Source organism: Cibotium barometz, chromosome 32 (assembly GCF_041138505.1).
Source record: "Cibotium barometz isolate CiBa-2024 chromosome 32, ASM4113850v1, whole genome shotgun sequence".
Classification (NCBI taxonomy): Eukaryota; Viridiplantae; Streptophyta; class Polypodiopsida; order Cyatheales; family Cibotiaceae; genus Cibotium; species Cibotium barometz.
The window spans coordinates 35918162-36062340 of NC_141077.1; the positions used below are offsets into that span (position 1 = coordinate 35918162).

General features: G+C 43.5%; 1 protein-coding gene across 1 annotated transcript; it reads left to right on the forward strand.

Moving 5' to 3' along the window:
• The first annotated feature begins 12572 nt into the window (after nt 1–12572).
• Nucleotides 12573–111601, forward strand: LOC147620140 (threonine--tRNA ligase, mitochondrial 1-like). The gene is made up of 22 exons (XM_086772332.1): nt 12573–12948; nt 13370–13481; nt 64522–64647; nt 64778–64837; nt 65016–65105; nt 65245–65319; nt 65462–65590; nt 65673–65762; nt 65964–66052; nt 66206–66302; nt 66435–66521; nt 66703–66787; nt 94451–94545; nt 94829–94861; nt 95112–95198; nt 95418–95510; nt 95595–95687; nt 110196–110417; nt 110499–110570; nt 110649–110720; nt 110809–110926; nt 111017–111601. The coding sequence occupies exons 1-21, from the start codon at nt 12677–12679 to the stop codon at nt 110905–110907; spliced, it is 2178 nt and encodes a 725-aa protein (XP_086628458.1). The 5' UTR covers nt 12573–12676; the 3' UTR covers nt 110908–110926; nt 111017–111601.
• The last annotated feature ends 32578 nt before the right edge of the window (nt 111602–144179 follow it).

Below are 144179 nucleotides of genomic sequence, written 5' to 3' on the forward strand. Positions count from 1 at the left end.
CAAGAGACTTTGTGTTCGGGTGCTGGAAATGAGACTGATGACACTGTCTCTCGAGATGCGCCAATGAAGCATATCCTCCCTCTCCGCATCCTGTCTTGAGCCGCTGGTATCATAGTGAAGGAAGGCCTTGTGAAAACCACCGCAAGTACATGTAACATCTAACCAGCTCCACCTGCTCTCCTCCAAACATGAATCCCTCATGTCTCTGGAATGTTGAATAAGAAGTGTTGAAGATCATTACCTTGGTCTTTCCAAGGTTCACATTCAACTCCCTCTCCTAGCAGAACCTATGAAGAGCATCCAGGTGCATCTGAAGTCCCTATGTAGTGGACGAGATCAAAACCACATCATCAGCATAAAGAAGAATCGAAATAAGAGCTCCTGCCCCAACAATGATCCCTCCCCCCCCAAGGTCTGCATGAAAGTCTCTAGCTCGTCGATGTATAATCTGAATAGTGTAGGTGAAAGAGGATAGCCCTGTTTCACCCTTATTGTGCTATGGATCTCATCGGAGAGCCCGGTCCTGGTCCTGGTCCTGAGTCTGCCTGTGACATGCTCATATAGTGCTACTTTTGAATCTGCGTGATGTATCCCAATTGCTAGATCCGGTACAAGAGACGGTGTTTGGGAACATTATCAAATGCTCTCTTGAAGTCATATGACCCCTTGGATCAAATGGAAAGGATAGAGGGCTCCCGTCAACAATGATGGGGCTATATATGCAACCTCCTAGATCAAAAGGAAATCTGAGGCATGCAAAAACCAAGGCAACGGCTCCATGATAATCTAGTGCAAGTGGAGTACCACTGTCGATGAGACGAATCTAGTCAAGTATCCTCCAGGATCAAAGGGATATGTATGGTATACACCCCGAACTGTCCAAGCTGGAATGGTAGTAGCTTTTGGATCAAAAGGAAAGCTCGACTCCAAAGAGATAGTAGTCCCAGTGTCAAAAGGGAAACTCATAAGCCCATCCTCATGACCACACTGTGAATCTGGCATGAAGGGTATCTGCCGAAAAAGCTCAAAACTCCTAGCCAGAATGTCAAGTGGTCCTAGCAAAAGAATCATCGTGTATGCCAAGACTATAATATGTTGTAGATGCACCTAAATGTTGATCCACGTATCCAAAAACTATGCTGCTCAAATGGCAAGAATGCATCCAAAGAAAAATGTCATAACTCTAAAGAACATAGGATCGTGTCGACATTCGAAAGAGCCAAATGAACATAGCTCAAGGTCAGCCTCATGTAGAGTCAAATGTGAGTGAACTCATGCCTCTGTCATATGTAGCACCACTCAAGAAGTCAAAAGCATGATCCACCATATCTATGTATGTATGAGTATGATCCGACCCATGCACAATATCTCCATGTGTATGATACTCTATATGTGTGTGACCCTCTACTAGAACAGAAACTGGATCATCATAAAGATCGTCATCACTAAGCAGCACTGACCAAGCTCAGGATACATAATCTCACATAGACTCATTATCTTTTTACTTAATATTGTGAAGCCGAGCCACATGACTCCATCTGTCACCACTTCAAGCAAAGCTTAGTATGAACACATTCTTGAGCCAAGTGAAGTTGATTTTATCTTCTAGCTTCAAAGTTCGATACCATTGATGAGCCTTTCCTTCTAAGGTCAGTGAGAAGGCATGGATCATGGTCACATCACTCACTGGCCCACAGGTTTCACATGTTGACTCAAAGTTCTCAACATGCTGGATCGGGTCCCCATCCCCTGAGAACTTTTGTATAAGCTTGGAAATGATATGTGGCTTCATTTGGGATGGCCTGGATTCTAGAGCAGTGCCTAGTTCCCTAACCATTCCTCGGCCCATTTCCGAAGCCATATTGAGCAAATCTGCCCTTGTGATCGTGTTAATTGGTCTTTGAGGAGCTACTCCCCCCCCCCTATTGATCATTCCTAGCTGCACTTTCCTTATCTCTCCTAACCCTAGGGGTTCCACTAATCCTCGCAATGTTAGATAGCCTGGTACTTGAAGGCTGGGTTGGTACTTCTGGTCTTAGACCTTGTCCAGCGGTGGTTGACAGGCTTGTACCCGCAAATTGTGCTTCGTCTTTTGTGCTGATTTGGAGACCAAAAAAAAACCCTGGCTATATCAAACCCAAAGAATCGTAGCCCTTCTTCCATGGACTCTTCACACTACTTGTATCAATGGTGGTTAGATTTCTTTGAGCCGAAACACTCAATTGAGTGCTTGCCGAGTGGGCTAAACCAACACTCTTTTGATAAGAAGATCCTGGGTGGTTGGATACACTATCTTTCAAGAGTAAGGTCATCTCCAATGAGTTTGCCAGACCTCAAGTGCATGAGAATGTGATTTGATAGGCTAAATCATTACCCTAATTTAGATTTTCATAGGGTTCTGTCGATCTAAATTTTTAGGTCGTAAAACTGCAGACTAGAGTTCACGTCATGAGATAACAGGGAATTGTTCACGTCGTGAGAAATTTTTTGCACTTTCACGTGTTTAATAGTCACTTTGAATTTCAAGTCTGTGTTGCCCTGATCTGTTTAATAGTCACTTTGAATTTCAAGTCTGTGTTGCCCTGATCTGAGTTGGTTGGTCTCAATTTGCGCAATAGAGGCACTTTCCTAACTTTGACCTGACAGTCCTTGGTTCGTGAGAACTAGATCCGTCATTGATAGTTCACGCACTGAAATCACAAAAGACATTTCACGTCATGAAGTAGTAAGCAAGGGTTCACATCATGAAATAGGGAATGTTTCACGTCGTAAAGTATGAAATGGGTCACGTGAAACAGTGGATGTTTCACGTCGTGAAGTACTTCTGTGCTAATTCACAGAATAAAATTCCTTAGGATCCATTGTGTCAGAGGTGTCAGAATAAGGTACCCTATTTTTAGTAAGTTGGCACTGATTGCGGAAGGTGGTTCATGTTGTGAAGTAGCAGGAAATGGTTCACGCCCCATGAACCATTTTCTGCACTTTCACATGTTTGGCCCCCGTGTCGACAAAATGAAGTTCGGGTGTAATTTACCTATCTAAATGTTCCAGAATGGTTGTGCTAGGGGTAAGGAATGTAATGCAGTAGGAAATGGTTCACACCATGAACCGTTTTCTACACTTTCACATGTTTGGCCCCCGTGTCAACAGAATGAAGTTTGGGTGTAATTCACCTATCTAAATGAAGTTTGGGTGTAATTCACCTATCTAAATGTTCCAGAATGGTTGTGCTAGGGGTAAGTACTCACCCACACACTAAAAACAAACAATTTCTAACAACTCTTCACTTCCAATCAAACCTTATCCATTTATTCTCATCACAATGCACTTTCTAAATGCAAGGGCAATCATGAATCTTGCATAGTGGGAGTTGAAGCTCAAAGGATGGAAGAAACAATGGTGTTTCCGGCAGAGCGACGCCAAAAATGTTAATGGCTACTGCACCTCCCAAGAGAGAACTCTAAACATTCACCATTGAAAGAAGCAATAGACAACAACCATCGTTAGGTTCTTACCAATGCTTTGAGCTCACGTCTCTTGAGGTCCCCAAGCTCACTTCTAGAAGATCCAATCCTCCAAGCTCCACCTCCACGCTATTACCATAGAGTCACTCACACCACAACACAAGGCAATCTCTCTCTCAGCCCTCTATGCATACATGCATAGAGAAGGAACATGCACTAGAGAGTACACACACACACACTCTCTCTCTCTCACACAAGACAAGGCAAGAGCTCTCATAGCACAAAGGGGGATTGTGTCCTTCTATTATGAGAAAATTCCTTATATACAATTGACCTTTATTCATACTTGGGTGCCTAAAACTTACTAACTAAGGGCTTGGGTGGCCAATATCTCATAATGTACAACTTTTATAGTGCCTTTGCATGACACTTATTAATGCCCTCAAATGGAGGACCATATTTGTTAATCCAAAATGGGATTAACACAAATGTAGAGTCTTGAAGTTAAAAGCGACTACTGAATGGGTAAACCCGGCCAAGAAAGTAAGCCTGGCCAATGGAGTAAACCCGGCCAATGGAGTAAACTTGGCCAACTACTGAACCAACTGCTGAATGCTGATAGCTAAAGACTGAAAGCTAATTTATGAATTTGAAGCCGCAATTAAATGTTAAAAGCTGAATGCCAAGCGCTGAAAGTTGATTTTTGCTGAATTGCTCAAGCCGAATGGCTGAAAATGCGAAAAGCCAAGCCAAATGGCTGCATGGCTAAATGCAAAAGCCGAAGAGCTGAATGCTAAATGTTGTAAGCCAAGTGTCGAATACTCAAAGCTAAAGTTGAAATGGCTGAATGGTTGAATGCTAAAGTCGAATGCTTTAATGGGACTGAATAGTTGAATGCTTTAATGGGGCTGAATAGTTGAATGCTTTAATGGGGCTGAATAGTTGAATGCTTTAATGCAGAATACGTGAAGCTAAAATGGTTGAATGAGGAAAGCCAAACACTGAACAATTGACCGGGCAAAGCCAACTGAAATAGCTGGTGGACAAGAAAGTCTGATGCCAAAAGTTGAAAGCTGAATGTTCAATACTGATAGGGTAAAACTGACGGAAATAGTTGAATGGCTGATCAATGATCAAGTACAACTGAAGTTGAAGCTGAATGTTGAATGTGCAAGTGCTGAATGAGGAAAGCCAAAGGCTGAACTACTGAGACTAGGCCAACCTGACTGATGCAACTGAATGGCTGAATAAGCAAAATTGACAAACACATAATTTCAATGCCAAATGGAAAGCTGAATGGCTGACCGGACTAAACTCATGGACGCAAAAGTCCAATGTCAAAACTGAAAGCCAATACTCAGCAACAATAACAGAAACATCAAATCTCAATGGATACCAAAATCCAATGCCGAAAGCTTTTGAAAGCTTGAGCTGAGTGTAGTGCTAGTGTGTGGGGTTACCCAAAATGTACGGTATAGCAGAAAGAAAGTTGACCAATGTACAGAGGAGGAAAAAACCCTAGATATGTGGAAAGTGAGAAGTGCAAGAGCTTATTTAGGAGCTGTGCAGTGGCGAAGATGAAAGGATGTATGGTGGCGAAATTGAAGAAGGTCACCAATGTACACCTGATTCACTGATTCAGAGACTAATGGTGAGGAGCTATTGGCTCTGTAGCTAAGCTCAAAAACTAGCTCTGAAAAATGTAACAAGAGCCAACACCAACGAAAGGAAAGGCATTAAGGCTAATGGCAAGAAGTCAGGGGGGAGCAAGCGCGAATGACGATCGCAAGAGCCAACAATCGAATACAAACGCAGGCTCTAGAACCAAGGCACTGAACACTGCTTTGATACCGATGTTGGATGAGGAAGAAGATGCTCTACACACTCACACAAACACACATGCACACAGTCAAATTGAGCTCAAAGAGAGAGAGAGAGAGAGAGAGAGAGAGAGAGAGAGAGAGAGAGAGAGAGAGAGAGAGAGAGAGAGAGAGAGAGAGAGAGAGAGAGACCAAAAGCAGAGTTGGAAAGTACTCGATGATAATGATAAGGAATAAATGGAGTACAAGAGTACAAATAGCCCTAGACCTAGGGCTAATGTGGCTAACACACAAGGGTGTGTTCACACGGGGGAAAAACCCATACCAACATCTTGCCACCAACATAAGGTAAAAAGTGCCCATGTGTAGGGTTGTTCACACCAGGGACTTCTAAGCTAACATTAGTGCCCTCAACCATCAAAAGCAGTCATTAAAACCCACACTATCACCATAAGATGAGAATAACATTCTTGTCAAGAGCCATAATAAACAAGCTCAAGAAAACATTCTTAGAATTATCAAATGTCTAACTAGATCACTTGTTGTAATTAAACCACATACTGTCTAAACACAAAAAGAAGAAGAGTAATGACTTCCATTTCAAGAAGAATAGGTACTATTTACCAAGACCAATCCTTTGAAACATGAGAAAAATATAAGAAACCATCAAGTGAAAGTGAAGATAAGGATTTCTATGGATCCATTGTAAGATCTAGAAAGTCTATGACTAAAGGTGTTGCTACACCTTATTAGAAATCCATAATGGGAAAAATACTCTTATTTTATGAAAATGATAATGTATCTTCAACCTTTTCATACCTCTATGACTTGAGCCCTGAAAATGTACCGAGACCTAAAAGGTTACATAAAAGGGTCTAATGCCACACGTGAACCCCATCAAAAGATTCACAACCTTCTGAACAAAGTCCTAGTAAGGATAGTGAGTGTACTTACATTGCCATTATATATACTAGGCACCACACTAATCACTCTTGATGACAATGTTAAGAGAAGGAATGAGAATATATACACACTAGGCACCACATACAATTTTGAGAGAGAAGAAATGAGTTATTATTATGACTAAATCTTTATGAGTGAACCAGGGAATGAAGATTCAATGCTTATATCTAAAAGCAAGAGAAACTAAAACTGAAACTAAAATATGAAACTAAAGCAAGAGAAACTAAAACTGAAACTAAAGTTAAAACTAAAATATTTATGGCATCATGATGCTCCTCGGTGGTTGAAATCACCTTACATATTGGGGTGATTCTATTCTTTTCTGGCTTATAGCTATGTTTTTACATTTACCCTAATTCCATTTGAGGAGTCTATCAAACTTTGACTAGTTTCCCAATATGAAAAAAATTTAAATGGAAAAAATTAGTGATTACCCCTAAAGCTAGTCATAACATCGTATCCAAGGAAAAACCTGGCTATCTTTGGGATAATCTACAATCAACCCTAGTAGACACATTATTGTGATAAATGCTAGTTAGGAATGTATTAAAATTTCACTTGAGATCCAAGCAATTAAATGATAAGAGAAAATTTTGGCATAATTCAAATTATGAGTATTTATCAAAAGTGGAATTTTGAGCATTATTAACTTTATTGGGAAATATGGGTAGAATTGATTTTTGTAAATCCCATGAATCTTTTACTCAAAAAAAAATATTGAGTATAGTTTACTTGAGAAATTTGAGAAAGAATATAAAAATATCCATCGAGAAAACTTAGATAATTCTTATTCAGAAAAGAGAATGTGGAATCCCTGGGAGGATGGAGGATCCAATGAGTAAATAGAAGTTTAAAATTAATTCTCATTAATGAAGCTTAAGGAATGAAAATACAATACTTAAATGCTCTTTCTAAATTTTTACTATTCAATTCTGATAAGGTTTATTTTTCCTTTTTAAACCTTCAACAACACTGTGATACGTAGATTCAATGGGATTGAGAAAAAGTACCTTTAACTAGGCCAAACAATTGGCAGAAACTTAGAAAAGTCCTATTAGTATATCGAAAGTAGAAAACGGTACTAAAAGTGGATGTGACAAGATATGATATAGATTTGAATGAATGTGATGGGATGTAAATGGATGCGATGTGATTAGATGAGATGTGAATGTGATTAGAGGAGATGTGAATGTGATGTGATAAGATGTGAATGTGGTGTAAATGGATGTGGATGTGAATGTGAGGAGATGTGGATGAGATGTAAATAGACGTGGATGTGAATGTGATAAGATGTGAATGAGATGTAATGATATGTGAAAGGATGTGATGTGATGAAAATGGATGAGAATGAGATATAATGTGATAAATGTGCATGTGAATGAATGAATGCATGTGGATGAATGTGATAAGCTGTGAATGGATGTGGTGTGATATGGATAGATGTGGATGAAATGAATGTGATGTAATATGGATAGATGTGGATGTGATGTAATGTGGATGAAATGAATGTGATGTGATATGGATAGATGTGGATGGAATGTATGTGATGTGATGTGGATGTAATGAAAGTGATGGGTGTGATGGGATGTGAATGGGTGTGATGGATGTGAATGGATGTGGATGTAATGAAAGTGATGGGTATGATGGGATGTGAATGGGTGTGATGGATGTGAATGGATGTGAATGGGTGTGATGGATGTGATGGGTGTGATGAGATGTAAATGGGTGTGATGAGATATGAATGGATGCGATGAGATGTGAATGGATGTGAATGTGATGTGAATAAGATATGAATGGATGTGAATGTGATGTGATGATATTTGAATGAATGTGGTGAGATGCGGTGAGATGTGAATGTGACGTAATGAGATGAGAATGGATGTGATGTGATGTGATGTGGATCTGGGTAGATGTGAATGGATGTGATGTGGATCTTGGTAGATGTAATGTGATGTGAATGGATGTGATGTGGATCTGGGTAGGTGTGAATGGATGTGATGTGATGTGAATATGATATGATGAGATGGAAATGGATGTGATGTGAATATGATATGATGAGATGTAAATGGATGTGAATATGATGTGATGAGATGTGAGTGGATGGATGTGATGTGATGAGTTGTGGATGGATGTGATAAGTTGTGGATCTGAATGAATATAAATGGATGTGATATAATGTGAATGGATGAATAAGATGTAAGGTGGATGAATGTGATGTGATGTGGATCTAGATAGATGTGAATGGGTGAAATGTGATGTGATGTGATGTGGATCGGGGTAGATGTGAATGGATGAGATGTGATGAGGATGGATGTGATGTGATGTGATGAGGATCTGAATAAATGTGATGTGATAAGGATAGATGTGTGAGATGTAATATGATGTGATTGGATGAGAATGGATGAGAATGGATGAAGGATGATGGGAATAGATATGACTCGATGAGGAATAAGCAAAGTGAATTGAGTTAGAAGAATGTGGAATAATGAGAAATGATGTGGAATAATGTGGAAAGATGAGAGTTCGTTAGAAACTGTATTTTATGATTGGTTTTGAATGATTGTTTTATGTCAAGAATGCTGGGGAAGCATTTTGACCATCTTGTGAATGAGGTCGTGGAGACCTAAGTGATAAAGTTGCAACAGTTGGACGAAAAGTCAATGGAGGACGTCTCGCGTAGCAAGATTGGCCGAGGTCTTGACCAGCCTCGGTTCGATTTAAATGGTGAGCTTCTGGTACGGTGGATGAGGGACCAAGGAAGTAGCCTATGAGTGAAGTGCTAGGTGACCTACGAAGGAGCTAGAGGGTGCTGACCATACGGTGCTCGGGCTTTGGGTCACCGAAGATACCCACGCGTGCGTCGAGGAAGAAAATGAAACAAGGTGTTAGAGTTGTTTTCTGAACTCGGGCATGGATCTGGTTGACTGGCCTTGTTGGTTCTCAAATGGATGAGTCCATGGCTCTTTTATATGGATCTGTTGGTTGATCTTGCTGATCTTCAATGGAGAGTCCATTTGAATTTTCTAATGTGATTATATTTTCGGGTACTATGAGCTAGGAACTATTGAAAAGGCCCCTGAGTGAACAGGTGGTGAGCGTTCTAATGATGCCATAGGTACACGATGAAGGAATGATTGTAAGTTGGAATTCAAGATAGATATTTTGGAGGATTATGATCAGTGATATTATGGTTTCATTAAAAGATTATTTTAAAGACAGCTGAATCTGTGAAATAGGCAATTTCATATTGGGTTTGTAAGTGGTGTGACTATCTTGAAGTTTGCTTGAAGCACCGGCGGGGGCCTAGGAACTCTTTTCCGTGGTACCCGGGGCAAAACATAACCAAATTCATAAATGGATCCTATCACTATAGTGGTTGGGCGGTTGGCTAACCCATGGGATTGGATGGGGTTAGGCTGGATTGATGGATCCCTAAAATGAGACTCAATTTTGTTAAATTACGATAGTTGAAGTAAATCCTAGATAACCCTTGTTCTATGGAAAAGAATCAATGGCTATGCCTCTTGATGAGGAAAAAAGCGTTGGACTCTATGATCCAAGTGCAAGTCTCTTCCTTGATTTGACCTCCATGAGACTTACGGGTTCGGTCGGATCAATTTGGTTAGTGAAGACCTTGACTACGTTAGAATAAAATATCCTGAAGGAATCGCCTATGTCTAGGCGAGGGAAGTTTTTCCGAGTTCGATTTTGGAAGAACCGAGGGTTAGTCTCTTGTCCCAGATATCCGTGGTGGGCGAGGCCTTGAGTGAGAGGCTCTGCCCTGCACAAGGAGTGCTACTTCCGCTGCTAGTACCCCAGAATTCGTTGCGCGGAGGGGGAATGGATCTTTCAGAAACAACCTACAAGAATAACTTGTACAATGGCAAACACTTGAAGTTGATTATGGATGGCAGAAGAGAACATAGTGGTGCACACAAGGGGGTACTTTTAAAATGAAACGAATGAATTAAGGCGAAGGTAGGTTTGAAACAACCTACAAGGAATAGCTGGTACATCAGAAAATGCTTGAAGTTGATTATGCATGGCAAAAGACACATCAAACAAATGTAGAACACAGCAGTGCATAAGAGATGCGCTTTTATAGGACAACATCCATGCCTAGGTAGAAATTACGAAAAAGCATCAAAGCATCATCATTCCAATATTTTCATCACCTATTTAAGCATTTAAGTGTTATGATAAAAATGGAAAGCTCTTAGGATTAAGTTATTTGTGACCAAGTCTACCTTATTCAAGCAAATTTCATTGGCACATTAAGCAACCGTAGAACAACATGGCAGTGCACACAAGAGAGGTGCTTTTGTAGGAGAACATCCCCATGCATAGGTAGAAAGTATACAAAAATTACCAAAGCATCATCATTTCAATGTGTTCATCCAAACTATTTAAGCATTTAAGCACCATGAAAAAAATGGGAAGCTCTTAGGATTAAGTTCTTTGTGACCAAGCTATCTTATTCGAGAAAAATCCATTGGCTATCTAAGAGAAAGATTAGCCACCAAAAGAAAAGGAAGTAAAATTAGCTAACATATCAAATTGGTGGTAGTATTATTGGGTGAAGTTGATGAGAAATTGTTGTATAAGCCAACTGTCAATCTACAAGCACAAGTGTGAAGAAGAAGCTAGTAATGTGAGGAGTATGTTGAAGGGTGCCATTGGGATAAGGTTTGGGGAATAATTCCAAATCCAATCGAGCAGAAGTTTGAGGTTAAAAGTGATTGATGTTGTCCTTTGATTGCATTGACGTAGATTGCGGTGACTCCATAGGTGACTTGATACTTGTGAAGCCACATGACACCTAGTTGGTTATCTGTAGTTGGAGGATTCCTTCTAGATCATGACCTAGATTAAGCCATGACCAAATTCTAGCTAGACACTTGGATAGCGGGCTTCGGTGGTATGGGATTGTGTGCTTTGAATTACATGCACAATTATTATAGGTCTAGCCCCAAGCTCAAGCGCCTCTCTAATGTCTACCAAGACATTAGGGATTGTGTGCTTTGAATTACATGCACAATTATTATAGGTCTAGCCCCAAGCTAATGTCTACCAAGACTTGTCAAGATGCAAGCATGAGTACTTCTAATAGTACTATGCTTCAACATACCTGTTATTGTACTATGCTTCAACATACCTCTAATAGTACTTTGAATACTTGTTGCTAGAATGTAAGTTTTCCAAATACCAAGTCTACTTCTAAGTACTTCTAATAGAACACTTTTTCCATTTTGGGTTGCCCTTGAATCGTACCAAAAGATTGTATGGAAATATTTTGAAGCTAATGAAATAAGGCAAGGCCACATAAAAAAAAGCACACTTTGTGCATGCGTTCAATATTTATTATAATAGAATGTTCACATTTTCATATAATAAAATGTTCACGCTTTCATGCACATGAAAAATCGTAGTTGGCTAGATACATAATAGCAACATGAAGGACATCTTTTTCATTTGTCTCTAAGTCTCAAAAACTAAATGAAGGAACAAATTAAAGCCAATGTAGGTTTGAAAAAGAACAATTGATACACCAATAAACACTTGAAGTTGATTATGGATGGCAAAAGACACATCGAGCAAATGTTGTGAAGTGCACACAAGGGAGGTGCTTGCACAGGACATTGTCCATGCATAGGTAGAAAGCATGCAAAAGTTACTAGCATTATCATTTCAATATGTTTATCCAGCCTATTTTAGCGTCATGGGATTAAGTACTTTGTGACCAAGTCCATCTTTATTGGAGAAATTTTAATTGGCTATCTCAAAAAGATTAGCCACCACCAATAAAAGGGAAGTAAAATTGGCTTGCAAATTAAATGAGTGAAACTATTATTGTTTGCTAATTCAAGAGGTGATAAATTTCATTCAAAAGTAATTTTATTTTTTTGGGGTGAAGTTGAAGAGAAATTGTTGTATCTGCCAATCTACAAGCACAAGTGTGAAGAAGAAGCTAGTAACACGAGGAGGATGCTGAAGGGTGCCATTGGGCTAAGGTTCGAGCTAAAGTTCGGTGAGAATTACCAAAACCAATTGAGCTAAAGGTTGAGGCTAAAAAGTGATTGATGTTGTCCTGTGATGCATTGATGCGATGACTCCATAGGTGATTCGATACTGAGTTGGTTATCTCTAGTTGGAGGATTCCAACTAGATCATGACCCAGATCAAGCCATGACCAAACTCTAGCTAGACACTTAGATAGTGGGCTTCGGTGGTATGGGATAGTGTGCTTTGAAATACGTGCACGATGATCATAGGTCTAGCCCCAAGCTCTGGGGTGTTAAAGCTCCTCTCTTCAAACATAAAATCTACACACCTCCATAAAAGAAGAGACTTCCACAAAAGAAGAGAGATACAAAACTACTTGCCTTGGAAGATTCAAAAGCATGGAAAATACGCACCAATTGAAAACTGATGCTGCTGTTAAGAGGGAGGGTTTATGAATCAAGAGAGCGCGTGAGTAGGGTTTTGCGGCTTGGCTGCTGCATCCCCGCTGCTTCTTCCCGTCTCCTCCTCCACCCCTTTCATGCCATGGCGCCTGTTCAAGCCCACCACCAGGAGAATGGCCCCGTGCTCAAGGACCAGGCCTACCTCGACTCCGTCTTGCAAAAGCGCATCGATACGTTCACCCGCATCCAGAAAGAGCAGGCCCTGCGCTACCAGCAGATCGGAGGAGCCCCCCTGCAGTATGTATCTCACGCCATTGTCGCCTTTATGCTCATCTGCAAGCCTTTACGGTTTTAAATGATTCCTGCTTTTAGGGTTTCGATGAACTACTAGGGAATGGCATAAATGCCAGGGTTTTCGACAACATCCCTGCATGCGAGCTCTGAAGGTCCTTCGTAGATATCCGTAGCAACAAGAAAAGGCGTGTGCGACCATTGGAAGTCCCACTAAATCTACAAAAAATGAACACCTAATTGAATGCTCACAAAAAGCATGATCACAGCAGCCCACAGACAGGATGTTGTCCACAGCTTGCTGAGAGTCTTGACTTTTTACGCTGCCTTGAGCTGCTGGCCAACAATTAGGATTTTGAATGAATTTTTTGAATTCTTCATCTGTGGTGTCTGCTTTTTGCTTACTGTAGTTTGTCATGTCACTCAGAATCACGCTTCTCAACGGTGCTATAAAGCAGGGGCAAAAGTTGATTACAACTCCTATGGACATTGCCATAGAGATCAATCCGAAGAATTATCATAATTGGCTGATTGCTCAAGTATGTGTTCTTTTGTGTTCAGTCATTTTTGTCTTCGACCTTGGCCTGTTGCAATTTGCAAGGTTTGTACGAAGTTCATTGACATGATCTTGATAGCTATGCAGGCAAGAGTAGGATAAAAGTTAAGTAGAATTGTTTTTATTGAGGCTTATTCTTATTGCCAGAATCAAACTCAATGAAGTGAATCTTTTTTTTTAGTGCTTTAAAACTTTTCAAGATCACATCCCATAGGAAAGCCTTTTCAAAACCACATCCGCTAGGAGAGACTTTCATATGGTCATATTCCTTTTCTTGCCCAAGAAAGGATCCTAGCATTTGCATAAAGCAGGTTACAACTCTCAAAAAGAGGTATTAAGCACAAAAGTGCCTCATGTGAGGTACTCAGGTATGAAAACCAAAAAACAAGAGGAGGGGGGCTGCGAAGAGTGTGGATGATGTCCATCTCGATAAATTGGATAGTCTCTATCGACAGGGTGACAAAAGCATTAATGGCCTCGCTGAATAGGGCATGCCAATTGGCTAAGCGGTGATCTGCTGATGAGCTCCCACCTAGCTCACACAGGACTCTTGAGTGTTATGTACCTGCAGACATGGGGATTAGATTGTTAACTTGGGGTTAGGTTGTAACTTGTCAGAATGTGCAGCGGAGATGATGACCAGATCTGGGAACACAAGAGCAAAACGCAATGCAGAAAATAACAGCACAAGAGAGAGAGAGAGATAGAGGCGTGTAACTCTGCTCTATATACACAAGTTAGATCCCAGAATGATACAACTTGACAAGGGGGCTATGGGGCCATTTTATATGGCCCCAATACTGCAGTCGGCCTGCTCATGGGCAGCCGACAGGACCTGTAGAACTCCACGACCAGCAACAAAACACCAGTCGGCCAGCTGAGCACTGTCGGCCAGCAGCAGCTGTGAAGTCCATGACCTGTCAAACACAGTCGGCCACCTCCAGCAAGTAGATTGATGCAGTCGGCTAACAAATGGGTCCTCCTGCCACCACAGTGCTGCCCCCAAGCCATAGTAAAAATAGGAAAAATATGGGGAAAAATACGGGGAGTGAGGAAAAATGAGAAAACACCTACAAGGGTGGGCACACCCACAACAAAGGCCCTGGTGTCAACATAAAGACAGGATATGACTTCTAACACCCCCTCTCAGCTCCTGGCTGTGAAATCAACCACAGGGAGTTGGGGTGCCGCCTGAGCAAATCTTGAGATAGCGACTTCGTGAAGAGGTCCACCGTACTGTCCCCCGTCGAACAAAACTCTAGCAAGATGTCATCAGCAACGATCTGTTCACGAACAAAGTGCCTCTGGATGACCATTGTGGAAGCTCAATCCTGCAATGCACCCTCTGCATCCTCACCACCTCACAAGCAGCATCACAAGTAGCGCGGTACTCTGCCTCTGTCGTCGACAAGGCAAAAGATGACTGCCTCTTACTGCGCCGTAAAACTGCTCCTGGGCCTGAAGTAGATCTCCTCGTGTCCAGATCTCCTCCCCAAAATGAGTCACTCCAACCGTGGAGTCGGACTCCATCAATCAATTCCCCTCCTGTGTAAATGAGTCCACGATCCTTCGTATGCCGCAGAAACCACAAGATACGCAATCCTGCCTCCCAAAGAGTCATCTGCAACCATGAGCTCAACTGCCTCATCAGGAAGCTCCCGTCCAATCTGGTGTCCATAACCAAATCAATGAACCATTCTGCTTTCGAGTCAAAGAGGCATCACACTGCTCACAAGGATCAACACCTGTTACGGTGCAAAGCCAAGTCTTGGAAACCTGCTGAAGACCACGCAAGGCCTTCTGAAACCTGTCAACCACCCCCTCTGAATCCGGAACCACAAAGCTTGGAGAATGCACCTCCTTCTGCAAGTAATCAACTGCCACCTGCCTGGCTTTCCGAAAGGTCCCCGTGGAAAGAACATCCTCACCTACAGGAGTTTCTTTGTCCCGAATACTACGAGACATCAGAGCATAAGTTACCTGTTCAGTTTCCTTTGACTGACGAACACAAGAACTACCAACATCAGTACTGGCAAGTTCCTGCCAACTGCTGCCATAAATTGGCAAGCTATCCACCATCTGGTTGCGGAAAGCGTGCACCTGCAGCGTATCCACACTTAAGTGGCCATTACCAGACTGCCACTCATCACAAACATGAGGACCTGGGAGAGAGAGTGCTGAAAGCTTGTAAACTCCATTCTCCACTCCGCCTTCCCAAACCACTTGGCCTGTTGCTTTGTTCTGGAGAGCAACAAAATGCTCATCAAACTCCACCCGTACGCCAGTCTTGCAAACCTGATGCACTGACAACAGATGAAAACCAAGTGACGGAACATACAACACCTGGGAGGAATGCTTCCCCCCTCTGCCATCGGGAACTATCTCCATCTTGCCCTCACTGTGAATTGGGATAGTGGATGTATCCCCAGAAAGAATGTGACTAGAATACCTGCAGAGATCCTGTAAATCTGAACGGGAAGGAGTCATGTGCGTGGAAGTATCATTGTCTAGAATCCACTCCCGAGTATTCGTTGCGGAGAATCCTCCAACCTCCTCCCTGCTTGAAGAAAATGAAACATCGGTGTCCACAACCTCCAGGCGCACAAAAGCCGGAGTCTTCATGATTGTTGTTGAGGAATCTTCACCCTTCTCGGTCTTCCGCTTGGGACACTGTCTCCAATAGTGGCCTTTCTCGCCACAATCATTACAGGTCCTCTCTGCCTTTAGTTTCTCGCGGTCAACGACGGACTTCTTCTTAGAAGACTTCTCCGATGAAGCCTCCCTTTGCCCGTGTTACGGCCTTTCGACCGTTGGCCAGATAAGGCCTCCGAACCTCCAGCCTGAGGAGGGTTCGTGAATTGTTCCTCTTGGCCCAAGACCATGGGCACAAGCTCCTCCCACGTGATGGTGCTGCGCTTGCCACTGGTAATCAAAGACGAGTAAAATGCTGAGTACTGAGAGGGCAAGTGTGACAGCAACGTTATGGCCATGTCCTCTGACGATATCTCCTTCTCGGCCTGAAGAACTTCCTGCTGAAGAGCCTGCAGCTTGTTAATATGCTCCCGCACCGTCAATGACTTTGCAGGGCTCATAACCCGCATCTGTACTTCCAAGGAAATCCTTTTCATGGGCGATACCCTGTTGTAACACGAGCAAAACACAATGCAGAAAATAACAGCACAAGAGAGATGTAACTCTGCTCTATATACACAAGGAAGATCCCGAAATGATACAACTTGACAAGGGGGCTATGGGGCCATTTTATATGGCCCCAATACTGCAGTCGGCTTGCTCATGGGTAGCTGACAGGACCTGTAGAACTCCACGACCAGCAACAACAAAACACCAGTCGGCCAGCTGAGCACTGTCGGCCAGCAGAGCTATGAAGTCCACGACCTGTCAAACACAGTCGGCCACCTCCAGCAAGTAGACTGATGCAGTCGGCTAACAAATGGGTCCTCCTGCCACCATAGTGCTGCCCCCAAGCCACAGAAAAAATGGGAAAAATATGGGGAAAAATACGGGAAGTGAGGAAAAATGAGAAAACACCTACAAGGGTGGGCACACCCACAACAAAGGCCTTGGTGTCAACATAAAGAGAGGAGATGACTTCTAACATAGGTTGCTAATTTGTGGTTAGAGGGCCCAAAAGCTTAGTAAAAGCAGGCTAATTATTAGGGCTAAGGCTTATAAGTTAATAATCCTATAAGTATAGCTTTTATTTGAAAGAAGAGCTATATAAGTGAGGTTTATGTGATGAGTGGATGATTGTGTTGTTATTGTTATGTGACAAGATGGTTTGTCCATAGACCTTAGAAGTCTTCTCCTTTGTGCCTTCGAACTTTTGATTTCAATACTCTTTATACTAAATTGGACTTAAATGACTTGCATAGTAGAATTAAATCTCTGATTTTTAAAGTCTTTCATTACAAACTAGAGCACAATAGATACAAAGCTTTGTTGATAGAAAATTCAGCTCTTCATTTTGATTTTTGCTGGTTGAAAAACAAAAACCAAGACAGCCAAGAATAAAAAAAGATACACGAAGATTCTAGACCAAGATGATATTATGTCTTGGTTAGATATTCTCCTAGATAATCTCTATATAACCTTAGGCGATTCCTTATTTAAACAAACCATTGGTATTCCTATGGGTACTAACAGGGCCATTTTTCTTGCCAACTTTTATCTTTTTACATATGAATTTGAATTTATGGAACACCTAGTTTCTTCTGTGTTACGTGTCCTGTCTTTATCCACAATCTTTGTCAAGTGAGACGTTTTGTTGATGATCTTTTTGTTTCCAATATTCCTAATTTCCAAGACTTTATGTATTTAAACCCTACCTCTCTAGGTGGAGGAATTTATCACAAAGAGTTTTGTGAACTTAACTGCAGTGTGTAAATAATGACCATTGTTCTTTTTTGGACCTTAAGATTTCTCAATCTTGTGTTGGTTTAGATGTAGATATATATGATAAACATTTACAACCTGAGTATTCCTGAAGGAGAAAGCACAGGCGGAAGTATAAATAGTAAACATATGAGAGAGTGCAAAGGAGATTGAGAGAGTTGGACAAGATCACCTTTTATAACAACAATAAAGCTTTACAATGGCAATGGCAAGCAACTGAATGTTGAACTATGTGCAAGGGAAGTGGATAAAAGAGTGAATCATAGGGAACTCCTTTTATAGTGTAGGAGGAAACTGGCTGACTACCTCTAGGGCTGGCCCTGGACAAATAACTAGGAGAAAAATCCAGTAAAATCCCAAATAAATAGTAAAGCCCAAAACACTTAGATGGACAATTCTAACAATTCCAACTTAAATATCATAAGAATACCTCACTTCACTTCTAATATTTCTAAAATAACTAAATATGGTGCTGTCTCTTCTCAGTTTTTTAGATTCTCTCGTATTTGTTCAAACAAGTTTGCTTTTATTGCTCAAGTTTGCCAACTCATCAATTTGCTTGTGCAAAAGGATTATTGCTTTAAAAAGGTTTTAAGCAAAGTTTGTTGCTTTTTGAATCGAAGTAGATATATCTTTGAGATTTTTGCTTTTGGAATGTTTAAGATTATAAGTAATAAGTTTTACAAAAATGGGGAGCTTAAAAGCTCATTTTGTGTTTAGATCATTTTAGCTCTTAGTTGTTATTTATCATTACTTCTAGTCTTGCTTAATTTTAGCTCTTAGTTGTTATTTATCATTACTTCTAGTCTTGCTTAATTTTTGCTTTAATAGGGAAGTGATTTGTTTTTGCTAGTCTAGTTGTAAGTGCTAGCCTTCATCATGGTTGAGTCTGCCCTTCATCTCCGGAGAAGTGATAGAAACTCAGCTCGTTGGTCTTTGTATAAAAATTGTGTCCTCTTGGTTGGGGTAAAATTTTTTATATGTAAACCTGCATCTACTTTGGGGCGCTGATGACGTGAGTAGGGATGTCGTAGCACCTAGTCCATGCTATGCATGAGGAATTTGATGATCTTATACTTCATAATTGGACAATCTTTGTGGTAAAGTTCACACTTTTTGTATTCTTGTCTTTACTTCTTTTGTTTTAGTGAATTAGTCATTTAAAGTTTTTTTTATATAAATAAGTTATTAAATTGTTAGAAATTATTTTGTTGTGGTTCAATAAAGAATTTGATTGTATGTATGTGAGCGCGTGTGATTTAGTTATGTATTTGTCTATTTTTGCAAGTTATTATTACTATTATTATTATTATTTTTTCTCGTGGGTCTCTATTAAGTTTTTTTTTAAATTTTATTTTTAATTTTTAAAATTTTGTTTGTTTTTGGTGATTCTCTTCTTTCTTTTAAATTTTTTTGTAAGTTTAGATTCATCTGGCCTTATGTCGGTATCTGCCCATAGACCTTAGAGGCAATACATTCCGGTTTGTTCATCCTTGATGCATACGGTCCACCAGTGGCCCCTTACGGTAGGTGCTAGTGGTATGGGACAATTGACTAGTGTGGTTGGTAACGCTTGTATCCTCGTCCTCTACGTTGTTCGGGTTGGACCAGAGGACCGGTCGAGTGATGATGTCACGTGCATCCCGCACTTGGACGCCACGTAGATATATCTATACAGAAGGTGCAGGACCTGGGATGGTAAACTGGTCCCATGTGAGGCCAGTCCGGGACGAGTCAGCCAGGGTTCCATCCCAGTCGTCCGAGGTCAGGTGTGCACTGTCCTGCACATGAAACAGTGCTAGTCTGCAGAGTCTCCCTCTGGAATGATGTCAGTGATTTTGTGTATTTGGTATGGTACTGGATGCCAGATTATTGTGTAGATAGTTAGGGTTTGCTTTTAGGAAAGGGGCCAGCCCATGGGGCTACCCCAAGTACTTGTGTGGGCATGGGGACAGTGTAAAACCACCCCCATGAGGGCCAGAAGGCCCTAGCTATACCCACCAGCCATGGATAGGCCATGGAGGGCCCTAGGACAGCCCTAGGGGCAAGCCAGGGGTATAGCATACAGGTTGTCCAGCCTCTTTATGGCTGTAAGGGCAAGTATGGGGCAGCCCAGGCTCCAAACAGCATGCATACAGTGCCCAAGCCTGTAGAAAACCAAGCGCCTAGTGCCCAGCCATCAAGGAAGTGATGCGCAGCCTTTTACTGATTTTATTCAGCATTTATTACTATTTTCCAGTCGTGGGCAGAAATAGAGTCAGCCGCGTGGACTTGAGCTGGCCGACTGCCTTTATTTGGTAGTATAAATACCAAGGCCCACAAATCAGTGTGTTATCTCATAATTCACCAAGGGCTAAAGCAACCAAAGGCCAGGACAGCCAAGGGCTTGCTAATGCAAAGGGGTGAAGGACTGCAGGTCAAGGGCAGAGTTATCTCAGCCAAGAAAGGTCAAGTTTCCTGTATTTTCTTTTTAGATTTACATCATTCTAATAAAGCAAATACACCATTCGTGGTGGGGGCCCTACAGAGGGTATTCAGGACCCAATACCGTGTCCTCTCCTCTCTCTCTCTCTCTCTCTCTCTCTCTCTCTATTTTCTGCACATCTTCATTCAGTTTGTGCGTTAATTCCGTTGCGAAAAGTGTGCTGATTTCTGTGCATTGAAGTTACCGATCTCCCCCGAAGCTTCCACATGTTACAGTGGTATCAGAGCCTACTTCAAGTGCAAAGATTCAGCAAAGAAACCAGAATTTTTCTCGCTTGTGTGGTTGGTTTTTAGACGTAGGTGGACTACCCCTTTCGGAGTGACTCCTGTCTCTCGAAGGATGGTTGGTTTTTAGGCTCTGGAAGCCTCCGGAAGTCTCCCACACACATAGTGGATGGTCAGATTGCACTCCGGAAGGAAGTGCGTTTTCCTGCTATGGCGAGCTTCGACGATGAGAGAGACTAAGAACCTTGGGACCAGAGTGCTTCGGGCAGCCCAGGTAGGGCACCAGGCTTGAGTGTTACAGCAGATGATGCGAGCAATCGCAGACCAGACGACCAAGTTGGAAGAGCAGAAGGTGTAGATCTTGGCTTTGGAAGAGCGTACCCATTCTCCAGCGTCGCGTTTTCCATCTCCTCCTCCCTCTCCTTCGGTATCCCAGATTCCAAATCCTCGACACAGGGACCCTCTCGCGGAGTCACGATTGCAACCGAGCTCTTTGCTTGAGTTGCAGATGCGTGCATTGGAGATTCGACAACGTGAAGACGAAGCCATGCGACGCGTGGAACACGAGCGCTACCTAGGAGCTTTGGATGCCAGATTGACACCGGCGGCGCCCTCGAATCATTTTTCCAAGAAAATGAACTTCAGTAAGTATAATGGTAAACTCGACCCCACAACTCTTTATTCATGCTTGCATTAGTTTGAAGCTTACTTTGCTGCAGTTAGAAAGACAGATACTGACAGAGTGATCTTAGCCAGTTGGTACTTGGAAGGTGAGGCCATTCCTTGGTGGACTTAGTGGGCTCATGCCCACACCAGATTAGGTATGGCAGCTTATGTGTGGGACGAGTTTATCCGTGACCTTAAGCAGCGGTTTCTACCGCCCCACTACCTTGAGCGCCTCGAAGACGAGTTCAGGGGAGCGCGTTAGAACGCGCAATCAGTCCTTCAGTTTGCCAATAGAGTTTCGACTTTATGTTTGCAATTAGGCTTATTTGATTCGGACAAGAAAGGGCAATTTTTGTATGGCCTTGACACGCAAATCTATTGGGAGGTGCGTATGTCTAGGCCAACCACCTTCGAAGACGCACTCTCGCTTGCGCAGAGTGCAGAAATGAAGCATAATGGTGGCAAGCCCAAGACTTCCCAGCTGGCTACTCCCAAGGCTACCGCCTCAGGGGGGGAAAGGCCAGAACCAAACGGGGTCTTCCCCAGGATAGAGCACGGGAGCCTATGGCTCCAAGAACTCGAACAATGCGTCTAAGCTTACTCCAGACCAGAGAGTGGAGGCAGGCAAGATTGGTGGCAAGTTTTGGAACAGGCTGCTAGGCGTGCCCGTTTCGTCTTGACTTCGATGGACAAACAGGTTGAGGGTTTTAGCACATGCATGACAATGAGCATCAAGTATGAAGCTCTTGGTGCTAAATTAGCTATTCAGGGCATAGAATTTGTGCGTGACTTTATGGTTGCCCCTCTTGTAGGAGCAGACATAATTTTGGGCATTCAGTGGTTTCACAAGTTTCTTCCTGATGTTAAGTGGGACAAGCACACGTTCCAGATCAATCAAAATGTGTCAAACGCCCCAGTGACCATTAAGTGTGAGCCAGGAATTCCAATTTTTCTGCTCATAAGCCACTTGCAGGCTAAGCGAGCAGTCAGGAAAGGTGCACATTGTGTGATGATATACATCCAGACAGCCTAAACGGTGGCCAGTGCTTCCGAGTGAAATCGATCCCGTCAAGTGGGAATAGACTCCGTTGGACACCCACACGCGTAATAGCACAACTTAATATCACAATTTGAAATGGACAACTTAATAACAACGAAAAATTAAATTGAAATGAAATGAAATAGATGGACACCAGCACTGGGGCCGGAACGGGCCGACCCCCCCCTCAATATATGATATATTATTGGGAGTATTTAACAAATACAATGCTCCATGGGTTCAACGAACCAGATGATGTCCATGTACAAATGAATACAGTACCAAAAAAGAGGCTCGAAGTCGACGTACGAAGTAGAGCGACCACTTGAGTGGTCCAGTCTCTACGGTCCTGTGCCTTCACTGGACTCCACGGAGAGCGCTCCACTGGTGTTCCAGGACCACGCACAAATAGGCGGTCCTGTACTAACGCCTGGCTCTCCCGATCTCGGCATCTTTGGACTGTGGTTCTCTAAAAGCTTGGACTACCTGGCACCGAACGGGTGTTAGCCGTAGAGAGAATCCTTTATCAGATTTACAACAAAGTTCTTTACTTAAATCTGAATTCACTTACTTGTAGCTCGCAGATGGAAGACCAATACCCGAGGTGTTTGTGCGTAGCTACTTGAGAGGTGAACACCAGGACACAGCAGCCTGTCGAGGAGGATGAGGGGTAGCTGCCTGTGGAGAAGGTGTAGCCATCTGAAGAAGGGAGATGCCGCCTATTGAAAGGAGGCACAACCGCCTGCAAAAGGAGGAGCACAGCCACCGGCTGTGGAGGAGGAGGAGGAGGCCTAGCTGCCTGCAAGGGGAAGTTGAGGAGAGCAGCCGCCTTTGGAGAGGTAATGTCTGGCTGTAGGAGCACAGCCACCAGTCTGAAGAAGAGAAGTGGTGCAACCTAAAGAGGTGTGGAAGAGCAGCCACTATACAGAGGAGGCAGCCTGCTGTGGGAGGCGCTGCCTGTTGAAGGTGGAGCGCAGCCTGTTGAAGGTGGAGCGCAGCCTGCAAGAGCCTGCAGGAGTGAAACGCAACCTGCTGGAGATGGAGAAGGAGCCGCCTGTATGCAGAGCACAGCCGCCGGGGGATCAGAGGTAGCCACCTGGCTGCAGTGGAGAAGGGGCAGCCTCTACTGGAGGGGACAACCACCTGCGGGAGGAGGCAGCGCAGCCTGTGCAGCCTGCTGGTGATGGCACACAGCTGTCTGCAAAAGGAGGCAGTGCAGCCTGTGCAGCTTGCTGGTGATGGCACACAGCTGCCTGCAAAAAGGAGGCAGCGCAGCCTGTGCAGCCTGCTGGACAGAGGGAGCCGCCGTCAGTTGAGTGGGGTGAAGATGGCGCAGCTTGAAGCGGAGGAGACGATTGCCGGTTCTCCCCTTTTACGAAGGGTGGTCGCCTCTTTTTAACAATGGGAGTAGAGTTACACAATTACAGCTGGCTGGCTCCCCACGTTTGCATGTGGGCGGCCAGCTTCATGGTGTGGTGTGGGTAGGTGGCCATGCACCCACCCCCACACACACAAAGGGTTTAGTGTGGTCCACCTTGGCACATATGTGGGTGCCCGCCCACTTTTAAGTGAATGTGAACTTACAACCTTATAAAATAAAAGGTTAGAATTAAAACTATTACCCCAACAAGTGCAATACACTTACCACCTCTTCACATGCAACAAAACTTGTCAGAAGACAGAGCAAATTTCACGACTCACTGGCAGGCGTCCCCGCTCAGTAAGTGACACGTCAAGCATGCAAACACAAGAATACAAATCATGCGAAAACAGTTTCAAACATGCAGAACATGAGTGCATGTGCAAATAGTATCATGGACATATCTCCCGTTCATGGAACAAGTACAAAATATCTGTCGGCACAAAAATGGCACGACATAAAACATAAATCCTGGTCTTCCTATGGAGTGACAGTCCCATAGGTAAAACACAGTTCCAGGCACGAGCCTCCCTATGGAGTGACAGTCCCATAGGTAAGACACGGCACAAATACTGGCTCTTCCATGGCGTGACAATCCCATGGATAGAACACAGTCCAGGTCATACACGGGTGGCACCAATCTGGCTCCCGTCCATACGACACCATCCTGTTAACACACGGGTGGCACCAATCTGGCTCCCGTCCATGTTAAGCAAAAATACTGGCCTCTTCACATGAGACACCGGCCTGGCCTCAAGTGAACGAGACACAAATCTGGAGATGGACCAAATGGTTGGCCAATTGGTGACATCGAGAAGTACTCGGCTCTCCATGAAAAGTTCCAGAAGATTTTTCTTCGGGACAGTCTCCCTCCCCAGCTCCCCCCGTCCAGACCGGAGGACCACAAGATTAACCTCCTCCCCGGCTCGGAACTCCCGTGCAAGTTTCCATATCACCTTTCCAAGGCAATGGAATCGGAGTTGGACCGCCAACTCCAAGAATTGTTGCAATCTGGCTTCATCCGCCCCAGCGTGTCGCCATTTGCAGCACCGATCTTATTTGTTAAGAAGAAAGATGGGTCTTCTCGATTGTGTGTTGATTATCGTGCACTCAATAAGCTGACTATCAAGAGAAGATTCCTGATGCCTCGAATAGATTATATTCTCGAGAGGCAGCCTTTCGTACGGAACGGGCCCACTATGAATTTGTGGTCATGCCATTTGGCTTGACGAACGCCCCAGCTACATTTAACTGATGATGTGTGTTTTCCGGGATTTGATTGGAAAGTGTGTTCATATTTCTAGACGACATACTGGTATTTTCAGCTATGGTTGAGCAGCATGACATTGATGTGGAGAAAGTCCTTAAATTGCTGGAAAGCAACGAGCTCTACGTCAATGAAAAGAAGTCAGAATTTTATCTGTTCCAGGTGCATTACTCGGGATACATAATTAGTGCAGAAGGCATTCGACTTGATTTGGCTAAAGTGACCGAGATTGTCAATTGGGAAATACCTCAGACAGCCTATGACATCAGATCCTTTGAGGGTATATGCCAGGCATACTCCACCTACATAGACAAGTTTTCTAACCTCTCGGCATATCTCACCGATCTGCCAAAGGGAGTGAAGACAAGAAGGCAACGGATTCAAATGACTCCACGAGCGTTGGAGGCACTCAAGAACCTCAAGGTGGCTTTATTAGAACCTTGTTTAGCACTTGCCTCTTGGGACGAGCCATTTCAAGTGATTACCAATGCGAGTAACATCGCAATTGGCGGTGTGTTACAACAGAATGGTCATCCAATAGCTTACATGTCTCGTAAGTTACTGCCTGCAGAGAGAAATTACTCAGTCTACGATCGTGAACTCCTAGCAGTTATACATTGGAAACATTTTTTGTATGGCCGTGACTTTGAGGTTCGCACTAACCATCAAGCATTACGCTGGATTCAGCCAATGCCAAGTGCACAGTGGAGTGACCGACAACACCGCTGGAGCCAGATATTCCAGCAATTCAGTGGTATGATTGAGTACCTTCGAGGAAAGGCCAATCCAGTGGGGCTGATGCTTTGAGTAGGAAGGGACAAGTGACTTCGATTCAGACCACTAGGCTCGACCTTGTTGGTACAGGACTAGATGACATGATGTGGATTCCGAGAAATTCGGTACACAATGGGAACATGCATTGGATGCCACAGGACCATGCCACAGGACCGTGTGTCATGAAGTCGTTTAGGGAAGCTCTTCTCCATGATGCCCATGACGCCATTACTGGTGGTCATAGGGACATGAATTCGACTCTGGAGAAATTGGAACGGCAATATTATTGGCCAAAGATGAGGCGAGATGTGTTTACATATGTACAACGCTGTGATATTTGTTAAAAGGTGAAAGCTCCTCGCAGAAAGAAGATAGGGTTATTACAGCTCTTGCCAATTCTTCAGGGTCCTTTCCAAGATATTTCCATGGACTTTGTCACGAATCTGCCTCCCAGTCCGGGTAAGCGTAATACGCAGTGCTTAACTATAGTTGTTATGCTTATTCCTTGCAGGGCCAATGTGACCGTCGAGGATGTTGCCCAGTTGTTCATTCGGCATTGGTACCCAATTGGCGGGATTTCCAGGACCATAGTGTCAGACCGAGATGCCAAGTTTACCAGTCATTTTTGGAGGGCATTGTTTGATAACTTTGGTACTAAATTGAATTTTTCCAGTGCATTCCACCCATAGACGGACGGCCAGACAGAGATATACAACCAGTTGGCCTTTGATGTGCTGAAGTGTTATGTCCACGATCAGCAAGGTAAGTGGGAGTCTTATTTGCCTTTAGTTCACTGGTCCGATGTGAGCCCAGTCTGAGACGAGTCAGCCAGGGTTCCATCCCAGTCGTCCGAGGTCAGGTGTGCACTATCCTGCACATGAAATAGTGCCAGTCCGCGCTGTGAGTCTCCCTCTAGAATGATGTCAGTGATTTTGTGTATCTGGTATGGTACTGGATGCTAGATTATTGTGTAGATAGTTAGGGCTTGCTTTTAGGAAAGGGGCCAGCCCATAGGGCTACCCCAAGTACTTGTGTGGGCATGGGGACAGTGTAAAACCACCCCCATGAGTGCCAGGAGGGCCCTAGCTGTACCCACCAGCCATGGATAGGCCATGGAGGGCCCTATAACAGCCCTAGGGGCAGGCAAGGGGTAACATACAGGTTGTCCAGCCTCTTTATGGCTGTAAGGGCAAGTATGGGGCAGCCCATACAGGCTGCCTAGGCTCCAAACAGCATGCATACAGTGCCCAGGCCTGTAGAAAACCAAGCGCCTAGTGCCCAGCCATCAAGGAAGTGATGCGCAGCCTTTTACTGATTTTATTCAGCATTTATTACTATTTTCCAGTCGTGGGCAGAAATAGAGTCAGCCGCCTGGACTTAAGCTGGCCGACTGCCTTTATTTGGTAGTATAAATACCAAGGCCCACAAATCAGTGTGTTATCTCATAATTCACCAAGAGCTAAAGCAACCAAAGGGCCAGGACAGCCAAGGGCTTGCTAACGCAAAGGGGTGAAGGACTGCAGGTCAAGGGCAGAGTTATCTCAGCCAAGAAAGGTCAAGTTTCCTCTATTTTCTTTTCAGATTTACTGTAATATGCGGAAGCTTCGGAGAAGAATCGGTAACGTCAATACTCAGAATTCAGCACTCTTTTCGCGACGGAAACTAACGCACAAACTGAAAGGAGAAGTGGAGAAAATAGAGAGAGAGAGAGGGAGAGGTGGAGAGGACACAGTATTGGGTCCCAATTACCCTCTGTAGGGCCCCCAGCACGGATGGTGTATTTGCTTTATTAGAATGATGAGAAATCTGAAAGAAAATACAGCAATCTTGGACCTTTTCTTGGCTGGGAATACCTTGCCCTTGACCTGAATCCTTCACCCCTTTGCTTAGCACCCTCTTGGCTTTGTCTAGCCTCTTATGCTTGAGCTCTTGGTGGAGAATGAGATGAACAATTGGGATTATGGCCTCCACTATTCATACTACCCAATCATGAGCAGTCGGCCAGCATCAAATACTCCCACGACCAGAAATTTAGCAATAAATGCTAAATTAAATCCCAAAAAATGCTGCTTTTTTTCCCTAACAGGCTGAAAGTGATGCGCTTGATTGTAAAGGGCTGGGCACAGCTTTTGCCCACAATCCAAGGGTTGGGCAGCCTGTATGGGCTGCCCCATACCTGCCCTACAGCCATGCAAAGGCTGTAAACTCTTGGAATCTGCCTTTTGCTTGCCCTAGGGCTGTCCTACAGCCCCTTCATGGCTGGTGGGTTCAGCCTGGGCCTTCCTGGCCCTCATGGGGGTGGTTCCACACCATTCCCATGCCCACACTAAGATCTGGGGTAGCCCTATGGGCTGGCCCCTTGTCCTAACCACTTCTACTTAGCGATCTGGCATCCGGCACCATACCAGATACACAGAACCACTGACATCATTCTAGAGGGAGACTCACAGGGCGGACTGGCACTGTTTCATGTGCAGGACAGTGTCACTAGCCTGGACATTTCCCAGTTTGAAAGGGGTCTGGTGGACTCCAGGATGTTTAAATATTTGGAAAGTACAAGCTTTGGGAATGGGGGATTATCCTAGAATACAAAGAACGAGACTCCTAAAATTTAGGAGAGTTGCTATTTTTGGCCCGACTCCGATGGAAATTCTGTTTGCGGCATTACATCTGGAATTGAGCAAATACCAAGAGTTGGCAAAGTGCCTATGACAGAATGTCTACCAGTTGGGATATTTTTAGAGGTAAAGATTATGGAAGGACCCATCTCTTAGATTGGGACAGGTGGCAAGAAAGTGGACCAAAGTGAGACAAGTGGCCTGACACTTGTTATAAAGTGGATCAAAGTGAGACAAGTGGCCTCACACTTGTCACTTCAGCTATTGTGTGGCTCTCCACTTGTCATCGTAGCCTTCTCTTGCCATTTTAGCTCATGGGAGCCCTCTCTCTTTATTAATAGAGGCTCTCTTGCTGCACACTAGCCTCTACCACCGTTGAAGGCTTCCCTAATGATGGCTACTCTCTTTCTCTCTCTTGAAGGCTGCCCATGAAGAATACCGGCTGTTGGGGACTGTTTTGGAGGCTTCCATCGCGAAGAAATACTGAAGGCAAGTGAATTTAATCATGTATTATGATTTCTAGCCATTGTACTTGTTGCACCAGCATTTGTACTTGTTGTACCTGCTATACCAACCACCGCACCGGTTGTACCAATCTCTATACTTGCTGTACTAGCCATCGTACCGGATGAACCAGCCACTGTACCTACTGTACTAGTCATTGTATCTGTTGTACCAGCAGTTGTACTTGATGTACTTGTTGTACCAACCATTGTATCGACTGTACTAGCCACTGTACTTGCTGTACCAGCCATTGTATCTGCTGTACCGGTTGAATGGAGAGTTGTACTTACTGTACGAGCTCTATTGCATGAAGACCCGTGGTTTTTGGGGAAGAATCAGTACCCACACAGAGGTATATGGATTATATTGATGGCTCGGCATTTCTACAGCCTATGTTCCGGCTTGGTAGCCTTGTGTTGGGCTGTGTTATGGCATTTGTATAGGGATAATCCGGCATCTCCCGTGGGGAGAGTAAGGCCCTCAAAGCTTGTACATGATATTATTCTCCTTGGGTAATGAAATACTCCAGGGGGGGGGTCGGCCCATTCTGGTCTCTATGCGGTGTCACACGTGCAAGCTCCATTTTTAGCATTTGTGGATGTTTTGTCCAGATTTATGTTTTATGCAAAGTGATGATGGATATGTGTTAAGGCTGTGGCCATGTTTAAGTGTTTTAACATGCATTGATGGTATCAACAAGTGTGTCAAAGGCCCTAGTTCCCCGGGCACCCGCCGCGAGTTTCATTGGTATCAGAGCATAGGCTTTCTTGGAAGCGGAGGCTTCCTTCTATCAATAAGGAAGAGAAAAGATCTCAAGTGGGGACCACACTTACCATCATTGCTATTAAGCATGGCCAGCCACCTCAGAGCCTATGAAGCAAGAGCATGAGCAATAGACAGCTTGGTCTAAGGATTTATGAATTCACAAAATTTATCTTGGAAGTATGGAGTTGGCTTTATGTGCACACGTTTAGCACTCTTTCCGTATGGATATTGTGGATTATATTATCAAGCTTACAGGCAAGCTATATGGAGATATATCTCAGGATATCTTAAGGATATGGTGAGGAGATATTTCTTTTGGCTTCATGACTAACCTGGCAAAGAAAAGCTAAGTATACTTTGAGTTTGCAAAGTTAGTGCTTTTGCTATGAAGTGTTTTTGATGTTCACTAATCCTTGTATAGCTATGCAAGGAGAAAGGTGTTATTGTTTGCCTTGAGATGGTTTCAGGGAAACATTGTTTATGGCTCCCTTTATTGGGATGGATTATATCTATGGAGATTTCTTTCTTGGACGAGATTTATATAGATATTGGGCTTCACAAGCAATTTCTATGGACGAATCTGTCCGAGTTTATAGAGAAGAAATCTTTGGATATCTCATGGATATGATGCTTTTATCGATAAAGTCCACCTCTACTCCAAGGTGTATGGTTAGCATGGAGTATGTGGTAAGAGGTATGGTATACAGGTCTATGGATTCCTGGACTTCTTTTCTAGGGATTTGGATCTATCCTCAGGTTTATGGATTTTTCCTTTTGGCTCCCTTTATTTGGGATGCATTGGACTTATGAAACTCATGATTCACATACCCTGTGTAGTGTTCTCTTGTACTACGTGCTCTCTTGAAGATTGTTTCTACCATGTGAGGGTGGAACAATAGAGAGCAGATGGAAGGGAACATGGACACTTCAAAGGGTAGTGACAAGCACAACATACCCTGTGTAGTGTTCTCTTGTCCTACGTGCTCTCTTGAAGATTGTTTCTACCATGTGAGGGTGGAACAATAGAGAGTAGATGGAAGGGAACATGGGCACTTCAAAGGGTAGTGACAAGCACAACATACCCTGTGTAGTGTTCTCTTGTCCTACGTGCTCTCTTGAAGATTGTTTCCACCATGTGTGGGTGGAACAATAGAGAGCAGATGGAAGGGAACATGGGCACTTGAGAGGGTAGTGTGAGTTGGTGGCCGAAATGCCTACAAACTATTGGTGGCCGAAACGCCTATAAACTATGTGTAGCAGAAATGCTTATGGAACACTAGGTTATCTATGCCTGCGAGTGATTGTTTTATCTTGTTACTTGAGCTCACCTCTCATCCAAGGTGTGTGGTCAGAGTACCAACACGGAGTGCAAGTGGTAAAGTGGACATGACGCCTGGTTGGCATGGAACTTATATCTATGCCAAGGATCATGTGGACCGATGCCTTATTGGCAGGAGACTTATTTTGTCTCGCCCATTTACTTGCGACATCTGGACTTATGGAACTGTTTTTGTCTCGCCCATTTACTTGGGACATGGATTATGATATCTGGACTTATGGGACTGATTTGTCTCGCCCATTTATCTTGGGACATGATTATGATATCTCGACTTATGGGACTGTTTTTGTCTCACCCATTTATCTTGGGACATGATTTTGATATTGGTATTATGGAGACTTATTTAGTCTCGCCCATTTCTTTGGGACATGGATTCTTCAGTTATATTGGATTTTTGAGACTGTCTCGTCTCGCCCAATCGATGGGACATGATTATATCTTGAATATATGGCTTGAAGCTTAAAGTTGCGGACAACTTCTAAGAAGTTGGGGAGGATGTCACCAGCCTGGACATTTCCCGGTCTGAAAGGGGTCTGGTGGACTCCAGGATGTTTAAATATTTGGAAAGTACAAGCTTTGGGAATGGGGGATTATCCTAGAATACAAAGAACCACACTCCTAAAATTTAGGAGAGTTGCTATTTTTGGCCTGACTCCGATGGAAATTCTGTTCGCGTCATTACATCTGGAATTGAGCAGATACCAAGAGTTGGCAAAGTGCCTATGACAGAATGTCTACCAGTTGGGATATTTTTAGAGGTAAAGATTATGGAAGGACCCATCTCTTAGATTGGGACATGTGGCAAGAAAGTGGACCAAAGTGAGACAAGTGGCTTGACACTTGTTATAAAGTGGATCAAAGTGAGACAAGTGGCCTCACACTTGTCACTTCAGCTATTGTGTGGCTCTCCACTTGTCATCGTAGCCTTCTCTTGCCATTTTAGCTATGGGAGTCCAAATCTATAAATTGGAGCCCTCTCTCTTTATTAATAGAGGCTCTCTTGCTGCACACTAGCCTCTACCACCGTTGAAGGTTGCCCTAATGATGGCTACTCTCTCTCTCTCTCTCTCTCTCTCTCTCTCTCTCTCTCTCAGGCTGCCCATGAAGAATACCGGCTGTTGGGGACTGTTTTGGAGGCTTCCATCGCGAAGAAATACTGAAGGCAAGAGAATTTAATCATTTATTATGATTTCTAGCCATTGTACTTGTTGCACCAGCATTTGTACTTGTTGTACCTGCTATACCAACCACCGTACCGACTGTACTAGCCTTTGTACCTGCTGTACCAGCCACTGTATCAGCTGTACCAACCAATGTACCTACTGTACTAGTCATTGTACTTGTTGTACCAGCATTTGTACTTGATGTACTTGTTGTACCAGCCACTGCACCGACTGTACCAGCCATTGTACCTGTTGTAGCAGCCATTGTACTTGTTGTACCAGCCATTGTATCTGCTGTACCGGCTGAATGGAGAGTTGTACTTGCTGTACCAGCTCTATTGCATGAAGACCCGTGGTTTTTGGGGAAGAATCAGTACCCACACGGAGGTATATGGATTATATTGTTGGCTCGGCATTTCTACAGCTTATGTTCCGGCTTGGTAGCCTTGTGTTGGGCTGTGTTATGGCATTTGTATAGGGATAATCTGGCATCTCCCATGGGGAGAGTAAGGCCCTCAAAGCTTGTACATGATATTATTCTCCTTGGGTAATGAAATACTCCAAGGGAGGGGGGTCGGCCCATTCCGGCCTCTATGCAGTGTCACACGTGCAAGCTCCATTTTCAGTATTTGTGGATGTTTTGTTCAGCTTTATGTTTTATGCAAAGTGATGATTTTGATGTCACCAGCCTAGACATTTCCCGGTCTGAAAGGGGTCTGGTGGACTCCAGGATGTTTAAATATTTGGAAAGTACAAGCTTTGGGAATGGAAGATTATCCTAGAATACAAAGAACCACACTCCTAAAATTTAGGAGAGTTGCTATTTTTGGCCCGACTCCGATTGGAATTCTGTTCGCGTCATTACATCTGGAATTGAGCAGATACCAAGAGTTGGCAAAGTGCCTATGACAGAATGTCTACCAGTTGGGATATTTTTAGAGGTAAAGATTATGGAAGGACCCATCTCTTAGATTGGGACATGTGGCAAGAAAGTGGACCAAAGTGAGACAAGTGGCCTAACACTTGTTATAAAGTGGATCAAAGTGAGACAAGTGGCCTCACACTTGTCACTTCAGCTATTGTGTGGCTCTCCACTTGTCATCGTAGCCTTCTCTTGCCATTTTAGCTATGGGAGTCCAAATCTATAAATTGGAGCCCTCTCTCTTCATTAATAGAGGCTCTCTTGCTGCACACTAGCCTCTACCACCGTTGAAGGCTTTCCTAATGATGGCTACTCTCTTTCTCTCTCTCTTGAAGGCTGCCCATGAAGAATACCGGTTGTTGGGGACTGTTTTGGAGGCTTCCATCGTGAAGAAATACTGAAGGCAAGAGAATTTAATCATTTATTATGATTTCTAGCCATTGTACTTGTTGTCTGTACCTGCTATACCAATCATCGTACCGGCTGTACTAGCCTTTGTACTTGTTGTACCAGCCATCGTACTGGCTTTACCAGCCACTGTACATGCTGTACTAGTCATTGTACTTGTTGTACCAACATTTGTACTTGATATACTTGCTGTACCAGCCACTGTACTTGCTGTACCAACCATTGTATCTGCTGTACCGGCTGAATGAAGAGTTTTACTTGCTGTACCAGCTCTATTGCATGAAGACCCGTGGTTTTTGGGGAAGAATCAGTATCCACAGGGAGGTATATGGATTATATTGTTGGCTCGGCATTTCTGCAGCCTATGTTCCGGCTTGGTAGCCTTGTGTTGGGCTGTGTTATGGCATTTGTATAGGGATAATCCGGCATCCCGTGGGGAGAGTAAGGCCCTCAAAGCTTGTACATGATATTATTCTCCTTGGGTAATGAAATACTCCAAGGGGGGGGGGGGGGGGTCGGCCCATTCCGGCCTCTATGCGGTGTCACACGGGCAAGCTCCATTTTCAGCATTCCGGCCTCTATGCGGTGTCACACATGCAAGCTCCATTTTCAGCATTTGTGGATGTTTTGTCCAGCTTTATGTTTTATGCAAAGTGATGATGGATATGTGTTAAGGCTGTGGCCATGTTTAAGTGTTTTAACATGCATTGATGGTATCAACAAGTGTGTCAAAGGCCCTAGTTCCCCGGGCACCCGCCACGAGTTTCAGACAGTGCACACCTGACCTTCCTGCACCTTCTGTACAGAAATGTCTATGTGGCATCCAAGTGCGGGATGCATGTGACATTTACATCATTCTAATAAAGCAAATACACCATTCCTGGTGGGGGCCCTACAAAGGGTATTCGGGACCCAATACCGTGTCCTCTCCTCTCTCTCTCTCTCTCTCTATTTCTGCACATTCGTGACATTTGTGGATGTTTTGTCCAGCTTTATGTTTTATGCAATGTGATGATGGATATGTGTTAAGGCTGTGGCCATGTTTAAGTGTTTTAACATGCATTGATGGTATCAACAAGTGTGTCAAAGGCCCTAGTTCCCTGGGCACCCGCCGCGAGTTTCAGACAGTGCACACCTGACCTTCCTGCACCTTCTGTACAGAAATGTCTATGTGGCATCCAAGTGCGGGATGCACGTGACATTTACATCATTCTAATAAAGCAAATACACCATTCCTGGTGGGGGCCCTACAGAGGGTATTCGGGACCCAATACCGTGTCCTCTCTCTCTCTCTCTCCACGCTGCCTCTCTCTCCCTGACTCTCTCTCTCCACGCTGCCTCTCTCCCTGTTCGCTGTACGCCGCCGCCGCCGCCACCCTGCTCTCTTCCCCCCTCCCCGCCATTTCGCCTGCCCGCCTGTTTCGCTCGCATCTCTCTCTCCCTGTTCGCTGTACGCCGCCGCCGCCGCCACCTCGCTTCCCCCCTCCCCGCCATTTCGCCTGTGCCTCTGCCCACCTCTCCCTCCCCGCCATTTCGCCTGTGCCTCTGCCCACCGCTGCCCTGTTCGCTGTACACCGCCGCCGCCGCCACCCTGCTCGCTTCCCCCGCCTGCTGACCTGTTCGCTGTACGCCGCACAGGTCTGCTGGCAATGGCCACCCTTGCTCTCCGTTAGGCTGTGTGCCCTTTGCCGCCCTTTCCCCACCCACCCTTGCTCAGGCCCCCAAGGCAGCAGCATAACTCTCTCTCTCTCACTTCTTCCATGGCTTCACCCTTGCGCAACCCGACGAAGGCGACCTTTATGGTCACAAACAAGAGGATAACAAATGTGGAAAAGGAAATGAAGGAATGGAAGGCAGAGATGGAGGGATGGTGGAAGGAGAAAGCAAACTTTCTCCAAATGGTATTCAATGAGGGTAAGCGGTGGAAAGAGGAGAAGGAGGACCTCATAGCGGAAGTCAAAGACCTTCACGGGGAAGTCAACACGCTCAAAGGCATAATTTCAGCTCTTCAGAGGGAGCTTGCAGAGGCCAAGGCAAATGGTGGACTTGAAGAAGGTGAAATTCAGCCATCCATGATAGAAGAGCTCAAGGTTATCAAGGAACAAGTACGGGCAATTAAGGAAGAAGAGAAACAACAGGAAGCAAAGACTTCCTCATGGGTGGAGGTCATCACCAAGACGCAAAAGAAGATGGATGAAGCGGAGAAGTGGATAGAGGTCGCCAAGAAGGGTAAAGGTAAGGAGATAACAACCCCTACACCTACAATCATTAATATGACTTTGGAAGAGGAACAACGAAGACGTACACGTGCTTTGCATGTGAGGATTACCGGCCTTAAAGACGGGGATAAAGTTGAAGAGGAGGTGAAAGAGCTTATGGTGTTGATGGGGATTGACAGTCCGACACACGCAAAAGCCTGGAGAGTGGGCAAAAAAAGCGGAGGCAACGGGGAAACATCAAAGGAAAGAGCTCTCATACTTCGCTTCCCTTCTATTGAGGCGAAGAAGGAGTTCTTGAAAAGACGACCCACTTTAAAGAATACAGGCATTTTTCTTGGTGATGATCTTACTCTTTCACAGCTTGCACATATGAAGGAAGTCATGCCAGAGATTAGAGCAGCAAGAGAAAAGGGTAAGATAGCATTTTATAGAGAAGGGAGGGTGGTCATCGTGGAGCGACGCTCTACATGACGGTGCGAGACCTATGGGACCAAATTAAAGCTGGCAGCCTGGAACTGCAATGGATCCCTCAGACTTGATGTAGGTGCCTTTGAGGACAGCTTTACAGATAGAGATATAGTCTTCTACTCGGAGACTCACCAGGCCCCTGGTCAGATGATGCCACAGGTGACAGGATACAGATGGGAGACAGCTTGCAGAGTAGGGACGAGATCGGTACACAGTAGTAGAGGATCAGGAGGGGTGGCAGTTCTTTTCAGGGAGGAGCTGCAACCGCTTATACACATAGTTCGGAGAGATGATCAGGCCAGATATATGTGGGTGAGACTGAGGGCCGACACAGGCAGATTCCTGTATATTGCCATATGCTATTTTGCTCCTAGTACATCGACATATGCAGCACCTAGAGGGCAGTCTCCTTTCTCTGTGCTAGATGATGACATATGGGAGTTCTCTAGGGATGGAGACATCATCCTGCTAGGGGACTTTAATGCCCGGACGGGCAACCGCCAGACAGCCTTTTATGATACCTCGGAGGAGATGCTGAGAGAGTTGGACACTCTGGATATGGGATTAGACAGAAGCTCACAGGATGTGGAGTGCACAGAGTATGGGAGATATTTGGTAGATATGGGGACTGCGCATGGGTTGGCCATACTTAATGGCTTGCAGAGGTTTCCGTCAGCAGCTGGATTTACTTGCTTTCCACATAGACATGGTGCTAGCACAGTGGATTATGTTATGGCTATGCCCAGCTTTGTTTCATGCATTGAGGACTTCACAGTTGGATCTCGGCCCATTGGGGTAGTAGTGGATCATGCATTGTTGACATTGACTATCTCTTTTCACTTTACCACAGCTCAGAGGACACGAGGGGCAGATCACACTCGATATACTTTTACCTCAGAGATTGATGCTGTCTACACAGATGGGATTTATAGACGTCTGTACACAGAGGAGCCAGGGAGACCTTTGGAGGAGTTGACCCATATACTGACAGAGACTTTACATGATGCAGCGAGAGAGGCATATCCACATACTCGGCCTGGACAGAGACAACATTCTAGATGTATGCCCCAGAACAGCTGGTATGATGAGGAGTGCAGAGAGACCAGAGCCCGACTGCAGCGGGAGGTTGCTTTGGGAGTCACTACTTACCGACAGTCACGTATTGCCTTCCGACGCCTTGTGCGAAGGAAGAAGCGGGCCTTCCTTGCTCAGCTAGAGCAGGAATTATACCAGCTGTTCTTGAGCCAGGATTCGAGGGAGGCTTGGCGTCTGTTTCATGAGTCCTCCCCTGCTTTGGCCATCACTTCTACAGAGGTTTGGGGTAGTTATGCAGCATCTCTATATACAGTTCCTGGACAGACACCTTTTCCTGACCCGCCAGCACCATGCCCACAGACATGTACTTTCTTTACCGCAGAGATGGTAAGGAAGGCCATTGATAGGATGAAGACTGGGAGAGCATATGATCACGATGGATTGGTTGCTGAGCACTTTATTCATGCGAGAGACATGCTGGCAGAGCTTCTAGCAGTGATGTTCAATCGTGCTATGTGCGAAGGCTTACCCGAGACTTGGAGTAGGTCCACCATCGTGCCTATCTTCAAGTTAGGGGACCCTATGCAGCCAGGGAATTATCGCACTATTATGATTGGTCACACACTAGCACGATTGTATGCATCCATTCTTGAGCAGCAGTTGAGTAGATGGGCAGAGAGAGCTGGCATTCGAGCAGAGGGACAGGCAGGGTTCAGGAGAGGTTTCTCTACTCTTGACCACATCTTGACTCTCCGGGCCATTATTGAGGAGGGCAGGTCGCATGGGCGACGGATTTATTGTAGCTTTGTGGACTTCCGCAAAGCATTTGATACAGTGCCCAGAGCCAGATTGATGAGGCGATTACAGGAGATGGGGGTACCCACAGAGCTCATATGGGGAATTATGGCTTTATACAGATCAGTTGCAGGACAGGTACGCACCCCAGAGGGGGTCTCTACTTTGGTTCACTCCACTATAGGAGTGAAGCAAGGTTGCCCGTTATCTCCTTCACTGTTTGGTATGTATGTGGATGAGGCTTCTGACTACATTGAGAGATTGGGGGACAGAGGAGCCCAGCTAGCAGGTACATGGATCCCACTATTGTTATATGCTGATGATATTGTGTTGATCTCTGACTCTCCTGAGGGTATGCAGCGTCATCTGGATGCTTTACATGAGTTTGCACATGATAGTGGATTGTCTGTCAACCTTGGCAAAACCAAGGTTATGGTGTTTAACACCACGCCACAGTGGGTTAGGCGATCAGCTCCCACATTTACATATGGGCAGGAGATTGTGGAGTATACAGATGCATATACATATCTTGGGGTAGTATTCAGTGGGCCAGTGTTTTCGATGAGGAGAGCAGCAGAGACTAGATTGACTAGAGCACATGCAGCCGTGGGTGGTTTGGAGAGGATGTGTTCGCAGGTTCAGTTTCAGGAACCTCGAACAAAACTCTGGCTTTTTGACACTCTAGTGACATCAGCTATGCTTTATGGAGTGCAGATATGGGGACCTTCAGTGGGCCATCACAGCGCAGGCGGGTGGAGAGGTATGGAGAGGCCTTTGGTATCTATGATTGCTAGGCTTATTAGAGCCAAGGCTGTGGTACCTCATGAGATTATTCGAGCAGAGCTGGCGGCTGCCCCTCTGGTGATTGAGGCTCTTACGAGATCAGTCTCCTACATACATGGCTTGTGGGATCTCCCCCGAGACAGATATGCACGCCTCGCCCTGGAGTCCTCCCGACAGTTAGCTTTACAGGGAGACACGGCTTGTTGGTATGGACAGATGACATCTTGGTTCCAGGCACATGGTTTTAGCATGGACAGATTGCCTCCCTTCCAGTATTCTCTGGAGGCACCCTCTCTCACTCTTACACGGACAGAGATTACCAGACTCATCCGTCAGGATTTAGTTCAGCTGGACATTAGGAGGACATGGATACAGCCGACTGAGGAGCTGGGCACGAAGATGGCTTTCTACAGAGAACATTTTCTTCAGCTCACAGCAGATGGTTTTGTGATCAGACCCAGTTACATGGATGTACACTTGTCTCATGCAGTACGATGTGCTATTGGTCAGATTCGCACATCCTCACACCAGCTTGAGATTGAGATTGGCCGATATAGAGGTATACCAGCTGAGGCCAGGATATGCCGAGTATGCCATGGGGAGCCAGAGACAGAGCTGCATTATATATGCCATTGTACTGCATACTATGAGATACGTGGTCGTTTCCACTGTTTATTCAGAGAGGGTTTTGGACCACTTTCCAGAGTCATGGGGTACCAGGACCAGAGGTGTTTGGGATTGTTCTTGCTTGAGCTGCGGAGACATAGAGATAGCCTGCTTAGGCGCACAGAGAGCCAGACTCAGAGGCACATTACAGACTTCTTTAGTCCGGCCATCACTGCGCCAGATGGACCACAGCAGCAGCAGGACATGGATACCGCCCACACCACGGGTACACTGATTGATCGTGCGATTGAGCTTGGGTGGTCCAGACGCCCACGACCACGGAGGAGGGCATCCCAGCATAGACGGAGGTTGCAGCGGCAGATTCGGATTATTCTTGCGAGGCATGCGAGACACCCAGTCAGGGTGCTGACCACAGAGGATATTGAGGAGATCCGCCAGTGTCCGATGCGGCACATATTATGAGATGGAGGTACCTCCATAGTGTACCTTCCAGTTCCAGTTTCATTTTCTAGGTGCCAGTAGTATCATCTTTATTTTTCATTTTCTGGGTTTTTTTATCCAGACATTGTATCAGATCCACCATGATGTAACTTTTGGTCTCATAGGTCATTATGGCCTTTTGAAGACGTTAATATAACATTTCATTTCATTTCATTTCTCTCTCTCTCTCTCTCTCTCTCTCTCTCTCTCTCTCTCTCTATATATATATATATATATATATATATATATATATATATATATATATATATATATATATATTTCTGCACATCTTCATTCAGTTTGTGCGTTAATTCCATTGCAAAAACTGTGCTGATTTCTGAGCATTGAAGTTACCGATCTCCCCCGAAGCTTCCGCATGTTACAGATGAACTCTAGAAGATCATAAGTCTCCAAGACTGCTTCCACCATGACTTCCTAGATGTCATAGTTGTGCCATCCAACTTGGCATCTGAGGGGAAAAGTTGGAAGAGTGGGTATCTGAACCGCCCGGGGTTGGATGAGTGCCATGATGTACCTCCTCTGAAAAATGCAGCCACCAAAACAGCCCGAGAGGTGCTCTTTGCATTTGTAGGGAGGGTGGGCGGGAAAGAAAGAGAGTGGAGAGGGAAAAAAATGCAAAAAAAGCAGATCTGCACCCGCCGGAGAAGAAAACGCAGGTTTGAAACACTGCGGACAGCCACCAAGATTGCGTGAAACGCAAAAAATCAGCACCAGCGATTCCAGGTCTAGACGTCTCTGGGCTTTGATACCATGTCAGAGGGCATTGGAAAGATGTAGACGAATGACAAAAACGCTGAAGCTCCAAGAGAGTGAAAGAAAGTGAAGCAAATATAAAACACAGATGTAGGCCTAGGTACAAGACCTGTAAATGCTGAAATATGATGTTTATTGCTGAAATTTGAGCATGAGGGAAGCCCGTAGGTGCTGTACAATGATGAGAAGTAGTAGCACCTGCTAATGACCTCAACTGAATGCTGAAAAATGAGATGAATTGAGAAAAAGGGAGCCAGCCCTTATATACTCCCTCAGGATACTGGTCGGCCAGCTGTAGCAGGCCGACAGCATGGCAGTAGCAAAAAATGCTACATAAAGTGCCTAAAAATACCAAAAAATGGTAGAAAAATGCTGAATAATCTCTGCGAAGATATGCCAATGGAGGGCCTCATAAATGGCCAATACAAGCATGAAAAAGATGATGTAGGCCCTCTGGAGATGATATAATCCAACACCTCATCTTCAGCGCTAGAGGGGTGGTCCAATACTAGCACGCTGAAGTAACACCTCCATAGTAGCTCTCGGAAGTGGTTTGGTGAAGAGATCACCGACATTTTCCTTGGTAGAACAGTAGGCCAGTCGAAGAAGGCCCAACTCGATCCAATCGTGTACAAAATGATAATGCACTTCAATATGCTTGGATCGTCTCCGTATCACAAGATTTTGCGCTAGAGCGATAGCACTCTGAGAATCCGAGAAAATAGTAATTGGGGAAGTGTCGGCACAACACAAATGCTCCAGAATCTGATGAATCCAAAGTGCTTCAGTAGAGGAGAGAAGGTAGGATTTATACTCAGCCTCGGTGGAAGTAGAAACAATCCTCTGCTTTTGAGACCTCCAAGAAACCAATCCAGAACCAAGCATGAAGCAATATCCAGATGTAGACCAGAGTATCAATACAGCCTGCCAAAGCTGATGCAATGGGAACGGGTGACTGTGAAGGAGCAGCTGGCACCGGGGTTGCAACAAGGGGAGGAGGAGGAGTTGGACGTGGAAGAGGTAAAAGATCACTAGCATCTGCCGGGAATGGATCATCCAGAAAGTCGGAAGATGCATCAGGCCTCCAGAGGAATCAATGCCAAAAAAGCTCTCATCAAATCGAGCATCATGGGAAATGATGATGTCATCAACCTCCGGATCCCAGAAGCGGTACCCTTTGGATCTCAGACTGTAGCTTGTGAAGATCATCCTCTTTGACTTCGGGGCAAGTGTGGTCCTTCTCTTATCTGGGACATGCACATAAGCAACATAGCCGAAAACACGAAGCTGAGATATAGAAGACTTGTGTCCTGTAAAGGCCTCCTCCGGAGTCATCCCCTCAACCGCTTTTGTGAGAGAGCGGTTAATGAGATAAACTGAGGTAGCCACAGCTTCACCCCAGAAAGCAGGAGGGAGACCTGCATGATGCAACAAAGCACGAGCCATCTCTTTGACGGTCCGGTTCTTTCGTTCCACAACTCCATTCTGCTGAGGAGTGTAAGGAACTGAAGTCTGTCGATGAATGCCCTTCGAAGCAAGGAAGTCATCAAATGGTACAAACTCGCCACCATTATTAGTCCGGAGGAATGAAACTCTACCCCCAGACTGATTTTACACCATCGCGATCCAAGTCTTGAAACTGGCAAAAGCATCTGACTTGCGAGCCAAAAAACATACCCAGACTTTGCGAGTGAAATCATCCACAAGAAGAAGAAAATATCGAGCCTCGCCAAGAGACTCAACCTCCATAGGTCCTGCAAGATCTGCATGTATAAGCTCTAGTCTTCGGGTTGCTCAATGAGTGGCCTCCTCTGGAAATGCATCTCGATGATGCTTGCCCATCATGCAGGATGAGCAGATGTGTGAGAGAGACCTGAGCTGAGGTAGTCCGTTGACAACTTGCTTAGAATGGAACTTCTGTAAGGCAGCAATGGGTACATGACCGAAGGGAGAATGCCACAAAGAAGTATCTACCTCAAAAACCAAAGCCAACATGGGTGAGAAAAGCTGATGAATATGGGAATCAGTGTGAGGGATCTGGGAAGAAAAATTGGTGATCTTGTAGAGACCCCCATCATGGACTCCATTGGCAACAATCGAGAGAGTCTTCCTGTCGATTACTTTGATGACCTCATCATCAAAGTACACACCAAGTCCCTTCTGAGAAGCTTTGTATATTGAAAACAGATTTTTGGAAATTCGTGGTACATGCATAACATCATGTAAGGTGGCAGAGGAACCCAAAGAAACATTACCAACACCGGTGACAGAAAGCGAAGAGTTGTTGCCGATACGAACTGAAGAAGAGAGAGTTTGGTAGTCCTCCAAGATATGGGCCTGATTGGTCATGTGGGCAGAAGCACCACTATCACCAACCCATTCCACCGCTTCAGGTGTGACATTAACCTCTTTAGGAGAAGGCATATCTGTGATCACGAGGAATGAATCCTTCGAAGAAGTGGATGAATCTATGACTGCCATGTATGCAACTTTGGCAGATCCCTCCTCTGAAACTTTGCCTTTATCTTTGGTGTTGTCCTTGTTAGATGCTTTAGAAGCATCCTGGGCTTTATACTTGGCTTTTGCTGCTCGAGAATCATCACGACAAGCAAAGCAGCGAGCCTCAGTATGACCTGTCCTGCCACAATAATCACATTCATTGCTTTTGTCCTTGGATTTCTTAGAATCCTGTTTACCCTTGCCTTTGCCTTTGTTTTTGTTGTTGTTGTTGGAGTTTCCTTTTCGGCCTTTGCCTTTGCCCGTGCCCTTGTCACGAGGCAACAAGAGCAGACTTCGACTTTCCTTTTCCGCGAAGCATGCACTTGTCGTGGAGATAACTCATGACTTCCTCAAAAGGGGGGAGAGGATCGCGGAAATAAATATTATCCCTGAAAGAATCAAAGGAAGTAGGCAACTTACCAAGAAGTTTATGGATGGGATTGTTGACGGTGCTCCCGTTGACTCCAATTTGGCAATCTTCACTGTCGAAACTCTCCCATACCTCCTCTGGATCTCTGTCCACATCTGATGAGCATTACACCGGGAGGAGATAAACTATGCTTGTATGGGTGGAGTCATGCAATGGATGATGATAAGATGAGGCCGAGCATCCAATATGCTTCTCAAAGCAGGGTCCACCAAGTGAGGTGTGGAGATAGCCATCCACACACTGGCTCCTTCCAGCAACAACTGAGTGTAGAAAGACCAAGTATGATAGTTGGTTGCGGTAAGCTTCATGGAGTCACTGACTTGGGGAGGATTGTAGGATGGTATGTGGGTAGGGGTGGGAGCAAGACTTGGATGAGAGAAACTCAGTAAGGAAAGATTGGGAATAGGAACCACCTGTGGAGCGGCGGGAGCAGGGGATCCAGGCTGTGATGGTGCGGGAGAATCAACAAGAGAAGGAGTAGCAGTAGAGAAATCTCGTGAAGCCATGTCCTGTGACAAGAAACCTTCTCTGAAGAAAGGGGTTGAAAAAAAAATTCAGCAAGCCCTCCTCTCTTAGGCTGTGCACAGCAAGAAGAAAGGGAGGGAGGGAGGGTGGGAAACTGAAAGGAGAGGAAGAAGATCTTTTGAAGATGTAGTTCCCTGTCCTCAACACCTAGAAGAGGGCTTCAACAATAAGAAAAATCAGCAATCTTTGCTGAAAATTCAGAAATACAACAGTCCCAAGTGTCAGATGAAGAAAACGCAGCACTCTTGAGGAAGCCTCTGCTCCCGGAAGAAAACACAGCAGCTTCTACGCTGAAATTTGCAGAAAACGCAGCAAACTGTCGAAGCCTCTGCTCCAAAACAGAAAACACAGCTTTCTTCTGCTCACTCACAGGTCAGCGTTTTTCTATGATACTATGAAAGAAAGTGAAGCAAATATAAAACAAGATGTAGGCCCAGGTACAACACCTGTAAATGCTGGAAACTGATGTTTATTGCTGAAATTGAGCATGAGGGAAGCCTATAGGTGCTGTACAATGATGAGAAGCTGTAGCAGCTGCTAATGACCTCAATTGAATGCTGAAAAATGAGATGAATTGAGGGAAAGGGAGCCAGCCCTTATGTACTCCCTCAGGATGCTGGTCGGCCGTAGCAAGCCGACAACATGGCAGTAGCAAAAAATGCTACATAAAATGCCTACAAATACCAAAAATTGGTAGAAAAATGCTGAATAATCTCTACTAAGATATGCCAATGCAGGGCCTCATAAATGGCCAATACAAGCATGAAAAAGATGATGTCGACCCTCTAGAGATGATATAATCCAACAGAGAGAGGAGAGAAAACAGCAAAACGGTGATGCACTAATCCTCAAGAAAAGAGTGGATGCAACCAGCCCGTAGGTGAGGAGTGGACTCCGTAGGCAGAGGGCTGAAGGTGCTCACCAAAGTGATCAACAAGAATGATCAAAGAATGAATGATAAATGAGGAAGAGGGCAGCCCATAAATATGCTCCAAGATAAGTTGGCCGACAACATCCTAGACTCCTACACGACCTGAAAATAGGTGAAAAACTCCATAAAATGGGTGGGCAACTCACATCGAAGGGCCATAAAATAGGAAAAAAATATAGGAAAAATGGGGGAATGCCTGAGCATAGAAATGGCCCCAGTAAACACCAAAAAAGCCACCAACAGGAGATTATATATGCTAATAGCCGCCGTAAGGACTGGACCCCTTCTACATGCTTCTATAGCTGCTTGGCAACTGGTTGCAAACCAACTACTTATGTCTCCTGACATCATTCCGGAGAGAGACTCACAGTATAGACTGGCATTGCTTCATGTGCAGGACAATGCACACTTGTCCTTGGACGTATAGAGTGGAACCTTGGCTGACTCGTCCCGGACTGGGCTCACATGGGACTAGTTTTCCACTCCAGGTCCTGCACCTTTTGTTCAAATATGTCCACGTGGCATCCAAGTGCGGGATGCTCATGACAAGGTATGTAACATACCTCCTCTCCTCAAATGTTTCCACTTTTGGAAACAAAAATCTATCTAAGAAAGAAAACCAAGAAACCTATGCTATAAACTAGTGTTTCCCAAGTGGAGTCCTCCTTTGTTCTATCTTTACACTTAATTTAATACTTAGGAATCAACTAATTTCTAAGTCGACTCTCTTTGAAATCAATCACCGTTTCCGGTTCATGTGGAATGTAAGACAAGTCCTTAACCTCAACAAGGTCCTTAGGAGTCAATGCTAACCTTAGCTCCCAGCATCTCTTTGAGTTTATTGACATGAAAGATTGGACTTAACCTCCTAAGACATTTCCACTCTTGGAAATAAACAGGGGAAACTCAAACTACAATTGACAACTGGCTCCATAATTTGGTTCACCATGTCTTCTCTTTCCACTCGCAACTCTGCATAAGAATTGACTAAATCTGCAACCATTGTTCCTCAACTATCTTAGTGGAACTAAAGACAGACTAACTTGAACTAGAGTCACAAGGAACACAACAATCTCTCAATCCAACTCTGGAGGAACCGGATAATTTGACATCATGGAGACAATTGTCGTAGCCAATCAAATTACCTATCCTGTCAAGATTGGGTAATTCCTCGTACCTAGGAGATATAAAAAAATATACACCTATTCTCTCTGCTTTCCCTAATCCCAGGGCTCCCCTAACCCTGCTGGACTAGTCCCCAACCCCAAGGGTGTTAGAATTTGGTTGCCACCAATGCATTGTCGTGGAGTGCATGAAGAGCCAAGGAACTCGTGGAGTAATCCCACATGTGAATTGGGGGGCTTGGATGGAGCTATATATGTAGCATAGTGGGCATGGCTCATAGGTATCTTCCCCACCTTGTTTTTTGTGTGGACGTGAGGGGGTCAGCAGGCGACAAGGATCACTGCCTTCCTGTGATCGTTGTGGTTTGGTGGTGACATATGGGGATTCGATCATGGTATCAGAGCACTAGGCGCTCGATCCTGGTGTTGGAATGCACAACGAAAAATGAGACAACTGCTGTGAGAAACAAAACGCAGAAGTGTAGAGAGAGAGAAGCTGTATAAACTCTGCTATATACACAAAGATCCGGTACAAAGTGGAGTGTGGGGCAAGGTGGTATTTATACCACCCTATGCTGTTGGTCAACCAGCCCAAAAACAGGCGACAGTAGCAAAAACTAGTTGACTGGGATAAAGCCAATCGGCCAGCATATACATGGTTGGCCAGGACAAAAACCTCAGTCGGTCAGCACATACATAGTCAGCCAGAACTAGACAGCCCCCATGACCAAAAATGGGAAAAATGGAGAAAACTATCACTTTGTCCATGAGAAGATTTTGGTTGGTGACATCTTTGCTTGTTTATTGTTCGATGGAGGACAATGCGGCAGACCTCTTCTCAAAGTCTCTACCTTAGCTATGCTCCGGGAGCACTCCAGCTCACTCACTGGGGTTGGTTCCACATCCAAGAGCTGAGAGAGGGTGTTAGCAGTCATCTCCTGTCTGTACATTACACCAGGGCCTCTAATGTGGGTGTGTGAAACTCGCAGTGGGTGCCCGGGGGACTAGGGCCTTTGACACACTTGTCGATACCATCAAAGCATATTAAAACATTTAAACATTTAAACATGGCCACAACCTTAACACATATCCATTATCACTTTGCATAAAACATAAAAGCTGGACAAAACCATCCACAAATGCTGAAAATGGAGCTTGCATGTGTGACACGGCATAGAGGCCAGAATGGGCCGACCCCCCCCTTGGAGTATTTTATTACCCAAGGAGAATAATATCATGTACAGGCTTTGAGGGCCTTACTCTCCCCACGGGAGATGCCGGATTATCCATATACAAATGCCATAACACGCCCAACACGAGGCAACTGAGCCGGAATATAGGCTGTAGAAATGCCGAGCCAACAACATAATCCATATACCTCCGTGTGGGTACTGATTCTTTCCCAAAAACCACGGGTCTTCATGCAATAGAGCTGGTACAGCAAGTACAACTCTCCATTCAACCTGTATAGCAGGTACAATGGTTGGTACAGCCGGTACAGTGGTTGGTACAGTAGGTACAGTGGTTGGTACAGTAGGTACAGCAAGTACAAATGCTGGTACATCATGTATAGTGACTACATTGGTTGGTACAGCAAGTACAGAATTTGGTACAACCAGTACAATGGGTGGTACAACAAGTACAGAAGTTGGTACAGCCGGTACATGGGTGGTACAACAAGTACAGAAGTTGGTACAGCCGGTACAATGGGTGGTACAACAAGTACAGAAGCTGGTACAGCTAGTACAAGGGCTGGTACAACAAGTACAATGGCTAGAAATCATAATAAATGATTAAATACCCTTGCCTTCAGTATTTCTTCACGATGGAAGCCTCCAAAACAGTCCCCCCAACAGTCGATATTCTTCATGGGCAGCCTTCAAGAGAGAGAGAAAGAGAGTAGCCATCATTAGGGAAGCCTTCAACGGTGGTAGAGGCTAGTGTGCAGCAAGAGAGCCTCTCTTAATGAAGAGAGAGGGCTCCAATTTATAGATTTGGCCTCCCATGAGCTAAAATGGCAAGAGAAGGCTACAATGACAAGTGGAGAGCCACACAATAGCTGAAGTGACAAGTGTGAGGCGACTTGTCTCACTTTGATCCATTTTCTAACAAGTGTCAGGCCACTTGTCTCACTTTGATCCACTTTCTTGCCACATGTCCCAATCTAAGAGAATGGGTCCTTCCATAAACTTTATCTCTAAAAGTATCCCAACTGGTAGACATTCTGTCATAGGCACTTTGCCAACTCTTGGTATCTGCTCAATTCCAGATGTAATGACGCGAACAGAATTTCCATCGGAGTTGGGCCAAAACTAGCAACTCTCCTAAATTTTAGGAGTGTGGTCCTTTGTATTCTAGGATAATCCCCCATTCCCAAAGCTTGTACTTTCCAAATATTTAGACATCCTGGAGTCCACCAAGACCCCTTTCATACTGGGAAATGTCCAGGCTGGTGAGAGTGTGCCCGCTGAGTTTCGGTGTTCCCCAATTTTCCTCACTTTCCATGTATTTTTTCCATTTTTTTGGGTGTGGGAGGGCTGTCGGCTGTATCAGATGCTGGCCGACTGATCCCTTTGCTACCCGACCTGATGTGCAGCACTCGCCGATTGCTCGTTACCTGGCCGACTTGCTTTTTGCTGGTCGTGGACTAGTGTTGCTGGTCGTGAGCATATATGCTGCTGTCAGCCTGTTTTTTGGGCTGGCCAACCAGCAGCTTGGGGCCATATAAAATGGCCCCTGCCCCCACACTTGCCATTGTATCATTCGGGATTTTCTTGTGTATATATAGCAGAGTTACACAGCTTCTCTCGCTCTCTCATCTGCATTTTGCTCTCTATAGTAGTTGTCTTCATTTCCGCTGTGCATTCTGACAGTCATTACCGTGTCCTTTGTCACCAGGAGTGTAGTGGTTCTTGATTACATGGTTGGCTATGCCTTCATTATCACCCCCCTTAGTGTGGGGCTGTGCCTCGTATCACAAGGGTGTAGGATTTTACATCTTTGGTGAGTGACTCTCGTGGGCTCTTCCTCATCAGGTAGGATGTCTCTCATGGGTCCTCGATTACATTGCTTCATTTGCTCTTTGGTTTGATGGTTTCTTTGCCTCTTTGCTTACCTCTTGACTCCTTGCTCTGGCTTCGGCTCTCTTGGCTCTTGCTTGGGCTCTCGGTCTTCGGGCTTTTTCTTTATATCTTCTCTTAGTCCTTGGCTTCTTGGCACTTGGACTTCTTCTTTTCTTGATCTTGGCTCATTGGCTTTGGACTGGATTCTGGTCTTTGATTCTTAGTTCTTACTCACGCTCTATTGGCCGTACATTAAATTGCTTAATTGGAGGAGTGGTGGTGCCTTCTTGATTGGCTTAGTTTACATGGAGCTTTGGATTTCTTTCTATGCAAATGCAATTTTGGGAAATATATGCGTCCAGTGGACATGCATGGGCGGTCTTACCTTGTGTTTTGCACGGGCAGTGTCTGAAATCCTTTAATGCAACACACAAATGCAAATGATTTTTGCGGGAAGGGCTTACCACTTGGCATCTTGGCTCAAGGGCAGTGTCTAATCCCATTTTTACAATTTTGGAATACACACACATGTTGCCATTTTGACATTTATTGATGCAAGTGGGGAATGATGATTAGAAGGCCCATGTGCACGCCCTTTTAGGACGACGTTTCCATGCAGTGGAAGCTTGGACTGCACCCGTGATGTGGTACGCAAGATAGACACGAATTGATGGGCATGAATTTGATTCCATGTGAAAAGCCGCTTGAAGGGCCCACTCACCCGTGTAAATAAGCTTAAAGAGTGTCTCCATATGAACTAGCCTTGACTAAGCATAATCACAAGAAGGAGATGATTATAAAGCTAAAACTTTATCTTAACCTTTGGAACCTTTGAGATAAGGCTAGAGATAACCTTATGGTTATAGGAATCGGTGGCCTGGATTCTTCAGAAATCAGCGCTCGTTGGATGCACCCACTGTTGGTTGCTGTTCTGCCAATGGCCTGACCTCAGAAAGCAGCGAGAAGCCCAGTGCTGAGAGCCTTGAAGAAGGGAATTATAAGAGATAATTTTATCTCTGTACATTGGGGTCGCTGCTTGGCATGGTAGATCACTAGGGAGGCTGATAGTGTATGAGCTACCGATTTACTTCTTGGTCCTCGTTTGCACGTACTCTTTACCCTTCTCTTTGGCCTCTTGGCCCTTAGCTTCTTGAAGTACCACCCCAGTTCTGACGGATGTGAAGAGCACTGCCAGTTCTGAAGCGTGAGGCTGAGATTTGCTAAGGGCTACTGTAGCTCTTGGCAGCTGATGGTGGAAGCAATTTTGTGATGAGGAGTCGAAAGCTTGTGATGCGTGCGGATGCAGATAGGTTGTGCATTAATGGGCAAGGTCGCAAGAGCCGGTTGAAGGCGGTGCTGCTGTGGCAGCTGCTCTTCCTCTCTTCTTGAGGTGTTGAGACTTGTTCACCTGTACTCTTCTTGCCGAGCGAATTGCTCCTTCTCCTACTTCGATGCAATGCTTAATGCTCTTCTCCTACCTCTCAATGCAAAACTCTAATGCATTCTATTCCATCACTTGATTGTTCAGCACTCCTCTATTTTTCGGGACCACTTTACAAATTCAAGGTGGATATGCAATCCTAATCCTACTTTTAATCCTATGCTAATGCAAGCCTCCTAAGGTAGCTTGCTCAGCCTGGCCTGATACCATGATAAGATTCATGGATCTAGAGCAAGGTAGCTTGCTAAGGAGAATGAAAACTACACTTAAGCATGATTAACTAAATGAAAGAACTGAAATAACAAGAGACAATGCACAAGAGACTTACTCAGATATGCTCCAATCTTGATTGCTTGATTCATAGCTTTGCCCAATTGGATCTTCTTATACAACTGAGTTAGGCTCTCTCTTGCCTTGACTTCTGCAACTTGTCTATGGGATAACTCACCTATCTCCCCTCTTGTACATGAGGTACTGTGGCCTATAGGAGGCTGCTCAACATAAACTTCCTCCTCTAAATCTCCATTCAGAAAAGCAGACTTGACATCCATCTGGAACACGGGCCATCTGAAGTGTGCATCCAGACCCAAAACAATCTTGATGGTGGTATACCTGGTATACCTGGCTGTAGGAGCAAATGTCTCATCAAAGTCTTTACTTGCCTTCTGAGCATATCCTCGAGTAGCAAGGTGGGCTTTGTACTTGTCCAAAGTACCATAGTCTGCCCTGCATCTCCGGAGGTTTGACAGAAACTCAGTACGAAGGGCTGTGTGTGAATATATGCTCTTATGTGTGTGGAGTGCGTGTGTGAGAGCATATCTTGACACAGAGTTCTACACCCACTATTGGGCACTGATGACGTTAGTGGGGATGTCGTAGTATCTAGTCCATACTATGCATAACGGAGTTGATAGTTATATAGTCTTGCAGGTTGACTACCATGAGTATATAACATGCACGTTCCTAAAAGGTGAATTTGGGCATGTTCTTGGATTCACCTAGGTATATAATTAAGCCGTATTAGCGGACATGCAGATTTCACATTGTGAAGTTTTCGTCCGAGTTGCGGCAGTTGATATTGTGCTTATTCTTTCTATCTTTAGCGGTGCATTTGCCCTATCAACTACTTATTTAATGTACTAATTCTTTCTATTTGCTACTTCCCTTAGTGCTAGGCTTCATTATGGCTGAGTCTGCCCTGCATCTCCGGAGGTTTGACAGAAACTCAGTACGAAGGGCTTTGTGTGAATATATGCTCTTATGTGTGTGTGTGTGTGTGTGTGTGTGTGTGTGGAGTGCGTGTGTGAGATCATATCTTTAAATGGGAGAATTAGGGTTAGAGTAATTCATGTGGGAGACATACACAGAGAGAACAAGGGAGAGAGAGAGAGAGAGTTGTGGGGATAAGTCAACTCATGGGAATGAGTGTGTGACTTCCCTATCACACATGTATATTGCACTAGTACACAGTGTGCACTTAGTACATTAAAAGTACTAAGTATACTATGTACTATAACTTATGGGCTTGTACACACTATAAGGGTGGGCATTATGCCTTTACCCCAACAACCTCCCACTTAAAGGCAAAGTGCCCTTAAGTAAAGAAAAAGAAAAATCAGCATGTACATGATAATATACAAGGCCATATCAAGGCTGAAACTGGCCTCATCCAAGTGTCTGCAATGAGCAAACCGCTCCGGAGGCAAACTCTTCGTCAACAGATCAGCCGGGTTGTCATCTGTATGAATCTTAACAAGCTGAATTTGCTTGTTCTCTATCACCTCTCTGATGAAGTGATACTTCACATCCACATGCTTCGTCTTTGCATGAAAGACAGGGTTCTTTGCCAACTGGATGGCACTCTGACTGTCACAATGCAACAATGGAATATCCCCTGTATAACCCAAATCAACCACTAACCGAGATAGCCATAATGCCTCCTTGCAAGCCTCTGTGGCTGCAATATACTCGGCCTCTGTAGTAGATAAGGCTGTGCACTTCTGCATCCTGGATATCCATGACACAGCACCTCCTGTGAATGTAAACACATAACCGGTAGTAGACTTCCGGTTATCTGGATGACCGGCATAATCCGAATCCGTGTAACCATGCACTAATGCATCCTGTTTGCCAAAACAAATGCACATATCCTGTGTGCCCTTCAGGTATCTCATGACACCTTTCACTGCTTTCCAATGCTTCTTGCCAGGGTTGGCCATGTATCTAGAAACCACTCCCACTGCAAATGCAATGTCCGGCCTAGTAGCAACCATGGCATACATGAGACTGCCACAAGCTGAAGCATACGGAATCTTGGCCATATCAGCCCTGCCACTATCTGACTGTGGGCTGTCCATAGCACTGAGTTTCACATATGGAGGCAAAGGAGTACTAGTCTTCTTCCCCCCGTCCATATTGAACCTCTGCAAAACTTTGCCAATGTATTCCTTCTGAGACAAATACAACACATGCTGATTTCTGTCCCGAAGTATCCGCATACCCAAAATGTGATTTGCATTACCCAAACCTTCATATCAAAGGTTTGATGCAGCCTCTGCTTCAAGGTATCCATCTCCTTACAAGATTTCCCGGCAATCAACATATCATCAACATACAAGATGAGGATCAATAGACTGCCATCCAAAGCTTTCTTGGTGTACAAGCAGTGATCTATGTCACTTCTCCTGAAATGCTGTGATTTCATGAATGTATCAAATTTATGATACCATTCCCTTGGTGCCTGTTTGAGCCTATAAAGACTCTTTTTCAGCTTGCATACAAGCTTCTCCTTTCCACTCACTGCATAACCTTCTGGCTGCTGCATATATATCTCCTCATGGAGATCACCGTGAAGAAAAGCAGTCTTCACATCCATCTGAATCAAGTCCAGATCATCATGTGCAACCAAAGCTAACACAGCTCTAAGTGGTCATTTTGACCACTGGAGAGAAGATCTCCTCAAAGTCCACACCATATTCCTGCTTGAAGCCCTTAGCCACTAACTTGGCTTTGTATCTTGGCTTTGCATCTGGTGCAACTTTGAGCTTGTAAACCCACTTGCATGGCAAAAGCTTCTTGCCTGCAAGCAAAGGCACCAACTTCCATGTTCCATTTTTGTGCAGAGAATCCATCTCTGACTTCATGGCACGCTCCCAAAGAGCCTTGTCTGCCCTCTGTAAAGCCTCCTTATAACATGAGGGCTCCCCACAGTCAGTAAGCATCAAGTAGTCAACCCCTGGAACAAACCTGTCAGGGGCTCTGGAGGGTCTAGTGGACCTCCGTACCCAATGACCATCATTTTGCAGGTTGCTGTCCAGCCTGCATATCACCCATTGGTGGCTCCTGTTCCATGCCATAAGGCTGAAATATCATGCCCGGTATCTCCTCCAACTGTGGTATATCCATAGGGATATCTTCTGCCATCTCTGGCTGTCCATTTGGACCATTTTCAGCACCATTTAAGGGCTGGTTTTGTTGCTGTAATGGTTGATTTACAGCCCTTGGTTGTTGTCCATGATGTCCATCATCATCAAAGATGACTCTGCTAGGCTCCTGTTGCCTTGCAGGCTCCTTATACATGCATGTTTCATAAAAAATGACATCATCGCTGCGTATAATCTTTCTATTCACGGGATCCCAAAGTCTATACCCCATTTCACCTCTGTCACCATATCCTAGGAATATGCATTTGTGAGACTTAGGATCAAGTTTGGTGCGCATTTCCCTGCGTATGTGTACGTACACAACACAACCAAACACTCTCAAGTGCTTGTATGACGGAGGCTTCCCTGTCCATACTTCCTCTGGCACTTTCCCACCAAGCCTCGTGTTAGGTGACCTGTTTATAAGGTGAACGGCTGTCATAACAGCTTCAGCCCAAAAACCATGAGGTAATGCAGCATGTGACAACATAGAACGGACCTTCTCCTGTATGGTCCTGTTCATCCTCTCTGCTGTCCCGTTTTGTGGAGGATCATAAGGAGTAGAGAGCTCCCTCTTGATGCCTTTAGCGTCACAAAAGTCCTGAAACTGTTTGGACATATACTCTCCACCATTGTCGGAACGCAAAGCCTTCAGTGTTTTGCCAGTTTGATTCTCAACATGAGCAACAAACTTCTGAAACACTGAGAATGTATCACTCTTCAAACGAAGAGGATAAACCCACACCTTGCATGTGGCATCATCAATAAAAGACAAAATATTTTGCCCCTCCCAAAGAAAGCTGAGGCATCTCACATACATCTGTATGCACAAGCTCTAACTGAGCATCTTTTTGTCCAAGAGCTTTCTTGTGGGGGCACTGTAGTTGCCTACCATATATACAATGCTCACAAAACTGAAAACTTGAAAACTTTAGAGAAGGTAAGTAACCCAAACGAGACAATTGCTCCATTCCTTTGACACTCATGTGTCCCAACCGGCTATGCCACATAGAGATTTCCGGCAGCTCGGTTGCATTTACAGTAGCACGGTGACAAACACCTGCATGCATGAAATAAAGAGTGTCCACCTTAGAGCCTCTGGCAACAACCAGTGAGCCCTTACTAATTTTCCACTTTCCACGACTAAATGTGGTAACATAATCAGCATCATAAAGCTGTCCAGTAGAAAGCAGGTTCTTCTTGATCTCAGGCACATGCGTGACATCATGGAGCATAAGCTGTGAGCCATCTGAAAACACAAGCCTCACATCACCTCTGCCAAGAATCTTGCATGCATGGTTATCACCCAAGATGAAGCTGTTGTAGCTGTATTAGTGCAGATTTTTCAGAAGAAGATGAGATGCTCTGATTTTCTGAAGGAGAGCATTGCTTGCCCTGAAGTTGTAGAAGAAGGGCTTCCACGCATAAAAACGATGCTGGCTCTGGCGATGAGCTGTGGAGCTGAGGAGCGAAGGGCCAGCGCTGCCTTCGCCTAGTGGCCAGGCGCCCAGTGGTTCGCTACCTTCTTCGCTCGCCTGCCTACCAGCTGCCGCCGACTCAAATCAGTGCCGTCTTCGCCTGTAGCCTTCTTTCACGAGCTCTTCTCGTCTGTCCTCGTTGCCGATAGTGAACAAGGGCCAGTGCTGCCTTCGCCTAGTGGCCAGGCGCTGCTCACGATGTCACGACTTGCTGCGAGCGTTGCTGCGTTTTCCTTCGCCTATCCGCCTAGTGGTGCTACACACTTCGCTGCTCTTGTCGTGTCCTTGCGCTTCTTCTCCAGGACTCAACTCGTCTAATGCCAGCAATAGTTCTACACACGCACCACTGCTGCCGTGTGTCTGGATGGCGACCAGCAGGAAATCAGGGTATGACCAGCAGAATGACCATGGCTCTAGTTGAAGGCTCTGATACCAGTTGAATGGGAGAATTAGGGTTAGAGTAATTCATGTGGGAGACATACACAGAGAGAACAAGGGAGAGAGAGAGAGAGAGTTGTGGGGATAAGTCAACTCATGGGAATGAGTGTGTGACTCCCCTATCACACATGTATATTGCACTAGTACACATAGTGCACTTAGTACATTAAAAGTACTAAGTTTACTATGTACTATAACTTATGGGCTTGTACACACTATAAGGGTGGGCATTATGCCTTTACCCCAACAATCTTGATATAGAGTTCTACACCCACTATTGGGCATTGATGACACGTTAGTGGGGATGTAGTATTTGGTCCATACTATGCATAATGGAGTTGATAGTTATATAGCCTTGTGGGTTGACTACCATGAGTATATAACATGCATGTTCCTAAAAGGTGAATTTGGGCATGTTCCTGGATCCATCTAGGTATATATATATATATATATATATACACCATTTGCATGAAACTTGACTTTGAAAATCCATTTCACACTAATCACACGAAGATGTAAAGGCCGTGGCACCAAAGACCGAGTGTGATTCCTCTTAATAGAGGACATCTTTGCTTCCATGGCTTGCCGCCACTGCGGCTGTGAAAGAGCCTCCTTTGGACTCTCAGGCTCATTGATGTCCTGGAGAGAACTCATGAGAGCATAATTCACCGTGTGATGAGATGTGGAAGCCTGGGATGAACGACGAGGTCCAGGGGTGGTGGTAGAGATTGTTAGCATATTCATCCCCATATTCTGTCCATGTATTGTGTCCACATTTGATCCCTTTTATGGCCCTTGGTTGTGGGCTGGCCACCCCTATTTTCACCCTATTTTTTGCAATTTTTTTCCGGGTCGGGTGATGCTCCTCCAGTTAGCCAGCTTCTTTTTCTCTAGTCGGCCAGGTCTTGTGTTCTAGTTGGCTAGCCCCTCATAGACTGAGTAGTTCTTCTCGGCGGGCAGTAACTTATGAGACATGTAAGCTACTGGATGACCATGTTGTTGCAATACACCTCCAATTGCGATGTTACTCGCATCGGTGATCACTTGAAATGGATCGTCCCACGAGGCAAGTGCTAAACAAGGCGCTTCTGACAAAGCCACCTTGAGGTTTTGGAATGCCTCCAATGCTCGTGGAGTCATTTGAATCTTTTGCCTTCTTGTTTTCACTCCCTTTAGCAGATCGGTGAGATCTGCCGAGAGGTCAGAAAACTTGTCGATGTGGGTGGAATATGTCTGGCATATACCCACAAATGATCTAATGTCATAGGCTGTCTGAGGTACTTCCCAGTTAACAATCTCGGCCACTTTAGTCGGATCAAGTCGAATGTCTTCAGCACTAATTATATCCCCCACGTAATGCACCTGGAACAGATAAAATTCTGACTTCTTTTCATTGACGTAGAGCTCGTTGCTTTCTAGCAACTTAAGGACTTTCTCCACATCAATGTCATGCTGCTTAACTTTAGTTGAAAATATGAGTATGTCGTCCAGAAATATGAACACACACTTTTCAATCAAATCCCGGAAAATACGCATCATCATGCGGGTAAATGTAGCTGGGGCGTTCGTCAAACCAAATGGCATGACCACAAATTCATAGTGGGCCCGTTTTGTACGGAAGGCTGTCTTGGGGATGTCCCCCTCGACAATCCGTACGTGGTGGTACCCACTCTTTAAATCCATTTTTGAGAGCAGCTTCCTCTCGAGAATATAGTCAATTCGAGGCATCGAGAATTTGCTCTTGATAGTTAGCTTGTTGAGTGCACGATAATCGACACACAACCGGGAAGACCCATCTTTCTTCTTGACAAACAAGATCAGTGCTGCAAATGGCGACACGCTGGGGCGGATGAAGCCAGCTTGCAACAATTCTTGGAGTTGGCGGTCCAACTCCGATTCCATTGCCTTAGAAAGGCAATACGGAAACTTGCTCGGGGGTTCCACGGAAACTTGCTCGGGGGTTCCGAGCCTGGGAGGAGGTCAATCCTGTGATCCTCCGGTCTGGACGGGGGGAGCTGGGGAGGGAGGCTGTTCCGAAGAAAAATCTTCTGGAACTTTTCATGGAGAACCGAGTACTTCTCGGAAGCACTGGCCACCGTCTGGGCTGTCTGGATGTAAATCATCGCACACTGTGCGCCTTTTCTGGCTGCTCGCTTAGCCTGCAACAAGTGGCTTATGAGCGGAAAGTTCGGAGTACCTGGCTCACACTTAATGGTCACCGGGGTGTTTGACACATTCCGATTGATCTGGAACGTGTGCTTGTCCCACTTGACATCAGGAAGAAACTTGTGAAACCACTGGATACCCAAAATTATGTCTGCTCCTACAAGAGGGGCAACCATAAAGTCACGCACAAACTCTATGCCCTGAATCACTAACTTAGCACCTAGAGCTTCATACTTGACGCTCCTTGTCATACCTGTGCTAAAACCCTCAACCTGTTTGTCCACCGAAGTCAGCTCGAAACGGGCACGCCTAGCGGCCTGTTCCGTGACCACATCCTCCGTGCTGCCGCTGTCAAACAAGACGACTCTCTGGCCACCTATGTAGCCAAAGGACTTGAGCAATTCGTTGCGCTCATACTCCTAGTCATGGGCGCCCTTCTGCTTATCTTCGAGCTCTCGGCTAATAATTGCTCCAACTGAAGCACTGGGGTTTGAAGAACTAGGGTTAGCCATTGGGGTCTGTGTGGGAGCTGAGCTGACCACGGAAGCTGTTGAGGCGGCGGCGGCGGGCTTTGGAGGCTTCTTAGGATAATCCCGTGAAGTATATCCTTTTGTATGACAAAAGAAACATCTACCCTCCTTGTATTGAGAAAGTTCCTCAGCACTCAACTTGCCACCTGTCTTGCCTGCCTCCGCTTTCTAGTCTGGAGTAAGCTTAGACGCGTTGTTCGAGTTCTTGGAGCCAGAGGCTCCCGGGCTCTGTCCAGGGGAAGACCACGTGTGGTTCTTGCTTTTGCCCCCCGAGGTGTTAGCCCTGGGAGAAGCCGACTGGGAAGTCTTGGGCTTGCCACCATTGTGTTTCATTTCTGCACTCTGCGCAAGCGAGAGTGCGTCCTCAAAGGTGGCTGCCCTAAACATACGCACCTCCCATTGGATTTGCGTGTCCAGGCCATACAAAAACTGCCCTTTCTTGTCCGTATCAGATAAGCCTAATTGCAGACACAAAGTCGAAATTTTATTGGCAAACTGAAGGATTGGTTGCGCGTTTTGACGCGCTCCCCTGAACTCGTCTTCGAGTCGCTCAAGGTAGTGGGGCGGTAGAAACCGTTGCTTAAGGTCGCGGACGAACTCGTCCCACACATAAGTTGCCATACATGCTCTGGTGTGGGCATGAGCCCACTGAGTCCACCAAGGAATGGCCTCACCTTCCAAGTACCAATTGGCTAAGATCACTTTGTCAGTATGTGTTTTCCTCACTGCGGCAAAGTAAGCTTCAAATTGATGTAACCATGAATAAAGAGTTGTGGGATCGAGTTTACCATTATACTTACTGAAATTCATTTTCTCGGGAAAATGATTCGAGGGCACCACCGGTGTCAATTTGGCATCCAAAGCTCTGAGGTAACGCTCGTGTTCCACGCGTCGCATCTTTGTACTTGAAGTAGGCTCTGATACCACTGTAATATGCGAAAGCTTCGGAGAAAGATCGGTAACTTCAAAACTCAGAATTCAGCACTCTTATCGCAACAGAAATTAACGCACAAACTGAAAGGAGATGTGCAGAAAATAGAGAGAAAGGGAGAGATGGAGAGGACACAGTATTGGGTCCCAATTACCCTCTGATGGTGTATTTGCTTTATTAGAATGATGAGAAATTTGAAAGAAAATACAACAACCTTGGACCTTTTCTTGGCTGGAAAATCCTGCCCTTGACCTTTAGTTCTCCACCCCTTTGCTTAGCAATTCCCTTGGCTTGTCTAGCCCTTGATTTGCTTGAGCTCTTGGTGAATAATGAGATGATTGATTGGGATTATGGGCACTTCTATTTATACTACCCCATCAGGAGCAGTAAATTCAGCATTAAATGCTGAAAAATCCCATTAAATGCTGGAAAAATTCCCATAAAGTTTGCGCATCTCTTCCTGGCTGGCTGGTCATCAGGCGCCTACTTCTGATTGGTTGGACACAACTTTTGCCCACAATCCAAGGGCTGGGCAGCCTGTATGGGCTGCCCCATACATGCCCTACAGCCATATAAAGGCTGTAAACTCCTGGAAATAGCCTTATCTTTGCCCTAGGGCTGTCCTACAGCCCCTCCATGGCTGGTGGGTTCAGCTTGGGCCTTCCTGGCCCTCATGGGGGTGGTTCTACACCATTCCCATGCCCACACTCAGATCCAGGGTAGCCCTATGGGCTGGCCCCTTGTCCTAACCACTATCTACTCAGTGATCTGGCATCCGGTACCATATCAGATACACAGAACCACTGACATCTCTCTAGAGGGAGACTCACAGCGCGGACTGGCACTGTTTCATGTGCAGGACAGTGCACACCTGACCTTTGACTCATGTGCAGGACAATGCACACCTGACCTCGGACGACTGAGATGGATCCCTGGTTGACTCGTCCCGGACTGGGCTCACATGGGACCAGTTCACCATCCCATGTCCTGCACCTTCTGTGCAGAAATGTCTACGTGGCATCCAAGTGCGGGATGCACGTGACAGTCAGCCTGTTCTATTTCAGGGCAACAGTACTGTATGTGCTGCATTTCATCTTCTGCAGGTTTTTTGGAGACGTTGGTTTGCTGATTCGAGGCTTGGTGGTATCCGGTACGTGTGGAGGACAGTGCACACCTGATCTTTGACTCATGTGCAGGACAATGCACACCTGACCTCGGACGACTGAGATGGATCCCTGGTTGACTCGTCCCGGATTGGGCTCACATGGGACCAGTTCACCATCCCAGGTCTTGCACCTTCTGTACAGAAATGTCTACGTGGCATCCAAGTGCGGGATGCAAGTGACAGTCAGCCTGTTCTATTTCAGGGCAACAGTACTGTATGTGCTGCATTTCATCTTCTGCAGGTTTTTTGGAGACGTTGGTTTGCTGATTCGAGGCTTGGTGGCATCCGGTACGTGTGGAGGACACTTCCTTCTTCTGAGGTGTGCGTTTTTTCTTCTGAGATTGAGCCCGAGTTTTAGTGATGGCTGCCCCGACTACTCTTCATATGTTCTTTGAGTCTGCACTACTCTTCATATGTTCTTTGAGTCTACAAAGTTGGATGGCTCCAACTATACTTTATGGAAGGTGAAGGTGAAATCAGCCTTATGTGGAGTGGATCTTTGGGGTTGGCTTGTTATAGCTGCCAATGCCACCCCTCCCACCCTTTCTACCGTTGGTGTGACTTAGGCAGATATTGATGTTTGGTAGGTGATTGATCGTCGTGTTTTCTCCTTTTTGATGTTGAATTGTCAAGATTCTACTCTCTCTCATGTCCGTATAGCAGATGCTGCACATGAAGCTTGGAAGGCATTTGCAGATCTTTACGAGATTAAGTCTCCGGGTCGGATTTTGACTTTGGAAAAGCAGCTTATGAATTTGTCCATTTCTGCCTTTCCATCTTTATCTGCCTTCATCACGAAGTTGAAAGATCTCCGGGATGAGCTTGTTGTATGTGGCAAGGATATCTCTACACAGGATATGGCTATTTGGCTCCTCTGCAGATTGAGTCTCGCTTTGAGGAGCGGACTGGCACTTGTGGTGGTTCTAATGAGCTTTGGCTGCACGAGATAAAGGAAAGAATCGATAGAAGAGAGGGAAAGGGGGTTCTGACAAGAACTCCAAGGATAACGACAAAGATAAAGACAAAGACAAAAATAAATCTTCTAAAAACAAGGACGTGGAGTGTCACTACTGTTGCAATAAGGGTCATAAACAACCCCAATGTTACAAGAAGAAGCGGGATGAAGAAGCAAAGGACTCTACCTCTACAGCGGTGTCCCAGACCAAGAAGGATGACGGTATTATTTTATTAGTGGTGCTCGTCGTGTATTGGCTCGTCTCAGTCGCGGTCTTGGATTGTGGATAGCGGTGCTATTGCTCACATGACACCTCATCGGGATTGGTTCAATGACTTTATTGCCAGGACATGCAATATCACTTTGGGTGATTCTTCTTCCGTGCTCGTTCATGGACATGGCACCATCCCCATCTTCCGCTCCTCCGAGGACAAGAGGTACTTCTCTAACGTTCTGTACATTCCAGACTTGGCATTTATCCTTTTGTCAGTGGGAGTGCTCTTACAGCTCAGGGTGTGGAGATGATCTTCTCTCGCTATACGAGATTACCACTCATGATAAGGAGACTGGTAGCATCTTGGCTCAAGGAGTCCAGGATGGCTTGTACAAGCTGACCGCTTTGCTCTCTACTGGTTCTTCTTCAACTTTTTGGCATGCCCGGTTTGGCCATTTGAGTTATCAGTTTCTACAACGAGCTTCAAAGGATGGGTTGGTTGAGGGTTTACTGACCATCAAGGTTCCATCTTCTGTTTGTTACTCTTGTTTACAAGGGAAGCAACACTGAACCGCCTTTCCGAAGGAGGTGACAAACAGATCTTCGACATCACTTGCTCTTGTTCATGCAGACTTATGTGGTCCTATGAGTACCGCATCTTTAAGTGAGGCGTTGTACATGCTTGTGATGGTGGATGACTTCTCTAGATTTACTTGGGTTTTTTTTTTGAAGTCCAAGGATGAGGCTTTTCAGCACTTTTGTGATTGGAGGGTTGAGGTGGCAAAAGAGACCGATTCTTTGGTCAAGGTTCTTAGGACTGACAGATAGGTTGAGTTTACATCCCAGGAGTTTCAGCAATATTGCAATTCGGAGATTGCTTACTACAGCATATACTCCATCACAGAATGGAGTTGCAGAGAGGAACACATGCAAAAAGACCATACATGGAGCCCGCAATTAGCTCAATGGCTCGTGAACATGGCTTAGAGGTTCATAAAGCATGGCCTAGTGCAAAGGACTCAGAGGTCAAGTCCTGCCTGGGGGACAAAGATTGCTTACATCGATGGCTTAGAAAACAAGGCGTTACAAAATCCAAAAAGGATCCAAAAATATATAGTGGGGGACATCTGCCATGCAGGAAGTTTGTTAAACTTCCGAAAATCTATCTTTTCAGTTGTAACGTTGATGATGGTCTGATGTCGTCTCCTTGCGTCAATGTTTCCAAGATTCCGACACTTGATGGTCAAGTGTGGGACGTGTACAGATACCTCATGATGGTGCTTGCAATACTTCTAGGTAATTCCTTTTTGGAGTAAAAGCTGGTGCAAAGGACCCGAGGGAAAGTTTGAACTCCTCCATGATACTTTATCTCAAAATATTAATGATATGAGCACTAAGTACCTTACTGACATTTTATGTTGTTGTAGAGGAGTACCACGGCACCGAAGCCACGCGCCAGAGCTGCTGAAGAGCAGCCTAGTGTGAAGAAAGCGGGCTGGAGCAGATCACAAGTATAAAGTCGATGGCGAGGTGGAGGAGCCACAGCAGGACAAGCAGGATGTTGCCAAGCAAAAAACATACGAGGGCAAAAAGGGCTTGTGAAGCCTTTGGCCCAGACTGACCGTGCAGAAGTTGGTAGGCAGGGAGAGGTGGTGCACTGGGAGGAGCCACCAGTGAGGTGTTGCTGGCCGACATGCTGTCAAGGAAGATCACAAGTATGGCTGTTTATAGCACGGGACAGCCCATGATGATGAAGAGGTGGCAAGGAGAAGCACTCAGCTGTGTATGGACAGCTCTGGAGACTTGTGTTTTCCTTCCTTGTGGCACCATGAATGGCTGCGTTAAGTTCAGCCTGTTGTGGACAGCTTGTGTGACCTCATATGTGCTTGTGTTAAGGGCTGTATATGTTGGTGGACAGTGGGCTGAATGGCGGACAACATAGGGAAAAATGCAAGGGAATAGGTGGCTGGACTGGGCAGCATATCAGAGGTGTGGCAGCTGAAAATGCATCATTGCATGAGAAAAACACAGATAGGTGATGGCGGGGCTGTAGAGGAAGACACAGAAACCCTAAAAGTGCATAAGCCCTAAGAATGCAGAAACCCTAAAAACCCAGATGTGGTTCAGCCTAGCTCTGATACCATATTGGCATCCAGGATCACGTATATGCAGCTTTGGAGGGTGCAATATCATCATCATGGTGGAGTGTCTAAAAGAGAGATGAAGCAAGGAGAGAGAAAAAAGTTCGAGCCATGGCAATGGTTGAACAAGATGAAGAGAAAGAGAGAAAGTAAGAGAGAGAGAGAGAGAGAGAGAGAGAGAGAGAGAGAGAGAGAGAGAGAGAGTTTATTGAGTTTGGAAAATAACCTGAACTTTCCATTGGTGTATGTGGTGGTCCAATTCTTGTTTGTATATTTTGTACATCTCAGCACTTGAATAGTTTAGGGACACTTTCAAACCATCAAATTAAGGTTGATGTGTTGTTTTTTTCCTTTGTGAACACACTGATTAATTTTTTTTCCAGGTGAATGGCACCCTCTGGGATATGACAAGGCCCTTGGAAAATGATTGCACACTACAGTTCTTTGCTTTTGAATCGAACGAAGGACGGGATACATTTTGGCACTCTAGTGCTCACATTCTTGGTGAGGTGAGAAGGTTATATTTCTCTAGATAGTGACTCTGTAGATTTTCTCAAGTGTGTATTGCCTCTTACATCTTGGCATAGTTAATTTGTGGAGTTTCATCCTGGAAAGCTTACATGCATGTTTGGATTTCAGTCTCTTGAGCTTGAGTATGGATGCAAACTATGCATTGGACCTTGTACTACCAGAGGAGAAGTAAGTGTGTTTTATCTTACTTGCTTTTTCTTGGAAGATGTTGGATACTTTCACTGAATTAATGCTATCTGCATTGGACCTTGTACTACCAGAGGAGAAGTAAGTGTGTTTTATCTTACTTGCTTTTTCTTGGAAGATGTTGGATACTTTCACTGAATTAATGCTATCTGTTCTATAGGGCTTTTACTATGATGCATATTATGGGGACTTGACACTTAATGAGGATCATTTTGAGCGCATTAAGGCACAGGCGACCAATATTGCAAAGGTTATATCTATGTGTCATCTTGTTCCTTGAGCAATATCAAACATGTTAAGGATTGTTTACAAGCCCTGTTTTGCAATGAGGAGGTTTATGAACTATGAACCTGAGCACTGAACCTGTTTTTCTTTTGCTGATACCATAGGAGAAGCAATTGTTTGAACGGATTGAGGTGACTCGACAGCAAGCTTTAGAACTTTTTGCAGAGAACAAATTCAAAGTAAACTATTTGAGCCTTTTCTTTCAATTATTTACGTACCATTTCCAGTTTCATGCTATTTTATGGGCATTTTTGCACAGATATGGTTTCCTTTTATTCAAACCCCTTTGTCTGATGGTTTTGCATGCCTTATTCCTACCAGGTTGAAATCATCAATGAGCTCCCAGAAGATAAGACCATTACAGTTTACAGATGTGGACATTTAGTTGACCTTTGTCGGGGACCACACATTCCGAATACATCTAATGTGAAGGCGTTTGCGACATTGAAGGTTTTCTAAACTTTCTTTTTTCATGTTTTTTAGTGTATACTATGTTTCTTGATAAACCAACATCAGTGGTTCTCACATGCAGGCCTCTGCTTCTTATTGGAGAGGCAAAGCTGATCGGGAAAGCTTACAAAGGGTATATGGGATCTCTTATCCTGAGCCCAAAAAGTTGAAGGTTAGACTTATCCTTTTCCAGTTCTTAATGGAGATAATCTTTTGAAGCCAGACAAAGGGGAATAAATTGTGCCCTCAATTACAGGTCCTACTGGGTTTGAGGGAGGGAGGGAGGGAAGATAAAAAGTTTGTTGAAACAAGAACAAATAGATTTTCTTTTTTCCCTGGTTTAAGTCTTATTAGGTTGTATCTTTTCTCGTAGGAGTACCTGCATCAAATTGAAGAAGCAAAAAAGAGAGATCATAGGCTACTTGGGCAAGCACAAGAGCTTTTCTTTTTTCACCCTTTGAGGTATCTTCATTGCTGCCCTTTTAAGTGAATATTTTGTAGTGAACTCTTTGTTTTAATGAGCTCTGTCTATTTTCAACGGTTGAAGTTTTAAATTGCTTTTGGGATGATTGAGTCTGCCTTTGGAGTCCTAATTTTGAGGTGTATTATTTCCAGCCCTGGGAGCTGTTTCTTCCTTCCACATGGAGCTCGAATTTACAACAAGCTAGTGGAGTTCATTCGTGGGGAGTATTGGAAGGGAGAGTATCATGAGGTTGGTTCAAGCTTTTCTCAAAGTGTATGCATTAGGAAGATGTGACTGTTCCTTTGTCTCCATTTTTTTGGTTTTCTGTACTTTTGTGTTTTGTCTGTGTTTTTTTTTTACCAGTATTTGTGTTGATTTCAGGTCATATCGCCAAACATATTCAATATGCAGCTTTGGGAAACATCTGGCCATGCGGCAAACTACAAAGAAAACATGTTTACTTTTGAGGTATGTGTGAGATGTATTGGAACAAGCATTCTACATGCTATGCATTTGGATTGGGCCTTTGTGGGAAGGTTTTTAGCTAAGCATGAAGAAATATGGCAACAGAAGTTTAGTCCTTCAACCTTTAAAATTGTAACAGCATAAACTCATTGCTAGTGGGGTACTGGGATTTTTGTTTCTGCAGGTAGAAAAGCAGGAATATGGTCTTAAACCAATGAATTGTCCTTCCCATTGCTTGATGTTTCAACATAGGGTACGCTCATACAGAGGTTAGTCTCTCTCTCTCTCTCTCTCTCTCTTTTTTGTGGAATCATAAGTATATTAGATTTACAAGATGACTATCCAAAGTAGATAGTCTCAAAGTACATCAACTGAAGATGTCAATATAAGACAAATATACATCATGATCTATTTGGTCAACTTGCATGCAATCGAAGAAAGATTGATGCAGGGAGTACCGAAAGAAAGAAAAAGCAGAAAAAGCCGCATCACCGAAAACTCCATGGTTGCGAACTTTCCATAGTGTCCATAAAGCCCAATAGCGCACCCATGAAAAGAAAAGAGTGAATTCTGGTCTGGGCAAATGAAGACCAAACAGCCAGAAAAACTTTCCAAATTTCATATTTGGAAATCTAGCCCGCAGAAGCTGGATGATAGGAAGAAAAAACTGACAAGAAGAAGGACAGTTCCAGAAAATATGAATGACTGTCTCCCTGGAAGTAGAGCATCTATGGCAAGTGGATGAGGATATATGTCTGTGTGCCAGAAATTGTCCTGAGGGAATAACAGCCAAAAGAACGCGCCACAAAAAAAGCTGTTGTCGAAGAGGAAGCTTCGAATGCCAAAGAGATCGCAATCGTCTTTTCCACCACAAAGACGACCGATGCATATGCCAGAAGAGATTTGCCCGTTCAGAAACCCAAGGCTATGGCAACAAATGTTTATACAGACCAGCAACTGTAATATCAGATAGCCTCAAGGGATGGCATGAAGAATCAATAGAGGAGATAGTCCAATCCTGTAGGCGATCTCGAATTTCCAACAGTGGAATCGGCAAAAAAGGCTGAAGCATCTGAATTATATCACGCCAAAGACGACGATAGTGAGGTCCCAAGCCATAATGTGCAGCAGCCTGTGGAAAAGAAAGAGGGCAAGAATATGCACCTGTAAATTAAGGATATTCAAGCCTCCATGCATTTTAGGGGTACACAAACGATTTGCCGAAAGCAAACGTACACTCTTTTTCCCCTGCTTCGATCTCCAGAATATCTCCAAGATGGTGGACATAAAGAATTTCAGCTCCCCCTGAGAAAACCTGATGAGAGGAAGGTAGAACTGAATATAAGCAACCAAGACGGATTGGAGAATCCGTAAGCGAACATGCAAAGGCCATGTTGCAAGTTTCCAGTATTCCAACTTTTTCTTGAGCTTTGCCAAGACCCAATCTGTTTGTTGACGGCGAGTGACTGTCCATCCCAAAGGATATCCCAAATGCCGAATCAAATGAGTGGAGTGAACTATTTCCCCTGGCCATAGCAAATTATGCCACTGTTTTGAATGCAAAGGCAACAATTTAGATTTCTGAAAATTGATTTGTAGGCCAGCCGCAATTGCAAACAAAGAAAGAGCCTGCATCAAAGTAGAGAGATCCTGATGTGTATTGCGAGGAAGAAAAAAAGAATCGTCAGCATAAGCTTGAGCAACCAACTGACGTCTATTCTGAATGTCCAATCCATGAAGACTGCCAGTATCAACCAAATGATTCTAGTTGTTGCGCTTGAGTAGCAGAAAGGATGGGGGATACATGCTGTAATAACTGATGACGTGCATCATACACTTTCATGGCGTGAGAATCATCCTCATCAAATTGAGAGGAGAAATGGGCAACACAAGTCGCAGCCAATTGTGCTCGGGTGGAGGTCCACGTGTCATCTGAAATTAAAGTGCGACATATAGATGCAGCTTGTTTTCTGGAATGTAAACTCTTGAAATTTTTTTTGGAAGAGCAGCCTTTGTCCAAAAGCGCCTTTTGTCGTGCCCGTATCTCCCATTTGACAAGCTTTCGATGATCATTTACCTGAATACAGTGACGAGCTTGACATAAAGAAGTGGCTTCAGCCAAAGTTAGAGAGCGAAGATGACTAAGCTCAATTAACGATTGGCATGTTTGCTTAGCATAAGCAACAGTCTGTCTCCAACCTTTCAGATACTGTTTACCATAATCACGGATGACTGATTGCATGCGAGCAATAAAAGCTGTCCATGCATAATCCAAGTCAATGAAAGATTGAGGAAAGAGTGGCTGACAGGCCTCAAGTATCAGTGCTTTGAATGCATCATGCTCCAAGTAACTATTATTGATGATAAGCAACCTTCGAAGTGGCAATCTGTCATCGGGCATGTCATGCAGATGAACTCTGAGCCATAAGGGTACATGATCTGAATATGTAAATGTATAATCTAGCCACAATTTGGTTGTGAGAGTATCATAATGAAACGGATCAAGCTGATACCATCGATCCAATCGAGCTTTGTAAGTGGATTGAGCATTATGTTGGAAGGTATACCCAGGCATCAAAGACTGAGATTCTTTCCAAATATCAATCAGATTAAGCGTTGCTACAAAATCTGCCCATGAAGACCTCTCAATAGCAAGCATATGTGTACGACCGGATGTATTATCACCAGGTTGAGGGGCATTATTGAAATCTCCACATATGAATGCTTTCTGTCTCCAAGGGTACAATTTCATTTGTTGCCATATCTGTCCTCTAGCCTGAGAGGATTGAGGTGCATATATCGATGCAAATTCAAAGATTTCACCCTGAATAAAGCACTGCATAACCATCCATCTGCCTTGGAAGTCATTAAATGCCATGACTGGCTGCAAATGATGTTTCACAAGAAAAAGTACACCCGAAAAGGCATGGTGGTCTGTATAAAAATTATCATAACCAGCATAATGGCCTTGCTGTCCAGCATAGTGATGTTGATTGTGTTCCTGAAGAGCAACGATATCTGGTTGCATATGCTTCAAATATGCCCAAACCATCTTCCACTTTTTAGGGTCACACAAACCCTGTACATTGAGAGTCAAAACTATGATATATGACATCATATTTATAGTGTATGTACAGCATGAACAAAAAAAGTAGCTCAAGCTTGCATTTCCTCCACAGGGTCTGCACCTCGATCAGGAGGAGGAATATCTATGTCACGTGCATCCCGCACTTGGATGCCACGTAGACATTCTGTTCAGAAGGTGCAGGACCTGGGATGGTGAACTGGTCCCATGTGAGCCCAGTCCGGGACGAGTCAGCCAGGGATCCATCTCAGTCGTCCGAGGTCAGGTGTGCATTGTCCTGCACATGAGTCCAAGGTCAGGTGTGCATTGTCCTGCACATGAAGCAGTGCCAGTCCGCGCTGTGAGTCTCCCTCTGGAATGATGTCAGATGTGCTGTGTATCTGGTTTGCAACTGGATGCCAGGCCTCTGTAGGCATGTAGTTTGCATGTAGAGATGGGGCCAGCCCATAGGGCTACCCCAGGGCAAGGTTTTGCATTGGCATACTTAGTGGGCATGGGGGAGGTATAGAACCACCCCCAAGGGGCCAGGAGGGCCCAAGACCTTGCCCACCAGCCAAGGCAAGGGCTGGAGGGGCAGTCGGCCAGCTCCAGAGCCTCTGGACGGGCAGCCGACAGAGTGTAAAACCCTAAGACAGCAGGCGGCCAGGTGTGGGGGGCAGTCCCACACCTCTGCGCAGCATGTCCAGCAGCCAGGGTGCTGCCCAGAGTCATGCGCAGGCTGGACAGGGGCTAAACAAGTGTGAAAACACTTTATTAAAGTGTGAACACAATTTAATGATGAAACTCAGTCGTGGGTGCTTCCTGAAACCAGCCGACTGCATGAAGGGAGGGGTATAAATACCCCAGCCCATAATCCCATTATTCATCTCACAATTCACCAAGAGCCTCAAGCATTCAAGGGCCAGGACAGCCAAGGGTTTGCTAAAGCTAAGGGGTGAAGGACTGAAGGTCAAGGGCAGGTTTTCCAGCCAAGAAAAGGTCAAGTACTTTGTATTTGTTTCAGATTTACATCATTCTAATAAAGCAAATACACCATCCGTGGTGGGGGCCCTACAGAGGGTAAATGGGACCCAATACTGTGTCCTTCTCCATCTCCCCCTTCTCTCTCTATTTTTCTGCACATCGTCTTTCAGTTGTGCGTTAATTCCGTCGCGAAAAGAGTGCTGTTTTCTGAGTTTTGAAGTACCGATCCTTCTCCGAAGCTTCCGCATATTACAGTGGTATCAGAGCCTACTTCAAGGACGAAGATTCAGCAAAGAAAACCAGAAAATTTTTTCGCTCGTGTGGTTGGTTTTTAGACGCCGGTGGACTACCCTTTTCGGAGTGACTCCTGTCCCTCGAAGGACGGTTGGTTTTTAGCCTCCGGAAGCCTCCGGAAGTCTCCCACACAGATAGTGGATGGTCAGATTGCGTTCCGGAAAGGAACTACATTTTCCCGCTATGGCGAACTTCGGCGACGAGAGAGAACCAGAACCATGGGACCAGAGTGCACCAGGCAGCCCAGCTAGGGCACCCGGCTTGAGTGTACAAGACATGTTCCAGCAGATGATGCGAGCAATCGCAGACCAGACAACCAAGTTGGACGAGCAGAAGGCACGGATTTTGGCTCTGGAGGAGCGTTCTCGCTCTCCAGCGTCGCGTTTTCCATCTCCTCCTCCCTCTCCTTCCGTACCCCAGATACCAGATCCTCGTCACAGGGACCCTCTCGAGGGGTCACAGCCGCAGTCAAGCTCCTTGCTTGAGATGCAGATACGGGCATTGGAGATTCGACAACGAGAAGACGAAGCCATGCGACGAGTGGAACACGAGCGTTACCTCCGAGCTTTGGACGCCAGATTGACACCGGCGGCACCCTCGAATCATTTTCCCGAGAAAATGAATTTCAGTAAGTATAATGGTAAACTCGATCCCACTACTCTGTATTCATGGTTACATCAATTTGAAGCTTACTTTGCCGCAGTTAGGAAATCAGATATTGACAAAGTGATCTTAGCCAGTTGGTATTTGGAAGGTGAGGCCATTCCTTGGTGGACTCAGTGGGCTCATGCCCACACCAGATCAGGTATGGCAGCTTATGGGTGGGACGAGTTCGTCCGTGACCTTAAGCAGCGGTTTTTACCGCCCCACTATCTTGAGCGACTCGAAGACGAGTTCAGGGGTGCGCGTCAGAATGCGCAACCAGTCCTTCAGTTTGCCAATAGAATTTCGACCTTGTGTCTACAATTAGGCTTATCTGATGCGGACAAGAAAGGGCAGTTTTTGTATGGCCTGGACACGCACATCCAATGGGAGGTGCGTATGTTTAGACCAGCCACCTTTGAGGACGCACTCTCGCTTGCGCAGAGTGCAGAAATGAAACACAATGGTGGCAAGCCCAAGACTTCCCAGCCGGCTTCTCCCAAGGCTAACGCTTCGGGGGGCAAAAGCCAGAACCAGACGGGGTCTTCCCCAGGACAGAGCCCGGGAGTCTCTGGCTCCAAGAACTCGAACAATGCGTCTAAGCTTACTCCAGACCAGAAAGCGGAGGCAGGCAAGACAGGTGGCAAGTTGAGTGCTGAGGAGCTTGCTCAGTACAGGAAGGAGGGTAGATGTTACTTTTGTCACACAAAAGGACATACTTCTCGGGATTGTCCGAAGAAGCCTCCAAAGCCCGCCGCCGCCTCCACAGCTTCCGTGGTGAGCACAGCTCCCACACAGACCCCAGTGGCTACCCCTAGTTCTTCAACCCCCGCTGCTTCAGTTGGAGCAATTATTAGCCGGGAGCTCGAAGATAAGCAGAAGGGCGCCCATGACCAGGAGTATGAGCGCAACGAATTGCTCAAGTCCTTTGGCTACATAGGTGGCCCGAGAGTCGTTGTCTTGTTTGACAGCGGCAGCACGGAGGATGTGATCACGGAAGAGGCCGCTAGGCGTGCCCGTTTCGAGCTAACTCCGGTGGACAAACAAGTGGAGGGTTTTAGCACAGGTATGACAACGAGCGTCAAGTATGAAGCTCTAGGTGCTAAGTTAGTAATTCAGGGCATAGAGTTTGTGCGTGACTTTATGGTTGCCCCTCTTGTAGGAGCAGACATAATTTTGGGGATCCAGTGGTTTCACAAGTTTCTCCCTGATGTCAAGTGGGACAAGCACACGTTCCAGATTGATCGGAATGTGTCAAACACCCCTGTGACCATTAAGTGTGAGCCAGGTATTCCAAACTTTCCGCTCATAAGCCACTTGCAGGCTAAGCGAGCAGTCAGGAAAGGCGCACAGTGTGCGATAATTTACATCCCGACAGCCCAGACGGTGGCCAGTGCTTCCGAGAAGTACTCGGTTCTCCATGAAAAGTTCCAGAAGATTTTTCTTCGGGACAGTCTCCCTCCCCAGCTTCCCCCGTCCAGACCGGAGGATCACAAGATTGACCTCCTCCCAGGCTCGGAACCCCCGAGCAAGTTTCCGTATCGCCTTTCTAAGGCAATGGAATCGGAGTTGGACCGCCAACTCCAAGAATTGTTGCAAGCTGGCTTCATCCGCCCCAGCGTGTCGCCATTTGCAGCACCGATCTTATTTGTCAAGAAGAAAGATGGGTCTTCTCGGTTGTGTGTCGATTATCGTGCACTCAACAAGCTGACTATCAAGAGCAGATTCCCGATGCCTCGAATTGACTATATTCTCGAGAGGCTGAATGGAGCTAAGGTGTTCTCTAAATTGGATTTAAAGAGTGGGTACCACCAGGTTCGGATTGTTGAGGGGGACATCCCCAAGACAGCTTTCTGTACAGAACGGGCCCACTATGAATTTGTGGTTATGCCATTTGGATTGACGAACGCCCCAGCTACATTTAACCGCATGATGATGCGTATTTTCCGGGAGTTGATCGGAGTGTGTGTGTTCATATTTCTGGACGACATACTCATATTTTCAGCTACAGTTGAGCAGCATGACATTGATGTGGAGAAAGTCCTTAAGTTGCTGGAAAGCAACGAGCTCTATATCAATGAAAAGAAGTCAGAATTTTATCTGTTCCAGGTACATTACTTGGGATATATAATCAGTGCCGAAGGCATTCGACTTGATCCGGCTAAGGTGGCCGAGATTGTTAACTGGGAAATACCTCAGACTGCTTATGACATTAGATCATTTGTGGGTATATGCCAGGCATATTCCACCCACATTGACAAGTTTTCTGATCTCTCGGCAGACCTCACCGATCTGCTAAAGGGAGTGAAAACAAGGAGGCAAAAGATTCGAATGACTCCACGAGCGTTGGAGGCATTCCAGAACCTCAAGGTGGCTTTGTCAGAAGCGCCTTGTCTAGCCCTTGCCTCGTGGGACGAACCATTTCAGGTGATCACCGATGCGAGTAACATCGCAATTGGAGGTGTGTTGCAACAGAATGGTCATCCAGTAGCTTACATGTCTCGTAAGTTACTGCCCGCCGAAAAGAATTACTCAGTCTACGATCGTGAACTCCTAGCAGTCATTCAGGCCTTGAAACATTGGAAACATTTTCTGTATGGCCGTGACTTCGAGGTTCGCACTGACCATCAGGCATTGCGCTGGATTCAGACGATGCCAAGTGCACAGTGGAGTGATCGACAACACCGCTGGAGTCAGATATTCCAGCAGTTCGGTGGCATGATTGAGTACCTTCCAGGAAAGGCCAATCCAGTGGCCGATGCTTTGAGCAGGAAGGGACAAGTATCTGCGATTCAGACCACTAGACTAGACCTTGTTGGTACTGGACTAGAAAACATGAAGCACACGTACGCGAATTCCGAGGAATTCGGTACTCAGTGGGAACAGGCATTGGATGCCACAGGACCATGCCATTTTCTGATACGCGATGGTTGGCTTTACTACAAAGGCCGACTGTGTGTCATGAAAACATTCCGGGCAGCTCTTCTCCATGATGCCCATGACGCCATTACAGGTGGTCATAGGGGCATGAATTCGACTCTGGAGAAGTTAGAACGGCAATACTATTGGCCAAAGATGAGGCGTGATGTGTTTACATATGTACAACGCTGTGACATTTGTCAAAAGGTGAAAGCTCCTCGTGGAAAGAAGATAGGGTTGTTACAGCCTTTGCCAATTCCCGAGGGTCCTTTCCAAGACATTTCGATGGACTTTGTCACAAATCTGCCTCCCAGTCCGAGTAAGCGTAATACATAGTGTTTGACTATTGTTGACAGGTTCAGCAAATTTGTTATGCTTATTCCTTGCAGGGCCAATGTGACCGCCGAGGATGTTGCCCAGCTATTCATTCGGCATTGGTACCCGATTGGTGGCATTCCTAGGACCATAGTGTCAGACCGAGATGCCAAGTTTACCAGTCATTTTTGGAGGGCATTGTTTGATAATTTTGGTACTAAGTTGAATTTTTCCAGTGCATTCCACCCGCAGACAGATGGCCAGACAGAGATATACAACCAGTTGGCCTTTGATGTGCTGAAGTGTTATGTCCACGATCAGCAAGGTAAGTGGGAATCGTTTTTGCCTTTAGTTCAAGCTGTTTTAAATGACTCTTTTTCTTCAGCTATTGGCAGGACTCCATATGAGGCAGCGTTTGGAAGACCTTTCCAGTCGTTGTTAACCAGGACGTCGTCTTCAGTACCGGAGGCGAACAGAGTGACGGAGTCTTACCAGGAGATCCTAGAGTCCGTCAAAGACAGATTGGCTAAAGCGCAAGAGGCCTACACTCGACAGGCCAATAAAGACCGAAGGGACATGAAGTTTTCGGAAGGAGATTGGGTATATCTTCGGATTATGAAGCAAAGATTGAAGCAGGTGGGCAAGCGATGCCCAAAGTTGTCTTTCAGGAGCTTCGGACCATTCCCCATCCGGAAAAAGATTAATGAGGTGTCTATGCAATTAAAGCTTCCTCCGAGTTGGACTATGCACGATGTATTTCATGTCAGTTGGTTGAAGCCATATGCAGGTCCACCCCCTTCAGAGGTCAAAGACGAAGCGGAACCAGACATTATAGATGAAGCAGAGGTAATGGTTCCAGAACAGATCCTTCTGCACCGTTTCAAGCATGGCTCCGGGCGAAGACTACGACAGTTCCTCACGAAGTTTCAGGACCGAGGAACTCATGAAGCGGTATGGCTCGACAAGGAATTTTTCGAAGACTATCCGGCTTTATTGACGGATTATTTGGAGGCTATGCAGCTTCCGTCAAGTTAAGCAGAAGGGGATGTCACGTGCATCCTGCACTTGGATGCCACGTAGACATTCTGTTCAGAAGGTGCAGGACCTGGGATGGTGAACTGGTCCCATGTGAGCCCAGTCCGGGGACGAGTCAGCCAGGGATCCATCTCAGTCGTCCGAGGTCAGGTGTGCATTGTCCTGCACATGAGTCCAAGGTCAGGTGTGCATTGTCCTGCACATGAAGCAGTGCCAGTCCGCGCTGTGAGTCTCCCTCTGGAATGATGTCAGATGTGCTGTGTATCTGGTTTGCAACTGGATGCCAGGCCTCTGTAGGCATGTAGTTTGCATTAGAGATGGGGCCAGCCCATAGGGCTACCCCAGGGCAAGGTTTTGCATTGGCATACTTAGTATGGGCATGGGGGAGGTATAGAACCACCCCCAAGGGGCCAGGAGGGCCCAAGACATTGCCCACCAGCCAAGGCAAGGGCTGGAGGGGCAGTCGGCCAGCTCCAGAGCCTCTGGACAGGCAGCCGACAGAGTGTAAAACCCTAAGACAGCAGGCGGCCAGGTGTGGGGGGCAGTCCCACACCTCTGCGCAGCATGTCCAGCAGCCAGGGTGCTGCCCAGAGTCATGCGCAGGCTGGACAGGGGCTAAACAAGTGTGAAAACACTTTATTAAAGTGTGAACACAATTTAATGATGAAACTCAGTCGTGGGTGCTTCCTGAAACCAGCCGACTGCATGAAGGGAGGGGTATAAATACCCCAGCCCATAATCCCATTATTCATCTCACAATTCACCAAGAGCCTCAAGCATTCAAGGGCCAGGACAGCCAAGGGTTTGCTAAAGCTAAGGGGTGAAGGACTGAAGGTCAAGGGCAGGTTTTCCAGCCAAGAAAAGGTCAAGTACTTTGTATTTGTTTCAGATTTACATCATTCTAATAAAGCAAATACACCATCCGTGGTGGGGGCCCTACAGAGGGTAATTGGGACCCAATACTGTGTCCTTCTCCATCTCCCCCTTCTCTCTCTATTTTTCTGCACATCGTCTTTCAGTTGTGCGTTAATTCCATCGCGAAAAGAGTGCTGTTTTCTGAGTTTTGAAGTACCGATCCTTCTCCGAAGCTTCCGCATATTACAATCTATGAGACGGGTGGCTAGCAAGCTAGCAGCCTCTTCTTCGGGAAACAGAGTATGACTTGCAGTTACAGTAGCCCAGGTGATGCCAATTCCAGAATTTTCTTCCGGGGTATGTCCACTGGAGGAGGCTCCATTCCAAGTTCTAGAAGGTAAAGGACGCCTGGGGATAATTGTCTTGCGTGGTGGCTGAGAGGTTTCTTGAAGTATCTTTTCTTTTCCTTTTGGTGAAGAAGTAGAGGGATTAGCCACAGCTACATTCATATCAAAAGAGACTGGCACTTTGCCTTTTTCTTGAGGCATAACAGGAGTCTTCATACTTTTGTTTTTAATCCCTGAAGGACCAGGAGTGTCCTTATTTTGCATTGGGATGGGCAAGGCATCAGGCGGCATCTTATGGAGGACCAGAGGGCATTGAGATGCCATATGTCCAAACTTTTTGCACTCAAAGCATGCACCTGCAAAAAGACCCCATTTGAGTCTGAAAAATGCACTCCCCATGGAAACGTTATTTATGGTAACAGCATAAGATTCCGGAGTGGGCTGATCTGTGTCCCATAAAATACAGAATCGATTTGAGTTGCCATTCGGTCTAGGAGGGCATACAACCTTTCCTAGAGATGCTGCAATTTTGGGTAACAAGGAGGCCAAACATTGGGGGAAGTCCACCACTTCTACCCAAACAGGACAGCGATGCTTAATCAAGGCCTGATAGTCTCTGGTGGGGGACCATGGCAATACATGAACCATCTGTTGTCCATAGGAGTGCTCTAAAAGCGTTTGTTTATGGTGCTCATCCACCATAATGACCTCAAAGAAACCTCTTGCCACATAGTGGACTTTGCGAACAAAACAACCACCCAATGTCCGTGTTAGCCAATTCCCGACATCAGCAGCAACGGGCATCCTGCCTGGAAAAAAGATAATCACAGCATGCTTCGCATATTCTCGAATGGGATCTATAATTTCATCCACATCCACTGCAAGCCCCACCATAGGAACAGGATCTTTCCAATTCTTGCGTGTATCCTGAAATCCTTCATGCATTACCTCATAAATCAGCCCAGCCTCGGGCGTCTCATGCACAGAGTCATTCTGATCCACAGCCTGCTTTTGTTTTTTATGAGCATAGTATTTTGTAGGAGAAGCCATGATGTTCTCTCTCTCTCTCAGAGATCACACACACACACTTTTTTTTTTTTTTTGGTGGAATGAGATCACACACACACACACACACACACACACACACACACAGAGAGAGAGAGAGAGGGATGTACAGAGAAGGACAGGAGAAGCTGCAAATCACAGGGGACGGTAGACACAAGATACAGGCGCACACATCAAATGCAGAGAATGTAGTAGAACAAGTCGTTGGGGCAGGACGCAAGCACACAAACGTGCATGTCACAGAGGCGCACAAGCGTGCAGGTCACACAGTTCTGAAGGAGCGCGCGCGCGCGCGCACACACACACACACACACACACACACAGACACGCACACACACACAGGCAGTCCTATACACGTACACAGGTCGCAGAAGATAGGAAGAAGAGCAGATCGATGATGATAAGACAGCGCAACTAGGAACAAGAGAAGGGAGCGAAGAGAGCTGCAGGGCCAGAACAGACCAGGAAGGAGCCCGACACAGTCCAAGAAGAGGCGCCTCACCACACGTACTCACCCAGAGCAGGCGAGCAGATAGTCTAGGGAGCATGCGAGCAAATCGAGGGAGCAGGCGAGCAGATCGAGGGAGCAAGCGAGCATGTCTCCACCGCCGTTCTTGACACACACACTCTCCACACTCTCTCTCTCTCTCTCTCTCTCACACACACACACACACACACACACACACACCCCATCCTTCTGGAGCTCCCCACGAAGATGCACTTCTACAGAGATCACTTCCTCATACTTACTGAGGATGGATTCATCCAGCAGCCGGGTTACTTGAGTGTTCACATGTCCCATGCCATGTGGATTGCGCTTGGTCAGATACGGGTTTCATGGGATGAAACCTGTATCTGACCAAGCGCAATCCGCATGACCAAACTGTCTCAGAGTGGAGACAGTTAGAGCTGAGCACATCTTCAGAGCCGGGAAGCTCATACGGTGACCCAGAGAGGAGAGGATCAGCTGATTATGCCACACAAAGGTTGAGACGGAGGAGCATTACATATGCCGCTGCTGCCCAGTATACTATGTGATCCGCGGGAGGTTTCATTGTCTATTTTGTGAGGGATTTGGTCTACTCTCTAGGATCATTGACGTCCAGGAAGAGAGCTTCGGCCCCAGCCACCCCGCCCCCTCCATTGCTAGCCAACCATCACCAGTTTCTTCCGGACCCAGTAGGTGGAGGACACCAATATAGTGGATCTTGTGGACCCTCCTCGAGTTGCTCCAGACCTACCTCGCCTGAGAGGAGTTACCTCGGACTGAGCCTCCGCACTCCAGCGTGCCCAATGCCCCAGCCCCCTGGTCGCCGGCCATGATCACCTCATCAGCTCCAGATCCAGGACATGCTCCACCGCCATCGAGCTACCTTTCCACATGACATAGCTGAGGGAGACCTCTCGGCCATACTCATTAGTCCCATGCTTGATACTTTGGAGAGTGGTATACCATCTACTCGGAGCTGATGCTGCTCTCGTGTTTCTATGTTCTTATTATTCCATGATGAGTTTTCCTGGTGGATAGTTTTGTATCTTCCCAGTGAGATAGCTATGTCTATGTTTTGTTTTTGTTTTATTTTCCATTCCATGATAAGATATGCCATGGACATTATTGTATCACTTTGGTCTCATAGGCCCATTGGGTCTTTAGTAGACGCTTAACATATCTTTCTTTCTCTCTTTCTCGATGGTATTCCAGGTGAGATTTGTAATACCATTGGGGTCAAACAGAGCTAGCCACTCTCCCACACTCTTTGGGCTATACATAGATGAGATCTTACTTCATCAACAAATTAGGGAGTAGAGGGTGATGGCTAACCCAGATAGTAGTGCCCATCCTCTTGTATGCACATGACATGTCCTTATCTTGCATTTTGACCGAGGGGTCGCAGAGACAACTGGATGCACTTCGAACTTTTTGTGAGGAGAGGATCTGATCTCAGAGTGAGTCTTTGTAAAACCAAGATCATGCTCTTCAACACCTCATGCAACCAGCCAGCCGCACTTCCTCATATAGATGCGAAATAATCTTGGCTGGGTCTGGGGTAGCACCGTTGGTCCTTGATACCCTCTTCCAGACACTTATCTACATCTTCCAACTGTATATGTTTGAAAAAAGATGCCTTTCGAGGATCACATTTGAGTCTTCTGGACAGCTTGCACAGGAGGTCCATAGGAGGTCCCCGTACTCACAGATTGTTGGCTGGTTTGACATGCATGGTCTTGAGAAGGTCCACCTTCTCCCATGCGAGGGATGTGTTGGCTCCATTTTTGGTTCATATGTTTAACCGGGCCTTATGTGAAGGTTTTCCCACCAGTTGGTCTTCTAATACCATTGTGCCCATTCTGAAGGCAGGTGACCCCATGGACCCCGGTAACTATAGGACTATTATGATTGGTCACACGTTGGCCAAGATTTATGGATCAATCTTGGAGCATGAGCTCAATAGATGGGCCGAGGAGCAGAGACTCATAGCACCAGGGCAGGTAGGTTTCCAGAGGAGACACTCCACATCTTCACGCTATAGGGGATCATTGAGGGGAGAGCTGACGGGTGTCGGATATACTATCGTTTTGTTGGTTTCTGCAAGGCTTTTGACACTGTCCCATGGGCCAAATTGATGAGGAGACTTCAGGATGTCACTAGCCTAGACATTTCCCAGTCTGAAAGGGGTCTGGTGGACTCCAGGATGTTTAAATATTTGGAAAGTACAAGCTTTGGGAATGGGGGATTATCCTAGAATACAAAGGACCACACTCCTAAAATTTAGGAGAGTTGCTATTTTTTGCCCGACTCCGATGGAAATTCTGTTCGCGTCATTACATCTGGAATTGAGCAGATACCAAGAGTTGGCAAAGTGCCTATGACAGAATGTCTACCAGTTGGGATATTTTTAGAGGTAAAGATTTTGGAAGGACCCATCTCTTAGATTGGGACATGTGGCAAGAAAGTGGACCAAAGTGAGACAAGTGGCCTGACACTTGTTAGAAAAAGGTATCAAAGTGAGACAAGTGGCCTCACACTTGTCACTTGAGCTATTGTGTGGCTCTCCACTTGTCATCGTAACCTTCTCTTGCCATTTTAGCTCATGGGAGGCCCAAATCTATAAATTGGAGCCCTCTCTCTTCATTAATGGAGGCTCTCTTGCAGCCTCTACCACCGTTACAGGCTGCCCTAATGATGGCTACTCTCTTTTTCTCTCTGTTGAAGGCTGCCCATGAAGAATACCGGCTATTGGGGACTGTTTTGGAGGCTTCCATCGCGAAGAAATACTGAAGGCAAGGGTATTTAATCATTTATTATGATTTCTAGCCATTGTACTTGTACCGGCATTTGTACTTGCTGTACTTGTTGTACCAGCCCTTGTACTGGCTGGACCAGCTTCTGTACTTGTTGTACCACACATTGTACCGGTTGTACCAGCTTCTGTGCTTGCTATACCAGCCACCGTACCGACTGTACCAGCCACTGTACTTGCTATACCAGCCCTTGTATTGGTTGTACCAGCTTTTGTACTTGTTGTACCACCCATTGTACCGGCTGTACCAGCTTCTGTACTTGCTGTACCTACTGTACTAGCCACCGTACCGACTGTACTAGCCATTGTACTTATTGTACCAGTCACTGTACCGGCTGTACCAGCCATTGTACTTGCTGTACCGGCTGAATGGAGAGTGTACTTGCTGTACCCTTTCTATTGCATGAAGACCCGTGGTTTTTGGGAAAGAATCAGTACCCACACGGAGGTATATGGATAATCCGGCATCTACCGTGGGGAGAGTAAGGCCCTCAAAGCTTGTACATGATATTATTCTCCTTGGGTAATAAAATACTCCAAGGGGGGGGTCGGCCCATTCCGGCCTCTATGTAGTGTCACACGTGCAAGCTCCATTTTCAGCATTTATGGATGTTTTGTCTAGCTTTATGTTTTATGCAAAGTGATGATGGATATGTGTTAAGGCCGTGGCCATGTTTAAGTGTTTTAACATGCATTGATGGTATCAACAAGTGTGTCAAAGGCCCTAGTCCCCCGGGCACCCGCCGCGAGTTTCATTGGTATCAGAGCATAGGCTTTCTTGGAAGCGGAGGCTTCCTTCTATCAATAAGGAAAAGAAAAGATCTCAAGTGGGGACCACACTTACCATGATTGCTGTTAAGCATGGCCAACCGCTTCATAGCTTATGAAGCAAGAGCATGAGCAGTAGACAGCTTGTTGATCTAAGGATTTATGAATTCACAGAATTTTATCGTGGAAGTGTGAAGTTGGCTTTATGTGCACACGTTTAGCACTCTTTCCATATGGATATTGTGGATTATATTATCAAGCTTACAGGCAAGCTATATGGAAGTATATCTCAAGATATCTTAAGGATATGGTGGCGAGATATTTCTTTTGGCTTCATGACCAACTTGGGAAAGAAAAGCTAAGTATACTTTGAGTTTGCAAAGTTGGTGCTTTGGCTATTTACTATGAAGTGTTTTTGATGTTCACTAACCCTTGTATAGATATGCAAGGAGAAAGGTGTTGTTGTTTGCCTTGAGATGGTTTCAGGGAAACATTGTTTATGGCTTCCTTTAATGGGATGAATTCTTTTCATGGCTCCCTTTATTGGGATGGATTATATCCATGGAGATTTCTTTCTTGGACGAGATTTATATAGATATTGGGCTTCACAAGCAATTTCTATGGACGAATCTGTCCGAGTTTATAGAGAAGAAATCTTTGGATATCTCATGGATATGATGCTTTTATGGATAAAGTCCACCTCTACTCCAAGGGATGGATTATTCTTTTTGGCTCCCTTTATTTGGGATGCATTGGACTTATGAAACTCATGATTCACATACCCTGTGTAGTGTTCTCTTGTCCTACGTGCTCTCTTGAAGATTGTTTCTACCATGTGAGGGTGGAACAATAGAGAGCAGATGGAAGGGAACATGGGCACTTTAAAGGGTAGTGACAAGCACAACATACCCTGTGTAGTGTTCTCTTGTCCTACGTGCTCTCTTGAAGATTGTTTCTACCATGTGTGGGTGGAACAATAGAGAGCAGATGGAAGGGAACATGGGCACTTGAGAGGGTAGTGTGAGTTGGTGGCCGAAATGCCTACAAACTATTGGTGGCCGAAATGCCTATAAACTATGTGTAGCAGAAATGCTTATGGAACACCAGGTTATCTATGCCTGCGAGTGATTGTTTTATCTTGTTACTTGAGCCCACCTCTCATCCAAGGTGTGTGGTCAGAGTACCAACACGGAGTGCAAGTGGTAAAGTGGACATGACGGGACTTATGTCTATGCAAAGGGTCATGTGGACCGATGTCTTGTTGGCAGGAGACTTATTTTGTCTCGCCCATTTACTTGGGACATGGATTATGATATCTGGACTTATGGGACTGTTTTGTCTCGCCCATTTACTTGGGACATGGATTATGATATCTGGACTTATGGGACTGTTTTGTCTCGCCCATTTACTTGGACTTATGGGACTGATTTGTCTCGCCCATTTATCTTGGGACATGATTATGATATCTCGACTTATGGGACTGTTTTTGTCTCACCCATTTATCTTGGGACATGATTTTGATATTGGTATTATGGAGACTTATTTAGTCTCGCCCATTTCTTTGGGACATGGATTCTTCAGTTATATTGGATTTTTGAGACTGTCTCGTCTCGCCCAATCGATGGGACATGATTATATCTTGAATATATGGCTTGAAGCTTAAAGTTGCGGACAACTTCTAAGAAGTTGGGGAGGATGTCACCAGCCTGGACATTTCCCAGTCTGAAAGCGGTTTGGTGGACTCCAGGATGTTTAAATATTTGGAAAGTACAAGCTTTGGGAATGGGGGATTATCCTAGAATACAAAGGACCACACTCCTAAAATTTAGGAGAGTTGTTATTTTTTGCCCGACTCCGATGGAAATTCTGTTCGCGTCATTACATCTGGAATTGAGCAGATTACAGAATGTTTACCAATTGGGATATTTTTAGAGGTAAAGATTATGGAAGGACCCATCTCTTAGATTGGGACATGTGGCAAGAAAGTGGACCAAAATGAGACAAGTGGCCTGACACTTGTTAGAAAAAGGGATCAAAGTGAGACAAGTGGCCTCACACTTGTCACTTGAGCTATTGTGTGGCTCTCCACTTGTCATCGTAACCTTCTCTTGCCATTTTAGCTCATGGGAGGCCCAAATCTATAAATTGGAGCCCTCTCTCTTCATTAATGGAGGCTCTCTTGCAGCCTCTACCACCGTTACAGGCTGCCCTAATGATGGCTACTCTCTTTCTCTCTCTGTTGAAGGCTGCCCATGAAGAATACCGGCTGTTGGGCACTGTTTTGGAGGCTTCCATCGCGAAGAAATACTGAAGGCAAGGGTATTTAATCATTTATTGCTGTACCAGCTTCTGTACTAGTTGTACCTGCTGTACTAGCCCTTGTATTGGTTGTACCAGCTTCTGTACTTGCTGTACCACCCATTGTACCGGTTGTACCAACTTTTGTACTTATTGTACTTGCTATACCAACCACCGTACCGACTATACCAGCCACCGTACCTATTGTACCAGCCATTGTACCGGCTGTACTAGCCACTGTACCGGCTGTACCGGCTGAATGGAGAGTAGTACTTGCTGTACCCTTTCTATTGCATGAAGACCGGTGGTTTTTGGGAAAGAATCAGTCCCCACACGGAGGTATATGGATAATCCGGCATCTCCCGTGGGGAGAGTAAGGTCCTCAAAGCTTGTACATGATATTATTCTCCTTGGGTAATAAAATACTCCAAGGGGAGGGTCGGTCCCTTCTGGCCTCTATGTGGTGTCACACGTGCAAGCTCCATTTTCAGCATTTGTGGATGTTTTGTCCAGCTTTATGTTTTATGCAAAGTGATGATGGATATGTGTTAAGGCTGTGGCCATGTTTAAGTGTTTTAACATGCATTGATGGTATCAACAAGTGTGTCAAAGGCCCTAGTCTCCCGGGCACCCGCCGCGAGTTTCACAGGATATGCGAATACCACCAGATATGCTTTGGGGGATCCTCACACTTCATGAGTTTGTCATTGGCCAAGTATGGGCCCCAAGGGGTGATTCAGAGGTCATACACAACACTATCGGAGTGAAATGGGGCTGTCTATATCCTACTCTTCTCGGGCTACACCCCTTCCACTCCACTCCCATTTCCACCCCGAGGGTCTTTGCTAGCACACCATCATCTGATTGCCTACCATCCTCGCTTGCAGCAGTCTCCACCCTTTCCACCTCGTCCCTATCCTCTTGAGGAACATGTTCTGCCCCCTTCCCTACCTCACCCCCTAGCCACGGCAACCTCACCACTTCCTAGCCACTACACACGGGAGGCGGGTCGTCATCCAGATTCCTTCGAGTTATCCCTCCTACTACTACTGTGGTCACCACATGCCGTTGCTTGGAACATCGCCTCCGGGGAGCCCTCTCTTCTCACACCTACTTTGGGTTCTCCACATGAGGTCACATTCGGTGTTGATTGAGGTGATGGTACAGAGCGCATTGAGGCTCTCCCTTTTCCTACAATGCTCCATATATTTTTGTGGGAGATCTACCCTGCTTGCGGTTCCTTGATCCTCCAGAGCATAGTTGTCAGGTACGATACCGTACAGTTCGTACGATACGATACCGTATGGGAAAATACGACACGATATAAATTTTTTCTTATCGTAAAATAAAATACGGTGTTTTAAAAAAATACTTGGGTATTTCCAAGTCCAGATATGGAGTATTTTAGAAAGGAGGGAAGCATCATAATACAAAGGAAGCTCAAACAGCCATAGATAAGCAAAAGAAATACCATTACCTACCAAAAAGAATAATTTCTTTTGGGGAAGTTTTTTTTGGGAAGAAAAATCCAAGAATTTTTTTTCCCGAAAAAATTTGTACGAATCCGTACTGTATCGTACCGTACGGTATTCCGCACGATATGCCGTCGTACGTTGTACAGAAACAACCCTGCTCCAAAGGAATTGCCCTTGCCTCATCTTCATCGAGCTCGCCGCATAGGTTGAGGTTTGGATAGTCTCTCCGTTGATCTTTGCATTTTCTCCATTTACCTCACAAACTACTTCTTCAAGACTGCTTGTGACTCCCGTCGCTAGAGGGATCGCTCTCGATAGGATGAGGACACAATTCGGGGTCTCCAGAGTCTTGAGCAAGCGTTGATTCGATGGCAAGCTGGCACACAAAACAGCGAAAAAGTACAGGCGGCCGCCATTGGGAAACGAGCACAGAAAACGTACGAAATGATGTGATGTGATGGACTGTAGGGTATTAAAATATTCAGGATGTATGTTTAAAACCTGTACGAAACGCGTTTCTATGCAACATTGCTCCAGACTCTTGAGCAATGCCTTCATGAGGCAGAATCGAAGCTCACCCATCTCTGCACATCATCTTCCCACAGTACAAAGGAGGTGCTTGAGTTGCGTGACCAAGTGGCACAATAGAACAAGGAGCTCGTTCCTTTACAAGCTCAAGCAACGGACTTTGATGCCCTTCACCAGTCTCTCCATTCTCTTAGTCACTTCTCATTGAGGAGTTCTCTCAATGAGCGAGCCGCCCGATCTATCGTGCACAAGCCAAACACCCTCGATTGAGAGCACCATCATCATAGAGGCTTGACATTCCCTCGGCCATCAAATCAGTTCTAGCTGAGGTGGGTATTATCATTAGCTGATCACAACATATCTCACTCTACACAGGATCATGCTGATTACATGAACATACGCTAGTGGTAGATGTTTTTGTTTTACCTTTTCTTTCAGTTTTTCATGGCTGAGTATATCCATGGTACTATTGTATCACTTTTGGTCTCAGAGACTGTCAGATCTCCATAGAATCTCCTCGTGGAACGCTCCTGGTACAAGACTCGAAACCTGCAAACAAACGAAACAAACGTGAAGGGGGTGCAGGCTTGACTCACCTCCCAACCTCGACAGCCGTGGGCAAGCCCACAAGTCTTGGATGTCTCCACCGAGCCACGAGCTGAGCTAACTAGATGGACGTACCGACCAATCTCTACCTCGTGACGTCCCATACTGCCACGAAGCTACCCTCGTGGGCCTCGAGATTGTTGCCGGCCTCGGCTGCATGAAGTAGGTGCACGTCTGCACTAGATCCAGGCTCTTGACCATAGAGCTCTCACAAAGTCACGCGAGGCTCTATATGACTAATGACTAACCTTGGCCACCCTTTTATAGGCTCTTGGCCGGTCATCGGGTGTCTGCACTTGGACGCCGGCCCGTCCATACTTTGGTGCCTGCCAGTTAGTCTATCCCTAACTCGGCTCGTCAATTAGCCTGCCTAGCTCCAAGCTTCCCCAACCTCGAAGCTAGTCTTGTGTGCGTGTAGCACACGGTAGATACACACTGTGCACAGGATATACTTCCCTTCCTCTAAGAGCTCACTCGTGAGCTCACTAAAAAGCCAGGGTAATCTCTCTGAAGAGTAGTCAATGTCTCCCATGTAGCGTCCTCCTCAACACAATCCTTCCACTTGATCTTGTATTCTGTGATAAGCGTATTACGTAATCTTCTTTAACGAAATCCAAGAATCTTTTCAAGTTCGTGTGGAACAAATGTCATGTCCTCGACATCTATGATTTCTTGAGGAGTAACTAAGTGGTCTGTTCCACCCAATACTTCCTTAAGTCTATTGGCATGAAATACATGATGAACTTTCACATGAGAAGTCAAATCCAATTCATATACAACTAAACTAATCCGTCGTGTAATACGAAATGGTCCACAGTATCTAGGGGATAATTTCGGAGATCGACCTGTCCGTAGAGTCTCGAAATCTTTTGGAACTCGCAAATACACCATTGTTCCTTCAGAGAACTCTCTGGGTGAACGATGTCTATTAGAATAAAATCTGTCCCGGTCTTGAGCTTGAGCACTTCTAATAGATTCCTTCTCAACTTGTAACATTTCTTGCATATCTTGCAAAAAATTACGTGCTGCATCATGCTGAAGTCTTGAGAATCCCACTGTAACAAGTGATCTAGGATGAAAACCATACATAAGCATGAAAGGACTAAAACCTGTACTCGTATGCTTAGTACTATTATATGCAAATTCTAACATAGGAAGATAATCCTCCCATGAACTCTGCCTTTTGGATACATATGCTCGAAGCATATCCTCCAAAATCTAATTCACTCTTTCAGTCTGGCCATCAGATTGAGGATGATCTGAGGAACTCAAATTCAAAGTTGTTTCCAACTTCTCAAAAACAAGTTTCCAAAAATCACTTGTAAACTTAGAGTCCCTATCATTGACTATGTCTTGCGGTAACCTGTATAGTCTAAACAAGTGCTCGATAAACTGTCTTGCTAATTGCGTAGCTGTAATGGTCTTCCGGGTCGGTAAAAAGCTAGCCATTTTTGTCAAGCGATCTACCACAACCCAAATAGAATCGTGGCCTTGATATGTTCTTGGCAATCCGGTGATAAAATCTATGGAAATACTTTTTCATTTATTACTTGGGATTTGTAAAGGATGGAACAACCCAGCCTGTCTAAAGCGTTCGGCTTTATTTGCTTGACAAACTTGACACTTGAGAACATAATCTTCTACATACCCTTTCATCTTTGGCCAATAAAAAGTGTGTTTCACTAACGATAGTGTCCTGTGTATCCCATGGTATCGAGCAGAAGGGGCGTCGTGATACTCCTTAAGAATCTTGGACCTAATATCCGGGATTTGTGGTACACAAATTTTGTCATTACGGAATAGTAAACCATTCCGAATCATCCACTGGTCTCCTGCAGCCTGAATGGTAGGTTGCTCAGTCTTTGAGTCTTGGTCAATCAATGAGCTCCGGTCTTGGATCTTCTACCAAAATGGACCAAAATAACTATCAGTCCTGCAAAGCTCTCTCAATGACTAAAATAAGTAAGTATAAATCTCGGTGAACGACAAAGTATTCACCTCTCTAATTCTACTAAGCGCATTTGCAACACTATTCATGGACGCTTTTCTATAATGAATCTCAAAATCAAAATCTTGCATTAATTCAGCCCGTCGAGCTTTCCTTCCTCTCAAATCATCCGCATCACACACATACTTGATTGACTTATGATCAGTCAATACCACAAACTTGGAGCCATATAAATAATGTCTCCAAACCTTGATGATAGCATAAAGCTCCTTCTCAAGGGTTGGCCAACAAGATTGAGTGTCGTCTAGCTTTTTACTTTCAAAAGCAACAGGTCTACCATCTTGAAATAGAGCAGTCCTGATGGCATGGTCACTGGCATCAGTTTCAAGAACATAAGGCCGACTAGGATCGGGTAATGCTAAGATAGGTGCTTCCTTGACTTTATCTTTCAAAAGTCTGAAGGCCATATCCAGATCATTATTGCAAGTGAGAGGCTGATTTGACTTACGTCCATTACCTTTCAACAAGTCGATCATCGGTAGTGTGAGCTGAGAGTACTCCCGCACAGATTTCCGAAGAAAAACAACAAAACGGAGAAAAGAACGAAGTTGTTTCACTGTTCCCGGTATAGGCCAGGCTAGAACCTTCTGAACTCGGTCATAGTCAATGCTCAATCCATCTCTAGTGATCTTGTGTCCCAAGTAAATGATGTCTGTCATGAAAAACTCACATTTACTTAATTTAGCATATAGTCGATTCTGTCTTAAAATAGTTAAGACAATCGTGAGGTGTCTAATATGATCCTTAAGAGTACGACTATATATCAAAATATCATCCGGGAACACAACCACAAATTTTCCCAAATGTTCACGAAAAATATCGTTCATCATCTGCTGAAAAGTGGTTGGAGCATTGGTTAACCCAAAAGGTAATACGAGAAACTCATAATGGCCATACTTAGTCCGAAAGGCGGTTCTTTCAACATGCCTTTCATGAATACGTATCTGGTGATAGCCAATACGTAAATCTATCTTCGTGAAATATTTCGCTCCTGCTAACCGGTCAATCAGGTCATCTGATCTAGGAAGAGGATAACGGTTCTTAATTGTCAGCTTGTTCAATCTCTTGTAATCTATACACATTCTCCAGGTGTTGTCCTTCTTTCTCCTAAGCAACACAGGTGCACCCCAAGGTGATTTACTTGGACGGATTTGGGCCATCCTCAAATATACTTCGAGTTGTTTAGCCAACTCATCTTCCTCAGCTTGGCTCATCCTGTAAGGTGGAATACTAACAGGGTGAGCACCAAGGATCATGTCAATACGATGATCTACTGCTCTTTCAGGTGGTAAGCCCGATGGGAGTTCTTAGGAAATACATCTTGAAACGAATCAAGTATCTTCTGTAATTCTCTGCTTTCAAATACACTTAATTCATTGACATCCATAGAAGGTATGAGAAATGAAGAAAGTGGAATCAATACACAATGAAAAGCAGTATACAAAGAAGAATCCATTATATTACCAAAATCAATTGTATTTACAAGAGGTCCCTGAGAGGGATGTATACAATCACCTAAGATACTGTATTGGGTGTTCCTATGTTCAAAAGAAAAAATATGACTAGACCAATCTATCTGGACTAGAAGAGTCTTAAACCACTCAATCCCTAATAACAAGTCTACATGTTCTAGGTGCCTAATATAGCATTCCAGAGTATCTTTGTAGTCATGAATCCGGATCGGTAGCATCTCCACCTTTCGATCCTATACTTGCCGACCCGCAGGTAGGCGTACCTTATAGGTATGATGGCTGGGTGTTGTGTCAAGACTCAATTTCTGCACAAGTTTGTAATTAACATAGTTGTGTGAGCTGCCAGGGTCTAGAAGAATGTGGATTCTATGGCCATTCACTTCTCCATAAACTCAGAGAAGATCATGCAAGCCAAAAACTTTAGAGTTGCACAGACAATCAGAACATGTACTAGGGTGAGAAAGTACAAGAACTGTCGTACCTGTCAAAGACAATTGGTTAGTTGCCTTTGGATTGGGTCCTGTGTTGGTCTTTGCACCCTTTTGCTTCGGGCAATCGCTACGCATATGTCCTTTTTCTTCGCAGATGAAGCAACGTTCCTCCTTCTTGAGCTTCAAAGTCTTAAGGAGACGTTTCTTCTTGGTTGGTGTCGAAGTTGAATTCTTCGAAGGTCGGTCCGAAGACTTTCCTTCAGTCGTGCTAGCCATTGGTGCGGAGAACTTCCTTTTGTGCTTGTTTCCCTGCTTGGTAACGGGTTTAGACTTGGAAGAGACCATTGTATCATCATAGATACGAGCGGAATGAATGGCCTCGTCCAAAGTTTTGCATTTGTTGTTTTTAACCTGTAAACGGTATGAGTCAGGTAAACCGGCTATGAAGAACCCCAAAAGAGTTGTGGGATCCATCTTCGTAGCTTTCATCTGTAAGTCCCTAAATTTCTGGAGGTAGATCTTTTAAGTGAGGTTCTGCGAGGTCATGGTCAAAGTAGTAAACCGGGCAACATCATAGTCATCCTCTTTCTTGAGGAATTCTTTCTTGAAGAAGACGTCTTCGAACTGTGCCCAAGTCGTTGGTTTAGGGTTGAGTTCCTTCCACCAAAGCAAAGCTTTGCCTGAGAGGAAACCTGCTGCTAATTGGATCTTTTTCCCATCGTCATATGGATGGGACTGAAAATGGACTTGTCACTTATGTAGCCAAGTGTCCACTATCTCCTTGGTACGCTGCTTTTGCTCGCCCCCGAACTGTTCCGGAGTAATATTGGGGCCTAAAGCAGATGCCAAGGTATCCATACCCGAAAGAGTAGATAGGGCAGTGGTCAACAAAGAGATGGAGTTTCTATAAAGCTTGCATCTGTGCGGCGATTTGTGCTTGACGTTCCGAGGAAGAAGCTTCGAGAGCAACTTTAAATTCTTGGAAATCTGATTTTGACACATAATCGTCGAAAAGATCGGCATCGGTGTCTTCCGTAGCCGGCAGGTCTTCACGTTTGATAAAGGGCTCCAACTCGGATTCTTGGGTCGACATCTTGAAGAGGGCAAGGTGAGAGAAAAGGTTGATCTTGCACAAATAAGAGTGCTAGAGAACTTGAGAGCTTGAGAACTTGAGAGATGTGTGGCAAGAAGCCCGCTTAAGGGGAATATATAGGCTTCCCCAAAAGCTAACTTTAGCTTTTGCTTTTATGTTTTTTTTTTCAAAAAAAAATAAAAATAAATAAATACATACATACATACATACATATTCTGGTTTCTTAAAAAAAAGAAAAAAGAAAAAAGAAAAAAGAAAAAACACTTATAAAGAAATACTTGGGTTTTTAAAAATCCTTTTTACCAAAGTGAAAAAAAAACCCCTCCCCTTAAGGTGTGGGTTTATAAAAAAACCTTGGGTGCAGGTTCAAGACACAGAAAGCAAGGCATGGAGTTTTTTTTTAATTAAAAAAAAACAAAAGCTAAAATTATCAAAAGCTGTGCCACCCGTCGAATGCTTTTTTGCGATTTCCTGTAGCACGCCGCCCACTCGTCAGCGCTGTTGCTTGCGCACGAACTGGCCGCCTCCATACGGCCCTTGCCAACGTACAACTCTGTGCGCCTGTGCCTGATGCGAATATAACCGGCCGCTAGCGCATAAACTTGCACGCCTGTGCCTATTGCGAGTACAACGGGCCACCTAGGCTTTATGCACCTACTTGGCTGCGAGTACCAGCCCGCCAGCGACTGCCTGTGTACCACTTGCCCTGGCTGCACAGAAAAGCTTCAGGGCTGCGCTACAACACCCTGGCGTCACTTCTCTCTCTCTCTCTCTCTCTCTCTCTCTCTTTTATGAAAAACACAGCCGACATGCTGTTACTTCTCTCTCTCAAACTGTTCAAACAGTTGCAAACATACAGCCCTTCTTCTTGCTAAGCAAACCAACCCTTACTAGACCACAATCTTCTTTACGGGTTCCTACAATGAAAAAGCAACATGCTAAAATTGAAAAAACAGCAGTATGCACAGAAAAAACAGCAAGCTTCTCGAACTCATACCTTTCTTTTGACCTCATCTTCTCCACCTACCACCTTGCTTGTTCACGAGGCTTGCTCTGATACCATTGTCAGATCCCCATAGGATCTCCTCGTGGAACGCTCTTGGTACAAGACTCGAAACTTGCAAACAAAAGAAACAAACGTGAAGGGGGTGCAGGTTTGCCTCACCTCCCAACCTCGACAGCCGTGGGCAAGCCCACACGAGCTGAGCTAACTAGATGGACATACCGACCAATCTCTACCTCGTGACGTCCCATACCGCCACGAAGCTACCCTTGCGGGCCTCGAGACTGCTGCCGGCCTCGCCTGCATGAAGCAGGTGCACGTCTGCACTAGATCCAGGCTCGTGACCATAGAGCTCTCACAAAGTCACGCGAGACTCTATATGACTAATGACTAACCTTGGCCACCCTTTTATAGGCTCTTGGCCGGTCATCGGGCGTCCACACTTGGACGCCCGCCCGTCCATACTTGGGTGCCCGCCCGTTAGTCTATCCCTAACTCAGCTTGTCAATCAGCCTGCCTAGCTCCAAGCTTCCCCAACCTCGAAGCTAGTCTTGTGTGCGTGTAGCACACGGTAGATACACACTGTGCACATGACATAGACCCTTGAGGTCTTTGCCACAAAGAGGTTGAGATAGAGGAGCATTACATATCAGATCCGTTGGAGGTTTCATTATCTATTCCATGAGGGGTTTGTCGCACTTTCCAAGATCATTGACTTCCTAAACCAGTACTGACTAGGGCTCTTCTTGCTCAAGCTCCGTAGACATAGGGACACGTTCTTAAGAGAGCTGAGGCTCTCCCTCCCTCGCTAGCCAACCATCACCAAAGCTTCTTCCGGACCTAGGAGGACACTACAATGGATCCTGTGGACCCACCTCTTGCAAGAGGTGTTACCTTGGACCAGGCATGCACACTTGAGCGTGCCTGGCACTCACGGGTCCCGAGATGAACAGCTATGATCCACTCATCAGCTCCAGATCTAGGACATGCTCCACCGCCATCGAGCTAACCTTCCATGTGACGTAGCTGAGGGAGACCTCTCGGCCATACTCACTAGCCCCATGCTTGATATATTGGAGAGTGGTATACCATCTATTGGGACGTGGGAGCTGATGCTTCTCTCATGTTTCATGCTCCTTGAGATTTCCATGGACATTTTTGTATCACTCCAGTGAGAGAGTTTTGTTTTGTTCTATTTTATTTTCTGTTCCATGATGAGATATGCCATGGACATTATTGTATCACTTTGGTCTCATGGGCCCATTGGGTATTTAGCATACGCTCTCTCTCTCTCTCTCTCTCTCTCTCTCTCTCTCTCTCGCACGCGCATCTTGTAACACATCGCATAGCTCCATTGAGGCACAAAAGTATTATTTCCACTTTCCTCATTCTGCCTGCCTTCTGAGTACAAAGCTCTGTTTCTGGCAGAATTACCGCTTCGGTTTGCAGACTTTGGAGTACTACATCGTAATGAGCTTAGTGGAGCTTTGACAGGTCTTACAAGGGTGCGGCGGTTCCAACAGGTCAAAATTTGGATTATTTTGTGATTTATGTCTCTGTATACTTGCCATACTACCATCTACTTTACCAAGATCAAGGGCATGGTTCTTAACACCTTGATATTTTGTGATTTATTGCTCTGTATACTTGCCATACTATCATCTACTTTACCAAGATCAAGGGCATGGTTCTTAACACCTTGATATTTTGTGATTTATGTCTCTGTATACTTGCCGTACTATTATGTACTTTACCAAGATCAAGAGGATGGTTCTTAACACCTTGATATTTCCTTTATGCTTGTAGGATGATGCACATATCTTCTGCATGGAGTCTCAGGTTTGGAACTTTTCTTTTTTTGCATTTTTATTAGTGCATTTGGTGCGGAGTGTTCTTTATCTAGAAAATTTGTTTTAAGATGTGTATTATGATTCTTAACCTTTTAGCATGCTAGAGGTGGTTGAGCACAGGGTGTTCTAACTGCTTTCTTCTGATATACACCCATATTCAATTCTCCAATATGCTGTGTCGAAAGCACAATTTCTTATTTTAATCAGTGTCTTTCTGACCATTCTTTTTGGTAATGCAGATTTCAGATGAAGTGAGAGGTGTTTTAGACATGCTACAACGAGTGTACGATATTTTTGGCTTTACTTTTGAACTCATGCTTTCCACGGTAATCGGCTCAACTTTCCACAGGCCCAGAAGTACTTAATTGCCCAAATTTTCTTCATGTGTGTCCAATGAGAGTAGTGTGACAGTAAAAGCCAGCATTGCTTTTCAGAGTCTAAGTCAAGTAGCTTTTCTTTTCTGCCTTTTGTTCATTATGATGCTTCTCAGTCATTATTGGTGCACCCCCCCTTCCCTTCTTTTGTTTTGATGAAATGGGTTGTAGAGACCTGAAAAATTTCTGGGGGAGCTTGAAACATGGCAAAGAGCTGAGAAAGCTCTCGAAGATGGATTGAATGCATTTGGTAAACCATGGCAGGTAACTGATTTGGTTAATTGATGATGAGTTGCAATTTTAATTTTTTCATGACCTAAATGTTTCATCTGATGAATATGTCTGCAGATCAATGAAGGTGATGGAGCCTTTTATGGTCCTAAAATTGATATCCAGGTCTTTGACGCCCTGAAAAGGAAGTTCCAATGTGGCACTCTACAGGTAATTCGTAAAGCTTGGAAATGAGCTCTGGTCATTGATACCACAACAAACATAACTAACCCCCCCCCCCCCCCCCCCCCCCCCCCTCTCTTCCCAAAGTTCTTTTTTCTCTTCAATCCTACAACCACATAACAGTTATAAAGTTATAAACACCTTATCTACTAAGGGCTGCCTATAAACAGCTGTTTAACCCAAGGTTATGTGTTTTGTGTGTAATTACTGGGCCAATGCTCAAGCTACTGTGTGCATCTCCTTCGTTTTAACTGCACCCATGCTGTACATGGAACCGTGGCTTGTGCTAGCTTTTTATTACATACTGGTACACCTACCCCTACAGTGCTGTGTGCTGGCCGACCAGTTTGCCAGCAGCTTGGGCAGTCAGGTCAGCAGGTTATGGGTGCCAGGTGTGGGCTGGCCATTGGACTTAATTGGGCAGCCCCCTGTAAACCTGTGTGTGGCAAAAAGGGAAAAAACAGGTCGTGTGGAGGCCATGCAGCCTGACCAGCTCCTCAGCCCTCTACAAAGAGGTGAATTGGGGTAATTGGAAAAATACCTCATTTTCCAGGAGTTGATATCTTGTACTGGGGGGTTCTACTGCAAAAGGGTGGCTCTCACATGCGCGCAAATTGAACAGATATGCATCAATCAATGTTGGGCTGAGTATTGACTCCTGACAGCATAGAGTCTTGTGGGTTGACTACCATGAGTATATAACATGCACGTTCCTAAAAGGTGAATTTGGGCATGTTCCTGGATTTATCTAGGTGTATAATTCAGCCGTATTAGCGGACATGTAGATTTCACATTGTGAAGTTTTCGTCCGAGTTGCGGCCAATTGATATTGTGCTTATTCTTTCTATCTTTTGCGGTGCATTTGCCCTATCAACTACTTATTTGCTGTACTAATTTTTTTTATTTGCTACTTCCCTTAGTGCTAGGCTTCATTATGGCTGAGTCTGCCTGCATCTCCGGAGGTTTGACAGAAACTCAGTATGAAGGCCTTTGTGTGAATATATGCTCTAATGTGTGTGTGTGTGTGTGTGTGTGGAGTGCGTGTGTGAGAGCATATCTTGATACAGTGTTCTACACCCACTATTGGGCACTGATGACGTTAGTGGGGATGTCGAAATATCTAGTCCATACTATGCATAATGGAGTTGATAGTTATATAGTCTTGTGGCTTGACTACCATGAGTATATAACATGCATGTTCCTAAAAGGTGAATTTGGGCATGTTCCTGGATTCATCTAGGTATATAATTCAGCCGTATTAGCGGACATGCAGATTTCACATTGTGAAGTTTTTGTCCGAGTTGCGGCCAGTTGATATTGTGCTTATTCTTTCTATCTTTAGCGGTCCATTTGCCCTATCAACTACTTATTTGCTGTACTAATTTTTTCTATTTGCTACTTCCCTTAGTGCTAGGCTTCATTATGGCCGAGTCTACCCTACATCTCTGGAGGTTTGACAGAAACTCAGTACGAAGGCCTTTGTGTGAATATATGCTCTCGTGTGTGTGTGTGTGTGTGAGAGAGAGAGCATATCTTGATAGAGAGTTCTATACCCACTATTGGGCACTGATGACGTTAGTGGGGATGTCGTAGTATCTAGTCCATACTATGCATAATGGAGTTGATAGTTATATAGTCTTGTGGGTTGACTACCATGAGTATATAACATGCACGTTCCTAAAAGGTGAAGTTGGGCATGTTCTTGGATTCATCCAGGTATATAATTCAGTTGTATTAGCGGACATGCATATTTCACATTGTGAAGTTTTCGTCTGAGTTGCAGCCAGCTGATATTGTGCTTATTCTTTCTATCTTTAGTGGTGCATTTGTCCTATCAACTACTTATTTGCTGTACTAATTTTTTCTATTTGCTACTTCCCTTAGTGCTAGGCTTCATTATGGTTGAGTCTGCCTTGCATCTCCGGAGGTTTGACAGAAACTCAGTACGAAGGCCTTCGTGTGAATATATGCTCTTATGTGTGTGTGTGTGTGTGTGTGTGTGTGTGTGTGGAGTGCATGGGTGAGACTATATCTTGATACAGAGTTCTATACCCACTATTGGGCAGAGATGACGTTAGCGGGGATGTCGAAGTATCTAGTCCATACTATGCATAATGGAGTTGATAGTTATATAGTGTTGTGGCTTGACTACCATGAGTATATAACATGCACGTTCCTAAAAGGTGAATTTGGGCATGTTCCTGGATTCATCTAGGTATATAATTAAACCCTATTAGCGGACATGCAGATTTCACATTGTGAAGTTTTCGTCCGAGTTGCGGCCAGTTGATATTATGCTTATTCTTTCTATCTTTAGCGGTACATTTGCCCTATCAACTACTTATTTGCTGTACTAATTCTTTCTATTTGCTACTTCCCTTAGTGCTAGGCTTCATTATGGCTGAGTCTGCCCTGCATCTCCGGAGGTTTGACAGAAACTCAGTACGAAGGGCTTTGTGTGAATATATGCTCTTATGTGTGTGTGTGTGTGTGTAGAGTGCGTGTGAGAGAGCATATCTTGATACAAAGTTCTACACCCACTATTGGACACTGATGACGTTAGTGGGGATGTCGTAGTATCTGGTCCATACTATGCATAATGGAGTTGATAGCTATATAGTCTTGTGGGTTGACTACCATGAGTATATAACATGCACGTTCCTAAAAGGTGAATTTGGGTATGTTCCTGGATTCATCTAGGTATGTATATATATGAAATCAAGGAGATATATTTGAGTTTCATTTTGTACTCGGAAACATTCAGTTGTAACCTTTCTTGTACGTGCAATATACATTTGTTTTGGGTTTACTTGTTTGTGTGCTTGCGTTTTGTTTTCCACTGCTGTACTCTCATTGATACTCTTGCACACAAGCACAAGAATATCATAGTTGGTATCAGAGCCTAGGAAGCCTCAAAATTTTCTTTTCTTGCACCTTTGTGTGTTGACTACGTGTTTAGGGTAGCCTCCCGTAGAACGAGAAGTGCACAAGGTTGGGTTTGGGAAGAGCACTTTTTTTGGGCTTTCTTTACCGATCATTGGTTCCCGGCTGTTTGTCGTCATGGACATAGAGGCGATGATGGTCTACGGAGTGTATGCAGGCTTGCCTGGATGCGCAGGCGGCTGCTTTGGCGGCCATGAATGGATTTTTGAATGCTTGGCAACAACTGGGTGAGGATTGTGCAAACCCAAGATTTGTACAGGCTAGAGTGGGGAAGCACAACCCATAGTGGGGATGTTTAGTCCCATGCACAATGACAGGCACTTCAAGGGGATTCTTCAAAGCCATCACAGGAGTTGGCTGGAGAGTCTTTACTTTCTTTAGTAGAGGTGGTTTCTTCAGCATAGATGGCTCCATTGAAGGACATGTCAATGGATGTGTATCACCACAGGCAGCCGTGCTAAAAGAGGAGGTTTCATCAGAGAGAGCTTTGTTAGTAGTTGATTAGATATAGGCCGGAGTGTTTTCTTTGGTGAATGGCAGGGTGTATTTTCTAGAGTATGTTCCACAGAGAGGTGTGTCCATAGGGAAGACCATGTGTTGGCGCCTAGCTGGCAGGGAGATTTTGGTTTGAGCTTATAGGTGCCCAAAGGTATTGGTAGATACTGGGATGATGCAACAATTATGAGAAGTTGCATGTTTCTGTCTGCTTCGTTCTTTGGTTGGCATATGTGCGGTTGATCGGATTCACTCACAATCAAACTCACACCAAACGTCTCACACATTACCGTTGATTGGATTCACTCACAATCAACTTATCTTGGGTACGTCTCACACGTGTTACCGTTGATCGGATTCACTCACAATCAACTTATCTTGAACACCCAAGATATTCTTTTCACTTGTTGGGTCACCCAATAATTAATAAATTAATTACGAAATTCACTTTGTTTCTACAAAATAAATTGCAACACTAAGATCAAGATGTTAATAAGTTAGTTCAAATCCATCATGAATTGCAAATTTGGAATATGAATTTTATTTTTTCCAAGGTTCTAGCAAAATAAATTAAGACTAGAAAAACATGTAGAAATTTATATATTATTTGTTAGCTTAATGTAAAACTAGGTGATGAAAAATAGATAACATGTGCATTTGAAACTTTTTAAAAGTTACTAGAAAAACATGTAGAAATCTATATTATATTTGTTAGCTTAATGTAAAACTAGGTGATGAAAAATAGATAACATGTGCATTTGAAACTTTTTAAAAGTTGCTACAAAAATAAACTTAAATAACAAATATTAAATAACACTTGATGATTTAAAATAGAATGCAAAAGTAAGGTCTTACCTTATTGTTCACTACAAAAAAGTTAAGAAAAATATAGAATTTAAAACAATTCGTAGATAATTGAAAAAGTAATCATTCGGTAAAGATGACAACTTATTGCATGTAAGTTGAGCTGATAATTGTTGGAAGTTCAATGCGGCTCCATGATAGAAATCATCGGAATAACCTGCATATCATGCTTACACCACGCATAACAACATGCCTACCCTCATGCACAAACTCAAGTCTATAAACTAGTTAAGTGAAATAACCTTACGGCCTAGAATAACGTCGGCTCGAGTGAGGTGCATAACCGAAAAATTTATCCAAGTCACACAAGTCCCTACAAAATAATGGCATGTCTAAAATTATCAAGTCCAAAGTCCAAACGATTTTGGTCATGAGAGTATAATAATAATCGCTTTTTTTTAACAAAAATATTTCTTTCTTTCTCTTCTTGTTTTTCTTCTTCTTTCTTCTTCTCCTTCTTCTTTCTTTTCTTCTTCTCTCCCTTCTTTCTCCTTCTTCTTCTTCTCCACCTCCTCTCTCTTCTTCTCTATCTCTCTCTCTCTTCTTCTTCTTCTTCTCTCTCTCTCTCTCTCTCTCTCTCTCTCTCTCTCTCTCTCTCTCTCTCTCTCCTTCTTCTTCTCTCTCCTCTTCTTTTTCTTCTTCTTTTTCTTCCTCTTCTTCTTCTTCTCTCTTCGCTTCTTCTTCCATGGCTCTGCTCGCGCTGCCACGCAACTCACTGTTTATCACATATACCGTTTTTAAGGCCTAGCAAGAAGAGAAAATAGGGAAAAAACGTTGATCCAATTGTATCTCTCTCTTCTAGGGACATCGTGCATGGCTTGTGATGACGCCTTCGTCGCACTGTCGGCCGTTTGGGTCCGTTGCCGGGGTGTGCCGGCGCTTGTTGCCGGGTGTGTGCTGCCTTTGCCATGCTGTGCCGACGTCGTTGCTGGTCGGCCGATGTTCGGTGATAGTGCGGTGCTCGCTGCTCTGCTGCCTGTTCATGGCCTACCGGCTTGGCCGGTGTTCATTGTTGTGGGCCATCTTGTTCGCCGGCACTGTGACACATTGTTGTCTGTGCTGGGCTACTTGGGCTCGTGCTGCCGTTCCTCACCTTCACACAAAGGATCGTTGGTCCCACACTCGGCCGTCCGAGTGTCCAAAACACACACCTTTTTCGGGAAGCATGCAGAACAGAAAATACAGACGCGAGAGAGAAACACTAGATTGGGTCCTAATTGCCCTCCTGAGCGTGTGCCAAAAGCATCCCTACTTGAGTATTTATAGTTTTTTTATTACTCACAAAAATAGATTACAAGGCTATTTTAGCCCTTGCTTGCTCTACAAGCTTTCTTTTAGAAAAATTGGATGATAAAATATCTGAAAAATCTCACTCCCGTGATAGGTGCACATGAAAATGGAGTATTGTTTGCGAGTATTCTCACTAGGAGGCGGTTTTTCTTGATCTTCTACAAGAGGATGCTCTTCAGGAGTTAGCACTTCATTGGAAGGTGTTGGTTCAAGGGGTGCTTGATCAAGAAACACATCAAAAAGTTTCTTCACGGGTTGTGGTGCTCATGAGGCATGGCGGGAATGGTAGCTTCAGGAGCAGCTGGAAAGTAAGTTCCTAGATCTTGGGCCAGTCAATTCCTTTGAGGAAATTGGAGTTTTTGCGCTCATTTGGATACCGGGGGAATTGAGATTAAAGGCACCCAAATGTAGGTGGGCAATTGAGATTTATTGGGCAAGCACGGCGTCTCTTAGAATCAACAATGCATAAGGTGGGGTTTGGGAAGAGCCCATTTTAGGTGTTCTTTATTGATGATTGGTTCCTAACTGTTTGTGGTGACCATAGAAGCAATTATGGCTCCGTTTTCTCGCATGATGGGGTAACATATGGAGCACATGTAAGCTTGTGTTAATGCGGAGGCAGCTTCTTTGGCAACCACATGCTTTTGGGGACGCTTGGCAAGAGCTGGACAAGCATTGTGCAAACCCAGGATTTGTAGAGGCTACAACTCGTAAGCACAACTCTAGTGACGTGGTGTCGCCCCATGCAGGCAGCACAACAACATGCATTTGAGAAGGGTTCAAAGCCATCACCAAGCTGGCTGGAGAGTCTTCACTTTATTCAGTAGAGGTGGTTTCTTCAATTCAGGTAGCACCACAAGTGGACATGTCAGTGGATGTGTTGTAACATGGTAACTATGCAAAAGCATAATTGATGATGGTTGACGCTAAGTCATAGAGATCAGTGCTAATCACATGCATTTCTTGCCTAAAATACAATTTCCAAGCAGATTTCACTTTGGAATCCATGTCTGCAATGAAGAGAAACACACCTTTGATGAGCTACCCACTAAGACCATCTATTTTTGCATGCAAACTATTGCTATATGCAAGATCCATGCAGAGAAGCCTGGTTTACAAGCACAACATCTGATGTGGAGATGCAATCCACCTCATTGAGCAGTTCATACCTGCACTGATCGACTTAGGCACCATTGTCACTGGGAGACCTCAGTGGGTGATCATGAGGATTGGAGAAGTAGAGTGGGCTTCCTAAACCTCTATGCGCTGAATACCTTAGTAGGAAGAGCTAGCACGGTACCTCAATCCCTCTTGTAGACCAATTTTTAGTGCATGGGTGGTGATTTCACCATGTTATAGATGGTGGAGGACAGACTCGGAGGTGGCACGATCAAAGTTTCAAGCACGGAGTACTCGGTGTGGGAGGAGTTGATTTTGGTTGTGAGGGGACATGACCCTTGGCATTTACCAGAGTTCGGACATAGCCTTGGGAGTATGTGCTTCTCGAGATCCGACAAGGGGAGTACAGGCCCCAACCTTTCGAGATTAGACTGGTTTTATGTGGATGAGTGGGCTTGTGGACGAGGTGGCATGGTTGCTATTCTGGCGGGCACTACTTTCATCAAGCATGCACTTGTCATTCTCTCCTTGGAGACAAGACAAGACATTTGAGCACCCGGATCCCAGACTGCCCCATTCAAGATTCCAAGATTTTTAGGATTGAGGAGATTTGGGAGGGTCTGGATTTCCACACTGGTTCAGCCTTAGGGGCTTTGGACGCAAGCCTTGGAGAGATCAGTCCGCTACAGGAGGCCGCACAACGCATATTGGCTTTAGAGAGCAGGTGCGGACCATCCGTTGGGAGTGTTACCCTCTCGGCAATGGCTTTAGGAGAGTACTTGGACAGCTGTGGATTGAGGCATAGAATGCAGAGCTTAGCTCCATTGAGGAGCGGGGGGTGGAGTACAAATACCATGTTAGGGCTTCCTTTTGGACCCATTGCTGGTGACGGGGGTCTTCAGAGATTTCTTTGAGATTACAGGCCCACATAGAGGGAGGGATGGTATCTGCAAATTGCGAGGCTAGGATGGATGCATAGTTGCTGATGATCCCCCCCCCCCCCCCCCCCCCGCGGCCTGCCGCGCGGTGCAAGCCATTGCTATGGATTTCTTCCGTTCCCTTCTCATGGGTGCCCCGCTATCCTTTGAGGTGATGGATGCGTGTGAGCGGGTTTGGTAGCATACGAGAGAGGTGGCCTACCCCGCTCTCTGGACTTTCCTTCCTGTTACCTTATTTCTTCGTGATTGGGATCTCATGGAAGGTGACGTCAAAGTTGCCTTTAATGATATTATGACCGTGGGCTCCATGTTGAGAGGGATTGATTCATTTGATTCCCAAGGAGAGTGGTGACAGATTGGAGATTCAGCAGTCGAGCCCATCACCCTCCCTGAGACTGCATACAAAATCTCCATCAGTCGGTGACTGTAGCCTTTCTTGACTGATTTGATTCATGGCATGCAGATAGGTTTTGTTCTGGATGGGAGCATTTTGTGGACATCTTCACTTTCCACTTCGGCTAGGTTGCGGCAATATGATTTGATAGTTCTCCTTGATTTTGAGAAAGCCTATGATAGGGTGGACTGGGGCTTTCTAGAGGGGACGATGTGCCATATGGGATTTCGAGAGGAGTGGGTTCGAGGTGTTTTTGGGCTCTATTTGGCTTTTCACAACTAGGTTCTTATTTAGGGGACCAGAGGTGAGCGATTTTTGCTTTCTCGCTCAGTCTGGTAGGGTTGCCCATTGGCACCTTTTCTCCTCTTGTTTGTTGTCGAGGCCATGAGCAATTTTCTCTCCGCATAGGAGGCAGGGCTACAGGGGTTGTGTCTTCTCATCCACTTGCAGGAGCAGCTGCTTGATTGAGAGTTTGCCGATAACAGAGCATCATACATATCTGAACATGAGGGGAATCTCGAGAGAGATTTGCTGATGTGATAGAGATCTTCTGCTGTGCATCCAGTGCATAGATCAGCTGGTACAAGTCGTGTTGGTTCTGGGTTGGCTTATTGCCCACCTTGACTTGGAGGCCAACTGAGGCTTTTCAATGGATCCTGAGGGGCACTCCAATTTGTTATCTTGGATGCCATGTTGGTATCGATATTTCCTGGAGTAGCAGTTAGCCCCTCTTCTTCTGAGCATTTGGAAGAAGTTTCTTTACTGTAGTTCAGCCAGGCTTTCCTTAGTTGGCCAGGTCGTGGTGGCGAGCGAGGTTCTTCTGGCCACTATGTGGTACATCACCTCTTGTTGGGTGGCCTGGAGAGTGATCATCTATCACGTGCACACCGTTCAGGTTGCATGGTGACATGTTGACATCATCATCATCAACGGCATTACCATGATCATTGAAGGGTGTAGGGGACCAGTCGGCAGCCATACAGGCCCTTGGGCAGTGGCAGCCACATCAGGAATCCTAGCAGCAGTCGGCCAAGTCATAGTCAATGGTCATCATTTGTTTGGGCAGCATCAGGACAAAGCGCAGCATTTAAGGGATATTAATGCAAATATTACTCGTCCAAACCTGGCCGACAACACTTGTGCTGGCCGACCAGCTTCCTCCACATGTACAAGTGATAGGCATCAGTTTCCAGAAATTAATCAAGTTCATTCAATTGTTGAAGTCGTCATTCAGCATGAAGTCAACATCAGCATCAACAACAACATCATAGATCTGTTCACAGATCTCATCTTAGTCGTAATCATTTGCATCATTAATATAGTTGCATTTGCATTCATTTAAATTCATCTCTACAGTAATTAAGTTATTTAAGATTGTGATTACTACAATAAACCCTCATCATGGAACATTGGTATTAGAGCATCTAGGGTAACCAGCCTCAGTGCAGTCCAGAGCATATGGTATCTTCAGAACATGAGATTATTGTGTCTCCCTACCCCGGTTATTGTGTCTCCTTACCTCAAACTATCTAGAACACTTGGTCAGTCTAGTAAGCCACTCCCACCCAACCTTGATTGCACATCGGGTCAGCTCCCGTCTTCACCCATGCTACTTTCACCTTAGCTTTTACTTTCGCTAGATGTATTCCATTCATTCAGTAGTTGCTTCTGCTCAGATAAATCCAGTGTTAAAGATTTTACAGGTCATCATTACATGCTTTAGCCTATATTTGCATTAGTAACCCTCATTTGCATTTGCATAGCATATAGGGTTGCATGAGCATGTAGGTCATTTTAGACCCACATCTCATTCATTCATGCATTAATCCTTTGCATTTGCAAGGTAGATAAGACCATCCTTGGTTGACATCCATCATCAAAGGGGAAAGTGGAGTTTTGTGCATCACTTGGCAGCAGGAAGTTCCCTTCAACATCACCATCAGTTAGCGCATGTCCCTACAGATAAGTGGGTCTTATGTATGGCAGCAGGAAGGGGATTCAACATTTGCCTCAGGAGGTACAAAGTTTCATGCTTTCCAGAGATGGTGTGTGAAGGGTTTCAACAGGCCAGTCAGTGTGTGTTGAGTTTTCCAAGCAGTTTTAGGCCAGTCAGTGGTGTGTTGAGTTTTCCAAGCAGTTTTAGGCCACATCGCTAGACAAGTTCCCACAGTTCAGGACTCTTGGTTCAAGTATTGCTCCTGCATAAGCCTCAATCACTGCAGAAGAAGAAGTATGGGGTCAATGGCGTTAGTGGAGTTGGAATTAGTTGCCGGAATCAAAGTGTTGTAAGGTCTCCACCCTAGCAACACGTTTAGCAAAAGAGAATGTCATGTGCACACCCTCCGGGTTGCACAGTGACAAGTTGGCATCATCATCATCATCATCATCATCGTCATCGTCATCGTCATCGTCATGGTCATCATTTGTTTGGGAAGCATCAGGACAAAGCGCAACATTTAAGGGATATTATTGCAAATAGTACTTATCCAATCCGACAGCATTTGTGCTGGCCGACCAGCTTCCTCCACACATGTATAAGTGATCGGCATCATTTTTCAGAAATCAATCAAGTTCATTTAATGGTTGAAGTCATCATTCAGCATGAAGTCGACATTAGCATCAACATCATGGATCTGTACACGATTCTCATCTCAATTGTAATCATTTGCATCATTAATATAGTTGCATTTGCATTCATCTAAAGTCATCTCTGCAGTAGTTAAGTTAATTAAGGATGTGATTACTATGATCAACCCTCATCATGTTACATCATCCAACTTCGACACAGGTGAGGCTTGGGCATCATTGACCTCTCTATTAAGAGCTGTGCCCTTTTGGGCAAGTTGATAGTTCGTGGACTTCTTCCGGATGGCGAGCCCTGGAAGGACTTTCTCCTAACCAGGATCTCCATCCCCCACTCCCGTTTTGGGAGGTCTTTGGTCCCAGAGTACGAGATGGGTTTTCACGGAGATGTGGGCTCGTGTATTTAGCCCTACATTTGAGGGAAGATTTGCAGCCAGCCTCCTAGGAGCTTGTGACCACCTCAGGCTACCATCTCAGGTCGGCCCTTCAACAATCCACTCCAGTTTCATCAAAAGAGCGCCTCCGTCAGCCCTTGATATGGAACCCCCTGGTCCATTTACCTAGTGGTCATATGTTGGGAGCCCGTCCGCACGTATTGTGGGGTGCTTTGAGTATGGGCCCAACTCAGTCACTCAGAGATTGGCTTCTTGCTAGACATAGATGCCCAAGAAAGGAGCCTCACTGGGATACGAGGCAGAGGCCGACTTAGCTTTGACATCAACTCTTCCATTGCCTTGATCATACACCCCCCCCCCCCCCCCCCCCCCCCCCCCCACGCAGTGGTTGGGAGTGTTTACTAGACATGACATGCCCTTGACTGTCCATGGCACTGATGAGAGCTTTGCCTTCCTCTCCTCCTCTATTGGACCACATGGTAGACTTGACAGTGTAGAGCACCTTGCAGAGGGTGAGGGTGATTGATTTCCATGAGCATAGATGGCACATAGACCCTCCACCGGCCAAGGTGGCCAGAGAGGGATTCTGGCTTTTATGGCTATGGGAGGATCGCCCTCTCATGTGACTTTAGTGGGATCCGGGGGAGTGGAAATGGCACGATCCCTTTGCTAGAGAGGAGGTTCCTGGCTCGCCTTTCTTTGCTTACACTGCATGGTTGGGCCGCAGGATTCAGATGCCTGCGATCGAGGGCACTCTAGCACAACAGGGGACCAGTGGTAGTCTTAGGGTTTCCCCCCTCAATTTCTCTCACATTTCTGGAAGAGGTTGTGGGACAATTTTCGTTTGTGAAAGATCAATCTCTTTTTGTGGCAGTTGGCACATTGGAGCCTGGGGGTTGGCCTTTGGCTGGCCATGAGAGGCAAGCTAGCAGTTTGTTTCAGGTGTGGCCATCTTCAGCAGTCCTAGCGACATTGCTTTTGGGATTGCCCGAAGGCTCAATAGGTTTGGCAGAGGATTCTCTGCATTTTCACTATGGAACCCCCAACCTGTCCCTCCCCCTCCCCCTTCCCCTCCCCCCTCCCCCCCCGCCAGTTACTTGGGGCATAGTTGCTTGGGCCACTCATGTCGAGGCCGCCATGGCATATGAGGAGGATGGTGGGGACCTTACCTTGTAGGTCTCTTATCTTTGTATCTTTGCAGTTCCTGTTCCAGTTCCAACTCCCTCTTCTGATCATTGGACTCCCGGTCCCTGTGAGAGATGGGAGATTTGCAGCAGTATTGTTGTGTGACATATTTGGAGAGCTTGCTGTAGGGACGCCATCAAGGGCACCCTCACCCCGCTAGCGGAGTCCATCCGGAGCATCTGGCTTGAAACTATTCATATCCTCCGTGGACATTGGGGGAAGCTTCAAGGTGGCTCTGATCGCCTTGCAGAAGCACTGTGAGGCCTTGCGGATTCGGCGTCACAACCCTTTTCTCTCTGACAGTGGTGGTGAGCCCACTTGTGGCGTACCACATTTGTTGGTTGTGTCGTCTCCCCCCCCTCCCACGCTCCTTCCTCCTTTGTATGAGGTAGCCTTCTCCTCCCAGTAGCAGCCAGCCGGGGAGGAAGAGCTTGTTCCCCCCCCTTTTTCCTCAGTTTTTTTTATTATTATTGCTTCCCTCTGTGGAGCTGAGTTTGTACTTTGCCAGCATGGCTGTTTTGTTCGGTAAACTAATAGAATGATCTCTTTCGTGGGAAAAAGAAAATTCAAATCTGATAGTGGATGTGGAATTCGTGACTAATGTGCGTTAATGCCATAATGCATAACACTGACTATACTTGCTTCTAGTTGCTGCTCCAAAGCTTTACAGGGTGAAAATCTGCTTTGTTGAATGATCCATGTCTAGGCTTGCCGTAATTATGACCCTTGGCATCCCTTTGTATAAGGATTTTGATCGCAGGTTGTATGCTGGTCGGTCAGCCCTTTTCAGATCCCAAAATGTCATTCAACAGTGCAACTTGTGCCCAATATATGTCCCAACCATTAGTGCATGTCATGGGCACTTTGAGGCACGGTTTTGGCTGCCAAAACTGCTCTGATCAGCCCATAACCAGCCTGTGAAGGTGGCTGCAAGTAAGATGCATGTCTATGTAGCATGGGATTAAGGTGTGCACGTGACGTGTCTTCACCACAGGTGGGAGGAGGTTTCATTGGAGAGAGCTTTTTCAGTAATTTATCTGCTTGAGGCCGGAGCGTTTTCTTCGGTTGGAGTATGTTTCACGGGGAGGTGTCCTTCAGAAAGTCCACGCATTGGTGCCCAACATCTCCTTAGGAGATGTTGCTCGGTCTAAGCATACAAGTGCCCAGAGAAACTACTGGATATGGGGATGATGCAATAGTTCTATTGAGTCATGAGCTTCTGTTTGTTTTGTTTATCAGTAGGCATATGTGGGGTTTTGTGAAACCGAAGTTGGTGGTCCATGCGCACAGTTCCACAGGCAGCTAAAGTTTTGTTCGTGAGTGTTCTCACCAGGTGGCAGTTTTACCAGATCTGGTACAAGAGGATGTTCTTTAGGAGTCGGCCCTTCATCTGGAGGTGTTGGTTGAGGGGATGCTTGATCAAGAGATTCATAGGGAAGTTTCTTTGCGGGTTGTGGTAGTCACAAGGTGTGGCAGGAATGCAGCAGCTGTAAAGATCTTAGGCCAATCAGTTCCTTGGAGTCAATTGTATTAGGCTTTTGCACTCATCTTGATATGGGACAGATAAGGACAGCTGTGGTTTTAGTGGGGGAGAATGTGATACACTTACCCCTAAAGTGTGTTGTGTGCTTGCTGACTAGTTTGGCAACGGTTTTGGCAGCGATTTTTGGGGCCAGGTCAGCAGGTTGTGGGCACCCAGCATATGGCTGGCTATCTGGTTTTATTGGGCAGGCCTGTGTGAACTTGTGTGGGGCAAAAAAGGGAAAAACAGGTCATTTGGAGCTGGCCGACCCCTATAAATAGGCCAATTGGGGTAATTAGAAAAATAGCTCAATTTCAGGGGGTTCATACATGTACCCGTGGGTTCTATTGTGAAGGAATGGTTCTCAATGCAGGCGAACTGAACAGATCTGCAGAAATCTACATTAGACTGTGTATGGACTCCAAATAGTTGTAGTTGAAATATTTAGTTGTAACCTTTCTTGTATATGAAGTATACAGTAGTTTTAGGTCCACTTGTCTGTGTGCTTGCATTTTGTGGTCGGCTACTCTCCTCTCTCTGTGATAACTCCTGCACATGAGCACAAGTATACCACAAAGACACTTTTTTCAAAAGTTGGTAAATTATTCAGCACATAAAGCTACACACATATATTCTGCCGGCAATTTGGTCATATCTTATTCATACGATTACCGGTTTACATTAATTAGAGGCTTTTAATGTGTACAGTGATCTCTTGTGTATTTATCATTTTGTCAAGTTTCTCACTGTGCTGTGCTGGGAATCCAGTTGGACTTCCAACTTCCACAACGTTTTGATCTCTCATATTCAGCGGAGGATGAGGCCAAAAGGGAGAGGCCTGTGATGATTCACAGAGCAATATTAGGATCTGTGGAGCGGATGCTTGCTATGCTGCTGGAGCATTATGCGGGGAAGTGGCCATTCTGGCTAAGTCCTCGCCAAGTGATAGTCTGCCCTGTATCTGCAAGGTTCATTGGTTATGCCCTACAGGTATGGGCTCAAGATAGTTGGTAGATTTTAAATACTTGTAATCTAGGAACTTGCACCTAATGTAGAGGCAAAATTCTTCAGGTTCGTGAACAGATACATGAGGCAGGCTTTTATGTTGACGTGGACAGTTCTGACAGAAAGCTTGATAAAAAGGTATGTTTTGTACCCGTTTTATATGTAGATTTGATGAGTACAGATGATTTTTAAGCTTGTTTTGATGTTGTTGCACAGATACGGGAAGCACAATTAGCGCAGTTCAACTATATTCTCGTTGTTGGTGAAAAAGAGATGAACGATGGCACTGTAAGCTGATTAGAACACTTGTACTCTTTTTGTTGCTGTTTGCATATAGTTTTTAGTTTTTGAGGAAGTTGAGCATGAAATCATGCAGGTGAATGTGCGCACTCGAGATGATAACCAAGTCCGCGGCACCAAAAGTGTTCAACAGCTTCTGGGAGAATTCAAGGTTGAAGTTGATGCTCATCATTGATTCTTTATTTGAAGAGCAGGTAAGTATATACTCCTTGATATGTAGCATTTTAGTCATTGTTCACTGGTGTTAAACATCCAGTTTTCATGCTTTGCTGCATCTGTTGTAGGTCTGCATTGCTCTGCCTCCGGATGATACTGGGGACTATTTTGTAAGAGCATGAAAGGCTTGCTTGCTACTTTTTTTCAAAAATGAGAGCCAATTGAAGAGAGTTGGAACTATTCACTCTGTCAAATTTTAAAGGTTGTTAAACTACACAAAGATAGAAGATAACATAAGCAACTCAAAGATCCATCAGCTTGGATTGTGGGTGGAGAGGCCTCCCTCCTGGGTCATGACGGCAGGCAAGGTTCAGCACAGTCTAATTTTGTTTCCCTATGGTAAGTGAACAGCAAAACTGACTTGCAATGCAGAGAAACCTAGCTTCATAATACATCTTATGGCTTTTTGACCCCCGAGTAGGTGTGGTGGCTTATCTAGGCAGTGTGGGTTATGCTCAGTGACCTTTTCTATCACCTTACAGGGAAGAAGGCAGTAAATATAGCCTGTTTTTGGGAACAAGTGTCAGTCAAATTTTGCAGTGAAAAGAGTTGTATTTTCGCGTGTTAATATACTTTCTACTGAACAGTCTTGATGTTAAAGAAAAGCCACTTTATGTTTTGAAATTTACATGAAGCTATGTTTCTGATGGCATGTGTGTGTTTCTGGGTTCTGATATGTGCTTTTTGCTTGTAAGGCACTTTTATGTAGTCCTTGCTGCTTGAATAAGAAAGTCACCCTCTTAATAAATCCTTCTGTCGTAACATATAACTTCATATAACTTTGAGGTCCTCAATAGGGACCTACAATGAGTAAAAAAAGAAAATCAATTAATTAATGGAAGTGGCCCAATGTTTGTACAAAATGGAGTCATTAGATGATTTTTGGGTTACATGTTTTCTAAAAGTACATATAGGGTCTATCACAAAGGTTCAAATCTTAGAATTGTAAGGCTATTTCTACTCCAGTAGAACCTAGAGACTGTAAGATCCCTATCCCCACTGCGCAACAATTTCAGGGGTGCTAGCAGCGGAAGTAGCACTTCTTGCGCGGGGCAGGGTCCCACACTCGGGGCCTCGCCCACGGATATCCGGACAAGAGACTAATCCATTGGTTTTTCCAAAACCGAACCCGGAAAAACTTCTTTTGCTCGGAAAGCATGGGCGATTCCACCAGGATAACTTTTTCCTAACGTAGTCAAAAGCCTTAACTAACTGAGCTCATGTGACCGAACCCATAAGTCCCATAGTCAGATCAGGGAAAAAGACTGTACTTGGATCATAGAGACCAATGCTTTTTTCCTCATTGAGAGGCACAGCCGTTGATTCTTTTCCATAGTATAATTTTTGTCCGGGATTTACTTCATCTATCGTACTAAATTGAAATTGAGTTTCGATTTATGGATCCATCAGTCCAGTCTAACCCCATCTAGTCCCATGGGTTAGCCAACTGCCCAACCACTGTAGTGATGGGATCCAATTAGGAATTTGGTTAGGTTTTGTCTCGGGTACCAGGGAAAAGAGTTCCTAGGTCCCCTAGCCGGATGTTCATGCAAACATAAAACTAGTCACACCACTCACACACCCAATATGAAATTGCCTTTTTCTCAGCATCAGCTCTCTTTAAAACAATCTTTTAATGAAACCATTGTGTCAGTGTTCACAATCCTCAAAATCTCTGGTTGAATCCTTATTTCCAATCATTCCTTCACATCGGTGTACTTATGGTATCATTGGCAACTAGAACGCTCACCACCTGTTCACTCAGGGGCCTTCTCAATAGTTCCTAGTTCATATTACCCGGCAATATAATCTTTTATAAAAATCAAGATGAGATCTCCGTTGAAGATCAGCAAGATCAACCAACAGATCCATATAAAAGAGCCATGGACTCATCCGTTGAGGGCCAGCAAGGTCAATCAACCAAATCCATGTCCGATTTCAGAAAACAACTGTTACTCCTTGATTCAATATCTTCCACGACGCACGTGTGGGTATCTTCGGCGACCCAGAGCCCGAGCACCGTATGGTCAGCACCCTCTAGGATCCTTCGCAGGTCACCTAGCGCTTCACTCATAGGCCGCTTTCTTGGTCCCTCATCCACTGTACTACCGGAAGCTCACCATTTAAATCGAACCGAGGCTGGTCAAGACCTCGGCCGATCTTGCTACGCGAGACGTCCTCCCACTCTCCGTCAGCTGTTGCAACTTTATCAGGTAGGTCTCCACGACCACATTCTCAAGACAGTCAAAATGCTTCCCCAGCATTCTTGACATAAAACAGTCATTTACAAACAGTTCACATACAGTTTCTATAATGAACTCACATCTTTCTAGATTGTTCCACATCAATCTATATTACTTAACCTAAATCTAAATCATATGTGTATCCATTCTTGACCACATACATCATTTTTCATCCCATCACATCAGATTCATTCACTTCACTAACATCCATTCCTATCTTTCTTAATTTGCATTATGTCTCATCACATCCATTTCTCATTACATCTCAGTCGTTCACATCTTATATTATTCATTCACATTCTGATTCACATGACATCTCATCTCATCCATTCGCTCATATCAACTTCATATCCATTCACATACATATTCGCATTCATTATTCCACATACACATCCACATTCGTACATCCACATTCACATCTACATCCATACATCCATTTTCACATCCACATTCATACATCCATATCCACATCCACATTCATACATCCACATCCACATCCACATCCACATCTACATCCATACATTCATTTTCACATCCACATCCACATCTATACATCCATACATCCACATCCACATCCACATTCATACATCCACATCCACATCCACATCCACATCCACATCCATACATCCATTTTCACATCCACATTCGTACATCCACATCCACATCCATACATCCATACATCCACATCCATATCCACATTCATACATCCACTTTCACATCCACATCTATATATCCACATCCATATCTACATCCATACATTCATTTTCACATCCACATTCATACATCCATACATCCACATCCTCATTCATATATTCACTTCCACATCCACATCCATATATCCACATCCATATCTACATCCATACATCCATTTTCGCATCCACATTCATACATCCACATCCATACATCCATACATCCATACATCCACATCCATAGCCACATCCATACATCCACATCTATATCTACATCCATACATCCATTTTCATATCCATATTTGTACATCCACATCCACATCCACATCCATACATCCATATCCATATCCACATTCATACATCCACTTCCACATCCACATCTATATATCCACATCCATATCTACATCCATACATTCATTTTCACATCCACATTCGTACATCCACATCCATATCCACATTCATACATCCATACATTCACATCCATATCCACATTCATACAGCCACTTTCACATCCACGTCCATATATCCACATCCATATCTACATCCATACATCCATTTTTACATCCACATTCGTACATCCACATCCACATCCACATCCATATCCACATTTATACATCCACATCCATATCCGCATTCATACATACACATCCACATTCCATATCTATATCTATACATCCACATCCACATCATTCACACATCAAACCACATCATCCATTCATCCATCTACATCAATCCACATCATTCACACATCAAACCACATCATCCATTCATCCATCTACATCAATCTACATCATTCACACATCAAACCACATCATCCATTCATCCATCTATATCAATCCACATCATTCACACATCATCCATTCATCAATCTACATCTATCTGATTCTTATCATATCTCATCACATCTATTTATAGGATGTAAGAGAATTCTAATTTTTTGGATATAAAGATTCTTTATGCATCTAAGTAGGCATAAAGACAACTTTAGTAGGAATAACACTTTTATAAAAATCCTTTTTTGCATCTATTTAGCTATAAATTCGATTTTAAGAAAAATAACACTTTCGATTTAAAAATAAACCTTTTATGCATTTTACTATTCATAAATTCTATTTTAATGAGAATAACACTTTCAAAATAAAAATAAATCTTTTATGCATTTTACTATGCATAAATTCATTTTAAATGAGAATGACGCTTTTGAATTAAAAATCAATCTTTTATGCATCTTCCTATGCATAAAATCAAAATTGATGAAAATAACTCTTTTGAACTAAAAATAGATTTCTTTATGCATCATTTTATGCATAAAATCAAAATTGATGGGAATAACACTTTTGGATTAAAATAAATTCTTTATGCATCTTTTCATGCATAAATCCAATTTAGTAGGAATTACACTTTAAGAATAAAAGAATTTCTCTTATGCATCTAATTTATGCATAAAATCTATTTATGATGAAAATCATACTTTTAATATAAAAAAATATCTTTTATGCATATCTTTATGCATACAAATCATTTATGATGAAAATCACTCTTTTAATATAAAAGAATTTTTTTAATGCACCCATTTATGCATAAAAATTATTTATGATAAAAATCACACTTTTAATATAAAAATATCTTTCATGCATATGTTTATGCATATAAATCATTTATGATGAAAATCACTCTTTTAATATAAAAGAATTTTCCTTATGCATCCATTTATGCATAAAAATTATTTATGATGAAAATCACACTTTTAATATAAAAAATAACAATTTCAATATGCTTCCTTTTATGCATAGAATTTAATTCTAAAGAAAGTAATACTTTTTTAATAAAATATTTTTAGTATGCATTTTCTTATACCTAGGATGAAAATTAACACTTTAAGAATATATATACGATGGGAATTACTCTTTTTGAATTAAAAAAGGTAAAACTTATTTTACACAATTTTAGAAAATTTCACCATAACCTCCTTTGTATGGTTGATCATTTTTTAATTTTTAATTCTCTAAAATTAATTAGAAGTTCACCAAGAGTATTTAAATCATTCTAATGTAAACATTTTTTACTTATCAAAGAGGAACATTATGAAAAACTTGATTTTATCCATTAATCATTCATCTAGGATAAAGAAGAGAGGGGAATGCCTTTTTTCAATGAGGTATAACATCATAATCATTTTAGAGAAGACAAAATCATAAAAATCATAAAAATTAAGCATACATGAAAATTTATGTATTTCCTTACTTTCATTCATCAATTAACTTCAATAGCATTAAAAAGCCATTCCAATTAGCTCAAAGCATTGGTGGTAAGTACCTAACGATGATTGTTGTCTATTGCTTCTTTCAATGGTGAATGTTTAGAGTTCTCTCTTGGGAGGTGTGGTAGTCCATTAACATTTTCGGTGCCGCTACCGGGAACACCATTGTTTCTTCCATTCTTTGAGCTTCAACTCTCACTATGCAAGGTTCATGATTGCCTTGCATTTAGAAAGTGCATTGTGATGAAAATAAATGGATAAGGTTTGATTGGAAGTGAAGAGTTGTTAGAAATTGTTTGTTTTTAGTGTGTGGGTGAGTACTTACCCCTAGCACAACCATTCTGGAACATTTAGATAGGTGAATTATACCCAAACTTCATTTAGATAGGTAAATTACACCCAAACTTCATTCTGTCGATACGGGGGTCAAATATGTGAGTGTAGAAAACGGTTCATGGTGTGAACCATTTCTTGTTGCATTACATTCCTTACCCCTAGCACAACCATTCTGGAACATTTAGATAGGTGAATTACACCCAAACTTCATTTTGTTGACAACACGGGAGCTAAACATGTGAAAGTGTAGAAAATGGTTCATGGGGCGTGAACCATTTCCTGCTACTTCACAACATGAACTGCCTTCCGCAATCAGCGTCACAATTTTTGGGATTAACTTACTAAAAATAGGGTACCTTATTCTGACACCTCTGACACAATGGATTCTAAGGAATTTTATTCGATGAATTAGCAAAAAAGTACTTCATTACAACGTGAAACATCCACTGTTTCACGTGACCCATTTCATACTTTACGAAGTGAAACATTCCATGTTTCACGACGTGAACCCTTGCTTACTACTTCATGACGTGAAATGTCTTCTGTGATTTTAGTGCGTGAACTATCAATGACGGATCTAATTCTCACGAACCAAGGACTGTCAGGTCAAAGTTAAGAAAGTGCCTCTATTGCACAAATTGAGACCAACCAACTCAGATTAGGGCAATACAAAGCTGAAATTCAAAGTGACTATTAAACACGTGAGTGCAAAAAATTTCTCATGACGTGAACGATTCCCTGTTATCTCATGACGTGAACTCTAGTCTGCAATTTTAGGACCTAAAAATTTAGATCGACAGAACCCTATGAAAAGCTAAATTGAGGTAGTGATTTAGCCTATCAAATCACATTCTCATGCACTTGAGGTCTGGCAAACTCATTGGAGATGACCTTACTCCTGAAAGATAGTGTATCCAACCACCCAGGATCTTCTTATCACAAAAGAGTGTTGGTTTAGGCCACTCGGCGAGACGAGCACTCAATTGAGTGTTTCGGCTCAAAGAAATCTAACCACCTACCATTGATACAAGTAGTGAAGAGTCCATGGAAGAAGGGCTACAATTCTTTGGGTTTGGAGAGGACGAAAGATTATCTTTCCTTACAAGATCCAGTGGTATCTTTGATATAGCCAGGGGTTTTTTTGATCTCCAAATCAGCACAAAAGACGAAGCACAATTTGCGGGTACAAGCCCGTCAACCACAGCTGGACAAGGTCTAAGACCAAAAGTACCAACCCAGCCTTCAAGTACCAGGCTGTCTAACATTGCGAGGATCAGTGGAACCCCTAGGGTTAGGAGAGATAAGGAAAGTGCAGCTAGGAATGATCAAGTTTTCTTTCCAACATCAGAAGAAATAGAATTAGACTTGAAGAAGGCTGAAGTAGAGCAACAACTGTAATTATTGAGCTTAAGGAAACAAGAGCTTGATACTGAGTCATGTGGCTCAGCCTCACAATATTAAGTAAAAAGATAATGAGTCTATGTGAGATTATGTATCCGGAGCTTGGTCAGTGCTTAGTGATGATGATCTTTATGATGATCCAGTTTCTGTTTTGGAGGGTCGCACACATATAGAGTATTATACACATGGAGATATTGTGCATGGGTCGGATCATACTCATACATACATAGATATGGTGGATCATGCTTTTGACTTCTTGAGTGGTGCTACATATGACGGAGGCATGAGTTCACATTTGACTCTATATGAGGATGACTTTGAGCTATGTTCATTTGGCTCTTTCGAATGTCGACACGATCCTATTTTCTTTAGAGTCAAGACGTTTTTCTTTGGATGCATTCTTGCCATTTGAGGAGCATAGTTTTTGGATATGTGGATCAACATTTAGGTGCATCTACAACATATTCCAGTCTTGGCATACACGATGATTCTTTTGTGCTAGGATCACTTGACATTCTGGCTAGGAATTTTGAGCTTTTTTGGTGGATACCCTTCATGCCAGATTCATAGTGTGGTCATGAGGAGTTTCCTTTTGACACTGGGACTCCTATCTCTTTGGAGTCGAGCTTTCCTTTTGATCCAGGAGCTACTACCATTCCAGCTTCGATGGTTCGGGGTGTATACCATACATATCCCTTTAATCCTGGAGGATACTTGACTAGATTTGTCATCGACAGTGGTACTCCACTTGCACTAGATTATCATGGAGCCATTGCCTTGGATTTTGCATGCCTCAAATTTCCTTTTGATCTAGGAGATTGCATATATAGCCTCATCATTGTTGACGGGAGCCCTCTATCCTTTCCATTTGATCCAAGGGGTCATATGATTCATGCACGGGTCTTCTGCTACATTTAGTCATGGATGCGATTCTTTTTGGCTTTTGTACATAGCTTCTTGTATATGTTTTATGCATGACCACCTTTTGATTTCGAGGATAAAATCATTGTAGGAGGGGATGGTTTGTAACAAAGTGTCCTAGTGGTGCACATGCACATGGGGATGGGCCTAGGCACATGGGATTAGGGTCCATTTACACATGTGCAGCACATGGGGCCCTGGGGGTATAAATAGGAGATTACTATCATGTATTGGGATCTTTTACTCACTTTATGATCTTTTACTCATTTTATGACATTTGGTCATCTATTCTCCTTGGAACATGTGCTCCCTTGTATATGGTGCAAACTCCCATGAGTGTTCTAGGTATTGCTCCCTATGATGATGAGCTTCCTCTAGGTGAGAGGTTAACACACCACATTTCCATAGTTGCTTCCACAAGGTTCCAAATCGTAGCACAATTGCTGGCCACCCAGAGTGTCATTAGCCTTACCCAGCACCACCGTACAAACCGTTGCGGGTTGTAGGGTAGCCAAACCCATCCTACTTACTAAGAGGGATGTTTTGAATATAGGACACATCGCCCTTGTCGGTTACCTGTTCTACCGCCACAACCACCATAGGCCAAAATCAACCAAGTATTGATTGAGGAGCCATTGGACGAGGGTGAGATTGTGCGTGAGGTAGAAATCAATAATGATTATTATGAGGAGGTCCTGGAGATTGCGCCAAAGTTTTATGTCTTACAAAATAACACGATAGTGCCAATGTTCCAAACCACGGTGTAATGGAAAGGTAAAGATGTGAACTCAGGTAGTATGAGAAGGGGGCCACTACAATATTTTGGTTATGATGGACCTCATCGAATAACAAACTGTCCTAATAAGAATGTGGTTCATGCGCATGAAACTTAGCCAATGGAAGCACCGCCCAATGACATGCTCACTTACTTACGTTAAGTGTGGGACTGATCATTTGATCAAAGACTGTCCATATCGTGCTAGTATTTCCGTTTCCACTTCTAACCAGGCCAATATCAGGACCATAAATGTGCAACCTAGGAACATCATGCCATTGAATGTCCTAACACGAGCTCAAGCCAAACAAGAGGACAAAGGGAAGAACCCAGCAGGTGCTACAACCTCTAGAACTGGCAGAAGAGGAGAGTGAAAAAATTAGGTAAGGGCGACACCATGGTCACAATCCAGGATAGATCCGAAGAAGATACTATTGACACCTGATCCACCCAATCAAAGGAAGGAAGTGAACAAGTGCCAATGTTGAAATTGCCAGACCATTGTATAGACTACGTGAATTGTCTTTGAATGGACTAAGGAATGCCAAGAAGCATACGATAAGCTGAAGAAAGCACTAACCAGTGCACCAATTCTAAGACCACCCAACTGGGATCTCATTTTCGATGTACACACATCGATGCATCAAACTTTGCAATAGGATGTGTATTGGCACATCTTGGTGAGTTCAAATTGGATTACCTAGTCTGCTTTGCTAGTCTCACCAGTTAAATGATGCAGATATAAATTACACCACCATGGAATGGGAAGGGTTGATGCTGTCAAGAAATATTGACATTACCTATTGGCCAACAAATTTGTTTTCTTTGTGGACCATCAGGCCCTATTATACTTGGTGAATAAGCCTTGCACTACGGGAAGAATCATACGTTGGTTACTCTTACTCTTGGAATTTGAATTCACGATCACAATAAGAAAAGGGACACAACATGTGTTGGCCGATCACATGTCTAGAATTTCGAATGAGGAACCTGGTATTGATGATGGTATCCCAGATGCTTGTTTATTCAAACTGGACATGGTGCCTGAATGGAGTGAGAAGATATCAAACTATCTAGCTTATGGTTTTCTGCCAAGAACAACCTTTGAATAAGGACAAAATGCATCGGCTTATTAAGTTAGCCGCACCTTATCAATTGATTTGTTGGAGAATTGTACAAGCTAGGTAAGGACAATATTCTAAGAAGTTGTGTGCGGGAAGACTAATTTGTCACAATACTAGAAGAGGCACACTTTAGGAATAGCTGAAAGACACTTCATGGTGGAAGTTACAGCTCGCAAAGTGCTTTAAGAAGGACTATGGTGGCCCACATTATTCGGGGATGCCATGGAGTTTGTAAAACGATGCGAGAAGTGTCAAAGGTTTGCTATTCCACAACAACGAGACATGATGCCACTCACCCCCGTGATTTTAAGACAACCTTTTGAGAAGTGGGGTATTGATTTTGTTGGACCCATTAGTCTAGCTGCGCATCCCGATATGTGAATGTGGCCACAGACTATTTCACAAAACGGGCAGAGGCAAGAGCCTCTAAACGAGCTGATGCACGAACCACGGCTAAGTTCTTATATGAATAAATCATTTCTAGATTCGGCTGCCCCCACCGGAATTAGTCCAATGATCGGGGATCACATTTCATTAATGAGAGATGATTGAGCACTTACTCGCCGGATTCCTTGTAGTCCACCAAAATTCATCACCTTATTATCCACAAATCAAATAGTCAAGTGGAAAGTACAAACAAGATTTTGTGTACTATCTTGACAGAAACATTAGAAGCCAGCCGCACGGATTGGGAACACAAACTAACTGTAGCTTTATGGACATATCAAACATTGTATAAGGTAGCGACGAGATATACTCCCTTTCGTCTAGCTTATGGCATTGAGGCGGTGATGCCCATGGAGTACTTAGTTCCAAGCCTGCAAATTGCGGTGCAAGAGAGGTTAACCAAAAATGTATTAGCTGAACGATTGGTGGATTTAGAGAAACTTGATGAAACCTGGCTAATTGTATCACATGGGATTATGGTTGAGAAATTGCAAAGACAGCGTTGGTTTGACCATAACCTGACAACAATCCTAGATTTGCGCCAATAATTATAATATCCCCAATGGGAAGAGAGAGCAGCAAAACTCAATGAGGACAAGGATATCACTATAGTGCCATTATGGATCCCTTAAACAAAGGAAAACATGCAATGATAGATGACATGAAACCACTGACACCACTTAAAGCAATCGTCGTGCCAGAGAAGGTGTCATCGTATCACAACCACACCTCCTTACAAGAAGACCACAAGAAAACAGCCAAAGTATCTGGTAATTCAACAATGGGTTCCCAAGGACCAACTTTGAGCACATGGATACTGTGATACAAAAGAGGTAGCTTGGGGATCAAGGTAAAAATTTTAGGCTAAGGACATGGGATAGAGAAGGCTGTCTAAAGACAACAAGCAGTATTCCAAGTAGAACTACCATCCTAACAGCAAAGGTAATGGGTTTGAAAGGATTTACTAGTTGCACAAGGTTATTATCAAGGTAATACAACAATATGGGTACCCAGGTTCTACCTAAGTTCCAATACTGCATGTATTTTCAGAAGTATGAGAAAGGACAATGAAAGCAAACAGAACCAATTTCTAGCTAAATCAAATACTAAGAAGACCCAAAAATTGGTTTGGAGGAAGAAACCCATTCAACCTAGCAAATAGAAGGGAATGAGCTAACCAAAATTGGGGAGAAGAGAAAGGAAAGAGTGCACCCACACGCACCAACAACCAAACAGGATCAATAAGATTCAGTGGATGCACTCTTCGATTGGATGGAGGGAGAAATCAGAAACTCCCACACTCTAAATTGAGCAGTTACAACAACAAATTCCCACGAGTGCCAAAGTACCAAATTGGTTTTCATGGGGCAGTAAATAGAGAAGAAGTACAAGAGGTATGCATTCTTTGAGAATACACGGTAAAAGAGTTCGATTTTCATACCGTGAACATGATCACTTGTTTCATGTGTATTTAATCCTTCTTTGAATGCATGATATGGCGTATTAAACGTTTGAGCATATAGGAAGCATAGGGTATCCATATTTGCACGCACAAATGATCGGATAGCTTCACGTTGTGAAACGCTTAGTACTTTGCATCGTGAAATGGTCAGAAAAAGTTCACGTCGTGAAATGGTCATCTTAGCAATTAAGATACCCTGTGAAATAGCAGTCTGCTATTTCACAGCATCCACACCGACCCTTTTGATGGGACTGCACAGTCCTTAATCTCTATTCAAATGAATAAATCATGCCCTAACTGACCCATAGACTCGTTTAAAATAAAAAAACCATACGGGTTAAAACCTTGCAACTTCACGGGTCAGAACCTAGCAATCTCACGGGTTAAGCCTCTCACATACTAACCCTCTCATGATTTAACACTTCACAGCTTAAGCCTTCCGCCTACATCTTCAAGCAATAAGCACTCACATATACATCTTCACGTCTTATACACCTTGTTATTGCTCACCCCACTAACACCCTTCTCATCAAGCATAACACACAAACACACCATTTCACAAAAAAAAGAGGGGGGTGACCACAAGTTCTTACCAGTCATTATGACTAATGCTTTTCTCAATGTTCTAGATGTCCTCCGCAACCCGAGAACCGAAAGTCAAAGAGACTTCGGCCATCACACAAACAATTACCACAGGGTCACCAATGGACCGAAAGAAGAGAGCACCACGTGGTACAAAACTCAATTATCTGGGGCCATATGCACAGATGTTCAAGGGCTCAATGATCAACAAAGATCAATAGGCAATACATGGAAAGATAACCCTACACTACCATAGCCCAGAGTGTTTATAGATTTTGGAGGATTCAAAAGTCAAAGAAAAGCTAGAGAAAGTGGAGCTCGGAAGAATGGCCGAATGCCTCCCCTGCACAATCAACGCAGAGTTATGTGCAGAATACTTAAAATCCTATGATAGGGAAACCAAGAGGGGACATGCCACAAAAGCAGATGGTACAACAAAGCAAGTCCTCCTCTCCAAAGAGTTGCTATGTGTGTGAAGCTTTGTAGCTCTCGCCCCGTCGATAAAAATACACTCACAATTTTGAAAAGATTCCAATAGAAGAAATGCTCGAAAGGAGTTTGTACAATTCAAATGGGACAGAATATGAGAATATACGAGATGAAGTAATAGAGAAAGCTTGCCGAGCAATGTCTATAATTATATGCAGGTCAAGCCAGTCGATAGGTGTACAACAGAGCCCCTCTCAATCGAGTAGCCAAAGTGCATGAAGAGAAAGAAGAAGATTGGGCTTGGTATATCCACAGAGAGATGGAGAACTATTTGAAGGCACACCAATCAAAAGTGTGTGATTAATCCATACTTGCACCAAGGTACTTAGTTATGCAGTGGATCTTCCAATTCTAAAAAGCATGCCAGAAGAATAGTTACCACAAGTTGCAGCACCACTAGAACTACCAACAATTACCCTTGAAGAGGTGCGGGAAGGACAAGCACTTTTAAAGGAAACAAAGGAGATAATGCAGGAACTGAAGAAGGGCAAACAAAAAAAGATAGACAAAAAGATGAGGGGCATCATTCTGGGAGTCGTAGAGGAGTCCCAATGCTTTGGAAGCTGAACTGGCCCATGTGACAGGCAAGGGGAGTTAGCCTTTTAGATGTACGATGAGCAAGCTTTAGACTTGCCTCAACAAACACCCCCTCCAAGCCCAACACATATGGTTTTTAAGAACCTCTCCCCACTCTGTGATTCTGTTCTCTCCGATCAACAAACGTCCACGGAGATCCATTCACATTCACATCCATCCACATCCATCCATTCATTCACATGCACATCTATCACTTCACATCTCATTATCATCCATTTACATCACATCACACCCATTCACATATCATCACATCTCATTCATATCTCATTCACATATCATCATATCTCATTCACATCTCATCTCATCCACATCCACATCCATTTACATCACATCACATGTCATCACATCCACTCACATTGCATTCACATCTTATCACATCTTATCACATCGCATTTACATCTCATCACATCACGTTTACATCTCCTCTTATCACATTCACATCTCATGTAATCACATCTCATCTAATCACATCGCATCCATTTACATCCCGTCACATTCATTTACATTCATTCGGCTCTACATCACATCTTATCACATCCACTTTTAGTACTGTTTTCTACTTTCGATATCGATGGGCTTTTTCTAAGTTTTTGCCAATTGCTTGGCCTAGTTAAAGGTACTTTTTCTCGATGGATATTTTCATATTCTTTCTCAAATTTCTCAAGTGAAATATATTCAATATTCTTCTTTCGAGTAAAAGATTCATGGGATTTACAAAAATCAATTCCACCTATATTTTCTAATAAAATTAATAATGCTCAAAATTTCACTTTTGATAAATACTCATAATTTGAATTATTCCAAAAATTACTCTTTTATCATTTAATTACTTAGATATAAATAATCACGAAAATTTCTCTTTTTGCATAAAAATAAATTTATCAAAAATTTCTCTTTTACCATTTAATTACTTGGATCTCAAATATCATGGGAATTCCTCTTTTTGCATAAAAATAAATTTATCAAATTTACTCTTTTCTCATAATCAATTAATTATGCATAATTATAAAAAAATTATTTCTCATGAATATGATGAAAAACATTCTTTTTGCATAGGATGTCCAATCCTAGAATATGGTAGGAAGTCCTCTTTTAGCATTATGCATAAAAATAAGATATGTATTATTTTTTAAAAATTTTACCATAGCTTTGCTGCTATTACTGATAATTCTCAATTTTTTCTAAAGAAAAAAAACTTGTAATGGAAATATGATAGTAGTTCCTCTTTTATGCTTAAAATCAAATTATAAATTTAAATCATAATTTTAATCATAACTATAAACTTAATTATGATTATCTCATTAGATTAAGCTAATTTCATTATTTCTCTTTTTTTAAATTGATAGGATAATCTATTTCTCATTTATAATAAATCAAAGTAGTTTTTAACTACTTATAAAATAATCTAAAAGAAATAATCATTATTTTAGTAACACAAAATCATAAAAATATCATTTTCTTAATCTCTAGCTTATCAAGTCTAGAGTTTAGCTTTGAATTAAGAGACTATCATTGAGAAGCATCCTTTTTCAAAGGATTTGGCCATAAAGATGGCTATTCTTTTAGAGAGAGAGAGATTTACTTAAAGAAAGTATTACAAATAAGCATAAAGATTAACTTTCTCTTAATTAAGCATTAAGACTTTAAGGGAAAGCTTGATTTGAATTAAAACAATTATTTTGAAAGCTTCTCAAGCTTGAGAGGGGTTGAGAAGAAGAAAGTCACTGAGATAAATTAAAAAAAACCATAAAAATTGATTTTACCTCCAAGTTTGGCTTGATTCTCTATTAGCAGTCCCCAACTAATCAATTGGTCCACCAAGAGGAGAAGAGCAACTCCAAGAGTTATTGTAGAGAGAGAGAGCTCCAAGCTCCCAAGAGAGAGAAAAATTTAAGGGATAATAGAAAATATGATTATTTTAATATAATACTGGCATGGTATAGCTCCGATATTTTTTTCAAAAGACTAAGGGTCTATTTATAGGTGAGGGAGGCCACTAACCAAGTCCAACTGGGTTCTAGAATTGTGGCCCATTAGAACCTTAATTAGACCATAATCTGAAAATTTCTGAAAATGTAGACCCTTAGGCTAAGGTCCCTTATACCATTTTTAATTACTTCCTAATGCACATTGGAAAGTTCATTTTGAACTTTTGTTTCAGGGGAATCCATTTTAGACACTAGGATGATTTTTATATCCAAAGATATCTAAATTTTAGATTCTCTCTAGACATTTCTCTCTCTAGGCTAAAACAGGGTAAAACAAGATCTTTCTCCTATTTCAGAGAGGGGAATAATTTCAAGAACAGAAGGGGAGGTTCTTACACCTTTACACCTCAAAAGCTGGAGGGGGGAATCTTACACTGCAAGCCGACGTGCTACACATAGAGATCTCTTTGGTCCTCTAGTATGGAAAGGCTCTCTATTAAGCGAGGATGTATCTACAAGGTGCAACACTCATGATGTATTTGACTATTAAAGAGGCACATTAGTGAATGGAAAATGCACTTATTATCTTGCTAATCTTATCTTTTTAGCCTATTGTCTCTTTCGCACACACACGTTCTCCCACCCTCACTCACTGCTAGGCTATGGCTTTCATCTTTCAAACTCCTTAGAGCTCTTTCTCTCTCTCTCCCTCTCCCACCCTCACTCACTGCTAGGCTATGGCTTTCATCTTTTAAACTCCTTAGAGCTCTTTCTCTCTCTCTCTCCCTCTCTCCATAGGAATAAGCATAACAAATTTGCTAAATCTATCAGTTAAGCACTGCGTATTACGCTTACCCGGACTGAGAGACAGATTCGTGACAAAGTCCATGGAAATATCTTGGAAAGGACCCTCAAGAATTGGCAAGGGCTGTAATAACCCTATCTTCTTTCTGCGAGGAGCTTTCACCTTTTAACAAATATCACAGCATTGTACATATGTAAACACATCTCGCCTCATCTTTGGCCAATAATATTCTCAAGGGTCTGAAGGTTACAGAAGAACAAGAGGCTAGATTCTAGGTATTAGAAGGAAACAACCAAGTGCTCAGCAAAACCATAGTGCAAAAAATCAAAGAGAACACATAGTTGACAACACAAGTCAAACAAGCTAAAGAGTAGCTTCAACAGGAGGTGGCTAATGCTCGAGAGAAAGAAGAAGAACGTACACAGTAGCTTAAGAAGGCTCAAGCACTATTCCAGGTCAAAGAAGAAGTGTTAACCAAACAAATTGCCACCCTCACTGAATCTGTCATGGAAGCGGAACAGAAAGTGGTCAATCTTCAAGCTGAAAGGGAGCAATTAAACAAGGCACATGCTGAAAAAATCAAAGCCTTGAATGAATTAATCGCTACAAAATCCTTGGAAACTGATAAAATGATGGCCAACCATAAACAAGTTCTTGATCACGTCAACAAATCAACAGCTAAGAAGCAACCATTTATTAGCTAAAGAGCAACTAAAGAGAATTGAAGCTGCTAATGCATTGGAAGCATCGGAGAGACGGGAGCAAGAAGCAGCTACAAGAAGATATGAAGAGTTAGATGCTGCATGAATGGTACGTAAGGCTGCAATATCTGATCTGCTATCAACAAAAGACTCCCGGATACAAGAATCGGAATGCCAGCAGCTAGCAATAAGGGAAAGGACTGAAAGAACAAAGCCTACAGAGGAATTGAGACTATTCATTGAAAGAGCCTCGAAGATAGGTTCGTTGTGTCGGACTCCTCGGGCACCCTAACCTTGTTTTTGTCTACACTAACCCTCTCCCTTCTTCAGTATGAGATAAACTTAACAAAAGACCTCAGTTTAGGAGATTTAACACTAATTCGCAGAAAGAGATGTCGATCCAACTATCATTATGGGGATCTTTAGGGGTGACTTAGTACTAATGGATCCAGTTGATATATTTTTCTATCCCTTACATCCAATCATGCTTAACCTCCGTAGTTGGTGTCAGGTGTTGGATAACAGTGTCGACAAACTTTACCTGTTTATGCAAGATGATATACCCACCACACCAGCCGACTACGAGGTGGTTGCACATAGTTACCAGTGGATCATTAGTCACTATCATCTGTTTGGTATTATAAAGCTCTACCAAAATATACATAAACATAGTGAGGCAATGATGACTAATGTGGTATATAACTTTGATAAAGCACATATTGAATATCCTATTATTACCAACAGAAGATCCCACTGGGACCTACAAGAGTTCAGGAAAATTAACAAGCCCACCCACCCACCTCCTAGTTTAGGACAGGGCGAGGAAGAAACACAAGGTTCGTCCATTCCTACTACCTATCCAGTTTTCTCTTCTATGGCAAGTAAGTTACTACACCCCTTTCCAAGTGTTACTCCTACTAACAAAATTGAGGCTGACTGCATTTTCTCTCGACTACCTTCTATACCTTTAGATTTTCCCACTAACCCTCTCTCTCAACCCCGAGGAGATGCCGACACTCCATCCATCTCCTCCAAGGCTGCTTCAAGAGGTACATCACATTTAACTAAGAGATGACATTCAGTCATTTATTGAATCAATATTCTTGAGTCCTTGTTATGTGTAAAATATGAAGGACTTAACAAGGCAGACAACCCATTACTAAAACCAAAGCTGATGTTCAAGGTGTTGATGCAAATCACACCTTTTGAACCAAATAGGAGAATCATGCCAGATGCCTATTCAACAATCTCATCTACACAGCAAACCATATGTACCATATCCTCTTTGAGCACCAATGCCTGAATTAGAAGAATTATTACCAATGGCGGGAGAAGGAACCTTATGGGCATAGCCAACCCGCACTTAGCGGACCTACTCAAGATCATAACCGTTACATTTATGATCAGCTACTATTTCTGCAGGTGGCAGAAAGCAAATCCTATACATACAAGAGGCGGTTATACAACCATCATCACACAAAGAGAACTTGATCATTCCATATTGCATCCAATAGTACCAATGTTCACCACCAAACCAAAGGGTTGATCCACTGTACATGCCAATTAAGTGGAGGTTTACCCCACTGTAGTTCCATGATGCAAAGCAACGGGATTCACATGTGTGCTACAATTTTTCATAATTTTTTCCATCAACATTTTTAGATGTAGCACAATAACGACAACAAATGCTGACATGGATACGAGCATGGCGCCGTATTCCAGATCCAGCTATTGTGGAAACTATCAGGTTTTTGAAGTTGATAGTGGTGCTTCTTCTTGATTAACCAAAGGAGTGGTACGATGGCTTTAGTGCAGAGCAACTCCTTTTCGACATGAACATGGGGCCAATTGAAAGTGGCATGATGTTGTACTGTCATTGCCTAAGGTGTCTTCCAGTCTACATACATATCACTTCGATGAAGATATGGTCGATCGAGGGTTTTAGACCTCTCACTCTGCTTTCAAAGAACCTTAAAAGAGCTTCAGTCACACCATAACTTTTACATGCATGAGTTTGGTGTGACCAGGTCTTTTGGCCTAGGTAATAGGTTCTGAGGACAAAACCTACATTAGGTGAGGGGGGGTGTTGATCCCATATTTTAGATTAACAAACATCCTCCTCCATTTGAGGACATTAATAAGTGTCATGCAAAGGCACTATAAAAGTTGTACATTATGGCCACCCAAGGCCTTAGTTAGTAAGTTCTGGGTGCCCAAGTGTGAATAAGGGCCAATTGTATATAAGGCATTTTCTCATAATAGAAGGACACAATCCCCCTTTGTGTTATGAGAGCTCTTGCCTTGTCTTGTGAGAGAGAGAAAGTGTGTATGAGAGTGTATTTGAGTGCATGTTCCTTCTCTATGCATGTATGTGTAGAGGAGTGAGAGAGAGATTGCTTTGTGTTGTGGTGCGAGCAACTCTACGGTGACAGCTTGGAGGATTGGAGCTTTCGGAAGTGAGCTTGGGGACCTCAAGGAACGTGAGCTTGAAGCATTGGTAAGTACCCAACGATGGTGTGAGACCCCTGCCCCCTCTATGCATTGGACTCTGGAGTGCTGGCAACGGAAGTAGTAACCTTACGTGCAGGGCAGAGCTTCCCACTCTCAGGGCCTCACCCACAAATGTCTGGACAAGAGACTAATCCGGCGGTTCTTCCAAAACTGACGAACCCGAAAAAACTTCCCTCACCTTAAAAAAAGCATAGGCGATTCCTCTAGGAAAATCTTCTAACGTAGTCAAGAGCCTTAACTATCCTTTTGTATTCAGGCTGAACCCATGGGTCACATGGCCGAATCAAAGGAGGAACTTGTACTTGGTTCATAGAGACCAACGCTTTTTTTCCCATCAAAAGAGGCACAACCGTTGATTCTTTTCCATAGAACAAGGATTATCATGTGACTTACTTCAACTATCGTAACTTGAACAGAATTAAATTTTACCATAGGAATCCATTGATCTAGCCTAACCCCATCTAATCCCATGGGTTAGCCAACCGCCCAACCACTGTATTGATAGGATCCATTATAAAAATTTGGTTATGTTTTGTCCTGAGTACCGAGGAAAAGAGTTCCCAGGTCCCCTAGTCGGCTCTCATGCAAAACTTAAATAGATACACCACTTATGCACCCAATATAAAATTGCCTTTTCTTAGACTCAACTATCTCCAAAACAGCATTGCAACAATAAAACCATCATAATCCTCAGTATTCCATTTTCAAGTCCAATTTCTTCCTCGGCATACCTATGACATTATTGGCAAACCAGAACGCTCACCACCTACTCACTCAAGGGCCTATTCAATAGTTCCTAGCCTATAGTACCCTGGAATATGATCAAGTATTCCATTCATTCCTTCCTCATCATACCTATGGCATCATTGGCAGCCAGAACGCTCACCATCTACTCACTCAGGGGCCTTTTTGATAGTTCCTAGCCCATAGTACCTAGGAGCATAAAAATCCATATGGACTCTCTGTTGAAGATCAGCTAGATCAACCAACAAGATCCATGTAAAGAGCCATGAACTCATCCGTGAAGGCCAATCAACCAGATCCATGCCCGTGTTCACAAAATAACTCCAACTCATTTTCTTCCTCGACGCATGCGTGGGTATCTTGGGCAACCCAGAGCGAGCACCGTATAGTTAGCACTCTTTAGGTTCCTTGACCTAGCGCTTCACTCATTTTCTTCCTCGACGCATGCGTGGGTATCTTGGGCAACCCAGAGCGAGCACCGTATGGTTAGCACTCTTTAGGTTCCTTGACCTAGCGCTTCACTCATAGGCCGCTTCCTTGGTCCCTCATCCACCGTACCAGAAGCTCACCATTTTAACCAAACCGAGGCTGGTCAAGACCTCAGCCGACCTGCCACGCGCGAGACGTCCTTCTTTGACTCTCTGTCCAGCAGTTGCAACATTTCCACTTAGGTCCCCGACCTCATTCCACAAGATAGTCAAAATGCTTCCCCAGCATTCTTGACATAAAACAATCTTTAAAAATTAGGTTTCATATGCAAACACAGTTTTCAAACAAAAATCCTATCTTTGCTCATCATTCTACATCCTTTTACATCATTCCTCATCTTTTCTCATCATTCCACATCATAACTCATTATCCCACATTTTTTTACATCAATTCATTATCCCACATTTTTTTACATCAATTCACATCACATCATTTCACATCCATTCACATCATACCACATCATTCACATCATCCCACATCAATTCACATTATCCTACATCATTCCTACATTCATTCACATCATCCCACATCATTCCACATATCCCACACATCAAGATGGTCTCTTTTCACTTTGAGCGAATAAGGTTTGATTATCAACTTTTCTTAATCTAGTTATCAGAATCTTTGTTCCACAATTAACCAGGTTAAGAGTACAGTTACTCTACTTTTCACACTGACAGAGCTTCTAAGTCTCGGCCATTACTTGGCTCAGTTAAAGGCAACTTTTTCTTGACTCAATTCAATTAAGTCTAAATTTCCATTCTCTTTTGGATCCTCGATCCATTGGAGAATTTCAGATTCCTTTTCCAAGGAATCTAGGAATAAGTCAGTCACCTCACAAGTATTTTACATTCATCCAACTAACCGTGTTTCTGGTCTTTTTTCTGGGAAATCTTTTTCCCGTACCCAAGATTCTATTTTTCGAGATTCTGGACGCATACTTCATAATTCCAAAAGTTAAATGTGTTCATGATTCCTCTTTTAAAATTTTATCCATGTTTTCTTGATGCATTCCTATGATTATTTTCACATTCTTTTCTCAATTCTCCCAGAATAAAATATGCTCAATATCATTCTTTTTTGTAAGGTCCCTCTCAAGCCATGTATGTGTCTCTTTTAATATAGATTTCAAGAAGGAAAGAGAGTGCACTTAGAGAAGAGTGAGACAATAAGGCTAGAAACATTAGGAAAGTGTTAGAATAAAAATATTAGCTCCAAAAATCCTAAAAGAAATAAGAAGACAAGAATAGTTCTATTAGAGATAAGTATCTCCAGAAATAGAAATTTGAATTTAAGTGATAAGAGATTATATTTAGAGTACTTTTACATATTTAGAGTCCATGCATACTAAAAATGTGAAAAAGCAACGCGTTTCTAAATATAGTACGTTTGCAGCTATATACATAGTTTTTGCCTATTCTACTCACATGAGCTTGTAGACCAAATGCCTTCCGGTTCTTTTGACTGGTTATACGACCATATTCTGAGTTTGTGTCAGAGAGTTATGGCCGAAACAAGTTGCTGATTCTATCAAGGTCTCTACATAGGAAAAACTGTAAGAAGGTAGCAAATAGCATCAAGGTAATCCTAGAGCTTGAGATGTATATATTCCTTCATTCTTATCTAATCTCTTAGAAGAGAAGGTTAGATTGCTATGGTCTTTCAGAGAAAGAGACCAAAAACTCCATAGCTTTTTTTTAAAAGAAAGAATAGTATGTCGTAGCCTTGCAAAGAGAAAGCTATTTTGCCATAGACCTTTGAAAGAGAGAAAAGTCAGAGTACGAGTAAGAGGAGATGAATCTTGGGGATGATCGGATGATTTCAATCGTAAAAGAAGGTATTAGAAGACTCTCTATTCTCATATATCAAGTTCTGAAACTCTTATTAACAACAACGAGCAAAGACAACGATAAACGATAAATTTCTATAAGGTATATATATTTTTTATTTTTCAATTATATATCATTCTTAGGGGTTGACGTATGGCCCCGGCTTCTCTATTAATTGTTAATAGTGATCTATTTGATTGATTTACTAGTTAAAGTTTGTATTCTTTTAAACAACAGCATATGCCTTAATAAAGAATGTAATATCACAATCTCAAGTTGAAATGCTAAAATCTTTGTGAAAAGGATTGTTCTCTTAAGAAGGTAACATGGATTCTAGTCCTATGGTTTAGTTGAGTAAATGGATTGTTATCTTGGTTAAATTAAGGTACATGTACAACTCTCCCTGCCTTGAGGCTGCCTCGTTCTTGTGCTTGTATAGCCGGATGATAGAGACGTTAGTAAGGCCTAGAGTTGGCCCATGGTATCCCTCATACCATTGGGAGAATGAGGTTTGCCGATTGAGGGCGAGTGATTGTGATGCTACCTAGTTCTGAGTGCCAAGGCTAGTGCGGTGAATTAGCCCACCCTAGTGCGTAGACATCTCTCTGAGGGACGGGAAGATCGAGCGACGGAGCCTGAGAGGGCGACAGGCCAGCTTGAGTCCTCGCCAAAGCGGCCGACAATGAGGTGTATGGTCCCGTAGGGTTTTGCCCAGCATGTAGAGGCTAGAAGGCCGAATTCTAGATCATCGGCAGTATAAAGGAAAAGAATAAAAGAGCCGGTTTGGCTTGTATGGAATTGATTCATATATCAACTATTTTTATAAATCTTATCTTTGGCATTATTATACTGTGGAAAAAGGCTGTTTTAACAACAAAACTTGTGAAAAGGGCCTTAATTAAGGAACATGTTTATTTATGTCAAACAGTGTGGTAGGATTAATTAGAAAACAAATTGATGCATGAGTAGGGTGGAAAGTGGTGGGAGGATGGAATGCCTCGACGGCACCATCCTTATGGACGGGTGGACCCGATCAGTCGGGTAACTTTCCAACATATGAAGTGAAAGCCCTACGCTATATAAACAGGTTCTCGGGCAATTCTATTCTAAAAGACTAGGCCAGTGGGGCTGTGCCTTGCATAGATGAGGAAAAAAGCGTTGTCTCTAGGAATCAAGACTAGTAGTTGTCTAAATTATGATCAATTACCCTATGGGTAATTTAATTTTTAGAAGACCACGCTCCCCCTGCGAGATAGAACTAGGTCTTATCTATGAATCGTATCCTTGAATCTCTGCATGGTCAAGGTGTCGATGAGTAGGACATTTTCTCCAAGATAAGACTTAGTGGACTATCTTAAGTGTTTCCCCTAGAAGGGGGGAACCTTACATTTTTGAATAAAAGATTTATGCATACGATCTCATGGGATTTACAAAATCAATTATACCCATATTTTCTCTTTAGCATAAACACTAATTTATTTTTATCTAAATGAATCATTTTCATAATTCTCATAAATTGAATGAATCTAAAAAATTTGTGCATAACCTTCTTTATTTTTATAGTAAATGAATAATGCTCAAAACTCTAATTTTAGCATAAAATCTATTATGCATAAATTCATTCTCTAATGATATAAATTTTTCCATAGCTTTCCCACATTTTTTATGAAATGATAATACTTAAAATTTCACTTTTAATATAAAAATTATTTATGCATAATTTTTTTTTTAATGAGATAAAGATTTTACCATAACTTTCCCACGTTTTCTATGAATTAAGAATGCGTAAAATTTCACTTTTAGCATAAAATCTATTATGCATAAATTCATTCTCTAATGATATAAAATTTTTCATAGCTTTCCCACATTTTCTATGAAATGATAATGCTTAAAATTCCACTTTTAATATAAAAATTATTTATGCATAAATTTCATTTTATAATGATAAAGATTTTACCATAACTTCCCCACATTTTCTATGAATTTAGAATGCTTAAAAATTCCACAATTTCATTTTCTGATGCTGAAATTTTTGCCATAGTTTTCCTGCATTTTCTATGAAATGAGAATGCCCAAAATTATACTTTTAGAATAAAATTTATTATGCATAAACCTTCATTTTCTAATGATAAAGTTTTGCCATAACTTTCTCGAATTTTCTATGAATTGAAAATGGTTAAAATTTCACTTTTAATATAAAGGTTAGTTTATGGATAAACCTAAGCTTAAACATAAACATTAATTCATTATAAATTAATAAAAGCATGGTTTTAAGAGAAAAACCACAAATTAAAATACTTCCCAACAAGCATGAGGGAGGTTAGGAAGAAGATTAACATTAAAAGAGAGCATAAACTTCATTGTTTAGGCTTATCCTTGGTTTGCTTGATTCTTTACCTTTCTAGAATTGTGTAGCCCTCAAAGAAGAAGCTTGGCCACCAAGGGAAAAGGGTAATCTTCAAGAGAAGAAGAGGTTTAGTGAAGCCCCAAAGCTTCACAATGGAGAGGCAAGATAGAGAATTACACTAAACTAAAAATTACACTAGCATAAAATTACTCCAATATGAAAATACAAAGGATTGGGGGTCTATTTATAGGTGAGGGAGGCCACCAACCAAGTCCAACCAGAATCTAGAGGCTTCGAGCTTCAATTTAATCCAATTTGGACAAATTTTGGACTAGTTAGGCCCACTTTATTGATCTAGTTTGAAAGAGGTGAGAGGAGAGAGAAAATATCTCATTTTTTTTATTAAAAAATTAGAGTAATGATGCTTATTCTAGGCACCTCCTTCATGAGCTCTTGAGGTGTCAAAATTCTAAATTTTTACTAATAAACCCTCATTTTTTTACTATTAAGTACCTGTACTAGTCAACTCTTCATCTTATGTGAGACTTTACTCTTTTTTGGGGTATTTTCTTTTATTCTTGCATTTTCTCATTCAAACACTTGGATTTAACCCTATTGGCCCTTTAGAACACTCTTTGGACCTTAATCCATAATTTTTTTTAAATGTGGACCCTTAGGCTAAGGTGTCTAATGCACATATTCAATCAATTCCTAATGCATATTAGAAAACTCTTTCTGAACTTCTATTTTAGGGAAATTCATCTTAAATAAAAGGGATAACTTTATATCCAAAAATATCTCAAAACTGTATTATCTCTCTCTAGAATATTCTCTCTCTCTAGGCCAAAAACAAAGGAAAACAATGTTTTCTTGCATTCTGAAATAGGGGATGATTACAGAGAGTGAAGGGGAGGTTCTTTTGTACCTACTGATTTCGCACCACATCCGCCGATTCTGTCTACAGCTTCCAACTTGTAGATTGCTGATTTAGTGAGTTTGCATTTTAGTTTGAGTCACTTGCAGCTACTTCTTGTGTCAGATATACTTTAGTTTGCTCATTTTTTATCGTGTAAAATGTCCAAAAACACTAATGATTTACTTGGCATGCTATCCATTGATGATAAGTTGGATGGCACTAATGTGGGCATACATGACAAGGCATGTACTAATGGTAAAGAACTTATGGGTGTATGTCTCAGGAGCTAACTTAAGACCTATTGGTCCTCCATTCATGGCCAACATGTCAAGAGTTTCCATTGTCAAAACCAGTGAATATAATTCCAGTGGAATTATACCCCCTGCACCCATTCCGTCTACAGCTGTGTGAATAGCTCAAATGGGATGCTAAAGATGCACAAGCACATGCCTTGATTACTCTTTCCTATAAAAACGGCACGTCATTCCTCACATCCATCATGTACTTCTACTAAGGGTGCATGGGATATACTTGCCTCTCTATATCAGATCTGCAAAATGAAGCTCGAGTTGCCTATCTTTGAAAAAAGCTTGACTTGGAGCATCTGATAGATGGTGAATCTATGGATACATTTTTATCTTGTATCAAACAAGGATCTGAGATCCCACTATGGCAAAGGGAAATCCTGGACTCCTTGTGCTGCTAAACCTAAGGTAAGGCACAAGCCCATTCAAATTCTTCTGAGAAATCTGAGAAGAAGAGATGCAACTATTGTCGGAAATGTGGTCTTCATTGAGGACTGCTAAAAGCGAAAAAAGAGTGAGGAGAAAAAGAAGTAGCAAGGTTTTGCAGAGGAAGCTAATTTCGCACATGATGGCTATGCTTTAACAGTCACCTACAGTGAATTGTCTCCTTTGCCTTTAACAAGTGTCGAGGAGCCATTAGGCTGGATAATAACATGAAAGGTAAGTTTCAATAAAATGAATACCCACTTAGTTATCTCTAGATGCATCCATAAGGAAATTACAATCATGGCTGGTTGACTAGCCATTAGGCTGGATAATAACATGAAAGGTAAGTTTGAGTAATGAATACCCACTTAGTTATCTCTAAATGCATCCTTAAAGGGATCTAATTAGTGTGATATATGCCACCAAAACCATATAAGCCTTGAGTGAGTCTTGAGTGTCCTCAAGTAGGGTAAAGGCCAATACTTTACCACTTAAAGGGATCTAATTTATTGTGCTATATGCCACCAAAACCATATTTTACTATGCACATTGTGTGCTATATGCCACCAAAACAATATGAGCCTTGGGTGTCCTCAATCAGGACAAAAGCCCATCATTTTACTATGCACATTTTGTGCAATGGGATGATCATGGAACTAATCAATGTTTTTATCCTCATGTTACTAATGCTATGTCTTATCAACAACAAACCCCCACTTGCCTTACCATCTTTCCCAAGACAGTGAGTGCCACATGTTAGATATTTGGTAGTACTACACTATGAGGACAATATACTTATGCCATGGGCACTTTTGTCCCACTAGGGTTTTCCCCATGACCATCCACGTGTGAACGAGCACCTTAGTGTTCCCTAGTATATAAGCAACCTCATCTTTAGTTTAGGGTTGCTATTCATTATGTACTTCATTATAACTTGAAATCTTGCTCCTAGTATGAAAAAGCCTTTTACACACTCTCTCCCTTATTCTCTTTCTTTTGTGAATATTGAGTGAGCGAGTGTTTGTAGATTTCTTTCCATCAAAGCTAAGAGTGCTATCAGAGTAAGAATTTTCCATAGATTGCTTTCTGGTGTTTTTCGTTACACTATGTGCAAGATTTCATAGCTTGTGTCCAAGCTTTCCATAGCTTGTTCTACTTACCTTTAATTAGGTTCTTGCATCTTAGTTTGAAGTTTTCCATTAAAGCTTCCATTGAAGCTCTCTTACACTCTGTACTATGAAGGAGGCTTTCTCATTTTGAATCAGCACTTCTACTTCAATAATAAGCTCCCATACAATTAATTTATACAAGGGATTCAAGCTATAGCCAAGAAATTCAACACAATTGTAATTTTTAAATTTTCTCATGGTTGGAACAGTTGGATTGTTTCACTTACAGTTAAATCTTTTCATCAAAACAATTTGATTCCACTTTTCTACTGCTTTACTAGTAGAGCAGGTGACATGTGGCAGATAGAATTTTCTCTTTCTCCTCAGGTTATTTTTTGGTATAGTTACTCGATTTTGTGATCATTTTCGAGCCTAAGCACCCGATTTTGTGATCATTTTTGGGTGCAATTACCCGATTCTATCATCATTTACATGTTTTGCAATCAATCAATTCAACTCTTAAATTGTTGATTTCTTGGATCGTCCAATTCTACATCTTCAAAAATCAATCAATTTTACCTTTTTGGGATCATCGATTCAACCTTTTTACATCAACCGATTCCAACTTCTTAAATCATCTGATTTTACTTTTTGGATCAATTAATTCTTCTTAATTGCTCAATTCTACTTTTTGGATCGATTGATTCTACTTTCTTTAATTGCCCAAGTCTACTTTCAAGGATTGACTGATTCCACTTCTTGGATCATCCAAGTCTACATTTTAGGATCAACGCGGTGGATTCCACATTCTTAGATCGTTTAATTCTACCTTCTCGAATTGTTTGATTTTACCCTCTCAAATCGTCTAATTGTATTGCTAATTTTTAGGTAGTTTGCAAATTGTTCAATAGCAACTATACATTTCAGTTTAAGCTTACTTTCGATCATCACCAAGATATGTTTATGAAGGATGCATCCTTAGCAAACTTGCTTGCTACCCTTTCCCAAAGAATGTAGTAGATAGATCTGATCACAAATTGTAGCTCATATCCAGTGATGTGTGTTGACTACTTCTTTAGGAGGAAACTTATAAACATTCATTAATGATTGTAGTAAATACAATGGTTGGTCTTACCCTATGAAATAAAAATCAAAGGCATTTTCTCATTTTCAGCACTTTGTTGCCATGGTTAAAAATAAAACTAGCTTAAAGATTCAAACTCTATGTTCCAATAGGGAGGAATATATGTCTAATACATTCAAAGATTTTTTGGCACAAAAAGGCATTAAGAATCAGTGTAAAACTCCTTAGTATACCATATAAAAATGGTGTTGCTGAGAGACAAAATAGGACTCTCATAGAGCTGGTTCGATGCATGGTTAAAGGTTAGCAGGTTCCACATAAGTTTTGGATGGAAGGAGTTCTTTATGCTATGTATGTGTTGAATAGGTGTCCCACTAAAGCTTTGAAGCCTGTCACTCCTTGTGAGGTTTGGTTCAATAAAAAATCTAAGGTTGAACACATGCATGTTTTTGGTTGTTTGTTATATGCACATGTGCCATCACAAAACAAAACAAAGCTTAATGACAAGGCAATGAAAAGAATTTTCATTGGCTATACTGCTGAAAGAAAAGGTTATCATCTCTACAATCCACTACTAAGAAGATTATTATCAAGGATGCCATTATCACAAAGGATAATGCCTATCTAATGATGGAATCCAATAAGCATGCATGCTAATTCACCTAACATGTTTGATGGATAACATGTGTCATTTTTTGTTGATTTTCATCAAATTTTGCTTACTAATCCTTGTTTGTTGCAAGGGAGAAATGCCAAAGAATTAATGCACCAACTTTAAATTAACTTTATAGAAGATACAATAAATGTTGAAGGATCAGCAAATCAACCAATCTATTTCTCAAAGAATTGATGCACAACTTTGGATTAGCTACTAGAAGATGCAATAAATGCTAAAAGATCAGCAACAATAAATGAATCTAGGGTTATGCCTAGATGACTAAGCACCTTGTAGGATAGAAAAATTTCTACTCCTTTGCAAAGCAAAAGATTTGGTACTTGAACCACTTCTTTAGTAGATATTACTACCAAGTTTATATTTCTTAGTTCTCTTAATGATGTAGATAAACTTGATCTTTTGAAGAGGGTCAAGAAGATCCAAATTGGGTGAAATCCATGCAAGATGGAAGTCATTCCATTTAGAAAAATGGTACTTGGGATTTAGTGAATCTACCACTTAGCGAGAAATCTATTGGTATTAAGTGGGTTTTTAAATCAAGAGAAAGCGAAATGGATTGATTGGGATTCAAGGCTAGACTTGTTGCAAAAGATTATACCTAGGGATTGATAATCATAAAAGTTTTGCTTCCACTTCTCGTATGACCACTGTTCGATTTGTTAACACTTTGGTATCCCATCATGGATGGAAAGTGCACTGATATCAAAACATCATTCTTGAATGGTGATATGCAACAAGTTTATATAAGTCAACCAACTAGATTTTCGCAAACTGGTGGTCAAGAATAGAAGGTATATAAGCTTAATAAAGCTTTATATGGTTTGAAACAAGCTCCCTAATCTTGGTGCTTGAATATTTATGCCTATTTAATTGGATAGAGATTTCAAAATAGTCCTACAAAAAGCACTTTATATGTGAAAATCAACAAGCAAGATTCGCTTGTTGTCATTCTCTCTCTAGGTAGATGACATGCTAATGAGACAAGCAGCACCAATGAGAATTTCATTATAGCCTTTAAGGCTAACCTTGTATCAAATTTTGAGATGTCAGACCTTGGTCTTTTGTACTACTATATGGGTATGCAATTTACACAATAAGATAATGTTATAGTCATTAAGCAGTCCAAGTACATCAAGGCACTGCTCAAGAGGTTCAATAAAAAAAATTTACAAATCAATATCTATGCTAATGGAACCTGATGTAAAACTTAGTTTTAGGATGCCGATGAACCATTTGACATAGCCACTTATGATTAAGATATTAGATGCCTAATCTATTTGTGTAACTCACGACCAGACATCTAGTATGGTGTGTCAAAACTTTCAAAGTTCATGCATTGTCCATGGCAGATAGCTAAACATATCTCTTAATACTTACAAGGAACTTAAGGTCTTGGATTGTTTTATGCCAAGGGGGTGATTTACAACTATAGGCCTTCAGTGATTCTAATTGGGTAGGTAATTATGATACAGGACAGTCCATATCTTGAAATTGTTTCATGCATAACTTGGCTAAGCAAGAAATAACCACAACTATGGCAACATCATCTTGTGAAGCTGAATACAAAGCAATGTTCACTATGACTGTTGAGAATGTGTATGGTTGAGAAGATTGATGGAGATCTTTTTGTCCCTTCCAACACCCTTACTCCTATTCTCACTGACAGTAGACAAAGTTCAATGAAAGTTACAAATAATCCTAGTATCTTTCATACTAGGACTAAGCACATTAAAGTACATTATAACTATGTGAGACTTCATGGAGGAGAGATCAATCTGATCTATTTTGTAATACATATAATAATGTGGCAGATCTTTTTACTGAAGCTTTATTATGTAAAAAGTTTGAGGCCTTTTACAAAGCTTTGGGCCTCTTTCTTTTCAAAGATTGATCTACAATCTCAACAAATCTCACATTTGTACTATAGGAAGGTTTGTTAGGTATTTGGTAGTACTACACTGTGAGAACATCATGTACTTATGCCGTGGGCACTTTTGTCCCATTGGGTTTTTCCCCATGGCCATCCAAGTGTGAGGGGGCATCTTAGGGTTAGCTAGTATATAAGTAACCTCATCTTTAGTTTAGGGTTGTTCATTTTGTACTTCATTATACCTTGATCTCTTTCTCCTAGTGAATAAGCCTTCTACACACTCTCTCTCCCTTATATTCTTTTTGCTTTATGAACATTGAGTGAGTGAGTGTTTGCAGCTTTGCTTCCGTCAAAGTTAACACCACAAACACCTAAAGAAGAGTGTATAGGACACCTCAAGTGCCATTACATACACTTGTCTTACTAACCTTAAGTACCAAGAGAGTGGCTCAAATCAACTAAAAGTGATAAGATCAAGGAACCAACAAACATGGGGAATAAGCTGAATGATGTAACAAATCTTTGTTACATAAAGAAACATCCCAAAAATCAGCCAACTATTATTAGACCATAAGGGAATATCAATTTTGATTTCTCAAGAAAAGTTAATATACCAAGAACTAAACATTGATCCCAACTACTATTATGACCATAAGGTAATTTCAATTTTCTAAGAAAAGGTAAAATCCCAAGGGTCAAACATAAAATTCCTCTACGGTGCTCCTTTATGGTGCTATTATCATCAACAAGACCCCACAAAGTCGTGGAATGCTCAATGAAGAACATATCACCAATCCAAGCTATAGCTCCATTGACTCTAACATGCAATAAATGTGATGTAGAAGATGTCCACCACCATGGGTGTAGCAACCATGCGATGAATGTGATGTGGAATATCTCTTCATGGATTGTCCAACCATCATGAATGACTCTACAACAGTCAACCATGCAACCCCTAAATATGGTGCTAGTATCATCCTACTAATAAGCGTGCACATTAAAACGGTGACCCTAGTAAGTGTGCAACATAATAATAAGTGTGAAAATTCAAAAGGTGCTAGTATCATCATCCTAATAAGTGTGCAAATTGAAAAGGTGACCCTAGTAAGTGTGAAACATACTAATAAGTGTGAAAATTGAAAAGGTGACCCTAGTAAGTGTGAAACATAATAATAAGTGTGAAAATTGAAAAGGTGATCCTAATACCTTTCTATGCTCTCACTCATTTGAGGTCAAAGCAAAAAGGGGACTCTCCAATGGTCAAAGGGGAGGTGTCTAAATATAAACAAATCAGATGAGCTAAGAAGATGGGTAAAGGTGAAAACCAAGTTATGACCCATAGGAGATTAGACGAGGATACAAGCACGATCTCTACAACTCCTCCTTCTTTTGAAGACCCTATAGTGGAGTAGATTAAGTGGGCTACAATGAATGCTAAGGCTACTGTGAGGTGAAAAAAAGAAGAAAGAACCTGCCTCTATAGCCCTTCCACCTCGCAAACTTGGAATAACAACACGAACGGGGGCACCACCAGCCACCGGCTGGAACAATTCTCGCACTTCACCACCCAACCCACGCCAGACAGACAGCCAAAAACAGGGGCACCATAGACAAAGATAAACACCCAGCAATATATTCCAGATCAAAACATCATACAAGCTTCTCCCGACACAGAAGCTTTACTCACACAACTTACAAACAAAACACTCAGGCCTGTCAGCCGAGGATACACCACATCCCTGATCACCACAACACTCGCCTGCCTGCTGTACCAATCACACCAGAATGAACCCGGCCACTCTCACTCCAGAAGGCGCCCACACCAGCTAACCCTCGAGTCCTCTGCGACCCATCACTTCTGCATGTGTCGTCAGCAGCAGCTCGACCATCATCTCTCTCTCACTCTCTGTCTCTGTGCTGATCCTCTGTCAGCTCGCAACAAACCTAGGCAGCTTATCTGCCTTGCTACCGGCCCACCACCAAGCAGCAACACCTGTCTCCGTCTCACTCGGCACCCACTCTGTCCACTGTCCTGTCTCTTAGGCAGCCCACACTAGCCAGCCTGTCACCTGCAGCTTATCTGCATCCCTTTTGTCCTAGCTGGCAGCTCCCTTGATGCCAGCACCTGTCTCTTTCCCACAGGCAGCGCCCCACCAGCTACTGCC

Excerpts from the sequence above, each read along its gene's own strand:
- LOC147620140 (XM_086772332.1), top strand. The coding sequence starts at position 12,677 with ATGCTGCTGTTAAGAGGGAGGGTTTATGAATCAAGAGAGCGCGTGAGT. Across the intron at positions 13,482-64,521 it reads ATAATTGGCTGATTGCTCAA|GTGAATGGCACCCTCTGGGA; the intron begins GTATGTGTTCTT and ends TTTTTTTTCCAG. Across the intron at positions 110,418-110,498 it reads TCATTGGTTATGCCCTACAG|GTTCGTGAACAGATACATGA; the intron begins GTATGGGCTCAA and ends AAAATTCTTCAG.